Genomic DNA, 144,179 nt, shown 5'->3' with positions numbered 1-144,179 from the left:
AAATTATCCCTTTTTGGAAAGTAGACACCCAAAGCTATTTGCTGAGAGGCCTATTGAGTCCTTGGAGTATTTTATATTTTGCCATAATGTTTGAGAAAATTACAATTTGTTATACACAATATATACACATGCCATGAATATATTTGAAATGACACCCCAAAATACATTCTGCTGCTTCATCCGAGTACGGAGATACCACATGTGTAAGACTTTTTGGCAGTCTAGCCGCCTACAGGACCCCTAAAACAAATCACCACCTTCAGGCTTTCTAAGGGCGTAAATTGTTAATTTCACTCCTCACTACCTATCACAGTTTTGAAGGCCATGAAATGCCAAGTTAGCACAACCCCCCCCCCCCCCAAATGACCCCTTTTCGAAAAGTAGACACCCCAGGGTATTTGCTAAGATGCATGGGGAGTATTTTGCAGCTCTCATTTATTTTTTGAAAATTAAGTAAAAAAAGGAAAATGCATTTTTTTCCTTTTTTTTTCAATTTTCAAAACTTTGTGACAAAAAGTGAGATCTTCAAAACACTCAACATGGCTCTCAGCAAATAGCTTAGGGTGTCTACTTTCCGGAAAGGGGGTCATTTGGGGGGGGGGTTGTGCTGTGTTGGCATTTCATGGCCTCCGAAACTGTGATAGGTAGTGAGGAGTGAAATCAACAATTTATGCTCTTGGAAAGCCTGAAGGCAGTGATTGGATTTCGGGGTCCTGTACGCGGCTAGACTACCAAAAAGCCTCACACATGGGGTATCCCCATACTCTGGAGAAGCAGCAGAATGTATTTTGGGGTGTCATTTCACATATACCCATGGCATGTGTGAGCAATATATTATTTAGTGACAACTTCGTGTAAAAAAAAAAATTATAATTTTCCCGAAAATTGTGGCAAAATATAAAATATTCCATGGACTTACTATGCCTCTCAGCAAATAGCTTGGAGTGTCTACTTTGCAAAATGGGGTCATTTTGGGGGGGTTTGTGCCATCTTGAAATTTCAGGGCCTCCGAAACTGTGATAGGCAGTGAGGAAGTAAAATTAGCAATTTCCGCTCTTTGAAATTCTGAAAGTGGTGATTGGTTTTCGGGGTCCCGTACACAGCTAGGCTACCTAAAAGTCTCACACATGTGGTATCTCTGTACTCAGGGGAAGCAGCAAAATGCATTTTGGGCTGTCATTTCACATATACCCATGGCATGTGTGAGCAATTTATCTTTTAGTGACAACTTTGTGTTAAAAAAAAAGTGTAATTTTCCCAAAATTTTGGGCAAAATATAAAATATTCCATGGACTCACCATGCCTCTCAGCAAATAGCTTGGTGTGTTTACTTTGCAAAATGGGGTCATTTGGGGGGGGGGGGGGGGGTTGTGCTATCTTGACATTTCAGGGCCTCCGAAAACCGTGATAGGAAGTGAGAAAGTGCAATGAGCAATTTCCGCCCTTTGAAATTCTGAAGGTGGTGATTGGTTTTCGGGGTCCCGTACACAGCTAGGCTCCCAAAAAGTCTCACACATGTAGTATCCCTGTACTCAGAAGAAGCAGTAGAATGTATTTTGGGGGGTAATTACACATATACTCATGACATGCATGAACAATATATAATTTCAATGATAACTGTGTAAAAAAAAAAAAAAATTTGTTTTAGTCTTTATTCAAACACCTGTGACAAAAAAAATAAATACTCAATGGGCTCAACATGCCTCTCAGGATATTCCTTGGGATGTCTACTTTCCAAAAAGTGGTAATTTTTTTGGGCGGGGGGGGTTGTACTGCCCTGCCATTTTACTTCAAGAAATGAGATAGGCAGTCAGAAAGTAAAAGCTGCATAAATTCCAGAATATACACCATAGTTTGTAGGCGCTATAACTTTGCGCAAACCAATAAAAATACGGTTATTGAGATTTTTTTTGTCAAAGTCATGTAGCTAAAAACATTTTGGCCTAAATATATGACAAAAATTGAGTATATTGGATATTTTTTATAAGAAAAATTAGAAAATGTAATTTTTTCTCAAACTTTTCGCTCTTTTCTAATTAATTGCGCAAAAAATAAAAAGTGCAATGGTGATAAAATGCCACAAAAAAAAGCACCATTTGTGGGGAAAATATTACGTAAATTTCGTTTCACTACAGCATTGCATGATTGCGCAATTGTCAGTTAAAATCACGCAGTGCCAAGTTGAAAAAAGTGGCCTGGTCGTTAAGGGGGCAAATCCTTCCGGTCCACAAGTGGTTAAACTCCTGACCTGGTTGCCGCCACGCATGCTTGACACCATCTGAACCAAATAGGTTTATCTTGGTCTCATTAGACCATAGGACATGTCCTTAGTCTGCTTGTCTTCAGCAAACTGTTTGAGGGCTTTCTTGTGCATCATCTTTAGAAGAGACTTCCTTCTGGGACGACATCCATGCAGACCAATTTGATGCAGAGTGCGGCATATAGTCTGAATGCTGACAGACTGACCCCCCAACCCTTCAACCTCTGCAGCAATGCTGGCAGTACTCATACATCTATTCCCCAAAGACAACCTCTGGATATGATGCTGAGCAAGTGCATTCAACTTCTTTGATCGACCATGGCAAGGCCTGTTCTGAGTGGATCTGTCCTGTTAAACCGCGGTCTTGGCCACCATGCTGCAGCTCAGTTTCAGGGTCTTGACAATCTTCTTATAGCCTAGGCCATCTTTATGTAGAGCAGCAATTCTTTTTTTCAGATCCTCAGAGAATTTTTTGCCATGAGGTGCCATGTTGAACTTCCAGTGACCAGTATGATTGAGTAAGAGCGATGAATAAATTTAACACACCTGCTCCCCAGGGAAAATGGCTAATTGGGCCCAATTGGGACATTTTCACTTAGGGGTGTACTCACTTTTGTTGCCAGCGGTTTAGACATTAATGGCTGTGTGTTGAGGTATTTTGAGAGGACAGCAAATTTACACTCAGCTGTACACTCACTCCTTTACATTGTAGCAAAGTGTCATTTCTTCAGTGTTGTCACATGAAAAGTTATAATAAAATATTTACAAAAATCTGAGAGGTGTAATCACTTTTGTGAGATATTGTACATAGATGGATTCAAATTTGTCCGGTCCCTGCAAAATCTGCCAAATTTCGATCCATGTACGGGCGGTTTAAGACCATGTCATTTTCTAAAACTGCTACAATTCAAATGTTTCTTGCTAGCCATGGTAAGACAGCGTGCCTGGGTATTATTTCCTATACATGTGGCTGTCTTACCATTGTGCCCAGCAGTGCAGTGTTCCCTTATCAAAATGCTGGGACTAATCATGTGTAGTGCTACCCCCAGAGGAGACACTGGATTGATAGGGGCGTGGCCAGCTGCCTGCTGAATGGCTATGTGAGGAGAGAGTTCCTTTTAGGACCGAGTTAATCCACTGCCATCGAGCAACAAGAGGATGCAACTGGGGCCCTAATATCATCCCCCACACTTAACAGACCCTGAGGATCACCATGGGCAAAAAAAAAAAAAAACTGACAAAGGCCAGAGGAAAACAGCAGATTTCTTCAGTATGGCGAGCACCCCTAGGCCCCAAGATAGCCTGCAGCACAATCCCCTCACTCACCAGGTCATCTGACACAAAATGGTGCATCAACCAGGGGAGATAGCTGCAGATCATTCCCAGGAGTATCCCCGATTAACAGCCCACAAAAATTGGTGCAGTAGCAGTCAGCATGACACAGATATGCAGGGGAGATGGTGGGCCTTGATGCCTCCCAAGATAGCACCAGGAAATTTATAAAATAAGTACAGGAATTCCCCACAACAGGACAACCACTCAGTAACACTGTCATGAGAGATTTGTTGGTCACCCTGAGGGGATTCTTACTGTACATAGAGACATGATAGGATGCATTACACAATTAAAATCTGAGGTATCAGCTATGGGAGATCAGATCAGTCATGCAGAAGATAAAATGAGAGAATTCGCCACAGCCTACAATGAGTTGGTGGATGCATATAATAGATCTGAAGAGGACCTGCAAGCCAGTAAAAACAAATTGGCAGACCTTGAGGACAGATCCCGCAGAAACCATATACAGTGCCTTGCGAAAATATTTGGCCCCCTTGAACTTTGCGACCTTTTGCCACATTTCAGGCTTCAAACATAAAGATAGAAAACTGTAATTTTTTGTGAAGAATCAACAACAAGTGGGACACAATCATGAAGTGGAACGAAATTTATTGGATATTTCAAACTTTTTTAACAAATAAAAAACTGAAAAATTGGGCGTGCAAAATTATTCAGCCCCCTTAAGTTAATACTTTGTAGCGCCACCTTTTGCTGCGATTACAGCTGTAAGTCGCTTGGGGTATGTCTCTATCAGTTTTGCACATCGAGAGACTGAAATTTTTGCCCATTCCTCCTTGCAAAACAGCTCGAGCTCAGTGAGGTTGGATGGAGAGCGTTTGTGAACAGCAGTTTTCAGTTCTTTCCACAGATTCTCAATTGGATTCAGGTCTGGACTTTGATTTGGCCATTCTTACACCTGGATATGTTTATTTGTGAACCATTCCATTGTAGATTTTGCTTTATGTTTTGGATCATTGTCTTGTTGGAAGACAAATCTCCGTCCCAGTCTCAGGTCTTTTGCAGACTCCATCAGGTTTTCTTCCAGAATGGTCCTGTATTTGGCTCCATCCATCTTCCCATCAATTTTAACCATCTTCCCTGTCCCTGCTGAAGAAAAGCAGGCCCAAACCATAATGCTGCCACCACCATGTTTGACAGTGGGGATGGTGTGTTCAGGGTGATGAGCTGTGTTGCTTTTACGCCAAACATAACATTTTGCATTGTTGCCAAAAAGTTCGATTTTGGTTTCATCTGACCAGAGCACCTTCTTCCACATGTTTGGTGTGTCTCCCAGGTGGCTTGTGGCAAACTTTAAACAACACTTTTTATGGATATCTTTAAGAAATGGCTTTCTTCTTGCCACTCTTCCATAAAGGCCAGATTTGTGCAGTATACGACTGATTGTTGTCCTATGGACAGAGTCTCCCACCTCAGCTGTAGATCTCTGCAGTTCATCCAGAGCGATCATGGGCCTCTTGGCTGCATCTCTGATCAGTCTTCTCCTTGTATAAGCTGAAAGTTTAGAGGGACGGCCAGGTCTTCGTAGATTTTCAGTGGTCTGATACTCCTTCCATTTCAATATTATCATTTGCACAGTGCTCCTTGGGATGTTTAAACCTTGGGAAATCTTTTTGTATCCAAATCGGGCTTTAAACTTTTCCACAACAGTATCTCGGACCTGCCTGGTGTGTTCCTTGTTCTTCATGATGCTCTCTGCGCTTTAAACGGACCTCTGAGACTATCACAGTGCAGGTGCATTTATACGGAGACTTGATTACACACAGGTGGATTCTATTTATCATCATTAGTCATTTAGGTCAACATTGGATCATTCAGAGATCCTCACTGAACTTCTGGAGAGAGTTTGCTGCACTGAAAGTAAAGGGGTGAATAATTTTGCACGCCCAATTTTTCAGTTTTTTATTTGTTAACAAAGTTTGAAATATCCAATAAAGTTCGTTCCACTTCATGATTGTGTCCCACTTGTTGTTGATTCTTCACAAAAAAATTACAGTTTTATATCTTTATGTTTGAAGCCTGAAATGTGGCAAAAGTTTTCAAAGTTCAAGGGGGCCAAATACTTTCACAAGGCACTGTAAAACTGTGTGAAGTGGATGAATCGGTGCCTCTAGCTAATCTTAGACATTATGTACAAACATATTACAAAAAATGAAGTGTGCTCATCAGCTATCCTTATTGGTAGTGTATTTTATGTGTGGCCCAAAACAATTCCTCCTCTTCCAATGTGGCCCAGGAAGGTCAAAAGGTTAGACACCCCAGACTTTCACAGGGTTGAGGTATTCCTCCATGTGACAGTGCTGGGTTCTTGATCAACCAAATGCCAAGCATTAGAGCTGTCAGGTGGGAAGAATAAAGATGAGTCTTAAGTTCCCCTATACCCGAAATACCAGATCATTCAATTCTCTCCCAGGAGCCATATGGAATTGTGGCGGAGTGAAGGGAACGTGAACGCAAGCTACTGCAGGGGCAGGCGTTAAAAAAAATGTTTTTTGCTTTGCTCTGCATAGTCAAAGCACATGATCACATCAAGAAAGGAAAACTGAAGATAAAGAATTATGCAGCATGAACTGAGAAATGACAACTGAACTGTGTGTGGTTTCAAGGGGCAAAAGAATATTTTTATGAAAGGGTTCTCAAGTGCTACAATGTACATTGCACAGACTCTACTGTGCCTACACTAACATTCTTTGTATTGGACAGGAAATCATTTCTCTCTTTGTCACCTTAGAATTCAAAACCACGCTGATAAATTCCACAAACACTTCCTAGCAACATCCAACAATAACCTGCAGCTTTTTTGCAGATATCTCTCTGCTACCTGCTCTCTCTCAGTGGTGTGCAATGAACTAGTTAGACACAAGACATGATTGCTCTATGGTTTCTTTTATTCCAGGCTTAATGATGAATGCAAGTTTGTAGAATGACTTATGGCATTCCAGCCATTAGATTATTTCCAATTTAAGTTGGGAATGACCTGGTGAATAGAATATACAATCTTGTGCATTTTTGTGGCAGACTGTGATGCTGGCACTGGGACAAGCTAGAGGTCAGGACAATGTGCACTTTGTTAATGTTTCAGCCTTCAGACTATCTTATAATGTGACAGCTATTGTCTCCAGCAGGGTTTGACTCATGCCTCCTGCAGTGTTGCACAATGCCCTTACATGATGTCCTGTGGCTGGAAGGTTGTTACGTAGATACAAACAACATTTCAAATACAGCGTGTATATTTTGCATATTGCCATAGGAGCTAATCTTTTGCTGTTTTTATTGTATTTATGATTAATTTTGTAAATCATTCTTTGGCAGGACTAGACTGGGAACTAGACAGCCCTAGCATTTGCTAAAAGTTATACACGTTTCTGTGAGTATTTGTCAACTGATGTTATCCCATGCAGGCTATGCCTCAATTAACAGTAGTAAAATAAAAGTAGGTATTTAGCTTTACCTGTTATTTGCCCTTCATGAAAGAAGCACAGATTAAACCTAATGTTAAGTCAGAAAAGAAAGATAACATCAGCACAGCTCTGTATTCATTAACTCCTTGGTCTCGACAGTACACATATATGCAGATTCTCAACAGGTGGGCCCTAATGCAGAGCGGCTGCATAAATGCAGTCCTGTGTAAATGACTTACTGTGCTGAGAACATGCTCCCTGCACGCTCCCAGCAAGGTAGCTGAAGGGGATCGGTAATCTCCCGATGCATACTTGTGATCGGGAGCTTTCTGATCATGTGACAGCTAACCACAGCGTAGAATACACAGTGCAATGTTTTGGAGCCACGCAGGACCCCTTAATCAGATATGTGATGTCCTTATGTCTTCTGTGATGTGATCATTCTTCAGTGAAAGAAATGGACGTAATTGATGATCCATGGCGGGCTGGCAAATATGTACAATTGATCTGTGATGTTTCCAGTTCCCAGCTGGCTGTTGCTACAGCACCCGCTACTCCTAAAGCCTTACCCAGGAAAGTGTGCGATGGGAATATCGTTACTAGCCAATCACAGCGTTCCCATGACCCAAATCCCTGCCTCCCCCTCCCAGCTTTTAGAACTCTTAAAGGGCGGTTTGCGCCAAGGAGTTAAACAAGAAGTATCACCAGATCTAGAAACCCCAAGCTTGGTCCCATTCTTTATGTCAGGTTATATTAGCTGTAGTTTACCCCAAATTGAAGCCAATATGTAAGGGTTTCCATGAGGGAGATACAGCACCAGACACCGGCACCTCAACATTCTCTTATTATTATTATTATTATTATTATTAATACAGTATTATTATTAATAATGAGTTCTATAGTACAGATACAATCAGGGCTTTTTTCTTAGAGAATAGGAGCAGGCACTCCGCCCTTCCAATTGACTCCTTGTTACCACACCCTATCCACCTCCAAGCACTGTCTCTTGGTTCCAACCTCTACTTACCTCCCAATACTGCCTCTTTTAAAGAATACAGAACCAACTATTGTTTTGGATTGGGACCAAAAAATCCACACTGACGCCAAGTTCAGAGCTAAAACATTTCTCTTAATTTGTTTCCTCTTTTTAAGCTTAAAGCATCAAGACATTCATTCAAGGAAATACTTGTATAGACTTTGCGTAAATGAAAAGTAGCAAAGAACATATAAGCTCATGATTGGATATATCTATGTGACTATGATTTTCTTCCAGGATATGATAACTTCTATCTTGGGTGTAGTCTCCCTGGAGGCGCGCCATCTTGGATTCCATCTTGCAGCAGGAAGGGAGGCGTGGTCTAGCGGCTATTTTAAGTAAGGTAGTAAATCGCATCAGTAGTATATATACAGTGCCTTGCGAAAGTATTTGGCCCCCTTGAACTTTTCAACCTTTTGCCACATTTCAGGCTTCAAACATAAAGATATAAAACTGTAATTTTTTGTGAAGATTCAACAACAAATGGGACACAATCATGAAGTGGAATGAAATTTATTGGACATTTCAAACTTTGTTAACAAATAAAAAACTGAAAAATTGGGCGTGCAAAATTATTCAGCCCCTTTACTTTCAGTGCAGCAAACTCTCTCCAGAAGTTCAGTGAGGATCTCTGAATGATCCAATGTTGACCTAAATGACTAATGATGATAAATAGAATCCACCTGTGTGTAATCAAGTCTCCGTATAAATGCACCTGCACTGTGATAGTCTCAGAGGTCAGTTTAAAGCGCAGAGAGCATCATGAAGAACAAGGAACACACCAGGCACGTCTGAGATACTGTTGTGGAGAAGTGTAAAGCCGGATTTGGATACAAAAATATTTCCCAAGCTTTAAACATCCCAAGGAGCACTGTGCAAGCGATAATATTGAAATGGAAGGAGTATCAGACCACTGCAAATCTATGAAGACCTGGCCGTCCCTCTAAACTTTCAGCTCATACAAGGAGAAGACTGATCAGAGATGTAGCCAAGAGGCCCATGATCACTCTGGATGAACTGCAGAGATCTACAGCTGAGGTGGGAGACTCTGTCCATAGGACAACAATCAGTCCTATACTGCACAAATCTGGCCTTTATGGAAGAGTGGCAAGAAGAAAGCCATTTCTTAAAGATATCCATAAAAAGTGTCATTTAAAGTTTGCCACAAGCCACCTGGGAGAACCACCAAACATGTGGAAGAAGGTGCTCTGGTCAGATGATACAAAATCGAACTTTTTGGCAACAATGCAAAACGTTGTTTGGCGTAAAAGCTACACAGCTCATCACCCTGAACACACCATCCCCACTGTCAAACATGGTGGTGGCAGCATCATGGTTTGAGCCTGCTTTTCTTCAGCAGGGACAGGAAAGATGGTTAAAATTGATGGGAAGATGGATGGAGCCAAATACAGGACCATTCTGGAAGAAAACCTGATGGAGTCTGCAAAAGACCTGAGACTGGGACGGAGATTTGTCTTCCAACAAGACAATGATCCAAAACATAAAGCAAAATCTACAATGGAATGGTTCACAAATAAACATATCCAGGTGTAAGAATGGCCAAATCAAAGTCCAGACCTGAATCCAATTGAGAATCTGTGGAAAGAACTGAAAATCCAATCGAGAATCTGTGGAAAGAACTGAAAGCTGCTGTTCACAAACGCTCTCCATCCAACCTCGCTGAGCTCGAGCTGTTTTGCAAGGAGGAATGGGCAAAAATTTCAGTCTCTTGATGTGCAAAACTGATAGAGACATACCCCAAGCAACTTACAGCTGTAATCGCAGCAAAAGGTGGCGCTACAAAGTATTAACTTAAGGGGGCTGAATAATTTTGCACGCCCAATTTTTCAGTTTTTTATTTGTTAACAAAGTTTGAAATATCCAATAAATTTTGTTCCACTTCATGACTGTATCCCACTTGTTGTTGATTCTTCACAAAAAATTACAGTTTTATATCTTTATGTTTGAAGCCTGAAATGTGCCAAAAGGTCGCAAAGTTCAAGGGGGCCGAATACTTTCGCAAGGCACTGTATATATATATATATATATATATATATATATACAGTGCATATACATATAAGGTATGCCTCATAAGGTGAAATAGGCATTTCACTATAACCATTGATTGCATCCATTACGAGACCCCCCCCCCCAGCAACAACAGACCGCCCAAAACAAAGTCCCCCCCTGCAACAATAGATCCAGTCCAGCAACAAAAAGTCTCTTAACAGCGAGCATCAATAGACCGTCCAGCAACAGTAGACCCTTCCTTCAACAGTGGACCCTCCGGCAACAATAGATCTACACAAAAACAATAGATCCCCCCGTAGCCAGCAACAACAGACTCTCCAGCACACCCCACCACCCTCTGCTATTACATACAATCAGTGCTTAAGGTGTTGGAACTGTGTTCCCACTGAAAAAAAAGCCCTGGTTATTATACAATAAAATATAAGAGGATTAAGAGGGCCCTGCTCATAAGAGCTTACAATCTAATAGGGTGGAGTAGGTGGTACAAAAGGTAATAGCTGTGAGGAACGTGCAGATGTAAGATTTAAAAGTTCACTTAGGTGAAGGCGGGATAGACTTCCCTGAAGAGATAAGTTCTCAGAATCGCCTAAAGGTGGCCAGAGCAGGAGATAGCTGGACAGATTGAGATGAAGAGCTCCAGAGGATGATAGAGGCTCTGGAGAAGTCCTGGATACAAGCATGGGAGGAAGAGACGAGCGCTAAAGAGCAGGAGGTCTTGGGAGGGGCAAAGAGGATGGTTTAAGGGATATTTTGTGAGTGGCTTTGTATGTTGTTAGTACTTTGAATTTATTTGCTGTGCAATCAGTGAAGAGATTAGCAGAGAGGGGTGACAGACACTGAGTGGTTGGTAAGGTAGGTGACTCTGGCAGCAGCATTCATCATGATAAGGGGGGGATAACCTGCATAGAGGTAGGCCTAAGAGAAGAGAGGCAATAGTCAAGGTGAGAGATAACAAGGGAGTTAATGAGTTGTTTGGTGATTTCATTATTTAAAAAGAGGGAATTTTACAGATGTTACAGTGGTGTACAGTTCAAAAAACAGTGTTCAATATGCAATATATGTGAAAAAATATATAAATCGTAAACAAACATCCCAATAAAACCATGCATTCATCAATCCGTAATGTAAAGCAGTGATAACTCTCCTTCCCAAAATGAAATCAAATCCCAATATGCTTGTAAAGAATCTCCACCACCACCAGAGGCTTGGGATGGGTTCTCACCTTAATTTAAGACCTTTTTTTTTTTTTTTTTTTAAAGATATGTTTATTAATTTTATATATAGCAGGGTTTCCAGCCTTTGTGCTGGATGTGGGTCTGCCAGGGTTACTGCTAGTAACAACAGCACATTTAAGCCTGTTCTCCAAGTGTGAGCACTGAGACAAGAAACAATCCAGCATCTTTGGATTTTGTATTTATTTTAGGAACTTGGATTGGAGAAGGGAATGAGTGGGATACTCGACTTTACACAATGTAATGGGACAACTGAGAAAAATGCCTCTTGCCGCTGACTTGACGCCAGCTGAATGCCGGTCAACACCAGTTGGCGCTTGTTAACGCTGACTTGGGAGAGGAGGAGGAGGAAGACTCGTGCAGTCGGCAAGGCAGGGGCAGTGCAGCTCTAGTAAGGGGATGCTGCGAACGGTACTCCCGTCAGTGTACTATGCTTGGCTGAGTACAGGGCCGGCTCCTTGCGCCTTATGCAACGCCCGGGGAGTCCCTTGCTTTGGCGCCCCCCTCTCCTGGCACCCTCAGGCAGCCGCCTTGGCTGTCTTATGGCTGGTGCCGGCCCTGCTAACATCTAGGATGAGGACAAACACTCTTAACTTTCCCTGTGGCTCCTAAAGCTCAATTTGCACAGTTTTATAGGAGGCTTTACTCATCCGGGGCTCAATACTCCACTGATTTTCACTCCTACCTTGAGGAGAGAGATTTTCTACCCTGACTTCAGATCTACAACAGCATTTAGATGCTCCCATCACTTTAGAGGAGGTTCAGCAAGTGATCTATTCTCTACAGTCTGGGAAAACCCCCAGTAAAGATGATCTCCCATCAAATTTTTTTAAGGCCCATGTAGAGGTCCTGGCTTCCAGACTGCATGAGATGTTCCTCGCTGCACTGGATAATGCTTGTCTCCCAGTGTAATGTTCTGGTACCCTTATTTCCACATTTCTCTCTTAATATTGCGTCCCATCTTGCTATCCAAATGGGACGCATACACCTTTAAGGGCAATGACATCATCGCCGAGCGCCGCTATGAGCGGCTATTTCAATCGCCGGCTTTCTCTCACTCATTGCTCGTTCAAACCGCATGTTCACCGCACCTTCTCTTGTGAAGCTGGAGCTGCTGGCTATTCCCTTTGCCTGAACTGAACCGGAACCTTGCTGCCGATCCGTATCTCGCTACTGGATCACCTCTCACTACTGAACTTTGTTACTACTACCTATCTAGTGATAAGTACCCCACAGGGGATTCCTTACTAACCTGCACTTCTACTGTCATCTACTGCATATACCAGGACTATCTCTATCTAAGCTATTTCCTATCATCTGCATAGACTGTTAGCTCTTGGGACTACCATCAACTATCCTTGCACTAGGTTACTCTGTCTTGTATACTCCATCTGCTGTCCCCTACCATCTGCACTATACTTGACATTAGAACCTATCTGCTTACTACCATCTCCTAATACTACTCCTAGGTGCTCACCATACTATAGCCTGTCTCTCACCTATATACTCTCACATATTCTATCCCTCCATTAACATCAGATTGAGTGTATGTATATTGCATAAACAGGCTGTGCACAGTGATGAAGTCCTGAGAGTTGGATATGTTTGTTCAACAGAATCTCTACACGACTACTGAGTGTGACAATTCTGCAGCTGCAAATCCATCCACTAACAAAAACGCATGAGCGTTACACCCAGATACTATGTCAAAAGCCATCATTATTGTTAGACCCAAACCAGGGAAGAGTTCAGAGCTATGTTTGTCTTAAAGGCCTGTATTGCTCCTAAATGTAGATGCTAAAATCTTTACAAAGGTTCAAACTACTTGTCCTAACAGTATTCGTTTTCACCCTGAAACATGGTGATCAATCTGGTTTTATGCCTGGCAAGGGTACAGATCAACCTCCGAAGACTATTCAATATTCTGGCCTCCTCTGCATCCTCACAAACATCTGGAGTAATTGCTTCCCTAGATGTAGAGAAGGCCAATCCGATGCTGATACTGTCCCCAGCTGGCTCCAAACCGAGAACTAAATGATCAAAGACTGCTGATCGCTCAATTCTTGGGTCTGCTCTGAACAAAGAGCAGTCACTGTCAGTCACCACTCTGTACTCTGCCCCTTCTTCACTCTCTGGAGAACTGGTCTGTGGAGTGGGTAGGAGCAGCTGGCTCAGGCTCTCAGCAGATCACTGAGAGGCTGAGCCGACTGCCAGCCATTTGGGCAGATCCCAACATTATTGTTGGGATCCCTGCAGAGCCAGGACAAGCTCTCTGATATCAGCCAACAGCAGGCTTTACCCCACTAACTAGGTCACATGTTTGCAGAACATAGTGCACTCCTGTGACCCACAGGAGAAGTATGGCCAAAAGAGTTAAGCCATGCTTCTCATTTAAATACCCTGGGGTCATGATACATGGAGAACTGGCATCCTATCTGACTCTTAGTTTACAACCTATACAACCTAATCTTCTCCAGCTGACACAAATGCACTGTGTTTTTCTTTCCATCATGCTCCTGTTCCGATCTCTGATCCAGTTTGGTAAAAAAAATATGTTTTAAACTGTTACTTCTTTTATATGGGCGGGTAGTACACCAAGGAGGTGCAAGGTCTTCTCTTCAGTTGCCACTTACCTTTAGGGGTTGGCCCTCTCGTGTTTTCAGAAATATTACTTGGCTGCAGTGTTGGTGACTGTTAGGTGGTGGTTTTCCTATGCAGAGGACAACCCAATCATTATTGGTTTTTGTCTTGCATGTCAAACTGCGAGGATCTGTATCAACAATAAGACTGCCAGAGGGACCGGTCCAGTTTCATACCAGGAGGAGAGGAAGGAACCCACTTTTAGCCGAGTAAAATCTAAAGCCCTCACAGTATATTGTTCTGGTAAGAGGCCTACCCTCCCCTTCCCTGATAAGGAAGGTATGGGAAGATATCTTCTTTTCCCTCTCCCCAGCATGAGATTTCTCATTTTGGATCTGGTCACTTACACGCCCTTTTAACTTATCACTCTGGTAAGGCAGCCAGTTCATTATTGGTGGTGGGACACTCAGCACACCCAGTTGCCTTGGGAGTATTCACTTGGAACTACACTGATTGTGTTTGGTTGGACCACGGACTTATATTTGGACTTTGCACCTTTTGTACAGTTGGACTTTTGTTTGTTTATGCTAAAAATCAGATTATTCACTTTGCTGTGTTTTGCACTTATGGATATAGTACCCCATTGAGGTGACATATCCTTTATCTAATATCATACACATCAATTGGTTTAATTTTTCTCTTTGTCATTTGTTTGATTTGAGCAACATTTGTTTAGCGCACCTGCTTTATCATTTCATTCCTTATACCTTTGCCTAGCCCAAACTGATACACCCAAGCCAGGTCCCTCAACTTTTCCAGACATGGCTGCAGGATATTCCCACTTTAACCGATGTTGATTGGGAAGAGGATAATTAACAATATCATCCACTTATGATATCTGCAAGAGATAGATGGGTGCAAATAAATCTTCTACATATAGTGTATTACTCATCACAGTAACTCTTTGCTATCTATAAAAAGTAAATGCTCACTGTTCAAAATACCGCACTGAATCAGGCACATTCTTTTACATGTTTGGTCTTGCCCTCTTATACAAGAATTTTAGCAGGCAGTGGTAGCTGACATATGTGAGGTGAGTGTGTACACAATCCCTATGGACCTTCTGTAACTACTGTTAGGGGTGTATGACACATTGGATACCACTCATCAGATAAAATTGTTTCTTTTCTATACGGTCATTCTTTGCCAGGAAAACTATCCCCATTAGGGGAGGCTATCAGACCCCCCTACAGCACATCCATGGTCAATGAGCTGCTTCCACTCCATAAACTAAACCTATTTGGGGCTTAACTGGCCCCAAATTTACTAACATTTGGGCAGCGTGGGTGGAAGCTATAGCTCTAACACTGTAATATGATCTGATGGACATGCTGGTATATTAATTAAAAGACTCCCCCCCGTGTACGTTTGTCTTTTCTAGGCCCCCTGTGGGAATCTGGGCCCACACCTTTGACCTGGTTACTGTTATCTGATAGAGTGAAAGAAAATCCCAACTTTTGAATGGTCACCAGAACAGGAAAAGAGGGGAAATCTTCTAATGGAGGTACTAGTCCTGGTGACCCGGTGACTACCAGATATTTCTCTCACTATAGAAAGATTTATTGTCACTTTCTGCTGTGGCTATGGAACAGGACGTGAAAGGAAATCTCTCCAATGGGACATGGATGGCAAAATAAAACATTTTGTTACTCTATCCAAAAACATATTTCAGTTCTACATTTAAAGTAGTCTTAAAGCCTCGGTGTTTTTTTTTAGCTTAACACATTGAGTACAGTAAAATAGGCATTCTTCAGTAAACTATTTTTTAAAATTCTTTCCTCAACACTTGTGGTTTACATCTTTAAATGCTGCTGTCTCCTGTTCTCTCAGTGCTGCTTCCCTGAACTTCCAATTTTCACAGGAAAGACTTAAATGTGGACAGTGCAGTCTTCAGTCAATCTTTTAGCCTGGCGAAGTGGGAGATTAGAAGGAGGAAGGAGCAAAGGAGTGGTTTGGATTCCTAGGCTACAGTGTTGTGTGTTACTATTGATGTACAAAGTGAAGAGAGGCACAACTCTAGTCCTTGCATGCAAGAGTGGCACCAGGGCCGGCGTTCCCGCTTGGCAAACTAGGAAGCCGCCTAGGGTGCACTGCCGCCTAGGGGCGCACTGCTGCCGGTGCAGGCCGGCCCGGCAAGTTGGAACGGAAGATGTCAATCACGTCACTCAGTCAGACTCGAACTGTCCGTAGACTGTCACAGCTCGAGACTGCCGGAGAGAGTGGTGCTGCCTATGGATGTGACCTGGTGTGAACTGCTGTGGGCAGCCTGATGTCACAGCAGTGCTGTCTCCTCCCTCTTCTGCTGTGGTGGTAATTGTGATAGCCTGGCTCTGGCTGGCTGAATGCATCTGGCCTGGGTGGGCAGGGGCTATCTCACCGTGCTGCAGTGCTGGCATGAGGATTGGATGATCATCATGATGGTCGCCGCCCCTCCCTGTGGCCTAGCTGGCTGGCAGGTATTGTGGGGGCAGGACAGGTGCCGCTGTGTCAGCCAATGAGGTGCTGATGTCATTCCACCTCCTCGCTCCAGTAAAGCCCCTCCCACAAGAGAGCCGATGGAGCCTGCGCAGTCCCTGGACTGGATGTCTCTCAGACACACATACCCTCACGGATCCATGGTGTGTGTCTGTCTGTCTGTGTTGGTGGGATTCGGAAATCGGGATAGAGACTAGTCTGATTGGAGGAGCCAGCCAGCAGCTCAAGATGACACAGGCTGAACGAAGTGAAGTTCAAGTAAGTCTTCAATCTTAATAAGAGAAAAAAAGAATATAAATATACACAGTACAGTCAGACAGTCTATCTACATACAAAGTCTGTTCAGTGTTCTGTGGCCTTTGTAATTGTACTGCACTGCACATATAACTAAGACAGTATGAACACAGCCTGCAGGCCTCATATTTAAATTGGAAGTATTCCCAGGCTCAGGCTTGTTGTACTTGTGATGTACTTGTTGTACATATTTATTATAGTATGGACGGTCCGTCCATACTACAATAAATATGTACAAGTACATCATGATGATGATGCCATGCTACTGTACACAGCCTGAGCCTGGGAATACTTCCAATTTAAATATGAGGCCTGCAGGCTGTGTTAATACTGTCTAAGTTATATGTGCAGTGCAGTGCAATTACAAAGGCCACAGAACAGACTGTGTATGTATGGTCATCATGGGCAATCGGATACTAATGTTGGATTGATGTTCTAGTCTAGATAAGAGAAGAGATGGGGACAGATCAGTGTGATATCAGAAATGATAAATTACATAATAATGTAAATTATATAAGTAGCAGTCTTGTGTGCGTGCAAATCCCCCAATACTATATATCAGCAGGAAATATAATATATATATATATATATATATATATATATATATATATATATATATATGTAGCACCCTACAGGTAGGTGCTAGGTAAAGGTATAGTGGGCCTTGTCTGCCTAACAGCAGGGCTGTGATTTAATAGTCAGGGTGTCATGGTTTCCAGGTGTGCCTGCTGAAGGGGGAGTCTCCCCACTGGCTCCTGTGAGAGGCTTCTCATAGGGCGGTGGAGGAAACCCAATCAGGGGACACATACAGGCTTGTAGCTACCCCAGATTGTGCTGCAAAGGATTCTGGGAGTGGGTATAAGTTTGGGGGTGGCACATGACACGATGTCTTTGGCGGGAGCAGAGTCCCAGGAAGGAGAGTGCGGCTGTCTCTCCTCCTGTCTGAGGAAGATGGATGTCTCAGGGTGTCATCTGAGTGTCCAGAGAGTGCTGAGTTGAGCTGAGGGGATCCGGTGTGTCGAGAGCCTGTGGAGGGAGAGAGGGGTCCAGTCCCAGGAAAGCCTACACAGGTCGTGAGTACTGAGGATTGCCCCTGGGGGTCTGCCTAGAGTCAGAGGGGACCACTCCGGGAGAGGTTCTGGGATCCAGAGTCAGCTAGCTGTAAAAGGGGGTACCTAGGTTGAGGACCCTGAAGTTGCAAAGGGGGTACATGGTCAGTGGACCCTGAAGAGTTCAAGGAGTAAAGGGGGCACCTGCAGTCTGAGCCCTGAATTGTACAGAGCGTACCAGTTACAGTGACAGTAATACAGAGTTCTACAATATCTACCTCAAGCTGTGGCAGGCGGGGGAAAGTATTCAGTGACTTTCACAGTACAACAGTATCAGGAGTTCTACCGTTCTCAGTCTTGGATCTACTGGACTATAAGTCGGGGGATTCAACACTTCTTCTGTTATACAGAATGTTCTCAGAGTCAGTGAGCGTTGGCTGGCGCCGGCTGGCGTCAAGGAAGCGCCAACGGGGATTTAAGGAGAAAAGACCCAATTGTAACTAGTTTGAGCCTCAAGGGAGTATCCCACTTATTCCCTGAAGCAGGGCGGCCCTTCAGCACAAAATAACATACCGTACCTGTATCATGTATGTCCAGCGGACCCAATTACCCAATGTCAATGACCCTTTGATCACTCCCAACATAGACAGAACGGTGATCTGCCTATGTAAACAAGGCTGATCGCCGTTCTGTGAGAGGGGAAGACAGGGATCCTGTGTCTCTGCTAAGCAGGAACACGGATCTCTGCCTTCCCCCAGTCAAAGCATCCCCCACACAGTTAGCAAGCACTCCCAGGGAACACATTAACCCTTTAATTGCCCCTGATGTTGACCCCTTCCGCGCCAGTGTCATTCGTACAGTGTGACAGTGAATATTTTTAGCACTGATCAATGTATTGGTGTCACTGGTCCCCAAAAAGTGTCACTTAGTGTCAGATTTGTCCACCGCAATGTCGCAATCCCTTTAAAAGCTGATCGCTGCCATTACTAGTAAATAAAAATGTTCAAAAATAAAAATTCCATAAATATATCCCATAGTTTGTAGACACCATAATCTTTGCGCAAACCAATCAAAGTGTGTCTGCAATTGAACTGATGGTAAGAGAAAAATGTTTTCCCAGGGGGGCACCGGTGGGGGGGCACAAGTAGCTGGTCTTGCCTAGGGTGCAAAATAGTCTAGCACCGGCCCTGGGTGGCACCATATAATGCTGAAAGAGGAAGGTGCCCCCCTGAAACAGGAAACCTTGGGCAGCTGTCAAGGCACCAGCTCAAGCAAGAACACAGGCAAAGATAAAGAAGCTACAAACCCAGTAAGTGATTCTAATCAGTTGCTGAAAGTGTTTAAACTAAGAATTGAATGTCACTTTAAATACTGTATGAGACAAGATTCTGATAGAGAACAGGCTTGTGGGTAATACCACTGCTATCATTGATGACTCGTGTATGTAAGACAGGTGCGTATGGCTAAATAAACCCTGGCATCTCTGCATATGTGCTGTACGCTCAGAAAGAAGATGATCTCACACTGCTAACGCCAAACAGCCCTAATAACAGGTTTTATAGCTGTCAGGGAATCAGTTTGGCACATCTGCAGCCTTTTTAGTGCAGACAGTGAAATGTGAAACGCCACACACCTGTCTGCACAAAGTATCCTTTCTCTGGTGTTTGCTTTGGCTAACCTCTGTCCATGCTCTTATTTAGGGAGAAGCTCAGAGGGGATTCTGCGTCACATACAAAGGCGTCTGTTGACAGACCGCATCAGGAAATTCCTTCAGGAAAAACATATGTCTGTGTGTGCAAGTCATGCTTGCTAAGAAACAACTATAAAACAAAATGAAATGCAGAACAGTTATATTACTGTATTGTATATGTACATTATTATCTGCAAATTAAAAACTGTTCAGAAATCAACTTTTCTCAAAAATTATTTTTTATGTGTTTATCATTGTATTCATTTTTTAAAGGCTAAGTTCACCTTTTGGAACATGTTACAAGTTCCACCTGTATTTGCACACTGATCATGGGTGCAATGCTTTCCAGGCTCCTACAGGAAAAATTAATAAATAAACATTTTTTTCTGCAAAAATATATTCATTTATTATTTTTTTCTTCAAAGGTGACCCTTGAGAACGTCAGCTGCGTGCTGACGAAATGCTTCGGGACGTCTGATCGCATTACGCCAAGCCACGTCGTATAATTTTGTCATGTTACAATTTCCACCTGTATTTAGAGTGGAACATGTAACACATTCCATCTTTTACCCCCCTCTCCCACACCAATTACCCCCACAGTGTAACAGCGGGCACTGTCACACTTTTCTCCCCTGATCCACTGATCATGGGTGCAACGCTTTCCAGGCTCCTACAGGAAAAAATAATAAATGCACATTTTTTTCTGCAAAAATATATTCATTTATTATTTTTTCTTCAAAGGTGACCCTTGAGAACGTCAGCTGCGTGCTGAAGAAACGCGTCGGAACGTCTGATCGCATTACGTCAAGCCACGTCGTATCCGGCTACGGGGTGGAAAGCAAGCTGGAACGCAAAAGTGCGTTCACCCGGCATTCGCTTTGTGATTTATCTGCTCTGACTCAAGAATACCGATTGTAAGTTTTATTCTACCAATAAATATATGTTTACTTCACCATGAAGCTCTCCTCTTTCATTTATGTATGATATTATTGGAGTTTTATACCTGGTGTATACTTCATGGTGGCTGTCTTGAGATTCGGTCCGATGGATACAGTGGGAACCAACCAATAACCCTGTCTTATACCTATGAGAAAGGTCCTTACTGACCCCTTATAATTTAGGGGTCCACCATATCTGGTAAGAAGCCTGACTCACCGGGTGATGCTGTGATTTGGTGGAGGTGTTTTTCTATTGGAAGAAGCACAAATATAGGATTCTTCAGCTTTCTCATTTATATTGGACTGTTTGTAGTGGTCTATACATATTCCTTTGTTGGGACTAATTTGCCACGTGGTCACGATTTATTTGGCATTTATATATATTTATATGTATAGCATAATGTATATGGTTTTTCTTTAAGCACATATTCACTTTGCAATTCACCAGTCATTTGGGTTTTGCACTATTGATTTATTGTTTGTTTAATCACAGCACATGGTATTGCACAATTTGTTTTTCCCTATTTTTTAGGTTGAGCGCAGCTATTATATTTCACTATATAATTTTGCCATGTTACAAGTTCCACCTGTATTTAGAGTGGAACATGTAACATGTTCCAGCTTTTACCCCCCTCTCCCCCACCAATTACCCCCACAGTGTAAAAGCGGGCACTGTCACAATTCAAAAACAGCGCAGCCGTGCGGAACTCTACCAACATGACTGATGGCTTTCAGTTTTGAATGAACTGCAAGAGCACTGATAAGCACCCTTGTAGTTCATTCATACAATTGTAAACTCTAACAAGCAGGGCTCTCTGATTCCTACTGTATTAAATTGTATTGTAGTTGTACTGTCTGTCCTTATGTTGTAAAGCACTGCGTAAACTGTCGGCGCTATATAAATCCTATGTAATAAATATTAATAGGACCTGCAGATTTGTAACTGGCAGTCAATTTGCAGGTATCGGCTGAAAGCTGCAGAGCTTGTCTGCAGAAGCTTGACTTTTCTCCCCTGATCCACTGATCATGGGTGCAATGCTTTCCAGGCTCCTACAGGAAAAAATAATAAATGCACATTTTTTTCTGCAAAAAATATATTCATTTATTATTTTTTCTTCAAAGGTGAACTTTATTGTATGGGTATAGGCCCTTTATGTTGACAATCATTGCTTGTATTTCTCATTTGTAGTGCTTTATGTCCACCTAAGGCTCCATGTACACGGGACGTTGTTAAAAGTCCCTTTGAATGCTGGAATTTTTAGGACGTTTGAAACGTCCGTTCGGTCGCGTTTGTACCCGCGTTTAGCAGGCGTTTAGCGGCGTTTGCGGGCGTTTGCGTTTAGAACCGTTCCTAGAGGTCAAAAAAATTATTCCCCTTTAAAATGGAAAAACGCGAACGCTAAACGCGGGTCATCGCGTTCGGACGTGTTCGGACGCGTTCAGACGCGTTCGGACGCGTTTGTGCGTTTGAAACGCCGGGAAACACACGTTCGAACGCAAATAATTGCGTTCTAAAAAAAGTCCCTGAACGCAACTGCCTGCAAACGACTGTAAACGACCATGTGTACATGGACAGATAAGATAAAATGTAGATGGGTTCAGGGGCTTCTGAAAAAAACGCCCAACTGCTCCTAAACGGCCATTTCCAGCGTCCCGTGTACATGGAGCCTTATTGTGTATTTTTCACCTGGTCACTGTTATGTCCCATTATCTTATTCAGTCTATTTACTCTGTAATGCAGCCTATTTTCTTGTCTACTTTTGTTATGTATCAAAAATAAAAATATATTTGCCTTTAAAAGGTGCACTTATACTTTAAGGGCTCTTTCACACTATCCGTCCGTCGGACGGACTCCGATTATCTTAGCGGGGGATTGATCCGCCGATCTCCCGCTGAGCAGGAGAATGACAGCTGTTCTCCGCGCTGTGTGTGGCGACAAAGCTGTCAGTTCCCCATATGGGGGAATCGGATGGGAACAGATCGGCGGTCCGTTCTCATCCGATCCCATCCGATCTGATCCGCTGGACGGATGGAAAATAGGGTTTCCATCCATCCAGATTTGACGGATCGGATTGGATGTCAGCGGACATGTCTCCGCTGACATCCGATGCCCCATAGGGATGCATGGGGGGACCGTTCAGATCCGCCAAAAAACAGACAGGCGGATCTGAATGCCTAACCACAACTAAAGCTGGCCATACGTCAGCAGATTTTTTTTCCTTAATACAGAAATTCATTAAAATTGTTTGTCAAAGCATACGATTCTATCTTTGTGGACTCTACAAATTTTGTATAAAAATCCTGAAAATATTTATTCAATTGTTTTGACAATATTTTGAAATCTATGTTTAATTTCCATAAGTACAACTTTTCCCAAAGGAAAAGCATGTTCACTGTTAGAATTTAATTAATTAGTTAAAACAAAAAAACTTTCCATCCTTTTCCTTCAATTTCCTTGTCAATATGGTCAAAAATTATCATTGATTTGACCCCATTAAATACTAGAAAATCAAGCACTTGTTTGGTGAAATAGAAAATCCTACTGGCGTATGGCCAGCTTAAAGTATATCTCCACTTTTCCAGCCAAATTGTGATAAATACCTAATTTATATTTGTTACATGTTCCCTTTCACACAAGATAAATTAAAATATATATATTTAAATCACAGCTTACCTTCTGTAAGCTGTAGAGAAGCTATTTTCTGGAACATCCAGAAAGAACAAATTCTGCTTTGTTCTCTTTGTTTGGAGTAGGGCTGGGAAGCTGTTTGTGCCATAACTGAAGCCTAGTACACACGGCCGAATGTTGGGCAGCATCAGCTGGTTCAATAGAAACCGGCAAAAATTCAGTCCATGTGTATTGGAGTCAGCCGACAGAAGCCGGCGCTTCGGCTGGCTTCTGTCGAAAGGGCATGAAAAGGTCTGTCGATCAGACTGTTCTGGCAGGGGGACCATCTCCCTGTCAGAATACAACAGAGCAGCAGGTGGGGATCACTGTAATAATGTTGGATACACCTGAGCTGTCAGGTTATATTTCCTTCAGCCCTGCTGGGTTGAACGAAAAGAAACTACTAGTGTGTGCTGGGCTTTACTCTGTCTCTACTGTGCAGGTAGATGTCATCTGACTAGTTGTGCTAAATTTAAACACTCAAAGGTTTATGAACTTGGCTTCTCCACTGTATGTTAATGAGAACTGGAGGCAACTAGCCCACCTATTGGGCTACCTTTTAGGAGCATCTAAAAGGTAAGATTTTTTCCATTTTAACCGCTTGCCGACCACCGCAAGTACATATACTGCGGCGGTCAGCCCCGTGCAGGCAAAGTGACATATGGGTACGTCACTTGCCTGCGAGCCAATAGAGGGCGCTGCCGGTGGCGCACTCCCGCCCCCGCTCCCTCACTGGGATCCCCGCGCGTGTGACCGGTGGACCCGATGTCCGCCGGTCACTCGCTATCGTCCGTTACAGAGGGAGAAAGGCAGGCGGCTAATGTAAACAAAGCCACCTGTCATTCTCCCCTGTGTAAGTGCAGAGATCATACGGTCCTGCTATGCAGGATCGTATATCTCTGTAGTTACACAAGCAGCCACATCCCTGCACAGTTAGAAGCACTCCCCTAGGGACACACTTAACCCCTCCTTCTCCAATAAAGTTAACCCCTTCTCTGCCAGTGTCATTTTTACAGTAACAGTGCATATGTATAGCACTGATTACTGTAGTAATGTCACTGGTACCCCCAAAAGTGTCAAAAATGTCAGTCAAGAGTCCGATCTGTCCACCGCAATGTCGCAGTCCCGCAAAAAAAAAATCGCAGATCGCCGCCATTACTCGTTAAAAAAAAAAACAATAAAAATGACAAAAATCTTTCCCTTAGTTAGTAAACGCAATAATTTTTGCGCAAACCAATCAAAATACGCTTATTGTGATTTTTTTTTTTACCAAACATATGTAGCAGAAAAAAAATTGGCCTAAAATGTTAAAAAATTTAGATTTTTACATTTTTGGGGGGGGGGGGGGGGGAATTTCATGTGAAAAATATTATTTTTGCAAAATTGTCGCTCTTTTTTAGTTTATAGCGCATGATCAAAAAATCGCACAGGTGATCAAATACCACCAAAAGAAAGCTCTGCTTGTGGGAAAAAAAGGACGTCAATTTCAATTACATCGTCGCACGACCGCTCAATTGTCCGGTAAAGTCACGCAGTGCCGAATCGCAAAATAGGCCCTGGTCAGGAAGGGGGTAAAATCTTGCGGGGCTTAAGTGGTTAAATGCGTTGTGTGAATAGGAATACATAACAAACATGTAGTGGAATTTTCTCAAGTTTGACAGCAAAAGCGTGAACTCATTTTAAAGATGAACTCCAGGCACAAGAACTTTCATTTAAATAAATTCCTCAATAGCCACTAATAATATAAATTCAACAAATGCCTTTGCCAACCTAAATTATACCTTGTAAAGTAGCAGTGCCATAATCACTGTGCTGTGTAGAGTCTGTGCTAAGAACAGAGCTGTGGGATTGATTCAGCAGGCTCCACCACCTGCAGGCTGCCTGCAGAAAACTACCGGAGCCAAGACCAGTCATCTTGCACAAGGAAAGTGAGCAGCAGTGACCGGTCTTTATTACAGGAAGCTCCTGCATAGAGGCAAAGTTTCATACTGGAATACTGCACAGATCTGGAAGAAATACACAATGCACACCATAATTTAAGGACAAATACACATGACTCTCATATTTAGATAATATGTGCTCATCCTGGAGTTCAGCTTTTAGCAATCATGGGGCAAGGTAAGAATTTCTGGGATATTAATTTGTAGCTTTGGAATGTAGGGAAGCGATTTATGGCACAGGACCAATTACACATACATTTTTAGAGGAAAAAAACTTTGTTCATCAGTTTACTGACACTTCTACTTACTGACATTTATACTTATACCTATAGAGGGCTTATACTGTTTCGATGTATGCCAGGGGCGTATGCCTGGAACACAGGAATTCTCCTTTTAGGGCACACTTCCTTGAACCTTTGCAACCCTAAAAATGAGTATCACTCAGTACTCCAGGTGTAGCGTGTTTGAGCCTGTTATAAATTTTGATGGGCTGCTGGCAGGATGCTGCACCTGAGCTTCTCAGGCACCCGAAAATGCAGAGATTTGATGCTCAAGGGCCAAACTGTTAGTTTGCATGAAGCTTTATACCCAACCTGACAGAAACTGAAGAAAAAATACCCCCAAACAGCAATAAAAGCCTGACTAAAGCCCCGTACACACGTACCGATCGTCGTCCGAACGATCGGCCGTCTTTTGTCCAGGGCTGTCGGTGTCTGTTGAAAAGTGCAAAAGACTGCACAAGAGTTTTGTCCGCCGACTACAGCCGACTGCAGAAGTGATGTCATGTGATGGTCAACCTTCCCTGTGTTTTTTCTTTTCTGAGCATGCCCAGTCTTGCAAATCTGCTGTCTGTCGGCCGAATTCTGTACTGACTGGCGAACAATCGGCCGTTCTGGTGTCGGCATACAAAAATTTTCATGCTTGCAAGACAGATTCTTTTCGGCCGAAAGTGCGCTGTCGGCTGTCGGAAGCATCATACTAACAAGCCGAAAATCGGCCGATCGTTCTGCGGCCGAACATTTTCGGCTGACAATCGGTATGTGTGTACGGGCCTTTAGGCTTTAAATTCTTTCCCACTTTATCCTAAACAAAATTAAAAAGTTAGAATTTGTTTTTAAACCTAACCTTTATTCCTAACCCTCCACCTAACTCTTAATCCCTAAGCATCATTTACAAAAGCCATAACCCTAGTGACAATATTACTTTTGTGCCAAAAATATTTTGTTCTTGAACCATATTGAGGCCATATTATAGTGACAAAAACATTACTAAACATACAACCCGCCAAGAAATCTGCACTGTCAAAGCCAATTGAGTAAATTAAAATATACAGATCATTCAACATAAATATGTCGTTATTCTAAGTATTATGGGAGAGTTACTTTAGGTCAGAGCATTAAGCAAAAATACAGTTAGGTCTAATTTACGCTTGCATTGAAATAGAGCAGTTGATGAGAGTCTTTAAAGCTCTCCTACCACACACCGCGACACCTGTTACATAGTTTAACCACTTTCAGACTGGAGGATTTCCCCCCTTAATGACCAGGCCCTATTTTGCGATTCGGCACTGCATTACTTTACTGGACAATTGCGCAGTCGTGCGACACTGTACCCAAATAAAAATAACGTCCTTTTTTACCCACAAATAGAGCTTTCTTTTGGTGGTATTTGATCACCTGTGCGATTTTTATTTTTTGCTCTATAAACAAAAAAAGAGCGACAATTTTGAAGAAAAAAAACAATACTTTTCACATTCTGCTATATAACATTCCCAAAAAAAAATTTAAAAATCAAAATTTTTCAATATTTTAGGCCAATTTGTTTTCTGCTACATATTTTTGCTAAAAAAAAAAATCACAAAAAGCGTATTTTGATTGGTTTGCGCAAAAGTTATCGCGTTTACTAACTACGGGAAAGATTTATGTCATTTTTATTGTTTTTTTTTTTTTACTAGTAATGGCGGCGATCTCCTTTTTTTTTCGGGACTGTGACATTGCGGCAGACAGTTCGGACCCCTAACTGACATTTTCGACACTTTTGGGGGTACCAGTGACATTACTACAGTAATCAGTGCTAAAAATATGCACTGTTACTGTAATAATGACACTGGCAGGGAAGGGGTTAACCCTGTTGGTGATCAAGGGGTTAAATGTAAGCCTAGGGGAGGGATTCTAACTGTGGGGGGTTGGGCTTGTAAAATGATCACAGAGACATGCGATCCTATATAGCAGGATCGCATGGTCTCTATGATCATTGCAGGCAGAAGGATGGACGGCTGTGTTTATATCAGCCGTCCGTCCTTTTCTCTCAGCGGGGAGAGATCAAGAGTGTCACGCGGCAATCAGAACAGCCTGACAGCCTCGCCCCCTAGCTCCTCCCAGGCAAGTGACGTACCGATACGTGACTCTGCCTGGGAGAGCCACTCTGCCGACGTATGTATAAAGTATATGGTCGGCAAGTGGTTAAAGAAGACATCTAGATATGGATATTTTATGCATAGTTACATTGGTCCAGTTTGGACCAATGTAACTATGGATACAGTGCTGTGAAAAGTATTAGCCTCCTACCTGATTTTTTATTTTATTGCATATTTGTCGCATTTAAATAATTCAGATTGTCAAACAAATTTTAATATTACACAAAGATAACCTAAATCAATACAAAATGTAGTTTTTAAATGATGATTTCATTTATTATGGGAAAAAAGCTGCCTGGCCCTATGTGAAAAAGTAATTGCCCCCTAAACCTAATACCTGGTTGTGCCACGCTTGGCGGCAACAACTGCAATCAAGCATTTGCAATAACTGGCAATGAGTCTTTCACATCTCTGTGGAGGAATTTTGGGCCACTTTTCTTTTCAGAATTGTTTTAATTCAGTAACATTGAGGGGTTGAGCATGAATAGCCTGTTTAAAGTCATGCCAAAGCATCTCAATCGGATTTAAGTCCGGACTTGGACTAGGCCACTCTAAAACCTTAATTTTGTTTTTTTTGAGCCTTTCAGATGTGGACTTGCTGGTGTGTGTTTCGGATAATTGTCCTGTTGCAAAACCTAGGTGCGCATGAGCTTGAGGTCACAAACTGATGGCCAGACATTCTCCTTCAGGATTTTCTGGTAAAGCCCAGAATTCATGGTTTCATAAATTATGACAAGTGGTCCAGTTCCTGAAGCTGCAAAGTAGCCCCATAATATCACACTACCACCATCATGTTTGACTGTTGGTATGATGATCTCTTTATAAAATGCTGTGTTAGTTTTATGCCAGATGTAATGGGACATTCACCTTCCATGAGCCTTTGTGTTCTTTTTGGTCAGCAATGGCTTTTGCCTTAGAAGTCTCCCATGGATGTTATTTTTGCTCAGTCTCTTTCTATTTGTTAACTCATGCACACTGACCTTAATGGAGGCAAGTGAGGCCTGCAGTTCTTTAGATGTTGTTCTGGGTTCTTTTATGATCCGGATGAGTCGTCATTGTGCTCTTAGAGTAATTTTGGTAGGTGCGGCCACTTCTAGGAAGGTTCACCAATGTTCTAAGTTTTCTCCATTTGTGGATAATGGCTCTCACCATGGTTCGCTGGAGTTCCAAAGCCTTGGAAATTATACAGTACAGTTGATACAGTAGGTATGGAAAAGACTCATCCCCCCTTAAAATAATCACATTTTGTTGTTTTGCAGTCTGAAATGACACAGTTTTTGTTTTAGCCAGCTTGTATTTACGTATGCAACTTATAACATCCAAGTGATATATATATATATATATATATATATATATATATATATATAACACCAACATGTCAGAAAAAAAAGAAATTCAAAAACAGAATCACTGAGTTGGAAAAAGGAACAACCCCTTGTGTCAATATTGTGTTGAACCACCTTTTGCTTTAATTACAGCCTTTACTCTGTTGGGATATGTCTTTATTAACTTTGCACATCTAGACTTTGCAATATTTTCCAACCCTTCTTTGCAGAATTGCTCAAGTTTAGTTGAATTTGATGGTGACAGTTTGTGTACTACAATCTTCAAGTCATTCCACAGATTTTCAATCGGGTTTAGGTCTGGGCTCTAACTAGGCCATGCAAGGACATTCATATTTTTCTCCCTCAACCACTGTGTGGCCATTTTTGCTGTGTGCTTTGGGTCATTGTTATGTTGGAAGGTAAACCTTCTTCCCATTGACAACTTTCTGGCAATTTAAATTTAACTCAGCTTTCCAAAAAATGTGGATATTCACAATAATTACTTCTTCACATAGGGCCAGGCAGGTTTGGGCAGCTTTTTTTCCTTTAATAAATGAAATCCTCATTTAAAAACTGCATTTTGTATTTACTCCGGTTATCTTTGTGTAATATTAAAATTAGTTTGATCTGAATTGTGTGACAAATATGCAAAAAATTTAAAAAATCAGGATGGGGCAAATGCTCTTTCACAGCACTGTATACCATACATGTGGATTCTCCCTGGAAGCTGGAAATCACTGAAATGAACATTGCTACTCCAGAAATCTTTATTTGCTTCAGGGTCCTGTGCCGAGCGGCTGCCCTGCTGTATTTTGAACACAGGCAGTTGGCTGCTCAGCTCAAAAGCCATTCAGAGAATTATATATATTCTCCAGTTGAATGTGGTGAAGAGCATGCCATCACCACTTCCCCTTTACAGCTTATCCACTCAGAGAACGCTTTGCAATCATTCAGGGAATGCAAAGCACTCTGTGAATGGCACCAGTGCCAAACAGCCAACCTCCTGTTTACAGAATACAGCAGGGCAGCCGCTTGGCATGGAACCCAGAAGCAAGTGGAGATCAGAGACTGCCAGTCCTTATCCTTTTAAGTTTTGGAAACTGGATTACTAAAGTTTTACATAAGCTTTAATGTGTTCATGTAATTTAGAAAGCAATTTTCAATATATATAAACCTGCAGCATTCACTAAAATAATACCACATGATTCAGCCATGAAGGTCTGTGTTTAGGCAGTGAAACTTCTTGTTACAGGGTGACAATGCTGTGCTTCATTGCCCAACTGTGCTCCTGTATTGTCAGCCTTTCACTGTACAATGAGGTACAATGAAGACACCAGTGGAGCATAATTATAAAGCAGTAAATGTGACATTCATCTACCATTCAGTGCAGGTTAATCTTCCAAATGCATGTGTTTTAAATTATACTGTTTTTTTTTTTTTTTTAAATGTGACCCTAAGTGATCCTTAAAACACACAATACTTTGCTGCTTAGGTAAACTAAATGTAATTCAGGTTTACACCTACTTTAAAGCTGAACCACAGATTTAAAAGGCGAACCTTTCAGTTTCACTATGTAAATAGTGATTTATTTAATATATATTTTTTCTTAGCGAACAGGGTAAGACAGGTCAAAAATTATACAATTTTCTTGTACAATTTTCCTTTAGACCGGCTATTCAGCAGGAACCAGCCAAGATTCGAACCTTTAACTGCTTCCAGACCGCCCCACTGTAATGTTCATGCGTTTTTGTTTGCGGATGGATTTACAGCTGCAGAATTATTACACTCAGTAGCCTTGTAGAGAATCTGTTGAACAACATATCCAACTCTCAGGACTTCATCACCGTGTACAGCCTGTTATATACTATATATATTAATAGATGTTTAATGGCGGGATAGAGTATATGAGGATCCCAGCTTAGAAAAAAAGCTGTTCATTCGAAGGGATTGCATTAAGGACTCGAGGGCATACAATGCGATTAGAGGAGAAGCGTTTTAACCTCAGGCAACGCGGGGGGTTCTTTACTGTTAGGGCAACAAGATTGTGGAATTCTCTACCACAAGAGGTGGTTTCTGCGGGTAGTATGGTGGCTTTCAAAAGACTCTTAGACTTACATCTCAAGGATCAGAACATTCAGGGGTATGTGAGATGATTACAGCCACACACACCTACACAGGTTGAACTAGATGGACTATTGTCTTTATTCAACCTCACCTACTATGTAACTATGTAACTAAAAGGATATATAGATGAGAGACAGGCTATTGTATGGTGAGCACTAGAAGTAGTATAGGAGAGTTGTAGGTGATGGTAAGCAGATAGGTTCTGATGTCAAGTATAGTGCAGATGGTAGAGGACACAGATGGAGTATACTTTAGACAGAGTAACCTAGTGCAAGGATAGTTCAAGGTAGTCCCAAGAGCTAACAGTCTTATGCAGATGATAGTAAATAGATAGATACAGATAGTCTTGGTAATTGCAGTAGATGACAGTAGGAGATTGGTTAGTAAGAATCCCCTGCGGGGTACTTATCACTTAGATAGGTTAGGAATAACAGTGTCCATTGGAGAGGGGTGATCCCGTAGCGGGATACGGATCACCAGCGAGGTTTGCGGCTTAGTTCAGCAAGGAAGGTATGTCAGCAGCTCCGACTTCTCAGGCGTAGGTGCGATGAACATGTGGGTGAAGGTGAAGACAGCATGCCAGGGGCGATCGGGTGGCGAGACACAGGATCCGAAAACAGGTTCAGGTAGCGAGATACAGGAACGTGTCGAACTGGTATGCTGACTTCAGGCAGCGGGACGCTCCAACCATGGCGGTTGAACGAGCGATGAGTGAGAGCAAACCGGCGATTGAAATAGCCGCTCATAGCGGCGCTCGGCAGTGATGTCATCTGGTCTTAAAGGTGTATGCGTCCTTTGTATATACAAGATGGGACGCAAAGAGAGGAGAAATATAGGAACAAGGGTACCATAGGTACCGGAACATTACACCCACACACATATACTGTGGCAGGCCAGCCCTTTAGCGCGAAACCATGTACCTGTACGTCTTTTTTTTGGTCTGGGACCAATCAGCGGGTTAGGCGGTCCCGATGTTTGCCGGCACCTGACGTTCGTTCCCGAGAGAGGCAGAATGGTGGTCTGCCTATGTAAACAAAACAGATCGCCGCTCTGTCAGAGGGAAAGATAGAGATCCTGTGTTTCTGTGTGTCTGCTAAGCAGGAACATGGATCTCTGTCTTGCCCCAGTCAAAGTGTCCCCCACACAGTTAGCAAGCTTTCCCAGGGAACATATTTAACCCTTTGATCGGCCCTGATGTTAACCCCTTCCCTGCCAGTGTCTTTAGTACAGTGAAAGGTACATTTTTTTTTAGCACTGATCGCTTAATTGGTGTAACTGGTCCCCAAAAAGTGTGACTTAGGGGTTTATGTAGAAAGCTAGAGAGGGAAAAATTAGTCACAATTCTGCAGAGAAATCAATCAGCTTCTAACCTCAGCTTGTTTAATTAAGCTTAATCAATTAAACCTGGAAACTGATTGGTTTCCCTGCAGAATTGTGACTAATTTTGCCCTCTCTAGTTTTAGTAAATAAACCCCTATGTGTCAGATTTGTCTGCCGCAATGTCGTAATCCCACAAAAAAAAACACTGATCGCCGCAATTACTAGTAAGAAAAAGTAAAAAAATTTAAATTCCAAAAATCTATCCCATAGTATGTAGACGCTATACCTTTTGCGCAAACAAATCTAATATACACTTATTGGGAATTTTTTCACCAAAAACACGTAGCAGAATACATTTTGGCCTAAACTGATGAAGAAATTTGTTTTTATAAAATTGTCAGTTTTTTTGTTTAGAGCGCAAAAAATAAAAGCCCTAGAGGTGATCAAATTCCACCAAAAGAAAGCTCTATTTGTTAGAAAAAAGATATCAGTTTTATTTGGGTACAATGTCGCACGACCGCGCAATTGTCAGTTAAGGTAACGCAGTGCGGTATCGCAAAAAAACAGCCTGATTAGAAGGGGGGTAACAAACCAAATGGCCCCTGTCTCCACCTATAACTGGCCTTCACAGCAAGGAGCACAAAGAAGGACAATGCATGCAAGACAAAACCAGAAAAAAATCCGGCTCAACACACCAACCAATCTGCTTAACAAACCAAATTAACCTGTCTAACAGTATGCGTTATAAATAGGGGTTTAGTTAGCACACATTTGCAAATGCATGCATGAACAGCAGGGCCACTTCATGGCACCCTGCATTACCTGAGGTCCTAATGCCTTTAAATCTGGTTTTGTCTTGCATGCGTTGCCCTTCCATGTACTCCTTGCTGTGAAGGTCAGTCCTTCCATGTACTCCTTGCTGTGAAGGCCAGTTATAGATTAGGGCCGGGGCCATTTTCTTTGTTGTTGATATATACTGATGAGGGGGCACACTGGACGCCTTTGCTGCCGTTGTGCTATGTGCTTGGTGTCCATTTTGCCCCTGTGTCTTTAAGGAGGGTTGGGCTACCTCCAGGCCTCCCTGCCCCCTATCTATCCATTAGAATGCATGTGTTTTCACTGTGGGGACTCTCATAGATTTACAGGAGTTAGGACTGCAGATAATACAGGGTGCCGTGAAGTGGCCCTGCAGCTTACGAATGCGTTTGCAAATGTGTGATAACTAAACCCCTGTTTTAACGCATACTGTTAGACAGGTTAATTCGGTTGAAGCAAACTGGTTGGAGTTGAGTCAGGAATTTTTCTGGTTTTGTCTATGAAGGGGAGTAAACCTTCCAGAGCTTAGGTAGTTAATAGGCAGGCTGAATGTATCAAGTGGATCTATCGATCAACTTGGGTACAACCAGCCTGCCAAATTCTCTTACAATTATCACCCTTGATGGGAGCAGACAATGGTTCAACAGGAGGGATTTCCCTGTCAGCACTGTCTGTGTTGATTGGGAAATCGTGCAAATTTTGTTCCCGCAACCTGTGGTTGCAGGAAAGAAATTCACACTGTGTATGGCTGGGCTTAAATTTACCAAAGCCAAATTATAAGAGTTCAAATCTAAACACTTTCAAATTGTAGGCAATCAGGTAGGCACTTGCACTACATACTGAAGGTAAATCTAAAGGAAATTAAAGAAGACAATTGTACAATATAGAGTATGTCCAGCTTTAGTACCTGATTATAACTTGGTATCAGTCTCTTGCAGTTTACTATACACATCTGCACATTTATACATATGCACTTTACAGCTCAGGGAGGGGGAGGGAAGAGCAGTACAAATAGCCAGTCAGGAGTGCTGCAGTGCAAGGACCATGTTGATAGGAGGAAAGAGCAAAGTGACAGAGAAGTGAGCTAATAAGTGAGCTGCTTTACCTTTCACTGTTCAGTCACAGGCTGCAGGTGGGGGAGGTACAGTAGGGTTGCCACCTGTCCAGGATTCACCCGGACAGTCCGAATTTTGAATCATGTGTCTGGGTTTCAGTCTGCCTTAGACTGGGCTAAATTTGTTGCCATCCGTAAGCTGCGGGGACTGTCTGGGGGAAGGTTTGGAATCACTTGAGGGGCGGGGGGGGGGGGTGAGGTCAGTATGAGAAGTTTGGCCACACCCACTGTTTGCCACAGCGTGCAAAGTTACTACTCTCATTGGGGCACCCATAGGTGTCCCAAGTCTTTTATAATCCTAAAGCGTATGCTACGGGAAAAAAAGATGGCCCTATGTTCAGGTTTGGCTTGAAGACAAGGTGGCAACCTTAAGGGGCAGACATGTTTGTGAAAGTGAAACTGCAGCAGAGAAAAATCAGGTCCCCTTTTCCACAAGAGAAGAATGTGCTGTGTGACAAAGCTGTATATCATAGAAAGGAATGGATAGAAATACTAAAACTTATGCCCCATACACACGTGCAGATTATCTGCAGACTTTTGTCTGCAGACTTACCAAAACCATATAATATGAGGTCAAACCTAAACACTTTCAATTTGTATGCAATCCTGCAGGCCCTTGCACTACATAGAAAAGGTAAGTCTTCAGATAATCTGCACGTGTGTATGGGGCATTAGGCAGGTAAAACAGTCCCCATATATCTATTTAATTTGTTTGCCTGGATTACAGTTTTCAAGCTACACTATAGGCAAACTGCTTTTTTCTTGCCTGGGCTGGATGTGCTTACTGAAAGGATTGTCTGTGATAGTTCTGAGCCTGGATTACAGCCGGGTTCCTTTACAAATTATCAAGGTCACCATATATCACATTCTGAATACATTAATGAATGCTTTTATGTTTCATATGGGAAAGCACCAAGTCTGGATACTTGTTCCAATATATTCCTATCCTTAAAATAAAATTTTACAGCATGCAATGAGTGCATACACATTCTGCTGGCGTACATTACAGTATAAATAAAGATTTCTTTGTATAATGTACCACTTTTGGATATATATGACTGATATTTATATACAGTATGTAGTTACTGGCATTTAGTAACTACATAATCCTCTGCATAGCAAAGGTGTTTCTTTTATTAGTTTGTATAAGTGCCTTGTCCTATGTACTAAAGATAAAACTTTTATAAACCAAATTTCCTGACTCCTTTTTTCTTTATTTTGATTGTTGTAATAGTTACATATAGATTTTGTTTTTATCAAGTTTAAGGCCTCATGCACACTGGGTGTTTGGCCCTGATACATAGAATCCTGGAGTTTTGGTCTGGGCAGAGGGCACAGGTTAACCAACCAGCCCCGCGGCCAGCAGCCTGTAAGAGAGGCCGAAAGCTGCTGCAGCTGGATGGTGCATTAAGTGATATTATAGTTTAAGGCAGTATCCGCCCAGGGATGACTGCCCTCTTGCATTTCAGCCATTCCCCCGACGCATACTAAGTTAGTAGCACGCGGTGTTCTCTTCTTCTCATTCAGCCACAGCTGTTCAGGCTCTCATAGAGCTTTACAAGCTGCCAGCAGTGGGGCTGGATGGTACACCTGCACCAGCATCAAAACAAAGGGATCTTGTGCACTGGGGCTCAGTGTACATAACCCCTAACAGTATAAATATCATGAAGTTGCTCCATGATTTTGCAGGCATTATAGTCATAGTTTTATCAGTGTAATGCTGAAGATCACAGCAGCATAGTATAAAGATGCATAGCTTATAAAGTAAACTATTTGATTGTGCATCTGTTTTTATTGTCAACATACCTTCCACAACCATCAATTATTAGCATCCCTTCTCCTCTAAACACCACGCTGTCAAGATTTTACAAAGCATCATTCTAGATGACGTTGGATAAATGAAGTAAAGCTATGGCATTGGTGTATAATGGGGTTGCCACTTCAGTCATGGTGCTCTAGAATTTCATTGGCAGCCAGAGTAATAATTGCATAAATCAAGCACATATGGGAGTAGGACTGCAGTTCAGATAGAGACGAGCATATGGGATGCTGTTATTAGGAATATAACTAGAAACATCTGTCGTCACATCTGTGGATGCTGGATGGTCTGCTTTGTTATGTGTACTGAATTTTGATGCAAGGGGTTATGTCATGATAAAGATACAATTTTTACCAGCAATGTGGGTTTTATTTAAGAGGTAACTGTAGGCAGTAAGTTAAATCGATTAGTGAACTGCTTATGCATCAAGGAAACATTTTAACTGTGATAGGTTCACTCAGTCTACCTTGAAGTGCAACTTTATATTTTCCAAGCATATAAACATAGTGGTACTTTTATAATCTACTCCAGCAGCTGCTTAAAAGGTACTAAGTCTTTCCTCCAATATGTGCAGACTAAGCATACTAATCAGCTCTGTTACTGATATGCAACTTTTTGACTTGTTTGTACCAAGTCAACAGGTAAGTCTTCATTAGTGATGAAAAAGTGCACCAACATTCCATTCAACTTTAATTTTTTCATACAAAACATTTTTTGATGACCTTAAATTGGATACTGTTGTAGCAGGATTCCCAGCCATTGTGCTGGATGTGGGTCTGCCAGGGTTACCGCTAGTAACAGCAGCACATTTACAGCTGCAAGAAAAAGTATGTGAACCCTTTGGAATGATATGGATTTCTGCACAAATTGGTCATAAAATGTGATCTGATCATCATCTAAGTCACAACAATAGACAATCACAGTCTGCTTAAACTAATAACACACAAAGAATGAAATGTTGCCATGTTTTTATTGAACACACCATGTAAACATTCACAGTGCAGGTGGAAAAAGTATGTGAACCCCTAGACTAATGACATCTCCAAGAGCTAATTGGAGTGAGATGCCAGCCAACTGGAGTCCAATCAATGATGAGATTGGAGGTGTTGGTTACAGCTGTCCTGCCCTATAAAAAACACACACCAGTTCTGGGTTTGCTTTTCACAAGAAGCATTGCCTGATGTGAATGATGCCTCGCACAAAAGAGCTCTCAGAAGACCTACGATTAAGAATTGTTGACTTGCATAAAGCTGGAAAGGGTTATAAAATTATCTCCAAAAGCCTTGCTGTTCATCAGTCCACGGTAAGATAAATTGTCTATAAATGAAGAAGGTTCAGCACTGCTGCTATTCTCCCTAGGAGTGGCCGTCCTGTAAAGATGACTGCAAGAGCACAGCGCAGACTGCTCAATGAGGTGAAGAAGAATCCTAGAGTGTCAGCTAAAGACTTACAAAAGTCACTGGCAAATGCCAACATCCCTGTTAGCGAATCTACAATACGTAAAACACTAAACAAGAATGGATTTCATGGGAGGATACCACTGCTGTCCAAACAAAACATTGCTGCACGTTTACAGTTTGCACAAGAGCACCTGGATGTTCCACAGCAGTACTGGCAAAATATTCTATGGACAGATGAAACCAAAGTTGAGTAGTTTGGAAGAAACACACAACACTATGTGTGGCGAAAAAGAGGCACAGCACACCAACATCAAAACCTCATCCCAACTGTGAAGTATGGTGGTGGGGGCATCATGGTTTGGGTCTGCTTTGCTGCATCAGGACCTGGACGGATTGCTATCATCGAAGGAAAGATGAATTCCCAAGTTTATCAATACATTTTGCAGGAGAATTTAAGGCCATCTGTCTACCAGCTGAAGCTCAACAGAAGATGGGTGTTGCAACAGGACAATGACCCAAAGCATAGAAGTAAATCAACAACAGAATGGCTTAAACAGAAGTGGCCCAGTCAGAGTCCTGACCTCAACCCGATTGAGATGCTGTGGCATGACCTCAAGAAAGCGATTCAGACCAGACATCCCAAGAATATTGCTGAACTGAAACAGTTCTGTAAAGAGGAATGGTCAAGAATTACTCCTGACCGTTGTGCACGTCTGATCTGCAACTACAGGAAATGTTTGGTTGAAGTTATTGCTACCAAAGGAGATTCAACCAGTTATTAAATCCAAGGGTTCAAATACTTTTTCCACCTGCACTGTAAATGTTTGCATAATGTGTTCAGTAAAAACATGGCAACATTTGTTGTGTTATTAGTTTAAGCAGACTGTGATTGTCTATTGTTGTGACTTAGATGATGATGATCAGATCACATTTTATGACCAATTTGTGCAGAAATCCATATCATTCCAAAGGGTTCACATACTTTTTCTTGCAGCTGTAAGCATGCTCTCCAATTGTGAGCACTGAGACAGGAAACAGTCCAGTATCTTTGGGTTTTGTATTTATTTAGGAACTTGGATGGGAGAAGGGAATGAGTGGGATACTCCTCTGGCTAAACTATTCACAAGGTAATGGGACAACTGAGGAAAATGCCTATGGACGCTGACTTGAAGCTGGCTAAATGCCGGTCAATGCCGGTTGGCACTGGTTAACGCTGACTTGCTGTCCGTTAACTCCGAACTGACTTATTCACTCCCGGTTGGCACAAAGTCCTTTGTACTGCTGCCTTTAGCCCTCCTGGCTGAGGTAGCTACTTGTAAACACTGCTGCAACTCTTAACACTTCAGGGCCCACACTGGCACCCTCTCTCACAGACTTCTCTTCAGGGCTTAGACTCTGGCACTCCCTTCTCTAAGCCCTCTCTCCCAGTTGACTGGCTCCTGGATCCCTCTGACCTTCCAGAGTGGTCCACTATCCTAGGCAGACCCCTGGGCAGTTTACAGTACTCACGACACTGCTTTCCTGAAAACTCCTGCCCCAGCAGCTCCACTTGGTCCTCAGCACTCTGGATCCCTCTCTGCAGCTCAGCTCAACCTTCTGTCCTCTAGGCCGACCGCCAAGGACTCCTTTCCTCACAATGACAGGAGGAGAGAAAGCCGTCACCCCCTCCTGGTACTCTGCTTCCCGCCAAAGACGCCCATCATGTGCTCCCCTCAGACTTATATCCCATCCCAGGATGCATTGCGGCATATTCTGCCCTCTGGGATGGATACAAGCCCTGGTGTGCCATTGGTCAGGTTTCCTCCACTGTCCAATAAGAGCCCCCCATTGGACACAGTGGGGAGACTCCCCAAGCTCAACAGGCACACCTGGGAACACATGACAGCCTAGCTGAACAATCAAGGCCCATCTGATAAGCAGACAAGGCCATATAAATGCTTTTTCCTAGAACCCACCAAGGAGGGTGCTACACTGTCATCACAGTTTGGTGGCAGTACCAACAGAACTAAATGCAGAGATAAATAAATAAACATAGAGGGTACAGACCAAGTGCACTAAATAGGAAACTTTTAATAAAAATAATAAAGCCAAATGGCCACTCACATGACTCAAAAATTAGCTTATCAAAGAGGGAGTTGCTCCTGAAACGCATGGCCACACCCATTTTCCTGCCTGTGTGGAGTCACAAGGCCTTCCTTCTGTGCTTGGCTATAGTGTGTGATCTGGCAGAATCCGCTTTCTGGCAGTGGTGATCCCCAGCAGCAGATGGTGGTGTTGCTCTTGGCTGACAGCGTAGAATGGCATTGCATCCAAACCATGGATGGATTTTTATTTGCTTTCTTGACTTTTAAATCATGTGAGTGGCCATTTGACTTTCTTATTCTCATGATCCTGAACTTGGCTTTAGAGTTTATTGGCTGGAGAAGCTGGAAGGCTTACTTATTCTGTTTTATTTTGAGACTGTGCTGTAGACTCACTATATTTATTGCTGTTTTTTTCTTATTTTTTGCCAGATGCAATTATTTATGTGCGCTTAGTGTATGTATGGGTATATATTCTATACGCACACATGCTTGTTGTTCTAAATGCAGAGACACAAGCCACAGGCACCTTCTAAAAAATGTGAGCCAGAGCCCCTATGAATGGGTGAGTAAAAACTGGTCAACAACACCACAGTTTGATGGCAGCACCAACAAGCATAAATGTAGAGACACAAGCAACATGCAGCAGTCTACTTACAAAATAAAATAAATTACATCTGTAGCCCTTAGGTTTGGGGGGCGGGGGAATCATATAAATAAACTGCGCTGCTGAATAGACCTTGATATACAGAATATGACATATGCAAATACTATTCAAATATTTTTATTCTGACACCATATATCAACAAAAATATGTGCAATGTTAAAATTTAGAATGCAAATAAGAAAAGGATTCCCTTTAAATAGTCCACGTAACAATTCTGTGAAATAATCCACAGATTCAGTGAGTCCCACAATGATCACACTGCATATAGACAAATTGCTGTGAAAAAACGTGCTTGTGCTCTTAAACTAACTACATAACTTGTGCCCAACTTGAATCACAATTTGCTCATAGGTGACCCCCACATTCACTTGCACCCACCACAATATTTGACCTTCTATTTCTAGAAAGGTCTAACTCACCTTGGGACAAGCCCTTTTATGTATCCTCCAACCACAAGATCTAGATGACTGGGTTTCAAGATTCTATGGTCGTCATGCACCGCCACCAAGAAGAGATAATAACACAAAGAAACTTGTATTGCACGGTGCTGATCCTTTATTAAAAATACTCAAGTTTGCATTACACTCACTTGTAAACGTGCCTGCCTTGCACTGGGTGTATACAGCGCTGCTATCTGGAGGTAACCAGCCCCACTAAGCCTGGAAGCTGCGTGCCCTTAAAAGACAATATGTAACATGACAACCAGAAGTACGTAGCCTCAACGCGTTTCATCCGGATTGGACATCCTCAGGAAGCTAGCTCCAAATAGCTCACTAAACAGCCTCCCCCCCCCCCCATAAAAGCCTAATATACAGTGTGTGTGTGTGTGTGCGTATATATATATATATATATATATATATATATATATAATGTGTAATATATATATATATATATATATATATAGAGTATCTCACAAAAGTGAGCACACCCCTCAAATATTTGTAAATATTTTATTATATCTTTTCATGTGACAACATTGAAGAAATGACATTTTGCTACAATGTAAAGTAGTGAGTGTACAGCTTGTATAACAGTGTAAATTTGCTGTCCCCTCAAAATAACAACACACAGCCATTAATGTTTAAACCGCTGACAAGAAAAGTGAGTACACCCCTAAGTGAAAATGTCCAAAATGGGCCCAAAGTGTCAATATTTTGTGTGGCCACCATTATTTTCCAGCAGTGCCTTAACCCTCATGGCATGGAGTTCACCAGAGCTGCACAAGTAGTCCTCTTCCACTCCTCCCTGATGACATCAGGGAGCTGGTGGATGTTAGAGACCTTACGTTCCTCCACCTTCCATTTGAGGATGCCCACAAATGCTCAATAGGGTTTAGGTCTGGAAACCTGCTTGGCCAGTCTATCACCTTTACCCTCAGCTTCTTTAGCAAGGCAGTGGTCGTCTTAGAGGTGTGTTTATGATCATTATCATGTTGGAATACTGCCCAGTTGCCAAGTCTCTGAAGGGAGGGGATCATGCTCTGCTTCAGTATGTTACAGAACATGTTGGCATAATCCACGTTCTTAGTCTTATTGTCTTCACCAACATGTTTGCGGGATTTGATGCAGTGTGTGGCGTATGGTCATAGCACTGACATGCTAACACCCAACCCCTTCAACCTCTGCAGCAATGCTGGCAGCACTCATACATCTATTTCCAAAAGACAACCTCTGGATATGACGCTGAGCACGTGCACTCAACTTCATTGGTGGACCATGACGAGGCCTGTTCTGAGTGGAACCTGTCCTGTTAAACCGCTGTATGGTCTTGGCCACCGTGCTGCAGCTCAGTTTCAGGGTCTTTGCAATCTTCCTATAGCCTAGCCCTTCTTTTTGTAGAGCAACAATTCTTTTTTTGAGATCCTTAGAGAGTTCTTTGCCATGAGGTGCCATGTTGAACTTCCTGTGACCAGTATTAGCGAGTGAGAACGATAACACTAAATTTAACAAACCTGCTCCCCATTCACACTTGAGACCTTGTAACACTAACAAGTCACATGACACCCGGGAGGCAAAATGGCTAATTTGGACATTTTCACTTAGGGGTGTACTCACTTTTGTTGCCAGCAGTTTAGACATTAATAGCTATGTGGTGAGTCATTTTGAGGGGACAGCAAATTTACACTGTTATACAAGCTATACACTCATTACTTTAGCAAACTGTAGCAAACTGTCATTTCTTCAGTGTTGTCACATAAAAAGATATAATAAAATATTTACAAAAATGTGAGGGGTGTACTCAGTTTTGTGAGATACTGTGTGTGTGTGTATATATATATATATATATATATATATATATATATATGCTCCATTATAGCTGGTTCCAGCATCCTGGTTTTGGCTATGATGCATTCTAATGTTTGTAATATTGCATTTGTTGCATGTGCTCCAAGCTCTTTGTCTGGATTGGATTCCCTCCTCGACGACCTCTGATATCAACTGCTTTCTATACTCTGCCCGCCTTTTGACTACAGATATGGCCCTGGATACTCTGAACCTTGCCTGCCTTGTACCTGGACTGTCATTAAACCACTCAGCCTGTCTGCCAACTGCAATTACCCCTTTGCTTTGCTCAGTTCGCGGCTGTCTGGGCATGGTAGCCAGGAACTATAGCATTGTGTATAAGTCCTGGGGGGCAACCGAGTACCAGCCTGCTTGCCTTATGGGAAAGGTTGCTGCTATAGGTAAAAAACACCAAAGTTAGCTATAGTGTCTGATCACCTGCATTAGGGGTAAGTGTGATATTTGTGTATATATATATATATATATATATATACATATATATATATATATTGTAAGCTTACAGAGGGAGAACATAGGGTCACATCACAAGTGAATGATTGTCTCAAACCAAACCCCAAACTAAAAAAATGTATGAAGGAAATTACATTTTTTTACTGTGTCTTTCAGAAAAAAAGCCCTTGTATTCAATGGATTTTCTTACAACAGCAACAGTTTTTTCTTCATGCGAGCTAGGAATGGTAAGTTTCATTTGACTGGAAATGGTAAAATTGATCTGCAGATCGGATACAAAATAAAATTCCAGGTGCACACAGCCAGATTATGTGAGATTTGAAGCTGCCATTAGATATGATTGCTTTGTTCTGTTTAAATTAGCCTTATATGCTTCTTGGCAGGACTTCAGATTCTTGTCACAAGACTGTGCCTTCAACTTCTTTGTCTTCCTCATTAAATAGCTTACAATGAGTTTAAATACCCAACCTACACATTTATATTGTCAGGACTCGAAGGCCCTATCAATTTGGTATTCTTAGTGGCAAAGCAGTATGGTGTGGGTTAAGCCAGGCTATTTACACAGAAACATAGCCCAGGTAATTTTTATGCATTTTCCTTTACGTTCTGTTCCAAGCTAGCTATTTACAGTAACTATTTTTAAAGAAAGTAGCTCAAAAAATACTATATGTTTTTAGGAACATTTTATGCATCCCATTTTGGGATCTTGTACTTTTTTTTTATCTACAAATGAGAACTATAGGTCCCAAAACGATGGAAATAAAAAGTCAGTGTTGAAGCAGCAGGAATTGGCAGGCCTGTTTATTTGACCAGGATCCCAGCATAATTAGAATCCCTATGCAGAGAATATGAGACACTGTTGGCTGGATACACAACCTTTTCTTTGCACTTGTTAAGTGTTGTGTCTTATGGCTTGAACAACTCTTTCTTTAGTGAATTGCAGTTTGTTTGTACAGGTGGTGCCTTAGAATCAGTGTGTAAGGTCCTAATGTTATTATTAAAGCCGTATTATTAATAAGGTACTAAACATAGACTGGTGTAGTAAACCATTGATGAAGCTCTAAATTTACATGGAAGCTACATTTTGAAAATACACCAAAGTATATACTTTGACACTAAAATCTCAAAAACCTAGCTCTCTGTTTTACACTTGTCCATTTTTTGCCTTCATTGTACCGTGAAACCCTAAATTCATTGTGAAATATACCAGCAGCATTACCACACTCCAACAGCTCATACACATGTAATTTGCTTGTGTGTCTCCCGCAGACAGGACACCTCTCACTGGTGATATAGTGTTCCATATGGTTCCTAATGTGAGTCATATATTCAAGGGAAGATAGTAAGATTTCACTGCATTCTATGCTGGGGGCATTATCTGTTATGTACAACTAAAGGCTCCTGTATGACAGCCCAAGCAAGCACAAAATCCAGTTACTTTGTGATGCACAAGCCTCATAAAGTAACAAAAAACTATTTTACCTTTCCTGGCTGAGCCAAATATTCCATTCTTTGTGCACATGCTCATGTACAGCTGCATAGGGCCATTGAGTTCTGTGGGTGACCATGGCATGCATGCAAGGAAATATACCTGAATTTACATTGCAAAGCCCCAAGGGCCCGTGTGCATAAGGTCTTTATGATGTAGAAATTAATACATAAGCAAAGAAAACAAAACAAGGAGAGAACAGGAATGGATTAAAATGGTATATTTAAAAAAATAAGCAACAATGTCTTACAGTACATTTCCATAGGCTTGACCCATCTCTCTATTGGACAGATACACCAACTAGATCATTAAAAACCCTATATTTTTTAATCATTCCATCAGGCCTGGAATAGGGACCAACTCAGCATTGATATTGTTTCGGAAACCCTGGCCCAAACTCTGTTATTTTCAATCTAAGTACACCATCTCCAGGGCTTTACCAAATCAGCCATCGACACTCCATCTCTTTGTAACTGGCTTACATTAAACCAACTTTCAGGATTTATTTTTTTTCATAAATTTAGGCTGGCCATACATTATGCCATTTTATTCCTTCAATAAGGAGTCAGGAATCAGGGGAATCACTTGATTTCCCCATCATCCATCGCGCTGCGCTATTGTATTCTGACACAGGGAGGTTTCCCTGCCATCAGAATACAATGTTAACTGCCTTCAGCTAAAGCCATTGTTATTAATCGTACATAAAAACCTGACAGGCTGGTTGTAGTAAAGTTGTTTGATAGATCATCTTCAGTACAACCAGCCCTACCACAGATAGATGGAAATTCGGCCTGTTTCTGCTGAACTGGACGAATTTTCATCCATCTATGGTAAGCTTTATACAGGACCCTCATGTTGTTTCAGAATCTTCTCTCCTAGAAAAGTTTGTTTCACACTTCATCACCTCTGCTGGGGATCGGAGGCTAACCAAGTGTCCCCATGGGGCTTTGACACCCCTTACATCCAACCCCTCCTTTTTCCTTCCTGTTTTGTCTTCATGGTTAACAGCTTTATTTGAATTAGGGCAATAAAATGTAAATAATTTTTCTGCTGATTTTCTCTGTTTTTCTATTCAGGTCCTGTGGCTCCTTGTCTTCACCTCATATCCTGCAGAGCTGACAAAATCTCTGCCCCGGTGTGGTTCCTGTCCCCTAGACAAACCAACTGAAGCACTGCATGGCATCTTTTAGCCTGACTGCTTGCGTAGCCCCTTGAACGCTTAGGCAGCACTGCTGGCTCAGAGGACAATTAGGCAGAAGAGGCCATAGACAAAAAAGAAGAGGAGGGGGTGGAGCAGACAGATGTGGCAGAATCACCACCAGCTTTTTGGAGGCGTGGTGGCAAAACAAGCTCCAGCACTGAAGCCTGTCCTGCATCCTTCCCAGCTGCCAGCAGAATGACCCAGTGCGCCATGAAGGAAATGTAACATCCCTGACCAAGCCTACTGGACCAAGAGTCAGCAGTAATGTGAACCTTCCTGCTGATCGCTCTGTCCAACAAGGCCAAAACATTGCCTTCCACATGATGGTACAGAGCTGGAATGGCCTTACGTTCAAATAACTTTTTTTGGAACCTGCCACTGGGGTACAGCACATTCTGCAAATTCCCGAAAGGGGGCAGAGTCTACCAAATGAAAAGGCAGCAGCAATTTGGCCAAGCTAGCATTTAGATGTTGAGCATGTGGATGGCTGAGACAGTATTTTTTTTTTACGGTTTAGCAACTACGGTTGCGAAATTTGCCTGCTGGTCAAATCAACAGGTAATGTACTGCTAGCAGATTAGGTGCAAGTACCTATGGCACCCGTTGCTATACCATCCTCCCTCTCAGGGCAGGTTTTTAAGAGGACTTGAGGTATAGTAGGGGTAGAGATCCCAGATGAGGAGCAAGGAGAAGTCTGCATTTTATTATGGTGTAGGTCTTTCAGGTGCTGTTGCCAACGGACTATATGGCAGGTCGTCATATGCCTTATCAAGCATGTGGTGCCCAAGCAGCTGGTGTTCTGGTCTTGATCTGCTTCAGACAGAGAATGCAACCTGCAACGCTGCATTCTGCTGCACATGTGTTGAAAAAAGCCCACACCAATGAATTTTTGGAAGTCAGCGGGGAGTTAGCAGCGCCCTGCACATGTGGAGCTCTGTGGTGTGATGTAATAGGGTGGCTGCTCTTAAGCCGGCCCCTGGAGGACATCCTGCCTCGTTGGAGTTGTGCCACCTCCTCCTCACTTTCCTCCTCAATTCTCTCAGACACCCAAGAACAGTCAGTGACCTCATCATCTCCTCCCTCCTCGTCACTGGAGCAAACTTGGCAGTATACTGCAGCTGGGGGAACATGACGGCAAGTTTCTTGTCCGTCATTGTCGCCCCTGCCTTAGGCTCAAGTTATTCCCTTCCTCAACCTGGGAACCAACATCGGAGCATTCAAATTACTGCACATCCTCCAGCACCATGTAACTGACACTATAATTGAATAATTCAGGTTACTCCTTCATGCATGATGGTGCGGTTACGGAAGGAGAAGCTGTTTACAGGGAGTCTGTGGAATAGGCCGCTTTGGCAGCTGCGGTGGAAGGCAAGCTAGTATGAGCCTGGGTGACAGAGGATGAGGAGAATGAGGACAGCTTAGTTATCCACTCCATCAACTCTTCTGCATGTTGTGGCTCAATAACACGGCCAGCAATGGAAAAAAAGGACAAGCGTGCCCCGCCTGCAGAGGATGCACAATGTTCGTGATCACCACTTTTCACTGTGGACACAGAAGCTGCTTGCCCTCTTTTAGTGGCCTGTGAGCGTCTGTCTTTCCTTGTTGGCCTTTCGGACATGATGAGGATTTTTGGGGGGGGGGGTTTAAAACTTTTTATTATAGAATGTGGGATGGAAATATGATGCTTGGGTGCCATACTTTTTGTGCTTGGTGTCTATTAAACCGTTTTATTATATTTTTTTTATAAAGAAAAAATTATTAAAGCCAAAAAAAAGAAAACCCCTGCTGATGCAGAAGGAATAGCACCTGCGACACAAAAGGTAGGACAGCATATATGCCCTAAATAAAATTAGTGCTGCTGCGCCACCAAAAAAAAAAAACCCACTGCTGACACAAAAGGAATAGCACCTGTGACCCAAAAGGGGGGGACAGAAATTATGCCCTCAATAAAATTTGTGCTGCTGCACCACCAAAAAAAACCCATTGCTGATGCAAAAGGAATAGCACCTGCGGCACAAAAGGGGGGACAGCAATTATGTCCTAAATAAAATTAGTGCTGCTGTGCCACAAAAAAACCCCACTGCTGACGCAGAAGGAATAGCACCTGCGACACAAAAGGGGGGGACAGCAAGTATGCCCTAAATAAAATTAGTACTGCTGTGCCACCAAAGAAAAATCCCACTGCTGATGCAGAAGGAATAGCACCTGTGACACAAAAGGGAGGACAGCAATTATGCCCTAAATAAAATTAGTGCTGCTGCAGCACAAAAAAAAACATTGCTGAGGCAGAAGGAATAGCACCTGCGACACAGAAGGGGGAGTACTCATATTGCAGCAACATAACCTAATGCTGCAAAAAAAATTTGAAAAGAAAAAAAAAATATCAATGAGGAAAAAAAAAATGAGATCAGTGGGGTGACACAGATGTGATGTATACACCAACACTTCAGTGGCCCCACTACACTGTGTTACACAAGAATCACAGCACAGCACCACACTGACTGCACTACACTGTGTTACACAATAATCAGTCCTACACTACACTGCACTAAAATACACTGTGTTACACAAGATGAATAAGCATAGCACTACACTATACTGACTGCACTACACTGTGTCACACAAGAATCAGCCCTACACTACACTGCATTGACTTCATTAAATATGAAAGCACAATTCACTAACTACCTGCCTAATCTCCACTCCTAATCTCCACTAACACACTACACAAGGCTGCCGAGTAAGCAGCCTTATATAGTGTGGGGCGTGAACTTAGCCCCTGAGCCATGATTGGCTAAAGGCACCCTGCATTTGGCCAATCATGGTTCTGACAGGATTTTGTGCTGTGATTGGCTGAAGCAAACAGGTCAGGTGTATGCTTTGGCTAATCACAAGCACTTAATGCACTGCACTGCACTGGGTTAATGTAGCCCCCCAATTCTTTTGTGAAGACCGAGGAGAAGAATTTATTTAGCACCTTCGCCTTCTCTCTGTCCTTTGTAGCCAGATTCCCTTTGTCATCCTTTTTGGGGCCAATGTGTTCTGGCCTCCCTTTCTTACTATTTATTTTTTTAAATTTTTTTACTCTCTTCCGCTATGTGCCTTTCGTGTTCTATTTTAGCCGCCTTGATTTCGCTCTTACATTTCCTATTGCACTCTTTGTATTGTTGGAATGCTGCCAATGACCCCCTCAGCCTTGTATTTTTTGAAGGCCTTTTCTTTAGTATTAATATGCATTTTTATGTTGGAGTTTAGCCACCGAGGGTTTATTCTAGCTCTTTTAAACCTATTCCCCTTTGGAATGCACTGGCCAATCCCATTGTTTAGTATGTTCTTAAAGCACTGACATTTCTCTTCTCTGTTCTTTGGTCCTAGGATTCTATCCTATTTTATATCATTTAACAAAGAGCGCAGTTTAGGTAAGTTGGCTCTTTTGAAATTCAGTGTCCTTGTATTACCCTTGTGCTTCCTAATTCTATGATGTATACTGAAACTAATTGACCTATGGTCACTGTTTCCTAAGTTGCCCCGTATTTCTACATCACTGATCAGGTCTGTATTGTTAATAATCAGTAGGTCTAGTAACGCATTGTTTCTTGTCGTTGTATTCACCATCTGACCCATAAAAATGTCCTGCAAAACATTTAGGAAATGGCGAGCCTTAGATAAATGTGCGGTTCCTTTTGCCCAGTCTATATCTGGATAATTAAAATCCCCCATTATAATGATATTTCCTATCCTTGCTGCCATTCCAAGCTGTGATAGGAGGTCCGATTCCCCCTTCTCCCTCTGGTTGAAGGGGCTATAGCATACACACAATAATACTTTTCACCATAGTACCTTCCCTTTTAAGCTCTATCCATAGGGATTCTACCCCCTCCCTAGCTCCATACGTGATATCGTCCCTCATATTTACTTGCACATTGTTCTTAATATACAGGCATACCCCTCCCCCTTTTTTACCCTCTCTATATCTGCGATAAAGGGAATACCCCTGAATGATTGCCAGCCAATGATGAGAGCTGTCTCAGAAATTCCCACAAAATCAAAATTCTCCTCATACCCCAGCAGCTCCAGTTCTCCCATCTCGTTGGCCAGACTTCAAACATTGGCATACAAGCCTCGTTATTTTGTCCGTTTGCATACTAAATCTTCGTTAGATGTTATGAGGCTGCACTTTCGATTTGTCAGCCTACCTACCTTGAGGTTTGGATCTCTGGACACCGTACCGCTAATGTCCCCATTAATGCCCGCTGAACCTTGCTCCCCGCTGGCTAATTCTACATCTGGACCATCCCCCCCTTCACCTAGTTTTAAAGCCCCTCTAACTTTTTGGCCATCTTCTCTCTCAGTACGGCTGCACCCTCCTCATTTAGGTGCAGTCCATCCCTACTAAAGAGCCAACTGAGAAGTCAGCCCAGTTCACCAGGAACCTAAACCCCTCCTTACTATACCAGTTCCTCAGCCACTTGTTAAATTCCCTTATCTTCCGCTGCCTCTCTGGTGTGCCTTGAGGTACAGGTAGTATTTCTGAGAATACTACCTTGGAAGTCCTACTCCTTAATTTAGCTCCTAAGTCCCTGAAATAGTTTTTTAGGACTCTCCTCCTTTCTCTAACTTTGTCATTGGTACACACATGCAGGCTGCTGATAGAAATCACGGGGCCCCGTACAGACTACCTGACAGGGCTCCACCAAGAAAATATTAAAGCTATAATTTCAATAAAAGTACAATAAAATCATTATTAGCAGACACAAATACAACATAACTCACAGAATTCCTGCTAAATCTAAAAGATGAAACTGAGTTGATAAATAAATCTGTGTGTCTGAATGAGGTCCTGGGGCTCATGCACATGAGTGCTGTGGTCTTTACAGTGTGAATCAGTGGTTCACTTATGTGGCTTGAGCCACCTGGAGCTGTACAAACACAGCTGAAGGTCCTAATTTGATAGGCGTGAAGATGCAGGTATAGAGCCTGAATACAGACAGTGTGCATTTGGGTACTGCTCAACTGCACACCTGTCAAATTAGGGCCTGTGTCTGTATTCATATAGGTGCTGCATCCCCATAAATGACAGGCGGCTCCAGCCCAAACCTCTCCTTCACACAGCCATGAATGAGCCCTTAATTATATTTTTCTAGCCTAATAAACAGAAATCTCCAGTGGTGTGCTGTCACTACTAAGACGGATTCCATCTTCATCTGGTCTTTTCTCTGGGTTCTTGGGCTCCAGTCGTTTTGGCCAAATTGCGATGATGTAACTCACAGGCATGCGTGTGTATGTCATGGTCACAGCACAGCTCTCTCAATGGATGGTATTGTTTGAGAGTGCACTGCACATGTGTCGGTGCTATCACTGTCTGCTACGTTACCCTAGCACCGACGCATGTGCAGTGCACTCTCAATGGATGACATACGACATCTGAGGGATTATGAGGGATTTATTTTTCTTTTCTGTATATCCCTCATCTATACACACAATTTTTTTATATACATTAATAAATTGATTAATTTTAAGTGTTCGCTTCCTGGACTTCCTTCTCCCAATTGGCCATAAAACCCCTACTTTTTCTGTATTTTGTTTTTGCATATATATTGGGGCATGGGCCAACCCCCACGGTTGATTTGTTCTATAACAGGCAGCTATAGAACCGGTGTAACAGTAAATCTTTCACCCTATGGGAATGCAGCTGATCAGCTGTGACTGTGTCAAGAAGACAGAGCAATGGAGGAGGGAGATGAAAAAAATATACAGGCTGGGACAAGGAGTATAGGAAAAACCTCAGGGAGGGAAACAAAGTTACAGAGATAACAAACTCAGGAGCAGAGCTAACATTAGAGCCAGTGCTGAGAGAGGGGGCCCACACAGGGAGGGGGATTAGTGAGGGACAACGGTCTCTTTCTCAGCGAATAAAAGCTAGCAGCAGGGAGAGGGGGAGAGATCAGCTTTCAGCTGCTGGAGGAAGATTTCTGTATATATCGTTCATCACCAATCCCCCTTCCTGTGTGGGCCCCCTACAAGAGAACCGGTAGTCCCCCCCCTATTAGTGGCCCTGCCCACGTGTACCATGACAGCTGGGTCTTCCCCAGACCCAACCAATAATCTGTGCACCAGATCCGTGATGTGCTAAACCTGAGCGCCCGTTTAAACAACAAACAGTTCGGCGCTTACGGTCTTTTTGATAGATTGCTCTGTCCTTCTAATAACTGAGTCCCCTACCACCAGAACCTTTGTTTCCTTACCCTTAGCCTCGCTCCTGCCTTCACTGGAGGAGTTCTTCCCCTGGCTGCTAGGGGCATCGCTCCGCTCCAGCAATGCTGGTCCCTGACTGGTTTCCCAACATTGTTCTGTCCACCAGACTTCTATTCAGATTACTTGTGTTTATGTTGCTTAAAATAACATGTTGGATTTTCTTCATTCACACATGCTAATTATATGCAGAGTGCAGGCCCAACCAACTGTTCTTTTTTGGTATAGCTTCAGTTGTTCTGCTATAGTACATATTGTAAACTCACAGAATGTGTTAATAAAGTTGTTAGGAACCAGTGCATTCTGGGGAGACTTCTACAGGAAGTGAAGCAGCCACTATTTTTTGAGAAGTTACAGCAAGGCAGCAAGGCATGTTTCCTCAATCTCCTCAATCACCCCAGAGAGAGCTTAAAAAGTGAGTTATTGTTATCCCATCCTGTATTTTAGAGCATTGTTTCTTTATTGTATGCAATTTTGTACTGATTGATGTTTATTTTTAACAATTTGTAGTTTCACATGACTTGTTCTAATAAATTTGAGATCAAAGAAATATTGTATCTGAAGTGTATGCTGCAGGAAGGTTTAGCTCTCTGTCCTAGAGACAAAACAGGGAAATTTTTGCTGACCACTGGGGTGAAGATAAGCTGACTTCGTAAGACTGTACAGCCCGGGGCTACGCAGTGTCCATACAGTCAGAAGCCTTAGATGAACCTGGCCTTCAGCAGGTGAAGCAAGCAGTCAGGCTACACAGAGACGCGTTCTGTCAAGCAGTATCCCCACACTCGACACTACAGCGGTCTCTACACAGCAGGACAGCTTCTCCCCGCAGCCATGTCTCACAGTCGAGCATCTCCTTACATAACACGATCGCAAGCAAGCTTATCCAAGTCAACTGTCGCAAATGCAGCAGCAATAGCCCGTTCTAAAGCCTAAGCAGTGAGGGTCAGGGCCACATTCGCAGACCAAGAGTTGCAGATAAAAAAAAGAAAAGGCTCGCTTTGAAGCAGAAAAGGTGAGGCAGGAGCAGGAGAGAGAGAGCAGGAGAGAGTAAGCACGGAGCAAGAGAGAGTACGCATGGAGCAAGAGAGAGAACAACAAAGAGTACGCCTGGAGGCTGAACTAGCTCAGCAAGAAGCATCTCTGAAAATGCAGCAGGCTACCCTAGAAGCTAACATGGAGAGGCTGGCAGTGGACCAAGACACTGCTCCTGCCATTGCAGAAGCAGAAGCATTAGAAGCAGCTGTCTACAATGAGCCAAGAGCAGGTAGCAGCATACTGGGTCTAGAGAAGGACCACCAAGATTCCATGCAGCGCACTTCAGATTATGTCTACCAGCACTCTAACCCATGCAGTACTCCACAGCAAGAAATCAAACACGACGTCAGTAAGTCACATGAAATATAGCAACAAGAAGCCGACCTTGAACCCCAGTGCTACAAGCAAGAAAAATCTGACCGAGATCCAGGCTATCCAGCTCCAACCAATCCTTCTACTCAGCAAGGTACCCCGCCTTCATACAAGCGTAAAACACCTGCTTTCACTCCAAGGGAGTATGCAACAAGCTGGTACGAGCCGCCAACCTTATGCTAGTAAGAACCCAGCCCGCCTAAAGAAGTAACTTCTACCAGGCATGCCTATACACCACACCACGATACACCAGCAGCCTACCCCAATGCCAATCAGGCTACTCTAGACTTTGCCAAGTTCCTTGCAAAATGTGAGCTAGCTACCCAAAGACTTGTCAAATTTAGCGATCACCCCCAGCATTACAGGGCATGGCGATCTTCTTTCCAGAGTGCCTTTAAAGGTCTAGATCTATCCTGCAGGGAACAGATAGATCTCCTTGTAAAGTGGCTTGGCAATGATTCTTCTGAGCATGCCAAAAGGATCAGAGACATTTATATAAACCACCCTGAGATAGGCCTTACAAACATCTGGAGCAGACTGGATAGATGTTATGGCTCACCAGAGGCTATAGAGAGTATACTATTTAAAAGGAGAGAGGACTTCCCAAAAATACTTAGCAGAGGTTACCAAAGACTCAGAGAATTTAGTTACCTGTGTATGGAGTTACAAGTTGCCAAAGCAGAAGTAGACTTACCTTCTTATCTTGACTCTGCTATAGGTAATAACTCCTTAGCACAAAAACTTCCTTATGAGTTGCACGACAGATGGATCGCTCATGGCTGTAACTACAAACAAAAACACAATGTACCTTTTCCACCCTTTAGAGAGTTTGTGGACTTTGTAGACAGACAAGCAGGAACAAAAGATGACCCCAGCTTCATTTTTCCAGTGTCTTATGTCACTTCTTCTGGCCCTAAGCAATACAGGGCTCCAGTAGCAGTGCACAAAACTAACATTTATTCCCACAGATCTGCAGAGTCTCAGCCAGAGGATCAAGACAATGACCCTGCTAAGTTCTGCCCTCTGCATAAGATGCCACATTCTCTTCTGAAAAGACAATCCGGGATCGCAAGGCCTTCCTCAAAGAAAACAACATCTGTTAGAAGTGCTGCTCTTCATCAACACACTTCGCCAAGGACTGCAAGGTCAGTGTTAAGTGTACAGAGAGTGGCAACACAGATCACAACACAGTTCTGCACCCAGGGCCAGCTCCAGGAACCTTCCCATCTACCCAGAGTGACAAGGCGCATGGGAGGCCAAAGACTCTAGTACAGACACAATAGCAATCACTTCACAGTGCACAGGAGTCTGCAAAGGAATTACAGGTGGCAGATCCTGGTCCAAAATCTGTATAGTAAGAGTTTACCCAAAAGGACGCAGGGACAAAGCAGTCAAGCTCTACACCATCTTGGATGATCAGAGTAATAAGTCACTAGCTAGATCTGTCTTTTTTGACATTCTAAACATTAAGGGCCCCAGCAGTCCTTACTCCCTTAGGACCTGTGCAGGTACAGTGGAGACGGCAGGGAGAAGAGCTGACGGCCTACAAATCGAATCTATGCATGGTAAGACATGCCTACCCTTACCGACCATAATAGAGTGCAATCAGATCCCAGACAACAGATTTGAGATTCCCACACCAGATGCAGCAGTTCAGCAGATTCACCTGAATCACATAGCACATCTCTTACCAGAACTAGATGATCAGGCTCAGATAATCTTATTCCTAGGGAGGGATATCTTGCAAGCCCACAAAGCAAGAAAGCAGATCAATGGTCCTCACAAAAACTCAATCTTGGATAGGTCATTATAGTTGATGTTTGCCTGGGGGGCGCACACAAACTGACATCTGTTAATAACTTGCTCACTAGTACACTAGAGAATGAATGGAAAAAGGGAAAGGGGTTTCAAGAAACCCATTTTCTTTCTTTTTCCTCATGGGAGGGCTGCGGAATAGGCAGTTTCTAGTTCCCCTCCCCTGACTGAGGAGAGAGGCAGGTAGTGCAGGGGAAGAAGAAGCGGATTGGTCAAAATTGCTGCCTGCGGAAGGTCAGGTGACAGAAGTTTCTGGAACCGAGGTAGGCTATAAATATGAGTGTGAGCGGGAGCGCGTGGTCAGTCGCCTCAGGAGAGCAGCCAGAGCGGAGCTTCCAGAAGAAATGAAGACTCTACTGCGACAGCTACTGGAGAGAGCCGAAGCAGAAGGCGGGGAGAAGTGGCTGAGACGCTGCTTAGAGATGTCCACCGAAGAAAGAAGAGAAGAGGCGGGACAAGAAGAAAGAAGTCCGGCGGAAGATTTGAAGAAGTCAGCAGTGGGAAGCGTCAGCGGTGAGGAGAAAAGAGGCGGGAAGAGAGGCAGACCGGCGGGAGGACAACGCGGCAAAACAGAGTCGGGTGGTAGCGGAACGGCACGGGAGCACAACGGGTCAGAGTCCATGAGGGCGGAGACTAGCAGCGGTGCAGCAAAGGAAGAGCTGCAGAAGAGGAGAAGGACACCGCAAAGGAGATTTAGCCCGCCGGTTGAAGAGCGCCCAGCAAGTCAGAAGACAAGAGGACATAAGGCACCGAGAACAGAGGAAGTCAGCACAGCAAGGTGGCATTCGGAAGCAGGGGCTGTTGAAGGAAGGTCCGGTTCAGGCCCCAATGACAGCTGCCTGCAGGATGACAGAGAAGTAAGCCCGCTATATTGGCCAGCAGAGGAGCAAATTCCTTTAGAGGATCAAACTGCTGGGCCGGGTGAGTGTAACTTAACTATCTTAGGTAATCTGAACCAGTCCTTGAATCAAATTGCTAATTCCCTACATATGCTACATAATAAGGTTCAGACAAGAAATGTGTCATCGGTATGGTTGGACCCGGATGAGGGGACGGTAGTGACAGAGACAGGATGTGGGTGTACCAGAAATTAGTCTTAAGGAAAGCATGCCTTGTTCCCCATCCCCTTTGGGTTTCCATCTGGGTATGAGTATCAAGGAGAAAATTTGGAATGGAGAATTTATGGACTTACTGTCCTTACTGCCGTCTAGTAAAGAATTTCTGAAATCAGAAAAAAATGAGGAAGACAGGAGAAGACCAGTGGCCAAATCTTTTAATAATTGGCTGCAGGCCTTCTGTATATATATGCGGGTGTATTATGCGAGAAACATCCATACAAAGCAGTGGGGCTTTTTCATCATGTGGAAATCATATTAGAGGCATATAAGAACTTTGGAGGCTTTGGATGGTGTTCATATGATGAATCCTTTAGACAAAAATTATCCGTCCATAAAGATCTTCAATGGGGATGTAAGGATGTGGGTTTATGGCTTAACCTGCTAATCCCACAAAGACCACAGATTTCTAGACCAGTGACTATGGCCGCTCAGGCCACAAGTTACAGGAAAGGCATATGTTTTGCATTCAATGAGTCCAGTTGTAAGTGGTTGCATAATTGTTGTTTTAGACATGAATGTGCCTTCTGTTCTGGAGCTCATAGTGTGTCAAAATGTTTCAAAAAAATGGCAGCTAGCTCTCAATCTGTAGGAAAAGAGCCATTTCTTAAGGGGCAAGCTGCTGGTGAACCTACAAGAAATGCAAATTTGGCTACGCAAATACCCAGACCAGCGGATGGCCAGCATGCTCTTTAAAGGGTTTGCGGAAGGTTTCAAGCTACCTGTCTTTGAAGGAGAAGGTTGTGTATTAGTGAGAAATCTAAAATCAGTTAATGAGTTGCCACATATTGTTGAGGAAAAAATTGATAAAGAAATTAAGGCAGGTAGAATTGCGGGTCCATTTCTGAAGCCACCATTCGCTAATTTTAGGATTTCTCCTTTGGGTATCATACCAAAAAAAGAACCAAATAAATTTAGACTCATACATCACTTGTCATTCCCATTCGGGAGTTCCCTTAATGACCAAGTAGATCCGGAGGATTGTTCAGTGGAATATGCTTCATTTGAAAAGGCGATAATATTGTTGAGGGAGTTGGGTACTGGAGCATTGATGAGCAAGGCGGATGTTTTGTCAGCATTTAGATTGCTGCCAATACATCCGAGTTGTTTTAACTCACTTGGTTTCATGTTCAACAAGAAATTTTATTTCAACATGTTTCTCCCGATGGGTTGTTCCTTATCGTGCGCTTATTTTGAAGCTTTTGCCACCTTTCTCGAATGGGTATTACAGTCGGAGGCGGATTCAAAATTTACACTTCATTATTTAGACGATTTTCTTTTTTTGGGTCCCAGGAATTCCGGCAGATGTTTGAGTTTGTTACAGTCGTTCCAAAACATGTGTTCTAGGTTTAATATTCCTCTAGCGGAAGAAAAAACGGTGTATCCTTCTCAAGAGCTGGAATTTTTGGGAATCCTTATTGACTCCAATAAAATGGAATTCAAATTACCTAAAGAGAAATTGGTCAAGATTTTCAATTTAATTATAATTCTGATAAGAAAAAAGAAAGTTCTGTTGAAAGAACTGCAAAAATTATTAGGTAATTTAGCATTTGCTACTAGAGTGCTTCCAGTAGGGAGAATTTATTCCAGAAGAATGTATTTGAAGATGTCAGTCTTTAAGAGTCCATATTCCCATATAAGATTGACTCAGGACATTAGGGAAGATATGCTGCTATGGTCAAACTTTTTGCAGTCATTTAATGGTAGAGCGATAATTCAGGAAGATTTCATTACTGATTCGGATTTTTGTTTATTCACGGATGCTGCTGGATCAATTGGTTTTTCAGCCATATGGAAGCATGAGTGGTGTGCAGGGAATTGGCCTGTAAAATGGAGGGAAAAAGGTCTGTTAAAAAACATTGTTTTACTGGAACTTTTTCCTGTCATAGTAGCAGTAGAAATATGGGGTCTGAAATTCCAAAATAGGCGCATCCTGCTGAGTACGGACAATAAAGGAGTACTATTTGCGATAAATTGTTTAACATCTAGATCTCCACCGGTTATTTCTTTGATTCGTCATTTAGTCTCCAGATGCTTGCTTCATAACATTTGGATAAAGGCTCAATATGTTCCAGGTAAACTAAATGTTATATAGTGGGTAGATAGAACTCAAATGTCTATTTGAGATATGTGAAGTCTAACAATGTACCTTTTGCTTCCAGGCAAGAAGTTGATAGTTTGGATCGTCGGGCAGAGCCGAAAGCAGAATTTACGGCACTAATCTGGATCTGGATCCAAGTTTATTTGAACTATATTGGTTTGGTAAGGGTGGGTTGATCTGGGATAATCTGATGACTGAATTGGGTAGGCTGAGTTATGGTTGGCCATTGCCGGATATTTTGTTAATCCACCTGGGCGGCAATGACATTGGGAAATTGCAAACAGTCAGGTTAATCTTTAAGATATGCTTTATCATACAGAAATGGAAGTCATTTTCACCAGGTACAGTCATCATTTTTTCTGAGATCATCCCTCGTCTCATTTGGTTACAGGATAAGTCGGGGAAGGTTTTTGAGAAAATGAGAAGAAGAGTGAATCATAAATTAGAAAAGTTCATGAGTATGGGTTATGGCTTGTCCTATAGGCACGTAGATTTAGAGGGTGGTATCCCGGGCTTATATTGGAAGGATGGGGTACATCTTTCGGATATAGGTCTGGATATAATGAATCTAGGCTTCCAGACAGCAATAGAATTGGCCGCAGGCTGGTGGGGTAGTCAGGAGGTTAGCACCTCCTGACTTGGTGGAGGTTTATTCTGTGGTTAGTAATAACCCGAGCGGCTAAGCTGGGTTGTCGTGTTATGTGGTGTGAAATTATGGTAATGTTTAAAGTTAATAATGGTTTATTCATGGTTTAATGAGTTAATAAAATATTGGAAAAAAACAATAAATAAAGGCCGTGGCCAAATTATTATCCAACAAAAGCTGTCTGGTGTAAATTATTTAAGGGTATACAATAGATGCTTGCCATCCCATGAATGGAAAAAGGGAAAGGGGTTTCAAGAAACCCATTTTCTTCCTTTTTCCTCATGGGAGGGCTGCGGAATAGGCAGTTTCTAGTTCCCCTCCCCTGACTGGGGAGAGAGGCAGGTAGTGCAGGGGAAGAAGAAGCGGATTGGTCAAAATAGCTGCCTGCGGAAGGTCAGGTGACAGAAGTTTTTGGAACCGAGGTAGGCTATAAATATGAGTGTGAGCGGGAGCGCGTGGTCAGTCGCCTCAGGAGAGCAGCCAGAGCGGAGCTTCCCGCCCGCCCCCCCCCCTATATATAAAAAAAAAAAAAAGGTGTTAAAGTCACGGCCTTAAAAATTTATGTGGTTGGGTCACCTTTGAAGAAAGGGGGACGTTTATGTGGAGGTTTATTCTGTGGTTAGTAATAACCCGAGCGGCTAAGCTGGGTTGTCGTGTTATGTGGTGTGAAATTATGGTAATGTTTAAAGTTAATAATGGTTTATTCATGGTTTAATGAGTTAATAAAATATTGGAAAAAAGCAATAAATAAAGGCCGTGGCCAAATTATTGTCCAACAAAAGCTGTCTGGTGTAAATTATTTAAGGGTATACAATAGATGCTTGCCATCCCATGGTCATCCTTCTCTTTTCCAGCCCTGTCAAAATTACATCCTCATAAAGGAGCTACCACACAGCAACCCTGTACCTCTTCCTTTCCTAAGTTCCCTCCGTGACAGCAATACTTATGACGGTAACCAAGACGACTTAGGATGCACAGTGAATTAATGAAATGAGCCAATTAGGTAAGGCAAAAGGATACTAGTACCGACATCCCAAAAATATTAGATATAGAGAAAGACAGAAGACTGATTCCTCACTAGATCAGTCCTCATAAAGGGAAATTAGGATGGGACTTTATAGGTACTATGGGACAAGAGGTAATAATCAGCATGTATAAAAATATATATTTTTATTAAATACTACAATAAATAAATGTAGATGATTAATGTATATACACAGACATTTACATATAGCCAAGCATGGCTAATTATCTAATTACAAGCATTAAAATATGTAAACATGCAAAAAAACATGGCTACATAAAACCTTCAGAAGAACAGTGTATGCAATCCCCAACATGTTTCACAGCTATATTACTGCTTCTTCAGGAGTTTTGTTGTTGTAGTCACTCAATGAGGATCAAAAAGCCATCCGCTGTGGTGGAGGAAGAGAACTGCTACCACTAGAAGTACTCTCCCTGGTGGACACGGGGGCCAAAAACGTAACCTTCAAAAGGAATAGAGCCGTACAAGATACAGGCCAGGGTAAGGTTGAAGGAAAGGTCTCATCAAAAATAGGGACAAGAGACAAGGCCCATTAGTAGAGAAGTTGAAAATAAGACTAGTGCCTAATTATATACCAATGAAGCCGCAATCAAAAGAGCTCAGGCAATGCTTGCTTGTTCCAACTTAAGACTCCGTAAGATTGCTTCCAACAGTAGGGAAGTTATGGAAGCCTTTCCTGCCCAAGATCATTCTAGCGAGTTAAAGGACTTAGATTTAGGCACAGACTCACTTCCCATGCAACGCAGCCTTGGTTTGTTTTGGGATTTAACATCTGACACTTTTACCTTCCAAGTAAACGCAGAAGAAAAGCCCTTTACCCGTAGAGGTGTCCTATCTACTATAAACAGCCTGTATGATCCTTTAGGCTTTGCAGCACCTGTTACCATCCGTGTTAAAGCACTACTTAGAGACTTAACCTTTGAGACATTTGACTGGGACGACCCTCTCCCCACCCACAGGAAGAACCTATGGGTAGAGTGGAAGGACTCACTAACAGCTCTATCTAGCCTCAAAGTTCCACGCCCATATGCCCCTGTGTCATCTACAGAAGTTTAGATGCAAAGACTTTGTGTGCTTTCCGATGCTTCTGTTAAAGCAATTGCTGCTGTAGCTTACCTCAAAACCTTAGACACTAAAGGGAAATGTCACATAGGGTTTGTAATGGGTAAAGCAAACCTTGCACCACTCCCCAAACACACCATACCCAGATTTGAACTTTGTGCTATAGAGCTAGCTGAACTAATTGCAACAGAAACAAATATAGAAATTCAGGAAGGTGAGTTTTGCACAGACAGTAAAGTAGTTCTGGGTTATATCTACATTGAAACTAAGCGTTGCTATGTCTATGTCAATAACAGAGTGTTGAAGATAAGGAGGTTCACCCGTCCAGAACAATGGCATTTTGTGCCTACAGACTGCAATCCTGCTGACCTAGCAACCAGATCTGTTGCAGCCAGCCACCTCGAAAGTATTTCGCGGTTCACAGGTCCCACCTTTCTGCGCAGTCCCAACTGCAACACTAATGACCTTGCCACATTTGATTTAATAGATGTAGATAAGGATCAGGGAATCCACCCTCAGGTTTCTACATCAGTCACAACAACCTTTCTCAACCAGTTTAAAACCCACTGTTTTAGCGGGTTCTCCACCTGGAAGTCACTAGTTCGAGCTATCACTTGCCTAATCCACATAGCTCATTCCTATAAAAAGGAGCCACTAACTCATGACAACTGCAGAGGCTGGCACCACAGTAAAAAAGGCTACACAGTAACTGACCTAGAACAAGCTAAAAATTGGTTAATATCTGCTGTACAGAGAGAAGTCTTTGATAAAGAAATCAGCTGCATTGTTAACCAGAAACCTGTTCCTAAAGACAGCGTTTTAAAGAAACTTGATCCAATCCTTGATGTAAATGGCCTGTTGAGAGTAGGAGGCCGTTTAAAAGAAGGCAAGTTAGAGTTTTCAGAGAAACATCAACACTACAATGACCAAACCAAACACCAGGGCCAACTGTTTACTGAAGGAGCTTTATGGGCTGCTGGACTGTGGATAGTTCGAGCTAAGAGATGTGAGAGCAGGTTCCTTTTCAAGTGTTATCTGCCGTAAACATTGTGGAATGTTACAGACACAAAAGATAGCCAATTTACCATCTGACAAACTTAGCATGAATCCGCCTTTCACTAATGTTGAACCAAAAGGTGACATTCAAATAGTAAACACTGGGCAGTCATATTCAACTGCATGTCCATCCGAGCTGTTCACATTGAAGTGATTGAATAAATGGATTTATTAATGCTCTTAGACGTTTCATTGCAATCAGAGGCCCAGTGAAACTCATTCGCTGTGACAGAGGTTCTAACTTTGTAGGAGCAGTAAAGGAAGTGCAAATTCCTTCCAACTTGGACATTCTTAAGCCCGTACACACGTACCGATCGTCGGCCGAACGATCGGCCGTCTTTTGTCCGAGGGCTGTCTTGTCTGTTGAAAAGTGCAAAAGACTGCACACGAATTTTGTCGGCCAACAACAGCCGACTGCAGAAGTGATGTCATGTGATGGTTAACTTTCCTTGTCTTTTTTCTTTTCTGAGCATGATCAGTATTGCAAATCTGCTGTCTGTCGGCCGAAATCTGTACTGACTGGCGAACAATCGGCCGTTCTGGTGTCGGCATACAAAAATTTTAATGCTTGCACGACAGATTCTGTTCGGCCGAAAGTGCGCTGTCGGCTGTCGAAAGCATCATACTAACAAGCCGAAAATCGGCCGATCGTTCGGCGGCCGAACATTTTCAGCCGACAATCGGTACGTGTGTACGGGCCTTTAGTGTAGAAAGATACTTGAGTAAGCAAGGCTGCACATGAACTTTCAACCCACATCAGTCTTCTCACATGGGAGGTGTTTGGGAATCTTCTTGCAAGTTGGAACTGCAAGGCTTACCCACAAATGCCTAGTGACCTTTATGGCAGAGGTCACAGTTATCATTAATGTCAGACCTTTGACGTTGATTTAAAGTGACTCTGATGATCCAGTGATTATCACACCTGCCATGTTACTCACTCAAAACACTGGCCTTGTTGGTGCTCCAGCTGGAGAGTTTTGTGAAAAGGACCTTTACAAATGTCAGTGGAGACAAGTATAAGCCCTTGCCCATAGCTTCTGGAGTCGGTGGAGGAAACAATATATCTCTACTCTTTAACCAAGGAAAAAGTGGCACATTAAAATACCTAATATAAAAATGAAGTTGTGCTCATGAGAGATTTTCAGACACAAAGGAATGAGTGGCCTTTAGGTCTGGTCACCAGAGCACCGCCAAGCGAGGATAAGCGTGGCCGTAAAGTTGAAGTCAAAATCTTCCCACAGAATGAGGCCAAAGTATATTTAAGACCAGTGGCTGAACTTGTTCTGTTGCTTTCTGCAGAAGACTCTGTTAGTGACATCACTTGACGTCAGATGGGGAGTGTTCTGTCCACCAGACTTCTATTCAGATTACTTGTGCTTATGTTGTTTAAAATAACATGTTGGGTTTTCTTGATTTACACAAGTTATATGCAGAGTGCAGGTGCCTCCTACTGTTCTTTTTTGGTATAGCTTCAGTTGTTCTGTGTTAGTACATATTGTAAACTCACAGAATGTGTTAATAAAGTTGTTAGGAACCAGTGCATTCTAGGGGGGCTTCTACAGAAAGTGAATCAACGACCATTTTTTAAAAAGCTACAGCAAGGCAGCAAGGCATGTTTCCTCAATCTCTCGCCAACACCCCTGAGAGAGCTTAAAAAGTGAGTTCTTGTTATCCCATCCTGTATTTTAGAGCATTGTTTCTTTATTGTATGCAATTGTGTACTGATTGATGTTTATTTATTATTATGTTAATAAATTTGAGATCAAAGAAATATGGTATCTGAAGTTCATGGAGCAGGAAGGTTTGGCTCTCTGTCCTACAGACAGAACCAACATCACGCATCAGGGCGTATTTATTGGGATGTTCCATCCCAGGACTGACCTCCTTCACTTTTTCCCTTCTACCCTTCCTAACTGTTACCCAACTACTCTGTTCTGATGTCTGTACCCTTGTATCTCCACCCGCCCCTGCGCTGGCCCCTGTCGACACCTGCCGGGTACGTTCCCAGCTCTCCTTAAGTATGGAGATTCTTCTCAGTGTTGCCAGTTGCATCCCTAGATTCAGGACCTGAGCTTCCATGGAAGCAATGTGCTTACATTTTGCGCAGCTGTATTCACCCTCGATCGGATGATCGAGGAACGCATACATGCCACAAGATGTACGCCGAGTCACATCTCCACACCCGCCGGGCATCGTACCCACTAATCTAATGGGGATTGGGAATTTACTTCTGTCCTATTAGCTGTTTACTAGCTTCCTTATTCCAAATTTCTCAGCACAGTTACTCCTTAGTCACGCACAGTTACTCAGTAGTATACAACACTGCACAGTCACTCCAGTCAGGTACTTGCAACACTTGGTACTCGCAACACTCGGGTACTTGCAACACTCGGGTACTCACAACACTTGGGTACTCGCTACATTCGGGTACTCACAACACTTGGTACGCACAACACTCGGTTACTCCCAATACTCAGGTACTCGCTCTACTCAAATACAATACTCAGACACTCACACTACTCAGATACTCCCCCTACCCAGACACACACACTACTCAGGTACTCACACTCTCAGTCCATTTTAAATTACCTAATACAAACACTACTCAGGTACTCACACTACGCAGGTACAATAGTCAGATACTCCCAATACTCAGGTGCTCACCCTACTTAGTTACTCCCCTACTCAGGTAATCACACTACTCAGGTTCTCACACTACTCAGGTGTTCACACTACGCAGGTACTCACACTACTCAGGTACAATAATCAGATACTCACAGTACTCAGGTGCTCACCCTACTCAGGAACTCCCACTACTCAGGTACAATACTCACAATACTCGGTACATACAATGCTCAGATACAACACTCAGATACTCACAATACTCAGATATAATACTTAGATATTCCCAATACTTGGTACTCAATACTCAGATACAATACTCAAATACAATACTCAGATACTCATGATGCTCAGATACAATACTCAGATACTCACAATGTTTGGTACTCACGATGCTCAGATACAATACTCAGATACTCACAATACTCGGTACTCAATACTCAAATACAATACTCAGGTACTCACACAACTCAGGTACTCTCAATACTTAGGTACTCTCAATTCTCAGGTACTCACAGTACCCAGATACAATACTCAGATACTCAGACTAAACTCTCCTCAGCCAGCGTCCCCACTATACTACACAGTCCCCACTACACAGTCAGTCTACACAGTCACAGTCTCAGTTTTTGTCATCAGTTTTTCATCCATTTTCATCCTTTTTTTTGTCCGATCCGTTTTTTTAACAGATGAAAAATAGGGCTTTAACCTGTTAAAAAAATGGATGTTGACGGAAGCGGATAAAAGAAATGTAAATAAATGATCATCCATTTACAACTGTTTTTCCATAGGAATGCATTCAACGGATAGATAAAAAAGACTGGTCTGTATGTATGAAAGGGGCATTAGAGTTGCAACAAACACATCATATTTCCCTTTGGGGTTAATAAAGTATTCTGTTTATGAACCCTCTGAATCTGCAGGACAAGAATATCCAACTCTTCCCATCATTGCCTTTTTCCTAAGCTAGATCTACATGGGCACTTTTTAGCAATTTAATTGTTTTTAAAATTCCTTTTCATCAAGTCAAGAAACTGAACAAATAAATCCTTAATCTGTAAACTACTAATCAACTAAGCAAGTACTACATAGAGTAGCATTTCATCTCACATTTCTAAACTGCCTCCTAAATAATATTTCACTACAATTTCAAGAAACAACAACCCCCTCTGCAAAAACATTTAGGTGGTTTAAGAAAAGAATGCTAGCAAAACATTTCTTGTTGGCCATAGCAACCAATTAGAATCCTTGTTTCATTTTTAAACCAGCTGACGCGCAAGGAATTTTTTTCTCATCAGCCTTCCATACATTGAAATATTAAATTTGGATGGACTTCCACTTTAACAAATGATATGGAAAACATACTGTCAGACACGCTTAGCACCACTAAGAAGCAATAACTTTCTGTAGCTATAACCTTTACTGTAATCTTCCAAGAAAGCATTTGCAGTTAATGGGCTCACCCACGTCACTGTAATAATATTGAAATGCTGCATCAGGTTGAACTTTGTCATCAGAAATATTTCAGTGTAAAAATAGAGAAGCCTGTTTTCCTTGGCAAGCAACGACACGTTTTTCTTTCTTCTTCTTACCACATCAGATGACTGAATTGTTCTGTTTTAATCAATATGGCTAGCCTCAGATGACTAACCCTAGAGGAGGAGACGAGACTTGCTTAACATGTCTTTTCAGGCCTCAGCAAAGTTGTTATCTTTGGCCATCTTAGCATGTAGCTGGTCAATCATTAGACACTGAGGATTCCTTGTCAGGCTCACCAAGGCATGAGAAAAAGATTAATAGATTAATACAAGTGATGTTATTTTTATCCCCTTGGATGCAACCACTGCATAGCCTTTACCACTGACATGGTTAAAAAAGCTTGTAAACATAGATGCTGAGTAGGTAAGAGCCCAAAATAAACTTACCACAATAACCAGACACCTTGTACTAACTATGATATACGGTAAATTTCAAAATACGTTTCTGGTGATCACAGGAAACATTCCCTCTGTCTGCAGCAATGCTTCTTCTATATGCCAAAGAAGATCAGTGAGACAGCCAGTACAGTGCAAAAACATTATTAAAAAGAAAAAGCCTAGTCCTAACTCTTATTAGAGAGGTCATGGATGGGGATGACAGTAATATGTCAATCACATGAGGCAGCAATAATTCTGTTGTTGGTGACAACCTGCCAGTGACAGAATTGCTCAAATCACCTTTTCATATAGAGTCAATTTCATGCTGGTTGACCCCAAGTCGTGTGACTCCAGCACTGCTCCATTGCTGGGTTATGCAGCATTTCAGCTAGTGAGACAGTGACGGCTTTAGGGGGAATGTTTTGCATATTGGTGATTGTACCACTAGTAAGAATTGTGACATGGCCCTAGTTCATTTTCCTTTCTTCAAATGTCTTGAAATCTTTTCTCCAGTTTGGTCACTGGTTGAATGTGGATCACAAATGCGCACACAGCACTGCCCAGCCTGTCAGGGTAGAAGAGCTGATTATATGCAGCTTCACTTAAAAGAGAAGTATGGGATAATATTTTTTTTAATCATACTTACCTAGGTGGATGCAGCATTGGTTCAATGCTGCATCTGTCCCCCACTGGCACTAACACTGACAACCAAGGGATCAAACACTGCTGACCACTCGGTTCTCACAGCTCCCCAAGCAGAGAGCTGGTGACTGTCAGTCAGCAGCCCTCTGCTTTGCCCCCCCCCTGCTCACTTGAGCCCTTGGCTGTGGAGGGGTGGGAGTGGCTGGCTCAGGCTCTCTGCAGCTCACTGAGAGGCTGAACTGGGTGCTGGTCCAGACATGTAGGCAGATCCCGACCATATGGTTGCAATCTTACACGAGCCTGGACCAACTCTGACGTCAGCCAACAGTGGGCTTCAGCCCACTGTCTGCTAAAAATGGGCCACAGGAGTGCAGAACAAACTGCACTCCTGTGATGCACAGGAGAAGTACAGCTGTAGCACCCTCCTAGGTAGGTACTAGAGAGAGTATAGTTTTTGATCGTTTCTGCTTACCAGAAGGATTGCCAGGTAAGTCTATATTATTATGTGAAAAAGAAAAGTGCGCTGATCCGTGATATGCTGCTCCCAGATAAAAATAAGTAAATGCGTGTAATTGGTGGTGCGCTATATCTGAAATATGTGCAAAAATGCAAACAAATAATGTGCAACCTCAAATATATACAATATAGGTGCAAAACTCTAACATATAAATATATGTGAGAAAAAGTCCCAAGACACTAATGTGTCTATGTTGAAACAATTTTCGGTGATATGGTTGGTGATGGATGGTGTTCAAAAGCAATACGTGACTTGAATTCCCTCCACCTGTTAGAATTCCTCCTTACCGGACGGAATGAAATAAGTGCTCTCCTTAAAGGAAACAAACAATCCCAGGTGCTCCCAAATCAAAAGGTGCTCCCCACCGTGCGTATAAAGTAGCCTGCTGGGCTTCTTACCAGATGGATATAGATAACATGCGTAATTGTATCCCTCTTGGACGGGTATGTCTCTGTATCCAATTGGTCCTTGTCAGCCTCTGGTGGATATGGACACCGAATACTATTGCGCTGCTCACGGGCAGATAAGATCCTGTATTCCGATGGCACTGGTAGCCGCTTATGGTAAGCGGTGGGAAGGATCGTATCGTTCCAGCATAACATGTAAAAAGGAATGACTGCTATAGTGCATTATCCTTAGTGTAAACTTTATTAAAATGAAATTGCACTTACATGAAATGTATGGTAGAAAAGCGTAAGGAATTCCTGTATGACTAGGGTCCGGCTGCAGTCCGGATCCCCAGCGACGTGGTGACGGCACGCCTCCTGTCTGACGCGTTTCCGCCTAATTGGCTGTCTTCGGAGAAAGGAGGTTCTCGCGCGCCGTCACTTCCGTCCTATTTATTCTGAAAGGAGCCGCGTCACTTCCGGTGTCAACAGAGGAGGCGCCGGAAGTTAGTTGCGGGACCCTTGGTTTCAGTTTTCTAGTGCAACCTCAAATATTAATGGTCCGATATCGGGGTGGTCTCCTATATTTAGTTAAAACTAAACTACCATGTTTCTGGCATAGGATATCTAGCGGTATATAATACTCTTGCCTTTTCTAATATCGGCTCCTCCCCTTCGCCCATTGATTATTGAAAGTTAAACTGGATATACATATATAATATACATCTCAGAGGATGATTCTCCTATATAAAGTTAATAGTATTTACATAAATAAAAACCTTTATTTAAAATGTTAAAAATTAAAAATTCAACTGGTATCTGCAATACCGACGGTGACACCGGAAGTGACTTCTGGGCACTTTCCTTAATGGTGACACCGATCGGATTGCAATATAAATGCATTAAAAATCTGAAACCTTCATTACAGCATGTATAACATCTTCAGTTACTAAAAGTTATCCATTTAAAACTTACATATGTTTTATAATAAAAACAGTAAAAGATTTTACAACAATTAAAAACCATATGGTATATAAGTGTGATAGTGTGTATATTGAGATGTTCCATGCCCATAAATGAAATAAGAGAGTAAATACTAGCTATATATATCAGCTGTTGTTAATATGAGAATTGATGTCCCAGTCTATATTGTGGCCTTTCGGTCTGTAACATTTAAGCTCATAAATCCAAAAGGTCTCACGTCTCGAGATAGACCTCTGTAAATTACTGCCTCTCCAGTGGGGGACGTGTTTCTCAATCACTGTGATTTTTAGTTTCTTGGATTCTTTATTGTGGCAGGTAGCATAGTGTTGAGAAACACTATGTCCTGGGAATCCATTATGGATATTTGTTAGATGTTCTCCAACGCGAATGAGACAGCAAAATGGGGGTAACACTAATAATAACAACAAGAGGGACAAAGTGAGACCTCCCAGACATGATTCCTATAGGAGCAGACAGGAGTATCGAACCAACTCGAGGGAAAGACAGCCCAGGAGATCGAGATCTCGGTCACCAAGAAGAGTCTCAATGGACTATATGGGTAATTATAATGACTCTCCGCATACGCCTCGGGTTTATCCCCAATACACCCAAAATAGATACGAACCCTTACAACATAATGGATATGAAGAAAGGGAAGAGGTGTTTGAACCTCCACAGACCAGAACACCTATAAAAAACAATAAGAACAGTTTTTTTAGGACAGGGCCCAAAGAAGGGCAAAAAAAGAAGAAAATAATGAGAGGATGCAGAGGAGGTTCAAAGAAAAGAATTAAGAATCATGAAATTCAAGGAATCTTCAACCTTAGTAAGGTAGATCTTTCTGACTCTGAAAAACACACACTGAGCAAAGGGTTGAAATATGCCCCAAAAAAACCCTTAAATAAGTTTGAGACATTCGTGGACATCCACAAATATGTGAGGAAACTTAACGTGAAAAGACATTTTTTGTCAAAAGCTGGTGAGAGGAACTATGTCTCCTACCAAACCTCCACAATTATTCCTTCAGGTCTTAAGAATGCCTCACTTTTTAACCCTCCAGGAGTCCCAAGTCATCACGTTACTGTATTCAGGGACCTTGTGCTTAAAGAATTGGAAGAGAAAGAGTTGGAATTTAAACCCCAAGGGGATCTACAAAAGGGTATTAAATCCCTTTGTGAGAAGAAGAATCTTGTGATTAGGCCAGCAGATAAAGGTGGGGGGATCGTGCTACTGAATAAGGATGACTACATCCAAGAAATGGATCGATTAGTAGCAGACCCAACCACATATGAAGTCTTGAAAAGTGATCCTACATTCATGTATAAAAAGAAGCTGGAAAAACTAATACACAAGGGTTTTGACATGGGAATTTTAAATGAGAAAGAAAAAGAATTCCTTGTCCCAGTCTCACCGAGAATTCCGACTATCTACTACCTCCCAAAGGTTCATAAAAGCCTAGATAACCCACCCGGGAGGCCCATAGTTAGTGGGATTGAATCCATCACTTCGAGGATAGGAAAGTATGTTGATTACTTCTTGCAGCCATTAGTACAAGAGACACCCGCCTTCCTTAAAGACACGTCTCAATGCATCAAAGATATTACCGAAGTAGAGGTTCAAGGGGATGTACTGCTGGTCACGGCTGACGTGACATCACTATATACCATCATACCACATGAAATGGGCTATGAGGCCGTTTGTACTTTTCTCGATGCTAATCAAGAAATCCCGTCCAAACAAAAACAGTTCATCTTGGATCTCCTAATTTTTGGGATGGATCACAACTATTTCTACTATAACCAGAATTTCTATCGCCAGAGAACAGGGGTGGCCATGGGGGCAAAGTTTGCCCCCAGTTTGGCCAACCTGTTCATGGCCCTCTGGGAAGACCGAAATATCTTTACTAATCGTGTCAAAGAACTGGTCATTTGGAGGAGGTATATAGACGACACGTTGCTTGTGTGGCAAGGGGACACAACATCTTTGAAAATTTTCATGGATAACCTGAATTGCAATAATTGGGGCATCAGGTTCACCTACCAATACAGCAATACCTCCATCAACTTCCTAGATCTGGTGATTTATCGAAAGAATTCGGGCTTTGCAACCCGATCTTTCTTTAAACCGACTGATAGAAATGGCTTTATAGCCATAGACAGCTGCCATCACCCCAAATGGCTCAGTTCGGTTCCTAGGAGTCAATTTAGGAGAATCAGAAGGAACTGTACCACGAAGGAGGACTTCCAGCAACAAGTGGGAACCCTAAAACAGAGGTTTGTTGAAAAAGGGTATGACATCTCCGAATTAGACAGAGAGATTGAAAATGTCACCCCTTTGGAACAAAAGAACCTAGTGGAACCAAAAAGCATAACCAAATTTACCTCTCCTCAGTTCGAATATGCATTTACTACAAAATTTTCCAGCAATTATAAATGGCTCAACCACGTTTTCAGAAAATACTGGGGTGTCCTACAAGAGGACAAAGTCTTGGGACCTGCTTTACCGACCCAACCTAAGCTAATTTTCAGAAAGGCGACAAATCTGAAAGATTTAATAGCCAGAAACCCAGTGGAAAGACCATTAAAAATGGAGATATTTCCAAACATGAAAGGCTTCTACCCTTGCAAAAGGTGTTGTATATGTACAGAAGCCATCACAGTGAGAACTAACAAATTTACCTCTTCAACAACAGGGAAGGAATATCCCATTAAAGAGTTCATCACATGTGATACTAAAGGAGTCATTTATTTGCTGCAATGCGAGTGTAACCTGCAATACATAGGGAGAACTATTAGAACAGCAGGCATTCGCGTTGGAGAACATCTAACAAATATCCATAATGGATTCCCAGGACATAGTGTTTCTCAACACTATGCTACCTGCCACAATAAAGAATCCAAGAAACTAAAAATCACAGTGATTGAGAAACACGTCCCCCACTGGAGAGGCAGTAATTTACAGAGGTCTATCTCGAGACGTGAGACCTTTTGGATTTATGAGCTTAACCACTTAAGCCCCGGAGGATTTGGCTGCTAAACGACCAGAGGGTATTTTGCGATTCGGCACTGCATGACTTTAACGGACAATTGCGCGGTCGTGCGACGCTGTACCTAAACGAATTTGGCGTCCTTTTTTTCCCACAAACAGAGCTTTCTTTTGGCGGTATTTGATCACCTGTGCGATTTTTTGATCACGCGCTATAAACAAAAAAAGAGCGTAAATTTTGCAAAAATAGCAATATTTTTCCCTTTTTTTTATATGAAATTCCCCCCAAAAAAAATGTAAAAATCAAATTTTTTTAATATTTTCGGCCAATTTGTTTTATGCTACCTATGTTTGGTAAAAAAAATCGCAAAAAGCGTATTTTGATTGGTTTGCGCAAAAGTTATTGCGTTTACTAACAAAGGGAAAGATTTTTGTCATTTTTGTTGTTTTTTTTTTTAACGCGTAATGGCGGCGATCTGCGATTTTTTTGCGGTACTGCGACATTGCGGCGGAAAGATCGGACCCTTGACTGACATTTTTGACACTTTTGGGGTTACCAGTGACATTTCTACAGTAATCAGTGCTATATATATGCACTGTTACTGTAAAAATACACTGGTAGTGAAGGGGTTAACTTTATTTGAGAGGGAGGGGCTGTGTGTGTCCCTAGGGGCGTGATTCTAACTGTGATTGGCTGTGGCTTCAACTGTATGCAGAGTGATCAATGGATCTACATAGTAGATCCATGTGATCAGCTCTCATACAGAGAGGAGAATGACAGGCAGCTTGTTTACACAAGCTGCCTGACTTTCTCCCTCTCCCCCGCCGATCGCAGAGTGGCCGGCGGCGATCGGGTCCGCCGGTCACACGCGCGGGGGGGTCCGTGACCACGCGGGAGCGGGAGCGCGCCTCCGGCGGCGCGCGCTCGCTCCCTAAACCCTCACAGGCGAGCGACGTAGACCTACGTCACTTTGCCTGTGAGGGGCTGACCGCCGCCGTAGATAGTCGTGCGGCGGTCGGCAAGTGGTTAAATGTTACAGACCGAAAGGCCACAATATAGACTGGGACATCAATTCTCATATTAACAACAGCTGATATATATAGCTAGTATTTACTCTCTTATTTCATTTATGGGCATGGAACATCTCAATATACACACTATCACACTTATATACCATATGGTTTTTAATTGTTGTAAAATCTTTTACTGTTTTTATTATAAAACATATGTAAGTTTTAGGCTGCATTCACATGTCAGCTTATAATCGCGGGCAGAACCGCCGCGGTTCCGCCCGCGATTCGGAGATTTATTGCAAATCGCGGGACGCCTAGCGTTGCCCGTTGATTTGCAATAGCCCCCCAAACGCCGAGCGATTTTGCCGCGATTTACGCCCGCCGAATCGCGGCAACATCGCGCAAACAAAATCGCGGGACGCAATACGCTCCAAAAAAGTACAAGAGCTTCTTTGGAGCGTATTGCGTCCCGCGATTTTGTTTGCGCGATGTTGCCGCGATTCGGCGGGCGTAAATCGCGGCAACATCGCTCGGCGTTTGGGGGGCTATTGCAAATCAACGGGCAACGCTAGGCGTCCCGCGATTTGCAATAAATCTCCGAATCGCGGGCGGAACCGCGGCGGTTCTGCCCGCGATTATAAGCTGACATGTGAATGCAGCCTAAAATGGATAACTTTTAGTAACTGAAGATGTTATACATGCTGTAATGAAGGTTTCAGTTTTTTAATGCATTTATATTGCAATCCGTATGGTGTCACCATTAAGGAAAGTGCCCAGAAGTCACTTCCGGTGTCACCGTCGGTATTGCAGATACCAGTTGAATTTTTAATTTTTAACATTTTAAATAAAGGTTTTTATTTATGTAAATACTATTAACTTTATATAGGAGAATCATCCTCTGAGATGTATATTATATATGTATATCCAGTTTAACTTTCAATAATCAATGGCCGAAGGGGAGGAGCCGATATTAGAAAAGGCAAGAGTATTATATACCGCTAGATATCCTATGCCAGAAACATGGTAGTTTAGTTTTAACTAAATATAGGAGACCACCCCGATATCGGACCATTAATATTTGAGGTTGCACTAGAAAACTGAAACCAAGGGTCCCGCAACTAACTTCCGGCGCCTCCTCTGTTGACACCGGAAGTGACGCGGCTCCTTTCAGAATAAATAGGACGGAAGTGACGGCGCGCGAGAACCTCCTTTCTCCGAAGACAGCCAATTAGGCGGAAACGCGTCAGACAGGAGGCGTGCCGTCTCCACGTCGCTGGGGATCCGGACTGCAGCCGGACCCTAGTCATACAGGAATTCCTTACGCTTTTCTACCATACATTTCATGTAAGTGCAATTTCATTTTAATAAAGTTTACACTAAGGATAATGCACTATAGCAGTCATTCCTTTTTACATGTTATGCTGGAACGATACGATCCTTCCCACCGCTTACCATAAGCGGCTACCAGTGCCATCGGAATACAGGATCTTATCTGCCCGTGAGCAGCGCAATAGTATTCGGTGTCCATATCCACCAGAGGCTGACAAGGACCAATTGGATACAGAGACATACCCGTCCAAGAGGGATACAATTACGCATGTTATCTATATCCATCTGGTAAGAAGCCCAGCAGGCTACTTTATACGCACGGTGGGGAGCACCTTTTGATTTGGGAGCACCTGGGATTGTTTGTTTCCTTTAAGGAGAGCACTTATTTCATTCCGTCCGGTAAGGGGGAATTCTAACAGGTGGAGGGAATTCAAGTCACGTATTGCTTTTGAACACCATCCATCACCAACCATATCACCGAAAATTGTTTCAACATAGACACATTAGTGTCTTGGGACTTTTTCTCACATATATTTATATGTTAGAGTTTTGCACCTATATTGTATATATTTGAGGTTGCACATTATTTGTTTGCATTTTTGCACATATTTCAGATATAGCGCACCACCAATTACACGCAAGTCTATATTGTTCTCTGCCTACCAGAGAGCAGGATCTGCTAGTGAGGTATGCTCATTGTGCTCAGGTGCAGCTCAGTTTGTCTGAAGTGTTTCACACTGGTCCACTGGGTAGGCATATTGGACAGTGGAAGGAAACCTGACAAATGAGTGCACAGGCATTTAGTAGAGCCCTGGTGATTGGCGGAAGAAAGTGCCTTGGTGCATGCTGGGATACTATATAAATGCCAAGAGCACATATGCTCAAGGTCTTTCAGCCAGAGAGCAGAGTCCTGAAAGGAGGGGTTAGCTGCTTCCTCCTCTGTAGAGGTTGCCATGTGGCTTCAGGTGGTGGACCTGAGGGCCTAAGGAGTAGAGAGGAACTGAACCCAGAGGTCCTGCAGTGCTGACTGGAAGGGAGACACTGGAAAGTATCTGATTCTGCATACAATGAGTACAGATTGGTGTCAAGGGGCCTGTCCTAATGGGGGGCAGCGAAGGAGATGCTAGAGAGTGTCCTGAAGATAATGTAGTTCACCAAGTCTGTTGCTGGAGAGGGAGCAAGAAGACTTAACCCTTTCCATACACGTGGCAGTATGGTTAAAGCAGTGCTTCCACAAGTAACTGGGTGAGGCCAAATGAGAGTTGTCAACGGTAAATAGTTCAAGTTGGAGTATCCCACTATTTCCTTCACCTATTCAAGTTCCACAATAAATATCAAAAAATCAAAACTCCTGGACTGTTTATTGAGTAATGAGCTATTGATAGTAAGGATGAATACCCCTAAGTAACTGTCTATAGGTAATCAGAGGAGGCTCAAGAAGTCATCACACAGCAAGCCCCACGGGGACAGTACTACACAGCCAATCGAGCTTTGGCTGTACTTCTCCTTTAACACATACAGTCTTGTTCCTCCCCCCGCCTGTGCCTGGACAGTGAAAGGTAAAGAAACAGATTGATGAGCTCACCTCTTTTGCCACTCTGCTGTTTCCTCCTTTCAGCATGTTCCTTGATAGCACACAAGCAAGCTTTATTCTTATCTAAATATTAAAAAGTGGGGAAAACTACTTTTTTGCATGATCTCCAAAAGATGCAAAAAACAGAGAAGCCTCCTATTAGGCCGGCTGCTGTGCTACAGTTTGACCGAAGCACAGGTGTATCAATGGTTTTTCACACATTTTACCCGTGGTTTTAGCCGGAGTACCATGAACTTTCTATTAGGTCACACATTTTTGCCATGTTTTTTGAAAGCACACCTTGCAGGACGTTTGGTGCACTTTCAGAAAACTTGCCAAACGCTTGCCAAAAATGCAAGCCACAGCACAGTAGTGGGCAGTTGACATTAGTATTACCAATGTTGCTGCAGATCAAATAGGGGCTAAGATGGCAGTTTCCATTGCTGTAAATGATAGGAGGGCTTAGTTCTGCTTTAAGGGTAATTTTGACTGCAAAGACAACATGACATGAGAAAACTGAAAAGTTGCAATATGAAAAACAAAGTGTTTACCACTACCTCTAAGCTCTATGAGGTCATGTTGTGATTGCAAAAAAAAAATACCCCAACAGCTTAGTTGAAAAATGCCAGTTTTTATTTTTCCAATATCTGCTTATACAATTCTTTAAAAACCCACCAGTTTTAAAATGTTCTGCTAAATAAGTTTGCTTTTTCCAATGGGGTGCAAAATGACGTATTTGCATTTATGTTTCACTGCAAATATAAGAAACTGTCCATGTAAATAATACAACCTGAAAGTTAAAATGGACACCATTCACTCTAGGACCTATAAGATGCCCAAATGGCAAATAAAGCACACATGTGTAATTTTAATGGATGGTTTTTTTTTTCAAATTTATAAAATATAATGATATAGAGAATCTGCATAATTAGAGGTATTGTAGTTCTAAAAATTGGGATGGTTTTACTCATTCTTATGTTGTATTGTAAAATAATTACTGTTATTAGGTATATGTAGCACTGCCCCCTAGAGGACTGCTGAGAATTACACTTTTTGGATTCCCCTGGGTTACCCTTAGCAACTGACAGCAGATAAACAGCAATGGAAGTTCTTGGCTCAGTCAATAATCAGTCCAGGGCTGTTGTTTTTGTGGTTTTATTGAGAACTTGGAGAGGAAAAGGGATGAGTGGGATACTCCAACTATTAACTATTCACAGTCTTGAGGACAGCTAACTGTAGAATGCGGCAAGGCCGCTGCTTCACTCTGCCACTAAAGTGAAGTTGCTTTAAATGTTCCTGCTTGGATATTCTCTTCAGGATTCTAAACTTGGCACCCCCTTTACTTTTACTGCCTGTATACTGACATCCGTCCACTGACTCTAGCCTCTGGAGTGGTCCCCTTCCTGGCAGACCCCTGGGCAAATTCCTCTGTACTCAAGGACACTGTTTTTCCAGCGTCACCGTTGCCTTCAAACTCCACCAGTCAGCCTCCACTGGACCTCTGGGTTCAGCCACACTTTTTGGTTCACCAGGCCGACTGCCTGTGACCACCTTCCACAGCTTCAGAAGAGGAGACAGCCGTCACCCTCCTTCTGGGACTTGGCTTCCCACACAAAGACCCCCTGCCTCATGTGCCCTTGGCTTTTATACCCTATCCCTTGATGCACCTCTCCTTCTGTGTCAACCCACTGGGATAGTTACTGTAGCACCCTACAGGTAGGTGCTAGATAAATGTATAGTGGGCCTTGTCTGCCTAACAGCCAGGCCATGATTTCTTTTAGTTAGGGTGTCATGAGTTCCAGATGTGTTTGCTGAAGGGGAAGTCTCCCCACTGGCTCCTGTGAGAGGTTTCTCATAGGGTAGTGGAGGAAGCCCAATCAGGGGACACATTCAAGCTTGTAACTACCCCAGAAGGCAGATTATGCCGCAAAGGATTCTGGGAGTGGATATAAGTTTGGGGGAAGTGCGTGACACAATGTCTTTGGCGGGAGCAGAGTCCCAGATGGGAGAGAACGGCTGTCTCTCCTCCTGTCTGAGGAAGCGGATGTCTCTGGGTGTCGCCTGGGAATCCAGAATGTGGTGAGTTGAGCTGAGGGGATGCGGTGTGCCGAGAACCTGTGGAGAGCGAGAGGGGTCCAGTCCCAGGAAAGCCTACACAGGTCATGAGTACTGAGGGTTGCCCCTGGGGGTCTGCCTAAAGTCAGAGGGGACTGAAAGATTGTATTAATATGCCTTATGATATTTCAGATATATATTTCAGTTTATGCTCATTCTACGATAGACTGTGGCCCCCTGCAATTACAGATTTAACAAGCCAGACTAGCACCTATTCATAACAACCTTGGACAGCAGACAGCTGTATTTTGCATATAGATGAAAAGACATTGACATGTTCAACACTTTTCCATTCATTCATTCAGACACTTAACGAGTTAAGGCTTAGCATTTAGATTACAAGACATTTTGCATAGAGACTGACACCACCATAAACAATTGACAATTGCTTACATTAACACAGACGAGCTGAACACAAGACGGACCGATACTACAACAAAACACCTCATATTGACACAAATGCATGGCGAAAGCAAAGGCCCTTTTATGTACTATTCTGTCTGATATGTGCTATTGACTGATGAATTGTAAACCGGTTTGGAGCAGTCTTTCTCAAAACATGCCTTAAATATGAGCTTCACGTGCAATAAAGTTAGTTGTGACTGCACTAAGTTTGAGTGCTGTGTGTCGTCATAACTCCCGGCCGGACGAGGGTGAATTCATTATCTATTAGGGGGGTTAGCAACTGAAGGGCTGTAATATCATCATGATTGCCTCCTGACAAGATTTGAGCTAACAGGGACCACTCTGGAAGAGGTTCTAGGATCCAGTGTCAGCTAGCTGAGGAAAGGGGGTACCTAGGTTGAGGACCCTGAAGTTACTGAGGGGGTACATAGTCAGTGAACCCCAAAGAGTTCAAAGTTAAAGGGGGCACCTGCAGTTTGGGCCCTGAATTGTACAGTTGAGAGTTGCAGCCATACAGGAACCTACAACAAACGACCTCAAGCCAGTGCAAGGCTGGGGGGAGTAGCCAGTGACTTTGCAGTACCGCAGTGTCAGTAGTTCTTTAATCCACAGTTCTGGATCTTCTGGACTTAAAGTCGAGGATTCAGCACTTCTATCAAGTTACAGTGTGTTCTGAGAGTCAGTGAGCATTGGCTAGCGTCGGCTGAGGTCAAGGCAGGGCTAACAGACATATTTCCTGGATAAAGTCCCAAGTGTATTTAGTTGAGCCTAAAGAGTATCCCACTCATTCCCTTCTCCCATCCCCTTATCTTCAATAAAACCACAAAACAAAGATGCCGGAGTTGTCAATGTCTTAGTTCTCACACCCAGGGTTGCAGCTCACATGGGCCGGAGAGGTAACCGGTAACAATGGCAGACCCACATCAGGCTCAATCCCTGGAAAACCTGCTACATTACAAAAGCCTGTGCGTCATTGGCAAGGTTTCCTCCACTGTCCAACTAACCTCCTCATAGGACACAGTGGGGACACTCCCTCAGCCCACATGAATCACACATTGAGCACATAGAGCAGGCCTAACTATTAATTATGCTCCCCTGATAGGCAGAGAGAGCAACTATATTTTGCCTGCTACTCTCCTGATAAGCAGGCAGAGCAAAACTATTCTTCCTACCTAGCACCTATCTAGGAGGTGCTACATATATGTTTATAAAATAGAGAAATTAATGTTTTACAATGTGCTGCTTGTTAAGTATCTTGGAATGTTCATAGGTAGAGTAATTTTATTAGCATTTTCTTTATTCTTAGCAAGCTGGAGCCATTGAGATAAAGCTAAAATAAGACTTTCACCTATTGAATTTCCTCTCCTCTGCTTCCTCCCTCTGCCTTTTACACATTTGCAGACAGTTTCCTGTTTTTTATTATACATATTATATTATTATTTTTTTACTATACATTACTTGTTTTGTTTACCCAACCACTTTATATCACATATGAAGACTTTTGTCCCCTACATGATATAAATAAAAATCTAATAAAAGTAAAAAAATAAAGTAACACCCAAGCACTTAAACCCCATCTCCTAAAAAAATGTTGAGCTTGCCCCACCTTCACATACATGCAGTGGTGTATTAAAGGTTTTGTGCTGCCCTAGGCCTGACTAAACTTGTGCACCCCCTAATTTAAATATGATGCACCCCTTCCTGTAAAGGCCACACCTCTTCCTGTTTATGACCCGCCCTGTCATCTGTAAACCACAGACCACAACCACAGTCTATCAGTGCCCATCAATGTAGCCTCATCAGTTCCCATCATCATACGTTATCATACCAGGAGGTAGCAGTGTGACCGCTTTATGGTGGTGCCAGACTGATTTGCCTCCTGGAACCTGCCCTGCCAATTTGCTCTATAAGACTGGCACTATACTAAAAGTGTGTAGCGCAAGCCGTCAGGGACTCTTTTTAGTGGGGGAGGCGGGAGGAGGCTGTTTTTTTCTCATGCGTGGTGCAGCTTTTTTGCTGCCCCCCTGCAAAGTGCTGCCCTAGGCCTGGGCCTTGTTGGCCTAGGCCAAGATACAGCACTGCATACATGCACACAAGAATGTAAATGCACCCGTTGGTTACATATTGCCGTGCAGGCCAAAGTAAGAGCAATAATTCTAGATCCATTATCCATGGTTAACTCTTAACTGATGACCTATAGGAACTTTAAAAGCATTGCCAATAAAAAATATAGGGTACCAAAGATTGTCGTTGTTTTGTGGGTGCATATAAATTTAAAGGTTGACATGTTGGGTATCTATTTACTCGGTCATTCTTGTCTTTTATATTTTACCAAAAATTAGTAATGTGTTGCGTTTATGTGCACTGAAATTACCTTAAATGTATTTTTACTGAAATGTTGCACTTGATTAAATGTTGTACAATTATTGTGTGACTTAAAAAATTGTAGCCACTGCTATTTTATTCCACAAGGTCTCTACTTTCAGAAAATATATCATGTTTGGCTGTTTAAACTAATCTTCAAATCACAGCTGCCAGGTCACCATTGTGACTAGAAATTGCAGCCTGGCGCCTGGGCTTTTGTCAGCTCATTCCCATGCGTGGTAAAAAATATTTATATCTGCTGCGCTTGTAATAGTAAAAGTATTTTAAAATGATTTAAATAATTCAAAGAAGCAGCTGACATAATATTGTGAAATAAACAATAAAGTAACAAAAAAGGTAAAATAATGCAGCGCTAAATGTTAAATCAGACAACAAAAAGTCCACATCCAGAAAGAGAGTCCCAATGTATAGCATAGAGTGTATTTTTAATCTGTATATGAGGACCACCACCGACACCCAATCACACAGCCTCTTACCATGCATCTTAGACCCTCACTACAAAGGTCTATAGGAGCAGTGTTATATGTACAATGGGCAATGGTGATAGTAATTTCCTCCAATAGTCCTCTAGCGATCCCCTCCACGAGCGCAAAGTCTGTGCTAGAATCCCAATAGCTTATACATGTATTTAAACTATCAGGTGCCTTAAATACATGTACAAGCTATTGGGATTTGAGCACAGATTTTGTGTTCACTGAGGGGATCGCTAGAGAACTATTGGAGGAAATTACTATCGCCATTGCCTATTGTACATATAACACTGCTTCTATAGTGAGGGTCTAAGACGCATGGTAAGAAGCTGTGTGATTGAGTGTTGGTCCTCGTACACAGATTGAAGATGCACTCTATGCTATCCATTGGGACTCTCTTTCTGGTTGTGGAATTGTTGTTGTCTGATCTAACATTTAGCGCTGCATTATTTTACCATTCCCAGGCGTGAGCAAAGACTATTGACCGACGCACCAGACATATAGTTCCAGGCACCAGGCAGCTGGTTGCTGACCGCGTGATCCCCTAGTTTTGCGAGGGAGTCTATTGAAGTCCTCCCAGAACCTTTCCTCCCTGCGCGCCTCCAGGGTGCGCATCAGGCGCGATCTGGTAAAGATCAAGGTAAAGGGCCAATTACAGCGACCCTTTACCATGTGATCAGTTGTGTACAATCGTAGCTGATCACATTGTAAGCAGACTTGCCGGTTATCGGCAGTACTTTCCGCAGTGCTGTCACAACTTAAGGAAAAGAAAGCCAGTAACCAGCAATTCTGACAAGCACATTTACACTGATAATCAGTGACCTGATTATCAGTGTAGCCCATCAGTGCACCCTATCAATGCCCATTAGTCCTGTCTATCAGTCTCCATTAGTGCCGTCCATCAGTGCTGCTGGTCGGTATAGCCTATCACTGCCACCTATCAGTGCCTGCTCAACAGTGCCCATCAGTGTTGCCTATCATTGTTACCTATTAGTGCCCATCAGTGCAGCCCATCAGTGCCACCCATCAGTACCACCTACCAGTGCGCATTTGTGCAGCCTATCAGTGCTACCTATCAGTACCTCAGCAGTGCCCATCAGTGCCACCTATCAGTTCCCATCAGTACCCATCAGTACTGCTTATCAGTGCCTCCTCATTAGTGCCGCCTATCAGTGCTGCCCATCAGTGCCTCCTATCAGTGCTGCCTATCAGTGCAGCCTATCAGTGCCCAGTGTCTTTTCATCAGTGCCCATCATTACTGCCTATCAATGCCCATCAGTGCTGCCCATCAGTCCCTCTTATCAATCAGTGCCTCCTCATAAGTGCAGCCTATCAGTGCCCATCAGTGCCCATCAGCACTACCTATCAGTGCCCATCAATGCAGCCTTTCAGTGCCGCCCATTAGAGCTGCTCATCAGTGCCGCCTATCAGTGGAGCCTCATCGGTGTCTCTGAGTCCTTATCAGTGCTCATCAGTGCCTCCTCATCAGTATCCATCAGTGCCGTCTCATCAGTACCCATCCGTGCACATCAGTGAAGAAGAGAAATTACTTATTTGCAAAACTTATTTTGCAGAACTTAAGATAAATGTTTACTTTTTCATAATTTTCAAAATAAAAAACTCAGTGATAATTAAATACCACAAAGAAAAAGCTCTATTTGTGAAAAAAGAATGCAGAAAAATTAATAGGAGAACAATATTGCATGACCACGCTATTGTCATTCAAAGTGCGACAGCACTGAAAGCTGAAATTGGCCTGGGCAGGAAGGGGGTAAGTGCCCAGTAGGCAAGTGGTTAAAACAAATTAAAAAAAAAAACTGCTTACCCGCAGCAGAGCTAAAGGTTTTTTTTATTGTTTTTTTTTTTTAAAGGGGGTGAAAATGCCCAGTAATAAGTGGTTAACCACTTTAGGACCGGAGGATTTTCCTGCTTTACGTCCAGGCCACTTTTTGCAACTTCGCATTGTGCGAATTTAACTAACAATTGTGCGGTCCTGCAACGCCGTACCCAAACAAAATTTACGTCCTTTTTTCCCATAAACATAGCTTTCTTTTGGTGGTATTTGATCACCTCTGCGCTTTTCATTTTTTTCGATATTAATAAAAAAAGAGCGACAATTTTGAAAAAATAACAATATTTTTCTACTTTGACAGTTAAAAAGTTAAAAAATATCCAATATGACAAAAAAATTTTCAATGAGCGTATTTTTAACCGCTTTTAAGACCGGAAGATTTTACCCCATTCCTGACCAGGCCATATTTTGCGATTCGGCACTGCGTTATTTTAATGGACAATTGCGCGGTCGTGCAACGCTGTACCCAAAATAAATTTATGACATTTTTTTCCCCACAAATAGAGCTTTCTTTTGGTGGTATTTGATCACCTGTGCGATTTTTACTTTTTGCGCTATAAACAAAAAAAGAGTGACAATTTTGAAAAAATAACAATATTTTTCAAATTTTTTTATATGAAATTACCCCCCAAAAAATGTAAAAATCAAAATTTTTTAATATTTTAGGCCAATTTGTTTTCTGCTACATATGTTTGGTAAAAGTTATCGCAGCTACTAACTACGGGAAAGATTTATGTCATTTATGTCATTTTATTGTTTTTTTTTTAACGAGTAATGGCGGCCATCATCATTTTTTTGCGGGACTGCGACATTTCGGCGGACAGATCGGAGGGAAGGGCAGGGAAGGGGTTAACTTTATTGGTGATCAAGGGGTTAAATGTATGCCTGGTGCTTACTGACGTGTGTGGGGGGAGAGGACTGTGTGACACAGGCACAGATCGCAGGTTCAGCTATGCTGAATCCTGTAATCTGTGACTGTCTGTCACATAGGAGATCCGCCCGCTTGTTTACACAAGCGGGCGGATTTCCTCACTCAATCCCTGACGATCGGGGAAGAGCGGCGGTGATCACCGCCTCTCCCCCCCTGGCCCGACTCCCGCTGTGTCTGAATACAGCGGGAGCGAGCCTCCGGCGGCGCGCGTGCGCCGCCCACAAGAGGAAGTAGGTCTACGTCGCTGGACGGAATCGAGCCACTTTGCCACAGTACGCTCCATGTTTGGTAAAAGTTATCGCAGCTACTAACTACGGGAAAGATTTATGTCATTTATGTCATTTTATTGTTTTTTTTTTTAACGAGTAATGGCGGCCATCATCATTTTTTTGCGGGACTGCGACATTTCGGCGGACAGATCGGAGGGAAGGGCAGGGAAGGGGTTAACTTTATTGGTGATCAAGGGGTTAAATGTATGCCTGGTGCTTACTGACGTGTGTGGGGGGAGAGGACTGTGTGACACAGGCACAGATCGCAGGTTCAGCTATGCTGAATCCTGTAATCTGTGACTGTCTGTCACATAGGAGATCCGCCCGCTTGTTTACACAAGCGGGCGGATTTCCTCACTCGATCCCTGACAATCGGGGAAGAGCGGCGGTGATCACCGCCTCTCCCCCCCTGGCCCGACTCCCGCTGTGTCTGAATACAGCGGGAGCGAGCCTCCGGCGGCGCGCGTGCGCCGCCCACAAGAGGACGTAGATCTACGTCGCTGGACGGAATCGAGCCACTTTGCCACAGTACGCTCCATGTGAGCGGTCAGCAAGTGGTTAAAATCTAAAAAAAAAAAAAACTTTAGTTCTGCCGCTTACTCGCAGCAGAGCTAACGTTTTTTTTTTTTTCTTCACATACTGGCACCTCTGTGTATCCTTTGTGTATAAGCCTGTGTCATGCATCTGTAAAGATACACATCAGGGCTACGTAAGAGAAGGGGTTTTGTAGTTGAAACAAAACCTTTGTTAAAAAAACTGTCTCCTTACTTTTTTAGCTGGCTCCTAGATTCAAAGCAAATTTGTCAAGCCCTTCATTAACCACTTTACCACCGGAGGATTTTGCTGTTTTCCGTCTGGGCCACTTTTTGTGATTCGGCACTGTGCGACTTTAACTGACAATTGGGCGGTCATGCAACGCCGTACCCAAACTAAATTTACATCCTTTTTTTCCCATAAACAGAGCTTTCTTTTGGTGGTATTTGATCACCTGTGCGATTTTTACTTTTTGCGCTATAAACAAAAAAATAGTGTAAATTTTGAAAAAATAACAATATTTTTCTCATTTTCTAATATGAAATTCCCCCCCAAAAAATGTAAAAATCTAAATTTTTTTACATTTTTGGCCAATTTGTTTTCTGCTACCTATGTTTGGTAAAAAAAATCACAATAAGCGTATTTTGATTGGTTTGCGCAAAAGTTATTGCGTTTACTAACTAAGGGAAAGATTTCTGTCATTTTTGGTGGGTTTTTTTTAACGAGTAATGGCGGCGATCTGCGATTTTTTTTGTGGGACTGCAACATATCGGCGCACAGATCGGACCCTTGACTGACATTTTTGACACTTTTGGGGGTACCAGCGACATTGCTACAGTAATCAGTGCTATATATATGCACTGTTACTGTAAAAATGACACTGGCAGGGAAGGGGTTAATTTTATTGGAGAGGGAGGGGTTAATGTATGCCTGGTGCTTACTGACATGTGTGGGGGGAGGTGACTGAGTGACACAAGGACAGATCGCAGGTTCAGCTATGCTGAACCCTGCAATCTGACCCTGCCTGTCACTTAGGAGATTCGCCCGCTCTGTTTACACAAGCGGGCGGATCTCCAGATTCGATTCCCCGACGATCGGGGAAGAGCAGCGGCGATTGCCGCTGCTCCTCCCCTGGCCTGACTCCCGCTGTGACTGAATACAGCGGGAGCGAGCCTCCTGCAGCGCGCGCGCGCCGCCGAGAAAGGGGAGTGTCTGGCGACGTAGGTCTACGTCGCTGTAGTATGGTAAGCAACGGGTTAAGTTGCTGTCTGCAAAATGTTACAATTATGTATATGTCTGGGAGCTGGGTGTGGCTGAAGTTAGTTGCATGCTGATGTGCAGTGAATAAAGAAGCAACCTGTACAGCTTGTCTGTGTTAATACACTACATTTTGGCGATGAGGATGGCTAGCTTTCTGGATTTACCGGCTATCGGACCGTTTGATGTGTCTGGAGACCACACTAGTCTCTCACAGCGCTGGGACAAGTGGAAGAAGGGATTTCAGCTCTATGTTATAGCCACAGGAGTGACTGCACCTGCTCAGAAGAGAGCCATGCTGCTGCATCTAGCTGGACCTCAAGTTCAGGACATTTTTGAAACCCTGGGAGCAACAGGGGAAGATTCAGACTATGAGACAGCCATGAATAGACTGAGTGAGTACTTTGAGCCAAAGAAAAATATTCCCTATGAAAGATATAAGTTTAGACAGGCTGTGCAAGAACTGGGAGAAACCACAGACAGTTATGTGACTAGGCTGAAATATCTGGCAAAGTCTTGTGATTTTGGGACTGTAACTGAGGAGATAATCAGAGATCAGGTCATAGAAAAATGCACATCTGTGCACCTCAGGAGGAGATTATTGAGAGAACCTAGTCTCACACTTACTAGTCTGCAAGAGATTGCAAGAGCCATTGAGCTGTCTGAGCTCCAGGCTCTGCATATTGAAACCAAGAACACTGCATCTGTCAATACAGTCTCCAAACCTACCTATAATAATAGGAATATCTGGAGTAGGAAAGAGAGTTTTCCAAAGAGGATTTTACACATCACCTGCAATAAATGTGGCAGGGCGGGACACACAAGTCAGGACTGCACTGTGGTACAGAATAAAATGTGCTATGCTTGTGGAAAGACAGGTCATTTTGCAGCTGTGTGTAGAAGTACAACCAGAGATAACAAAACCAAAGGACAATCTGCACAAGTAAATGTTATAGCTGAGGATAAAGAGAGTGCTCCTGACTGTGAATTTATATTCTCCCAGTGTTCTCTGCAAGCTGGGACATTAACCATTAAGATTGGAAATACAGATGTGTCAGTGTTGATTGACTCTGGAGCTACATGCAATGTTATGGACTTAGCTTCTTGGCACAGTCTTAATGGCAGAGAAAATCATCTTAAATTGTGTAACACCACTAAACAGATTTATACTTATGGCTCCAGTACACCACTACAACTTAAAGGCAAATTTTATACCTCTGTTCAAACACATGAGACTGGTCCTCCATTGCAGACCGAATTCTATGTTGTAGATGGCACAGGGTCGCCTCTGCTTGGTCGTCAAACCGCAATGGCACTAGGGGTGTTACAGATTGGCCGTGATGTAGGCAGCGCAAGAGTGAATATGGTGTCTCCTGCTATTTCTGCATTGAAAGAGGAATATAAAGATTGCTTCTCTGGGTTTGGAAAATTAAAGGATTTTCAGTTGGAGCTTCACATTGATCCACATGTAAAGCCTATTGCACAGCCAGTACGCAGACTTCCTTATAGCCTGAGATCACCTGTTGAGCACAAACTGGCAGAGCTGCTAGACCTTGACATTATTGAACCTGTGGAAGGGCCCACTCCGTGGGTATCGCCGTTAGTTGCTGTGCCAAAGGGCACAGATATTCGGATTTGTGTGGACATGAGATGTGCTAACCAAGCTGTGCAGAGAGAGAGACATCCAATTCCCACTATTGAAGATGTTCTGCATGCAATGAATGGGGCAAGTGTCTTCAGTAAACTGGATTTGAAATAGGGTTATCATCAGATTGAATTGACCCCAGCATCTAGAGTCATCACTACATTTGCAAGCCATAAAGGTCTTTTTAGATACAAGAGGTTGATGTTTGGCGTATCGTCCGCACCGGAGGCCTATCAACATGTGATTCAGCAAGTGCTACATGGTTGTGAAGGCACGCATAACATTTCTGATGATATAATTGTGTGGGGAACAAACACACAGGAGCACGACGAACGTCTCCGTGCAGTGCTAAATCGCTTGAAGGAGAAAGGGTTAACATTAAATGAGAAGAAATGCACATTTCAAATGAATAAAATGACTTTTATGGGCCATGTGCTGTCTGACAGGGGCATTGGTCCGGAGGACTGTAAAATTAAAGCTGTGTCTGATGCCAGAAATCCTGAAAACCCTGCAGAAGTACGCAGTTTTCTTGGGCTAGTGAATTACTGTGCCAAGTTTATTCCAGATATGGCGACTGTCAGTGAACCTTTGAGAGTGTTGACTCGCAAAGCAGTCCCGTGGAAGTGGGGCTTTTTGGAACAAGGTGCATTTGATGAACTTAAGAGACGGCTGACTTGCGCTACAACTTTGGCTTATTTCAATCCTACTGCACACACCCAAGTTATTGTCGATGCTAGCCCTGTGGGGTTAGGCGCCATCTTGGTTTAGAGACAATGCACAGGCGATTACCGGCCTATTCAGTATGCAAGCAGATCCCTCACTGATGTAGAGAGACGTTATTCTCAGACCGAGAAAGAAGCTTTGGCTGTTGTTTGGGGATGTGAAAGGTTTCACACCTATCTCTACGGCCTTGATTTTGAAATCATCACAGATCACAAGCCTCTGGAAGTGATATATTCGCCACGCTCAAAACCATCCGCCAGAATTGAGAGATGGGTTCTCAGATTGTTACCATATCGCTTTACAGTGCGGTACAGACCTGGACCGACTAATGCGGCAGATGCACTTTCCAGATTGCCTCAGTCTTCTGCACCTGTTCATAACCTGGCAGAAGAGTACATTCGTTTTGTGGCTACTAACGCCATGCCTCAGGCATTGACACCGCGGGAGGTTGAAGAATTGTCATCTGTGGATCCGGAAATTGCTCGGTTGAGAAAATGTGTAAGACAAGGGGTTTGGGTGGATTGTGACTCAAGCTATCTCAGAATCAAACAAGAGCTGAGTATTGCAGGACAACTAGTTCTACGTGGCAATCGTATTGTGATGCCTAAAGATTTACGGAAACGTACATTACATTTAGCCCATGAGGGCCATCAAGGCATTGTACGCACCAAACAAAGATTACGTGAGAAAGTCTGGTGGCCAGGAATTGACAAGGATGTGGAACGTTTGGTTTCTTCATGTCGAGCATGTCAGTTGGTGGGCAGCAAACCTAAACCAGAACCAGTAACTCACACTGTTCTACCTGAGGGACCATGGGAAGATTTAGCCATTGATCTGTGCGACATTCCATCTGGACACCATCTTTTAGTTGTTGTGGACTATTATTCAAGGTGGCAAGAGGTGGTAGTTCTCACTAAAGCTACATCATCAACTGTAATTGAGGGGTTGGAGAGCATTTTTGCATCTCATGGGTTGCCTAAACGGATTGTGAGTGATAATGGTGCCCAATTTACTTCTCAGGAATTTCAGGATTATCTGAAATCAAATGCTATTGAACATCATCGTACAACTCCATACTGGCCACAGGCTAACGGGGAAGTGGAACGCCAGAATCGAACCTTGCTGAAAGCTTTGCGGATTGCTCATTTAGAGAGAAGAGACTGGAAAAAGGAACTGTGGCGTTTTCTTTTGGCTTATCGCACAACTCCGCATACTGTCACTGGCGTTAGTCCTGCGGAACTTCTTTGTGGTCGCAAATTCAGGACAGAATTGCCAGACATTGGGGGTCCTCCTACAAGTCAGAAACCTTTTCGGCATATTGATGAGGAAAGGAAGATCCGGGCTGAACAGTATGCAAACCACCGCCGCCATTGTCAACCTAGTGGCCTTCAACAGGGTGATAAGGTGTTGCTTCAAAGTGATCGGTTTAACAAACTGGCTCCGTCCTTTGAACCTGAGCCTTATGTTGTAAAGGAGAAAAGAGGTACTCAAGTGGTTTTAGAGGATTTAGATGGACACACAAAAGTGCGTAATTCCTCATTTGTGAAGAAATTTATTGAGTCAGAAGGTCAAGTATCGGAAGATGGCGAACAGGCAAAGAGTAGTGATGATACTGCCAGTGATCCAGACTTCAATCCACAACCATCCACATCGGAATGGCCAAGAGAAAAACGAGCAACAAATCCCCCGGCCTACCTTAAGGACTATGTGTATAGTCAGGAGTTTATAGGTTAAATTTTTAGTTTTTCATCCATGCATTTTGTTAATCCTATTAATACGTTGTGCATGTTATGTTTTATTCAAAGAGAGGAGGGAATGTAGTATGGTAAGCAACGGGTTAAGTTGCTGTCTGCAAAATGTTACAATTATGTATATGTCTGGGAGCTGGGTGTGGCTGAAGTTAGTTGCATGCTGATGTGCAGTGAATAAAGAAGCAACCTGTACAGCTTGTCTGTGTTAATACACTACAGTCGCCAGACGATAAAGAACCACTTTGCCGCAGTACAGCTCTAGTGAGCAGTGGCAAAGTGGTTAAGGCAAAAAAACCTTCTGCATGAAGCCCCCCCTCCACCAACCCCACCATTCTACCTACTTGAGAACATTTTTGATAAAGCACGAGAGCAGAGAAGCAGAGCCGCTGCAAGAGAGCAGCAGCTCTCCTGAGTATGTCTCTTCTCAGAGACTTAGAAACAGCAGTTGGAACCACTGGCTTCTACTGCTGCCCAGATAGCAAGCAATTGAGCTACAAGTTTGAAAATGACTTGCTAAGCTATTGCTAGACTTGCCAGGCTTCACAAGTTTGTTTCACAATTGCAGCAAGTCTGCATTGCATGCCTCCAGATCAGCAAACATTCTACAAGTCTGCTGCAAGTTCCGGCTCAGTTATGTTGTGCAATAGCCATTCAACCACAGGGGTCACTCTGGCTAAATTTTCATGCTGTAGACTTGCAGAGCTCTTGCTGTAGACTCACCACTGCAACTTTACTCTTGTTAGAGACTTGGCACACAAATTTCCGACAAATTGGAAGTGTCCACTAGAAGGTGTGCTTCAAGTGCTCTGCAAGTGCACAACTTGCCAATTAAAATGTGCAGCAAGTTAACAGACTTACAATTCAACACTGCTTCAAATTTGTGGCAAGTTATCCTTGCTATCTGGAAGTCAGTCACAGCCAATGAGCTAGTAAGGTGACAGAGGGATGCGGGGCCCAGCCCTCCGCTGTGTGTCTATGTGGGCTCTTATGCAGGCTTGATCCCGAGCCCAAATGAAAGCCCACATAGGAAGCGGCTTGCTATGGAGGCACGGGGAAGAGAGGAGGAGGATTAATCATTAGCAAAAACATTGTTTTTTTTCTTTAGAAACACTTGAATTTGCTTGTGGGTACATAAAAGTAGCCAGCTCATTTTGCAAACAAATATTGTTCACGTCTACATTCAAAACCATTTCTTCTTTGCTATTGTTCCAGCTTTCCTTATTTAAAATAGAAGATATACTGTATGCATGTCTCACTTTTATCGAAAAGAAAAAAACAAGAAGTGGGGCCCTCACCTTGGGGTGGAAGGCAGAGCCATGAAATTTTTTTTTTGTCCCCAGGACCAACTGTTTATCCAGAACCTCTGGTTTACAACAAGCATACAGCCTACTACTGCTGCACAATATCTTCCAAACTGCATACATCTGTTGTATAGGCCTATTGGTCATCATCAGTGCACTGTATGAAAAAAATCATGGCTTCTATAGAGCACCACTTAGGGACCAACAGCTGTATATCCAGACAGTTTATAGTAAAATGGGTCTAAAAGAACCAAAAACTGTCCAATAAATCAGTGTGAAATTCAGCAGAACCTTCTTAAAACAGAAGGTATTTGGTTGCCTCACTTCTGTTACATATAAAGTTAAACTCAGGGCTTTTTATTGCAGTGGTTCATCAGCAGCTTTAAAAAAAATGCAGCTTTGGCTTTAATACTCACCTCTTTTGTGGCGCTATCAAAGGCGCTATTAATTTTCAGTGAATGACACTTATTGCCCTGCACTTACAGTGTAATGATGCAGACATCATAATTGTCAGCACTGCTCCTTGCATCATTGAGTACTACCTACTGATATGAAGACATTTGAAAAAAGTAAGTATTAAAAAAAAAAAATGCAAACAATACAAGTGGGGGAGGGGGGGGCGGAGTTGCATTTACGCCTTACAGATGAAATTGATGGCGTTTTGATTCTTTTTAGCCAACCTCACCATACATACTTTGGCATAAACTTAATTTCCTTTCCTTTCTCCATCATGCACCACACTAACTACCCATTGTTAAGTAAAGAAATCGCTTCCAGCATAGTTAAGGCTGACATACTATTCCTTTAAGTTTGTTGCTTATTGTGGGTTTCTCCTGAAAGAGTGGCATGTTGGATTGTGGGAGATTTGGTCCAAAGATAGACAAAGACTGTGGAAAGTGGGTTGAATTGAATTATACTCCCAGGGAGTTGCAGGTTTCGTGGAGGATTATGGGAGAGTCTATAAATAAGGGGCGGGGCCGGATGTTCGCTCTCTTGCCTGGGGGACCGCATGTGGTGTGGAGGAGCAGGAGAACTGCTGCAGAGAGAAGAGCGAGCAGGGGCCATGGCTTAGTGTGGAGACACCTTGGAAAGGTGGCGGATGTCACAGAGGAGTGACTGATTCAGTGCGGAGACACCTTGGGGAGGTGGCGGACACTACGGAGGAGTGACTGGCCTGGAGCGGAGGACTACCGGAGAGGAGGCCGGAGGATTGGGTGAGAGATACCTAATTATATGCAGCGCAGTAGCTCACGGACAGAGAGAAAGGGCCCGTGACGCAGCACAGACACAGGAAGAACCTCAATATAGCGGAGCAGTTGCCATAGGACACTCTTGAGCTTTTATATAGTGCGTGGCGATTCATTTGTATACATACAGCAATTTATACTGATTTTATCTTAGACAGAATCTGGATTACAAATACCCCTTTTCTCTTTGAATTACAAATATCATTCATGGAATGATTAGGGCCCCTACTGCCAGTGAAGATTAGCAAGGCCTTGCCAGTAAGAGACTAATTTAATTCGTAGATAAGGGGGCCCCCTATAGGTGACAGAGTGCACTCTTTCGGGTTATATTTAAGATTGAAATGTATTCCATTGAGATATATATATACTGTATATATATATATATATATATATATATATATATATATATATATATATATATATATGCAGCTGAGTTAGTTATATCTAATTGCTTTATCTATAATTGATATAAAGTCAAACGTCTGATTGTCACTCTCATACATTTATAAGAGAAATTGCTTCATTATTGCATTCAAATCCATATATTTCTTCAGTTAGATATGGTTATAAATATTCATAGTCTGTACTATTGTTAAATGAGATTCTGAGTCTTCGGCTTCACAGTGATTCTGAGACTTTAAGATTTAGAATCTCACTTTTGCTCTTTATACTGATATTTCCTGTTGTGTTGAAAATATATCTTTTTTTTTCCTTTTCAAGTCAGTATACTGATATATTGATATTCAAGTGTCATTGTTGTTTCTCTGAACTACCATGTCAGAACCAATAGTGTCTAACGGGTTGGAGGTGCCTCAGGGTCAAGGGAGTGTGGAGAAAACGAACATACTCAGCAGCCCCTGTGGGGGCCGTGCTACAGTTACATCTATTTACTGGCTATGAGAGATCACCAGTCTCTGTTTTAAAGGCATGCAGCCTAGGACTATTAGCCATTCTAATGTCTGATATATGCACATAGACCTTTTGCTTCTACCTGCTATTCTGAAGAGAAAGAAGGTGGAAGGGGGAGAAAGGGAAAAATTGGGGCAAAAATTTGTATTACAAAACATTGAGAGTAAAACACAGGGAATACATCAGAACCAATAATATATACATAAAATGTTCCTCTTTAGGCACCTTTCACACGGAGCGGACCGTATTGCGATCTGCTCCGGCACTTTTTTTTTTTCACAGACACGGATGACATTTGTGTCATCCGCGGTCCGTATGTCCGCATATCATCCCATCCGTTTGCGGATGATATACGGACATAATGCATGTCTATGTGATTGCAGATGTGAGCGGATGACACCGCTGACATCCGATTTTGCGTCCTTTCCATTTTTTTAAACGGAAGAAAAAATAGGGTTCTGTTCCGTTCCAAAAAACGGAACAGAATTCAAAGGACGCAAATCGGATGTCAGCGGATGGTCATCCGCTGACATCCGCAATCCCATTGACATGCATTATGTCCGTATATCACCCGCAAACGGATGTGGTCATATACGGACATACGGAACGCCCGTGTGAAAGGGGCCTTAGGCTGTACTACACCCCCCAACATAAGGTCACTTCCATCTTGGATGTTAGTCCAGGGAAGAGAAACGTATGTAGTCAGTCATGCTTGACATGTTTCGCAGTAGCCTGCTTCTTTAGGAGAACATTTTTAAGGAACTATAACTATAAATTTATATTTTTTGTTCTGATGTATTCCCCTTGTTTTACTCTCAAAGTTTTGTAATACAAATTGTATGTAATAAAATTTTGTGATTTTAGCTTATCATATGGTCTTATGATGGTACCAAGAAAATCTTTTTGCCCCAATTTCCCCCTTTCTTCCTGGCCTTTCTCCTTCTTTTGCTTCAAATTGTGAATAATATAGGATGAGAGTATCTATTTACTCCCATCATTTTAAACAACTAATACAGTATATGTTCCTGAGACATTGATTTGATTCTACCTGCTATTAACCTTCTTAGCGGTATTCCCGAGCGTGGCTCGGGGTTAAATTTCAGAGCCAAAAGCGGTAACCCCGAGCCACACTCGGGGTACTGCCAGAAGCATCGCTGGATCCTGTAAAAGAGGTTTCTTACCTTGTCACCGGGATCCAGCGATGTATCTCAGCGGTATGCGGCGGCGGATCTTCCACCCGATCCTCTCCGTGCCCCGGCTTCCGTCTCCTGCGACGTGATATTCCAGGGGGGTGGAACCGGCGGCAAATTCAAATGTAAAACACACCAAACACACTGATACCGTTGAAAAATAAAATAAATTCACATTACATTGCCCCCCAGTGCCCTTTCCTGCAGTTTTACTGTACTTTTTATGTATATATATATATATATATATATATATATATATATATATATATATATATATATATATATATACGTATATATATATATATATATATATATATATGTATATGTATATATATATATATATATATATATTATATGTATATATATATGTATACATACATATATATATACGTGTATATATATATATACAGTATATATATATATGTATACATACATACATACTTTAACTTTTTTATAGTTTTTTATCATATTATAATTTATGATTTTGTGTCTCAAACTTTATCATACCCGAGATGTTATAAAGAAGAACGCACAGTAAAAAAAAAAAAATATGTAAATAGTTGGTTTGGGCTGCTCATTCTCAGGAATTACATGCAAAATAATGGTACCGCTTTCAGCACCTAAAATCCGAAAGAATCATACCGCCAGGGAGGTTAAAGGACTTCAGAAAAAAAACAAAAAACAAAGTAAAAGCACACCTTGCTGCCATTCCCTAATGTTTGTGCTTGTGATGTTCCTTTTGCATGTGTGATCCTTGATTACGGGAGACAACGTGTGCAGCTAACACATCTTTGTATAGAGAATAATGGTTCTCTGTACTCTCCTCCTTTGCTTTCCATCTCTCTCCCATCTCTCACTTGTTTTTTTTTTTTTTTTTTAGAAAAAAGGTGACCAGGGAGGGATGTGGTTTCAGACAGCCATAGATGAGGTTTCAGACAGCCATGTAAGGAAATCCTGCGTTCCTCAACTTGCACATTTTATTTGAAACCTTGTAAAAGGGGACCTCAATTTCCTATGTAAGCATGCATTTATAATTCTGGTGTACACATCTTTGCATGTTTTTTTGGACTGTAGCACAACTGGTTGTACAATGCTGCCACCTACATTGGCACTTTATGAGTAAAGTATAATAATCATTCTTGTTCTCATTGAACAAGTGTATAATTCAGACACGGCAAGTGTCTATTGCCTCTATTCATGTAAGTCCAGTCTCATATACAACAAGTCACTGTTGCTGTCCCATGTGGCCAGTCTAGACTGACTCTTGAGTTTGTGAGACCCATTGCTAAAAAAAGACGCACACAAGCTGTAACAGTTGTTTTCTAGATTTGATCCATGAAAATATTCTTCATATTATGAGCCATTTCAACAAAGTGGTATTATGCCAAGACATTCTGTCTTCTCTTAGACACATTGTGGTTTATTCAGGCTAATGGAATATTTACTGTGATATGGTAATGCTTTGTAAATATGGCAGTGTGTCTCTCTCTGTTACCCTGAAACTGGATAATGGGCCAGATGCTGTATGTTGCTGAAAATATACCATAGCTCTGCTTTTAGAAAATTAATAGAGAACTGTAAAAAGTCAATTTTATAATGAGCAAATTAATGTGTGGGGCTAGTGACTCAGCAGCAAGCAAGAACTTAGCTTTAAGGGCTATTTTACACCATTTACAGTACATTGGGCTGCGCTGGGCATGGTGCCACACCATTTCACACCACTGCATTAAGGTGGTATATGCTGAAACAAAATACTGCCTGCACTAAAATTTTCAGTGCAGCAGGTTACAACCTAAAATATCGCACCCCAGCACAGCTGGGTGCATAACATTTAATGAAATGTAACCTGTAACTTTTTAATAATGTTTTAACAAAAAAAAAAAGAGAATGGTGTGATGCGCCAAGATCGGCGTTTGAGCGCTATACCCTCGCAGTGCACACCTATGGCCTTGCAATCAGTGCAATCAGCCCTAAAAGAAAACTATCATGAGAAATACATAGTTTGCCATTGTAACCTTCTGAAAATGCTAGTTATCTGGCTGTCACGCTGGTGCTTAGACATCAATACTACTGGAAAAATAGAATGTTGACATTTCTCAGCTCTGGCTGCTATATGCACCTCCCCGCTCACTGATCAAGAACCCCTCCTTTCCTAGGTTGAATGACATCCAGCATCATTTAACCCCTTTCTTGTAAACCTAGGGTGTCTAAACTCCACCCCCTGCCCATGGCTAACATGAGAATGCTACAGAGAGTGTTGCTATGTCTTTACATTGTGTCACTCTCTGCAGCCAAATACTACTTTTCTTTTTAGCAAAGGCAGCCTTCATATTTCTTCACAATGTATGCTTTATTAGACTTAGGCTCCATTCACATATAGGCATTTCGGATCGCGGCCAGAATTGCCGTGGTTCTGCCTGAGATCCCAAACCATTGCAAGTCACGTGACGCCTATGTGATTCCCGTGACTTGCAATGGCACCCCAAATGCGGCGCAATTTTGCAGCGATTGTCGCCCGACGAGTAAACGAGTATACAGAATCAAACAGAACAAAGTTCTTGTACTTGGTTTGGGCGACAGGCATCCCGTGATTCTGTTTGCGTGATTTTACCGTGATTCTTCGGGCGACAATCATGGCAAAGTCTTGCCAATGCAAGTCACAGGAATCGCACGGGCGTCCCGCGACTTGCAATTTTGCCTGCAATCCGAAACACCTATATGTGAATGGAGCATTAGAGTGAGACTAAAGTAAACAATGGTTATTTCAAGTGTATGTTACCCTAAATATTTATGTATTATCTATGTGTGTGCTTTTTTAAATCATAGTCTCAATAATTTTCATGTACTTCTTCCATCTGAAGTACCTAGTTGATCTGTGCTTGCACGGTCAGTTTTCATCGTTTGGCTGGCCATTCAGAGGTACAGGAAACTGTGCAGACATACAGCATGCCCGTATTGGGTAGTTTACTCAGCCACCACACTCCCCAACCAAACACAGCCTGCCTCTGGGACACCCCCCCCCCCCACCTAATCACAGCCTGTCTCTTGAACACACTGCCGTACTCAAGCACAGCCTGTATTTTCCCTAATTCCAAACTATGCAAGCTATGGAAGGCTTTATAAAAATAAAACAATTTTCTCTATAGATAGAGTGTTGGTGGTGGGTCTATGTTTGCCTCAAGATGGGCAAACTCGGATCTGATACTGTGTGCAATGACTTGAATCCTCCCTCATTGCTTTGTGGTTTGAAATAACTGACTGATGACATGAAACTTGCATAGGACGGTTACAGCAGAAAACAGCAATAACTTTGTTTACACTTGTTAGGTGAGCAGAACAAACAAGGGTATGTACAATATGTTACTAAAGCTGCTAGTTTCCTTTCAGTATGTACACACACCGGGGTGGATTTACTACGGGGTGTTCATTCAGTAAAGTGTGCTGTAATATGTTATCCTGAGCTTTTCTACCATACAAATGGATGCAATTTTAACTTAGCCTTGCCTTTAGTTTATCTGCACATCTGGTTTTATGTTCAATAATTCTTTATTATAATTTTTCAGAATAACAATACAACAAAAAAAATACAAACATAACAGCATTGTTAATGTCAGCATGCATACAATCAAAGGGCCATAAGTCCAAAAGAAATTTCAATTACCCCAATAAAGGCAATAATATCATAAATTCCCCCTCAATATCCATTATATGTCCAATTATTACCAAGGGAAGAGAAGAAAGAAAAAAAAAAAAAAAGGGCGGGGGGTGAGGGGGAGGGGGAGAGGAAAAGGTAAAGGGGAGGACAAAAACTGGCACATCTGGTTTTATACAATTGCGTATATACTTGAATATCTATCTCAAAGATTTAGTTGCTATATGATGTTGTAAAACATACATTTTTACCATGTGTACCACAATGGGAACAAACACAGATCCTTTTCAATAGCACCCCGATGCACTGCAAAAAAAGCTGCAAATCTGGTTTGCATACATTGCGGACCTTTAAAATCCAAATCTAAATAAATGGACTGCCTAAAACAGCTCATGCAAATGTATACGTTTCTTGGCTTTACTTCTCTTTAAGATCACAGCAATGAATTTACTAACTGCCTGTTTTCAGCTGATGGGCAAAATTTGGGAAGGATACTGACAATATTGTGAGGCTCCACCTAACTGCCTGATTGACAGCTGACCCCCACCTTTCAGCACGTGGCTAAGAGCCAGAGCCAACTGTACCCATCCCATTTCAAGACTGCCGCCTCATTCTTAGAGTCAGCATAGAACAGATACAGTGCCACAAGGATGTTGCAACAAGGAGGTTTTTTATTTATTTATTTATTTTTTAACCTTATAATACTTCTTTAAACACACATGCAATAGCACCATACTGGTGAAAGCATACCAACATCTGGGTCACTGTTACCCCCACCCACAGCCCACACTTGATACACATACCTTCCAGCAGTCCTACCCAGTTCACGTTCCAAGTGGTCCCACACAGATCACGCAACTTTCTTGGGGCTTTGTGTGCCTACTGTGCCCTTGAATGCTAGTCTCAGGAGATCTGGAGTGAGATTTGGTGATGTCACTAAGGCTACAATCACACTTGCATATTGTAGTTGCAAGAACCCCAGCAAGGGGTCCCTGTGATTAGCTGTGGGAGGTAGCCCCATTGAGACCAATGGAAGGATGTCGGCTCATGCAGTTAATTGTGGATCGCTGGGCAGTGATCACCTGCAAGTGATCAGCCCTGGATGCAGGCTGTCTGTGTCCAGGGCTGAGCATTCATGGGTGATCGCTGCATAGCGATTATAATCGAGCAGCTGCAGTTAGATACTGGAGTCAGCAGCCTCCCATTGCTTTCAATGGGCCTGCTTCCCATAGCTAATCGGTGGGGCCGGCCTGTGGGGTTCTTGTATTTGCATGTTGTTGGGTCAACTGTGAAGTGTGGATGTGGCCTAATGGGGTGCTCACTGATCTTCTTGCTGGTGCCTCTGACAATAAGGGAGGAAAAATCTGCTTTACTAAGATATCCGCCTTAACATAAAGACACAGTATAGAACACAGCTTAGTAAATTAGTAAAGTGGAGAAGATTAGCTGCAGAATGATCAATGGCATTTCTGGTGGCTGGTCCTTTGGCCACTGCCTGCCTTTTTGCTGACGTACATCTTCATCTTTAATGAGTTTGTCATTACCATTGGCCAGTTAGGATTAGCCACTTTTTAACATAAGCACCATTTTTTAATGATGGTTCCTTTAAGACACTTTGAAATTATGATAATATAGCCAAATTTTTGTATTGAGTAATGTGTGGAAAGGTAAGAACTTTTACACAATTTCAGTAGAGTGGGAAAGGCTTAGATCTTCTTTTTTGGGTTTCCAATGCTGTCTGCATCCCCATTGTTGAGATTATCCCTCACTCCCTGTTTTGGTAATTACATAAGGAGTGAGAATTTTCTAACAACCTAAAAAGACTTGACACTGTTCTAACCTTTATCTAATGTAACAATAAAAATACAGTAAAACCTTGGATTGCGAGCATAATTCGTTCCGGAAACATGCTTGTAATCCAAAGCACTCTTATATCAAAGCGAATTTTCCCATAAGAAATAATGGAAACTCAGATGATTTGTTCCACAACCATTTATTCATAAGTCTTTTAGTTTATAGTCTATATACAAAGATTATAGCAATGTGATGGTTGTGTCATCATAAAATGTCCATCCACAAATGGCGCCTCCACAAGGGGATTAGAAGCAAAATCCAGCAGGAGCTACAGAGTATAAAAGAGAAGAGAGGTGCCTCTAAGTATAGCAGTATGGGGACATTTAATGATAGTACAACATTTAGCAACTCACATGGTTGATGATTAAAGAGGCACATCTAAGTATACAGGCATCCGGGGTAAAGCTGTCCACATAGACCATCTTCTGAACCACTGGCTCTCACCGATGTCAGTCTGCAATTGTGATTGGGAAGACTACCCTGCAGTAGAGTGATCTGAAAGGAGACTTTGAATCGATCGTGGAGCACAGCGTGGAAGGGTGTGATGAAGATGGCAGTGCGGAGGATGGTCTATGTGGACAGCTTTACCCCGGATGCCTGCATACTTAGATGTGCCTCTTTTAATCATCAACCATGTGAGCTGCTAAATATTGAACCTTCATTAAATGTAACCATATTGCTACACTTAGAGGCACCTCTCTTCTTTTTTTATACCCAGTTGCAACATGACGCTACTTGTATATCAAGACATCGCTTGTATATCAAGTCAAAATTTATTTTAAAAACTCTCAAACCAAGTTACTCTCAAACCAAGGTTTTACTGTAGTATTATTGCTGTGCATGTCTCTCTTAACCTCTTGCTGACCGCCCACCATAATATTACTATAGAAAGAATAAGAGGAAATGGACTTTATTGGCACTAACAACCGGACAATAATGTCATAAAAATGAAATATTTTATTTAGAAATTATTAAAAACATATATATACAAATATGTGTGTCACCACAAGTGTAAAACATGAAAACATATCAAAGACAAATATATAGGTATCGAAACACGCAATTCAGAAGGCACATATATTCTAAATTACCAAAGCCTCTGTCACCGCCTATATGGACAGAAATTACCGTACTAGAGCTTGTACAAACTAGAGGTGCTAAAGTAGCCCTAAGGCTATTTCTGGTGTAGCAAATTAGAACTCTTAAACGAATCCATCGGCGGTGAAAATAGGGAGGCTCGGTATTAGGTACTGTATTCCAGTCAAAGACAAACTCTACATGTTTCGCGCGGTTGGCGCTTCTTCAGGAGTCTTAATAAAGGCTGAAACAGTTCTACAAAAATATATAAAAAAGAAGAGTTTAGGATTTATACATAGCCTATTGAGAGAATATGCATATATGTACATGCGTGTATACCTTCCTAAAAAACACAGAAGGAAAACAAAACATACAATATCACAACAACATCAAAAATTGCATAACCCATCTAAATGAATTAGCAAAGTTTATTGTTCTCTTACCAATGTAGCAATATTGGTAGCACAGTGTATAGAGACACTGTTCTCTATTAATGGATGCCGATGCCTGTGGTCATAGAGCAGACACGAGGGCGAAAATATTACTGCGGCAGGGCGGCTCGGTTGCGCAAAATCATGTAGTACTATGTGATTTTGTGTACGAGGTCTCGGCGCCAGAGTTGCGCTTTTGCTGTCTTTAGACACAGCGGGAGGCGGGCCGCGGGAGGAGCTGCGGCGTTTGCCGCTGGTCTCCTGCGATCGTCAGAGAAACTGACAGAAGCCCCGCCTGCTTATGTAAACAAAGCAGGCGAGTCTTCTGCCAGACAGGCAGGGACAGATCAGGAGTTTCAGCTAAGCTGAAACCCTGATCTCTCTGTGCCTGTCACAGAACCATTACCCTACACAGTAAGTAAGCATATTTAGGCATACATTAACCCCTTTGATCACCCCCAGCGTTAACCCCTTCCCTGCCAGTGTTATACAGTTATACAGTAACAGTGCATAATACTTAGCACTGATTACTGTATTAATGTCACTGGTCATCAAAAATGTCAGTTAGGGGCCCAATCTGTCCGCCGCAATGTCGCAGTCCCGCTAAAAAACGCTGATAAAAAAAATTCCAAAAATCTATCCCGTAGTTTGTAAACGCTATAACTTTTGTGCAAACCAATTAAAATACGTTTTTTGGGATTTTCTTTTTACCAAAAATATGTAGCAAAATATAAATTGGCCTAAACTGATAAAAAAAATAGATTTTTAAAAAATTTTTATTGGGAATGTTTTATAGCAGAAAGTAAAAATTATGGCATTTTTTTCAAAATTGTCACTCGTTACTTGTTTATAGCGCAAAATCTAAAAAACGCAGAGGTGATCAAATACCACCACAAGAAAGCTCTATTTGTGGGGAAAAAAGGACATCAATTGTATTTGGGTACAGCGTAACACGACCAGGCAATTTGTCGTTAAAATAACGCAGTGCCGACCTGCAAAAAATGACCTGGTCATTAAGGGGGTAAAACCTTCCGGAGCTGAAGTGGTTAATATTCTTCTAATTTCTGGTCCCATTGAGTATACAGGAAGTAAGGCTGGCCATACATGGGTCAAATTTCCAAAGAATATTCTTTTGAAAATCAGAAATTTGGTGCGTTTTGTGATTCGATGGTGCCACCACTGATTTCAAATTTCAACCGAGCAAGCCTTCAATTTCACCTCATATTGATACAGAAAAGAATTTCCGTGGCTGGGAATCTTCTTTTCTTTCCAGGAATGTTCTTTTCTTGGAGTCATGCGCATTTATTTTTCGATTATATTTCTCGCACGATTTTCCCATCATTGATTAGAAAATCGTTTGTTTTTCAAAAGATTTCCAACATGCCCGATCGCTCAAATCTGATGACTGCACGCCGCTGCTGTGGCCCACTAATGGTGCAAAATTCGAATGAAAATTCTTTCAAAATTCAACCCATGTATAGCCAGCCTTATGTAGTACGTGATTTAGGAAAGGTCCATTCAACATGCACATGTTTTTGTCAAATCATACAACTCGCCCATTAATGATATGAAATTTGGTCAATTTTTGCAAAAAAAAAAAACAAAACAACATGTTGGATCAGTCAATTTCGGCTGTCGTACGCATGTCACACATACCACACTAACGATACGAAAAAAGAAGATTTTACTTTCGATTTGTATTTTTGTTTGAAATTCACATTGTGTCTGGCCTGCCCAACCCTTCATTAGTGAACTGAAATCTGCCCATATATGGACAAGTTTTTTAGCTGAATGTAGTTTACAATCTGAAAAAAGGGTTGGAATTTTATAAAATATTGAGGCTGTCCTGATAACTGATGATTTATTGCCTGACTGAATGAAGGCCCTTGTATGTCATTATGACTCACAGTACATACTCACACTATTGTTTGGTACACTGTTATTTTCTTATATGAGCAACCAGTAGCGTTAAGCTGGTTTCACAGGCTCCTCCAGTTTCATGTCAGTGCTCTCATTCTGTGTGTTGAGTTTAAAAACATGTTTTGTTATTTGGGGAAGCATCTGATGTGGTTATATATGCTCTGCACCACTCCGTATTGTTCTACAGTGTCAGTGCAAAAAAAAAAGCTTCTATCTGTACATCTTGTTGGTGGCTTTAACAGCTGCTTGAATAACCCCACTTCACAATTGCTCCATTTTCATGCCAGCTGAGTGTCTTGGCACGTATGACTTTGGAGCTGACTCTGCACAAGAAAGATGTGTGTGAAATACATTGCAAAAGTTCTTAAAAGGCCCCATTTATAACTCCCGATGTTTAGTGGCAGTAAATTTAAAGGCATTGTATGCTTGTTTTATACAGTTTGTTGTATTATAGACAGGGCTAAAAATACAATTGAAAATAAAAGTTTTTCATGTACAATATTACATATAGATACCCTGTCAGGTTTCTACTGCAGATATTTCAAAACAGTGTCTCTTCTGTGCTCAAGTGGTATGCGAGAAGGTAAGTGGTCTTGTGCAGTCTTTGTACACACCACCTAAGGTCTTGGTGCCCCCTCAGGACCAAGGATATTCAAATACACTGAAAAACAACAACAAGAGAAGGGAGCACCAATCTTGTGCATTACCAAGATTATTCAAATCCAAAAAGGGTAACATACATTGTACTCACAAACACATGATAATTGCACGCATGTAAGGACATTGGGACCAATCACCTCCAGGACTACCAGGATATATCTGTAGCAGGATTCCCAGCCGTTGTGCTGGATATGGGTCCCCCTAGGCCACCGGGTGCAACAAAAGTACCCTTGTGCATGCTCCCTTTAAGTGTGAGTGCTGAGACAATGAGCAGTCCAGTATCTTTGATTTTTTTTGGTTTATTTGAGAACTTGGATGGGAGAAGGGAATGAGTGGGATACTCCTCTGGCTTAACTATGCACAATTTTCTAGGGACAACTGGAAACGCTTTTTGACGCTGACTAGATGCCGGTCAATGCTGGTTGACGTTGATTAAAGCTGGCATGCTGCCTGTTAACTCCGAACTGATTTTAGACTGCTTTCTCTCTAAAAGAAGTCCTTTCTTTAGCTTCATAAGCACTCCTTGCTGAGGTAGTTACTTGTACTGCTGCTGCGCTGCTAAACACTTCAGGGCCCACACCGGCACCCCTTTCTCTCTATTATCTTCAGGACTTCACACTGGCACCCCCTTTCTCTAATCGTTCTCCTCAGGTTAGCTGGCTTCCATGATCCTCTTGACCTTCTGGAGTGGTCCCCTCTCCTAGGCAGACCTCTGGGCAGTCCCAAGTACTCACAATACTGTTTTCCTTGAAACGTCTGCCCAGCAGCTCCACTCGGTTCACAGCACTCTGGATCCCTTTCTGCAGCCCAGCTCAACCTTTGTCCTCTAGGCCGACCACCCAGGACACTCTCACTTGCGCTGACAGAAGGAGAGACAGCCGTCACCCTCCTCCTGGGACTCTGCTTCCTGCCAAAGACACTGCGTCATATGCTCCCCTCAGACTTATATCTTCTCCCAGGATGCTTTGCGGCAAATTCTGCCGTCTGAGATTGATACAAGCTCTGGTGTACTATTGGCTAGGTTTCCTCCACTGTCCAATGAGAGCCCTCATTGGACATAGAGGGGAAACTCCCCAGACCCAACAGACACCCTGGAAAACACATGACAGCCTAACAAATTAATCAGGCCCTTCTGATATGCAGACAGGGCCACCCATGTGCTTCTTCCTAGCACCTACCTAGGCGGGTGCTACATATCTATGGTGCTGGATGACGTGATGGTATCCGCCTATACCTGGCTGATGCATTTTGAGAGAGAACCCTCTTCTTCAGAGCCAAAAGAACTACTGCTCTGGCTCGTAAGAAGAGGGTTCTCCCTTGAAACGCGTCAGACAGGTATATCCGGATACCATCACATCATCCAGCACTATAGATGTATCCTGGTAGTCCTGGAGGCGATTGATTCCAATGTTCTTACATGCGTGCAATTATCATGTGTTTGTGAGTACAAATTTTTTACTGCAGTCAGTCTCTCCTGCAGTCAGTCTCTCCTGGTGATGATTGTTACCATGAAAAAAAAAGGTAGGAAATCCAAATATTCATGCATAGTTATGCTTTACAGAGGTGCATTAAATCTCTAAAAGCATTCCAAGAAATTAATAAAAAAAAAAAAAAAAAAAAAGAGAAGGAAGGAGAAGAGCCTGGCCTCCAGAAATGTCAGTGTCTTGTGATTAGCCTCTCCTTTAAACACTTGACCTCCGGAAGACTTACTCCACTTCATGACCAGGCCATTTTTTGCGATACGGCACTTTGTTACCTGAGCTGACAATTGTGCAGTCATGCAATGATGTACCCAAATAAAATTGTGTATTTTTTTCCCACAAATAGAGCTTTCTTTTGGTGATATTTGATCACCACTGCATTTTTATTTTTTTGCGCTATAAACAAAAAAAAATAAAAAAAAAACATTTTTTTACTTTCTGCTATAAAATATATCTAATAAAAAAATGTAAAAAATCATAAACTCAAGCCAATATGTATTTTGTTACATATTTTTGGCAAAACAAATCCCAATAAGTGTATAGTGATTGGTTTGAACAAAAGTTATAGCGTCTACTAACTGTGGGATATATACTGGATTTATATTATTATTATTTTTTAAAATATTAGTAATGGCGGCGATCAGCGGCTTATTACAGGACTTCTTTATTGTGGTGTACAATTGGATAATAACTGACCCTTTTGACATTTTGTGGGGACCAGTGACACTAATACAGTAATCAATGCTAAAAATATGCACTGTCATTGTAATAATGACACTGGCTGGGAAAGGGTTAAACATCCAGGGCGATCAAAAGATTAAGTGTGTGCCTAGCCAATGTTTTTGTGTACTATGTGTGGTGCTTTTGTTAAGGGATGTGATGGATTTTCTTTCCAGTAAATCCATTACATTCTCGCTGTCAGAACAGAGCTCTGACTTGTTAACATAGGTAGAGCTCTGTTTTGTGTGTCTTCCTGACGACCAGCAGATGCCGATGGACATCCATTGGCCGGCACTCGCTTGTTGGCTTCCGCTGTGACTAATTACAGCAGAATCGGTGCGCCCAGTGCCCCTTAGGTGGAAGTGCAGTATAACGTATATAAACTTGATCCTTTGCAGAATGGCTGCCCTGTAGCAGTGTGTCTGCTATAGGGCGATCGTTAAGTGGTTAATCCCAGAGTATTCTCTGCAGTGTATTAATACACTATGGGAGCCATATATAGTAGAACGTGGCTGTCGCTACCTGCTCTCTGGTGGACACAGAAGCTCCAGGATTCCAGCTTTATTGAATTAATCATAACACATGCGTGTAGGAGAGAATGGGCCCTTAGAGTTTCACTGGGGTTGATTTACTAAAATTGGAGAGTGCAAAATCTGGTGCAGTTCTGCATAGAAACCAATCAGTTTCCAGATAATTTTTTTTGTCAAAGCTTAATCAAGCAAGCTGAAGTTAGAAGCTGATTGGCTACCATGCATGGCTGTACCAAATTTTGCTCTCTCCGGTTTTAGTAAATCAACCTCACTTTGTCTTTCTCACTAAACTGCAGAGCATATTGTAGATGTGAAACAGCCAAAGAGGAAAGAATGGCATTTATACCAGTTTTGTAGCATCAAAGCTGACAAGTGTGAATAGGCCCTTCAGCTCAGAAGGTCACCCCCTTCCTGACCAGGCCATTTTTTGCGATACAGCTTTGCGCAGCTTTAACTGACAATTGTTCGGTCGTGCGACACTGTACCTGAATAAAATTGATGTCCTTTTTTTCCCCACAAATAGAGCTTTCTTTATGTGGTATTTGATCACCTCTACGGTTTTATTATTTGTGCAATAAACAAAAAAAGACTGACAATTTTGAAGAAAAAAAAAACACAATATTTTTTACTTTCTGCTATAAAACACATCCAATGAAAAATTAAAAAAAAATCAAATTTCTTCATCAGTATGTATTCTGCTACACGTTTTTGGTAAAAAAAATATCCCAATAAGTGTATATTGATTGGTTTGCAGCGTCTACAAACTATGGGATAGATTTATGGACCTTTTTTTGTTTTGTTTTTTACTAGTAATGGCAGGGATCAGCCCTTTTTAGTGGGAATGTAACATTGCGGCGGACAAATCTGACATTAAGTGATAATATTTGGGGACCAGTGACACCAATACAGTGATCAGTGCTAAAAAACAATCCACTGTCACTGTACTAATGACACTGGAAGGGAAGGGGTTAACATCAGGGGTAATCAAAGGGTTAAATGTGTTCCCTGGGAGTGCTTGCTAACTGTGTGGGAGGTGCTTTGACTGGGGGAAGACAGATATCTGTGTTCCTGCTTAGGAGAAACACAAGATCTCTGTCTTCCCCTCTCACAGAAAAGTGGTCTGCCTTGTTTACATGTCAGGTTATGATCTGTCAGCCTCGGGAAGGATCGTGGGGTGCCAGCAGACTGGACCGGCTGATTGGCTATTGCTGTGCCCAATTACAGCGGCCCATCGGGAGCAGGTAGCCGGCGGCGATGCACTGGAGAACAGGGTATAAGATCAAGTTGAGCAATTCACTAGGGGGTCCTTAGTCATAAAAAGTTTAATAACCACTGCTATAGGCACACAAGCTTTGGCATCCAAAGCGATACCTCTAAGGATGACCTTTTTTAGATGTGAATTTTCTCCTTTTTTGGTCCTATGCTGGCTTTACAAAATAAAGTTGTGCCATTTACATTTCCAGCTTTAGGCACATGCCTAACATGTGTAATGGTTATTTTGCTTCATGGTTAAGGAGCTGGAACACATTCAACAATGTCAGAAATGTCTCCATTGCCCACAGCAACCATCCAAATGTAACTGTCATTCATACACTGTATGTTCCAAAGTAAACAAGAAGTCTGATGGGTTACTATGAGCAACCCAGTGGTTCCTCTTTATTTGATGAATTAGGCTTTTAAAACAGATAGCAAGGAAAGAACTACTTCTGTAAGATTTGTAACAATTTGATATGACTTCAGTGCTACGTCAGTGAGAGGGGCTGTCCATGTCACTGGGAGGAACAGTGATGTTATGAACAAAGGTTTACCTAGCAAAGGGTTAATATTTAACTTCTTTCAGATTCAGGTAGTGCTGATATAGACACAGATACGATTTGCAGCACAATTTACATTAAAGTCTATGGCAGTGAAATCGTGCTTAAGTCCTGAAAAAGTAATATGATGAATTACTTCTCAAATCGCACCTGAAATCGTACCTATTAAGTCACTGCCATAGAAACACATTAGATGCTACTTCAAGTGCATCGCATGTCGTACCTGAAGTTGAACCAGTGTGACCAGGGGCTAACTCTGTGACTGTGAATAGTGTTTATCCATTTGCCAACCGCCTACCTCTTATTTACTGCGGCAAGTCGGCTCTATTGTACCTGTACATCATTTTGTGCAATAGCCACTGGGTGGCGCGCGCGCTGCCGGAGGCAAGATTGGGCACTGATTGGACACAAGGGGATGCCAATCAGCGGGTCCGGCAGGCCCGATGTCCGCCGGCCTCCCACGATCATTCCCCAGAAAGGCAGAATGCCTATCTAAACAAGACAGATCGTTGTTCTGACAGGGAAGAAATAGAGTGTAATAGAGTGTATAGACTGTATGACAAGTGTTTATTTATAAATGCAGATAAATGGTTACTTACATTAGTATAGTACAAACAAGCGGTATTCAGATCGTTTGGAACGCAATGCGTTCAACGCCAGTGCCGGAACCGGAAGTGATGCGACGGCGCTGTACGCGTTTCTGGCTGCTGAAGACGTATGATTACGAAACGCGTACAGCATCGTTGCATCACTTCATTGCGTTCCAAACGATCTGAATACCGCTTGTTTGTACTATACTAATGTAAGTACCCATTTATCTGCATTTATAAATAAACACTTGTCATACAGAGTTACACTATGTGCCTTTTCCTTACCCTACATGGCCTATGTGTATATAATCTGTCCCGTTGAGACTGGTTGACTGTTTCCCGGAGCATTGGAGCCATTACCCCCCTCATACGGACCCCACAGGACCCCGGCCATCCTCTTTTAGGAACCCCTGTATACCCCGGAACCCTACAGGGACCCTCCAGTACATCTACTGTAGGACCAACAGAGGGAACCAGCATCTACATTCATATACCCACTCTATACCCCTATGTGGGGTGGGTATTTCTGGTGAGTGGGCTACCTATTATAGGGGTCACAGAGCACCTCACCTCACCACCCACCACAGGGCCACCAGCATTGTGTATCATTTACACGAAGAATTTTATCACTTTATCTATTCATTTATATGTTGGACTTTTCAAGCCACTAAGTCACCTTTTACATTATTATCCCGTCACTTTATTCACTCGCTGAATTTTTTTATCCACTTAGCCACTTTTTTGACTATAATATTGTCACCCATTATCCTTTCATTTAAATCACTTAATTTGGGTACAGCGTCGCACGACCGCGCAATTGTCCGTTAAAGTAACGCAGTGCCGAATCTCAAAATAGGGCCTGGTCATTAAGCAGCAAAATCTTCCGGTCTTAAAGTGGTTAAATATATATCATATATAAAATACATTTTTTTCCACTGTAGCACTGTCCCTGTAGGGCCTGCTGTAAGATGACTTCTCAGGCCTCCTCTAAATACCAGTACACAGTCACTTGTGGTAAAGTTCACACATCCCCCCCTTACTCCCGATGGCTCCCGATGTAATACAGAATCAGATCCTCCATTGTCTCCCCTCTCAGTCAGCTTCCCTGGACCTCTGGGTTAAGCTCTTCACTGCTACTCTCTAGGCCCTGAGGATTGCCACCTGTGGCCTCAGCCCCTCCCCCCCCCCCCCCCCTCCAGGGCTCCACTATCCAGCCGAAAGACCCTGAGCACATGTGCTCCTGGCTTTTATACAGTATCCCAGCATGCACCGAGGCGCTTTCCCTCTGCCAAATCACCAGGGCTGTATCAAAAGCCTGTGAACTCATTTGTCAGGTTTCCAATCTGCCTCCCTATTGGACCAGTGTGAAACACGCAGAACTGCAGACAGAACGAGTTGCACCTGAGCACAATGAGCAGACCTCACTTACAGATCCTGCTCTCTGGTAAGCGGAGAACAATATAGATTTACCTGCAGTCCTTCTGGTAAGCAGACAGGACCCAAAACTATAGTTTCTCTCTAGCACCTACCTAGGAGGGTGCTACACCACATTCAATTCAATTTTACACCAAGCCTGATCATTTATATAAACAATATTTTCTTGGAGAAAATTATATTTGGAGAATTTCATTACTGAAAAATATGATTCTTTTATTGAAACAATCCTTATGTGGAAAACCATTTTTTTATGTATTTAGGGCCTGTGTCAATGAACTTTGAGCTTTTGTCAATGGCATCAGTTACACATCAGTTTGAAATGCTTCTGAGATCATCAGACAGCTCCATTTGACCTGAAACTAGCCTCCTTCTGATCTGCATTTGACCTGCTTCAATCATTTTTGCATTCCCATAGACTTGTATGAAAATGCAAAACCTACCTAAGTGAACAAATGTTTGTTGACACAGACCCTAAGGGGGCTAATTAATGCAAAATGTGCTAAATGAAAATTATCTTGCTGCCACAAGAACCAATGAGAATGTTTTTAAATTTTTTTTTTTTTTTAGTCCTGGACTGAAGAAATGACAGTTGGATGCTGGTCATTGCTGTGGGTAACGCAAAATATAATTATAGCACAGTTTTCATACATCAGCCCTGGAGTATTTTACAAATACTATGTAAACTCAGATCCAATGCTCAAATTGACTTTTTTTTTTCAGGTTTCATTATTTTACAATTCAAACGGTTCCTTTATTGAAAAACTTGGAAAGACACATTCAAAAAGTTGGACATCAAATACAGAGTATAAACAGCCAGCAGATTACATGAACAGTAACGACAGCAAGGACAGCAATAGCATCATAAAACAGGTTACATTAAGCAAACCTTCCCACGCCCCCAGGCCCAGAAGCACCAATAATAATAGCGGGCGGCCAGAACCGGTTAGCCCGATGGGGCCAACCACGGCTGCCACACCCGATCAAACTTCTTAGGTCAATTGCGCAGCATGTAAGTCATCTTATATAACATTAAAACCTCATCAATAGAGTGCTCCCAGGAAACCACCGAGGGGGGGGAAGGAGCAATCCACTTGAGAACGATTTCCCACTTAGCATAGTACAGCAAATACGTGATAAATAGTTTAGTGGGTCTGGGTCTCTGGTCATCATCCATAATGCCCAGCAGGGCCAGGATCGGCGAGACCTGGAGAGTCAAGCCCAACCTGTGGTTGATGGTATCAAACACTTGTAACCAGAATTCGGCCACCTTGGGGCAGTCCCAAAACATATGCATAAAGGTACCCACACTGATAAGGCATCGCGGACAGTTCGGAGATCTCTGAGGGAAAATCCTGTGTAGCTTCTGGGGGGTATAGTAGACTCTGTGCAGAAATTTGGTCTGGATCAGACGGTCTCTGGCAGAGATCATCATCTTAGTGCCAGCCTCAAAACAATCCTCCCAATCGTCCCTTTCAAGGCCAGGCAGGTCCTCCTTCCACATGTCCCACAACTTATCCATTCTAGGCGAATGGGAGCACTGTAGAGTAAGATACAGAGAAGAGAGCGGCTTGGCCAACAGTTCATGGGCAAGCAGCTCCTCCACAGGGTCCATCTCCAGAGTGATGGCCACAGAGAATTGGGCCCGGAGTGCATGTCGCAACTGCAGGTATCTGAAATACATCCATCCAGGTAGGCCCCTCACCCCCCAAAGGTCAGGAAAGGGGAGAATGGAGCCTCCGGGGCACACATCCCGGAGGGTCCGTACGCCATACCGCGCCCACAACTGAGGATCCGGCAAGGACACCAGATGCCCCAGATTAGGATTTCCCCATAAGGGGCACACCGGCGACCACTGGGTGGGAGACAGAAACCTGCGTCTCGCCGCCCCCCATACCCGCAGTGTCACCCTGGTAGATTGTAGAGCAGGAGGACAAGCCCGAAGACTCCGATAAACAAAATTACTAAGGCCCTGCAATGAACCCACCAGAGCAGCCTCCAGGCAGACCGCCGCATTATCCCGAGACTGCGCGTACCACCAGCCAACGGTGACCAGCACCGCCGCCCAGTAGTATGTTCGGTAATCAGGCATCGCAAGACCACCACAGCTCGACGGCAGGCACAGAGTAGATCTAGCCAAACGAGGAGACTTACCCGCCCAGATAAAGGAACTCACACAGCTATCGATAGCCGTGAAAAAGGAAACAGGTAACCAGACAGGGCAGTTGCGAAAAAAATATAAAAATTTAGGCAGAAAAATCATCTTAAGCAAATTAATTCTACCCATGAGATTCAAAGGTAACGTGGCCCAGAGGGCACACCTATCCCGAAGGTGAGTTACAAGGGGATCAAGGTTCAGAGATCTAAAGGAAATTGGGTCCCGTCGCACCTCGATACCCAGATATCGAAATTGGTCCACCCAGCGCAGGGGGGTCTTAGCTCCCGGGTCCAGAGGGAACAAGATCGATTTCGACCAATTGATACGCACCCGGGAAAAACGACCAAACTCATCAAAGATTTCAAGGGCCGCCCGCAGAGAACCATTAGCATCATGCAGATACAACAACGTGTCGTCCGCGTAAAGGGACATTTTTTCCTCAAGGGGACCCACCCGCAGACCCACCACAGAGGGGGAGCCCGGGAGCAAAATCGCCAAAGGCTCTAGAGCCAGGGCGAACAAGGATGGCGAAAGGGGGCAACCCTGGCAGGTGCCCCTCTGCAGGGGGAAAGAATCCGAGATCCCACCAGAGGTGCGAACCCGAGCAGTGGGCAGATGATAAAGCATGGTCAGCCAAGTGAGAAATTTGGGGCCGAAGCCAAACCGCCGGAGAACCTCCCACAAGAACCCCCACTCAACTGAGTCAAAAGCCTTCTCGGCGTCGAGAGGCTATGACTCGCCGCCCAGGGTCAACATGGTCCGCCACTAAGTTCAGGAAAAGCCTCCGCAAGTTAATATCAGTTCCCTTACCCGGCATAAACCCCGTCTGATCCGCCTGCACCAGCACATCCAGTACTCCCGCCACCCTGCGGGCCAACACCTTAGCAAGAATTTTGGCATTGACATTTATTAAGGAGATCGGCCTGTACGAGGCACAATCCTCCGGGTCCTTCCCGGGCTTGGGGACCAATACGATCACCGCCTCCCGCATAGACTCCAGGAGAGAGCCCTGGGCAAAACTATGCTCAAACAGGGAGACCAGACGGGGGGGCCAGAATTTCTTGATAACCCACATAGACTTCCGAGGGGATGCCATCAGCTCCAGGGGTCTTACCAGCCTGCAGGAGGCCAAGAGCCTCCTGCACCTCCTCCAACTTAATATCAGCCTCCAGAGCATTCCCAACCTTGGAGTCTAGCACCGGGAAGTCTACGCGATCCAGATAGGAGCCCAGCTCAACAGCTGTGTAGTCCACCCTGGAAGAGTAGAGCGTTTCATAAAAAGACCGAAATCGGGCAGTTATTTCCCCCGGAGATCGAAGGAGTCCCCCATCCAGAGCTCTAATTCCACTAATATGAACCGACGGGGTAAACCCTTTAGCCAGCCAAGCCAGAAGCTTCCCATTCTTATTACCATATTCATAAACCCTTTGGGCCGAGGATAGCATCGATTTACGGGTCAACTCAACCCGCACAAGGTGGACCTCTCGAAGGGCACACTGCCAGAGACCATAAGTGGCGGAAGAGGGGTCAGCCACATAGGCCTCCTCCCTCACCCGCACCTCCTCCGCTCGTTCCCTCAGAGATCTCTCAGAGTCCCTACGCACCTCAGCTATGCGCATACCATATTCCCCCCGAAGCCAGGCCTTGAATGAATCCCAAAGGATATGCGGGTCAGCCGTGTCCTCGTTAGTTTGCCAGAACTGACCAATCCCCTCTTGAACACGTTCCTGCACCACCTCGTGCGTGGCCCAGTACCGGGAAAGTCGCCACAAACCCTCGCCCGAGGGACCCCCCCGCAGCACCACCCGCAGCGGAGCATGATCAGAGATCCCCCTGGCCAGGATAGATACCTCAGACACTCTGTGCAAGGCCGAGTGGGACGCAAACGCCAGGTCTATCCTGGACAGGGACCGATGAGACGCTGAGTGGCAGGTGTATGCCCGGGTCGAGGGATGAAAGTGACGCCAGACATCCGTCAGTGCAAAAGCTTCCGCCCATTGGGCCAAGTGAGGGGTCCCAGTGGCAGTGGCATGCAGCCTATCCCACTCCGGGTACATAACCAAATTAAAATCCCCCAATACAAGGACATCATCCACACCGTACCGAAGGGCCACCTCCATAATCTGAGTAAGGAGGGGGACCTCCGCAGGGGGAGGAAGATACAGCCCCACCACCACCAAAGGAGTCCCAGCAACCAAAGCATGTATAATCACATAACGACCTAGGGGGTCAGTGCACAAGTCCACCAAAGTAAAAGGCAGTGACCTATGAACTAGGACACTGACCCCTCTGGCATAACTGAAGTACACCAAGTGATAATGTGCTCCAACCCAGGCCCTCCGCAGACCCAATACCTTAGATCCCAGAAGATGGGTCTCTTGCAGTACACATATGTGGGGAGAGGCCTTACGTAGGAAATTAGAGACAAGAGAACGTTTCACAGCCGAGCCGAGGCCCCTCACATTCCAAGAGAGGACAGAGATATCAGACATCACAGGGGAAGGGAAGGAAAAGCAGGGTGACAAACATGGGGAGGGTAGAGAGGGAATTGAGACATATAATGCAGCATAGGAGTACCAGAAGAGACCCATGCATCCCACCCCCCGGGCCGGAGGAGCTCATGAAACCCACCAACCAACATAGATGTGTCAAAGTCATACGGTAAAGGAACCTGTACAAGGAAAAAACATTAACAATAGAAACCCAAAAAACCAAAGCGAAGTCCAACGGGACCTCTAGCAGGTCAAAACAAGCCAAAAACCCCTTCCCCCCACCCCGCAGACCTCAGAAAACACAGGGCCGCATGGATCCCAAACCAGTAGCCCGAGGGCAAAAAAAAACAGTTAGGAGGCACATGGCTAACCGGACCATCTCAAGGAACCCCAGACCCCAGGATCCCAGATGGTATAGACGGCCCGAAATAACTGAGGCAGTCTATCCCATGGAAGATGCTGACCGGCAACAGTCCACAGTGTTCAGTAACAAATCACCTGGGCAAGCCAGGGGCACATACTTGAGGTAGATCACAGTCCCATAATGAGAAAAACAACTTGGGGAAAAGAAAAAACAAAAAGGAAGGGGAAAAATTGCCAAGTTCACAATTCACATGTAGTAGAGTGTAAACAGAAAGACAGCGGTATCCAGAACCGGGCAGGAACCAGGGCATCTCATCCGAAGGAACCAACTTCAGTCCCCAGGCCCCCAGGAAAAATAACGGCCCAGCTCCACAACAGGTGAGTATCCAACAGGGACCGTGGAGAATCAAAAGGGGGGTAGGCAGACCGAGGGATAAGTAACAGTTACAGATACCTGGACAGTACATCAAGGGAGTCCGAGGATCTATAGAACACCCAGGCAAAGGAAAAAAGGAGAAATCCAATGGCACAGCCAGGGAGCCAGGAACATCCATCAGCCCCTATCCTGAGGGGGAAGGGTATCCACCCAGGCCGCAGCATCCTTAGGAGATTGGAAGAACCGCACCGACTCCCCATCCACCACCCTCAGCTTAGCAGGGAAGAGGACACTATACTTAATTCCACGAGAGCGCAGAGAAGCCTTCACAGCATCATAGGACTTGCGCATTTTCTGCGTTTCCACTGAGTAATCCGGGAACAGCATCAGGCGAGAGTTCTGGAACCGAAGCTCACCCAGGGCCCTAGCCGCCCGGAGGATTTCATCCCGGTCGCGGAAGTTAAGCAGCCGCAAGATTAAGGTGCGTGGGGGGATCCAGGTGGGCCAGGTTTGGGTGGGACCCGATGAGCACGTTCCACCGTGAAGTGCTGGGACAGATGGGCCTCGGGCAGTAGGCCCCGGAACAAATCCTCCACAAACGCCGTTGCGTCCTTGCCCTCTGCCCCCTCCGCCAGGCCAATGATGCGGATGTTGTTCCGCCGACAACGATTTTCGGCGTCCTCGGCCCGATATTCCAAAGTTTTTACCTTGGTCTGCAGGGTGCGGATGGCCGCAGAATGGTCAGCCACCGTGTCCTTCACCTGTCCCACGCGCCCCTCCACCTCAGCCACCCGGGATCTGATCTTGTCCATGTCCTGTCGGATCAAACTAACGTCCAGCTGCACAGCCTCAATTTTGTTAGTGAGAGCCGCCTGGCACGCCAAGATAGCCGCCATCACCTCCGGGATGCCTGGGGGCTGTGCCGGCGGGGTCTCCTGTTCCTCCGTCCGAGACACGATCTTGGCACGCAGCACCGGCCCGCCACCCCTCGAGGCTGCCACGGGAGCAAGATCCGGGATCAATGGAGGAAAACGAAGTTTCTTCCCGCCCTTCGTCCGTCCCGAGGTTCTGGACGGCATCCGCAGTCAGAAAAGTCCCAATTAGAGTGGATCCACAGGATTATTTAGGAGAAAAGAGCCGGATTTCAGCAGAGCTCCCGGGAAGACGTCTGCTCACGCCGCCATCTTAGCCACGCCCCCAGGTTTCATTATTTTAAATTTGAATCCTTTCTTATAAAAAGCTTGTTCAAAAATTGTGTTTGCCATCGCAAAATATGTTTGCTATTACTGACATTCTCAGAGGGACATTTATCAAAAATGAAGCAGACAGAATCTAGAGTAGCTGTGAATGGCAACCAATCAGCTTCTATCTTCAGCTTGTTCAGTTATGCCCCGTACACACGTGCAGATTATCTGAAGACTTTTGTCTGTAGACTTACCAAAACCATATAATATGAGGTCAAACCTAAACACTTTCAATTTGTATGCAATCCGGCAGGCCCTTGCACTACATAGAAAAGGTAAATCTGAAGACAAAAGTCTTCAGATAATCTGCACGTGTGTACGGGGCATTAGGCCTCATGTACAGTGCCTTGCGAAAGTATTCGGCCCTCTTGAACTTTGCGACCTTTTGCCACATTTCAGGCTTCAAACATAAAGATATAAAACTGTAATTTTTTGTGAAGAATCAACAACAAGTGGGACACAATCTTGAAGTGGAATGAAATTTATTGGATATTTCAAACTTTTTTAACAAATAAAAACCTGAAAAATTGGGCGTGCAGAATTATTCGGCCCCCTTAAGTTAATACTTTGTAGCGCCACCTTTTGCTGCGATTACAGCTGTATGTCGCTTGGGGTATGTCTCTATCAGTTTTGCACATCGAGAGACTGAAATTTTTGCCCATTCCTCCTTGCAAAACAGCTCAAGCTCAGTAAGGTTGGATGGAGAGCGTTTGTGAACAGCAGTTTTCAGTTCTTTCCACAGATTCTCGATTGGATTCAGGTCTGGACTTTGACTTGGCCATTCTAACACCTGGATAGGTTTATTTGTGAACCATTCCATTGTAGATTTTGCTTTATGTTTTGGATCATTGTCTTGTTGGAAGACAAATCTCCATCCCAGTCTCAGGTCTTTTGCAGACTCCATCAGGTTTTCTTCCAGAATGGTCCTGTATTTAGCTCCATCCATCTTCCCATCAATTTTAACCATCTTCCCTGTCCCTGCTGAAGAAAAGCAGGCCCAAACCATGATGCTGCCACCACCATGTTTGACAGTGGGGATGGTGTGTTCAGGGTGATGAGCTGTGTTGCTTTACGCTAAACATAAAGTTTTGAATTGTTGCCAAAAAGTTCGATTTTGGTTTCATCTGACCATAGCACCTTCTTCCACATGTTTGGTGTGTCTCCCAGGTGGCTTGTGGAAAACTTTAAACAACACTTTTTATGGATATCTTTAAGAAATGGCTTTCTTCTTGCCAGTCTTCCATAAAGGCCAGATTTGTGCAGTATACGACTGATTGTTATCCTATGGACAGAGTCTCCCACATCAGCTGTAGATCTCTGCAGTTCATTTAGAGTGATCATGGGCCTCTTGGCTGCATCTCTGATCAGTCTTCTCCTTGTATGAGCTGAAAGTTTAGAGGGACGGCCAGGTCTTCGTAGATTTGCAGTGGTCTGATACTCCTTCCATTTCAATATTATCGCTTGCACAGTGCTCCTTGGGATGTTTAAAGCTTGGGAAATCTTTTTGTATCCAAATCCGGCTTTAAACTTCTCCACAACAGTATCTCGGACCTGCCTGGTGTGTTCCTTGTTCTTCATGATGCTCTCTGCGCTTTAAACGGACCTCTGAGACTATCACAGTGCAGGTGCATTTATACGGAAACTTGATTACACACAGGTGGATTCTATTTATCATCATTAGTCATTTAGGTCAACATTGGATCATTCAGAGATCCTCACTGAACTTCTGGAGAGAGTTTGCTGCACTGAAAGTAAAGAGGCTGAATAATTTTGCACGCCCAATTTTTCAGTTATTTATTTGTTAACAAAATTTGAAATATCCAATAAATTTCGTTCCACTTCATGATTGTGTCCCACTTGTTATTGCTTCTTCAAAAAAATTACAGTTTTATATCTTTATGTTTGAAGCCTGAAATGTGGCAAAAGGTTGCAAAGTTCAAGGGGGCCGAATACTTTCGCAAGGCACTGTACACTACAGCTGCTAAACTGAAGTTTAGGAGCAGTTGGACATTTTTTTCAGCAGCCCCTGAACTCACCTCTATGTTAGTTTATGTGTATGTGTACACTCAGTCATTAATAGTAGTTTAGAGGTTGCCTGAATCAATGGATGAGTCCAGTAGCAATGAACTCTGGTACTCTCATGCGATTTCCTACATCTTCGGAGTCTCAGCAACAGCAACATCAGGCGGATTTCCTCACACATGCTCATAATGGGATCCATAGTAAAAACACAAAAAATAAGAGCTTTCTACAAGCACACTGTTCTCTCTCTTCTCTCACAGAATGGCTGAAATAGTTAATAATTTACTTGGTTGTCATGTATTGTGGGAACTTAGAATGGTCTCCTGAGGTTATCTTTAAAAAACACTTCTAACCTCAAACGCTCATAACTGCTTGTAAACTTGTATAAACAAGGGACGTGCAGTCAGAGGACACAGGTGAGGCAGAGCCTAATGGCAAGTGAGGCAGAGCCTCACGTGCCATTAACATAAAAAAAAAAAACTTTGAGGGTCATAGCTCGGTGACCTGGGGTCACGGTAGCTGAAGTCCCACCCCACCAAAATTTGTGGGCCCCTAGCACCTATGGTGGTTCCTGAGATACGGGGCTCCTTGTGCAGCCTGCCAGAAGCTACATACAAGCTTGCACACGGTGCTTTACCACTGGTCCAAGCTGTCCAATAAAAATGTTGCAGTGGAGGCTCTCCTCTCACTGCAGTGTCATAGAAGGGGGCATGTGTCTAAAAGATACATGCTCCCTTCCAGCCCAGCCCTCTTAACTACAAGGAAAAAACATGGGTTTATAGGTATAAGGTTTACCCATAATCCCATCTTTTTCTCACACGGTTAAGAGGGAGAATCTGCTGCTGCTAAAAAAGGTACTTTTTTAATCAAGCAAAATAATATATTATTATGCTATATTTTATAACATAATAATTTATTATTTATCTATTTACTTTGGAATTACTGATTTGAAGTTATAACTTCAAACTTCAGTAATTTGTCCGTTAAGCCACCTGCTTGAGTACAGTTTTTGAAAATGTAATAAATTACCTTAAAAACAATGTATAATATATATTTGAATATTACTTACTTATGGCAATTAACCACTTGCCACCCAGGCCAATTCTGACACTTCTCTCCTACATGTAAAAATCACCATGTTTTTGCTAGAAAATTACTCAGAACCCCCAAACATTATACATATTTTTTTAGCAAACACCCTAGGGAATAAAATGGTGGTCGTTACAACTTTTTATGTCACACGGTATTTGCGCAGCAATTTTTCAAATCCCTTTTTTTGGCATAAAACTGTTTTCTGAATAAATAATAAAAAAAAAACCACTAATGTTAGCCCGATTTTTTGTAAAATGTGAAAGATGATGTTACACCAAGTAAAAAGACACCTAACATGTCAGGCTTTGAAAATAACGCACACTTGTGGAATGGCGCCAAATGTCAGTACTGTACTTTAAAATCTACATAGGTGACTTTTTAAAAATGTTTACAGGTTACATATTTGGAGTTACAGAGGGGATCTAGTGCTAAAACTATTGCTCTCGCTCTAATGTTCACGGCGATGCCTCACATGTGTGGTTTGAATGCCGTTTACATATGCTAAAACAAGTCCTTATGCTGGTTAAATTAGTAAACCAGGAGAACTAATGAAGGTGCTGTATATAATCTATATAATCAGAGAATGGTTCAGGTTCTATTCTTCTATTATATAACTTGTATATGGCACTTTCATTAGTTCTCAACCTTTTCTAATTTAATCAACATAAGGACTTGTTTTAATAAAATCAGGACTGTTGGTAGCTATATAGAGCACAGTGTATTTTTAATTTTTTATTTCTGCATTCTGTAACAGCCCTGTACTTGACCAGCGAAATCTCGGCATTTACAGGGCTGTTTCAGAATGCAGAAACAAAAATTAAAAATCTGTCCAATAGATTCCTTACACCAGACGCTTATTTGTCTGGGGGAATCTGATTGACTTCCTGCGTCCTGACGCGCAGGTTTTTAAGTGTAAGCCAACATTAGGCGAAAGCCAATTGGCTGAAGATGGAATTTTTCATCTCACAGCGCTTGGCTATGCCGTGGGAGTTTATTCACTAACTGTTGATGTGGGGGTTTATTCACTAAATGGTGACGTGGGGTTTATTCACTAAATAATGTGTGGGTTGTATCTGGCTCTGATGCTGGCCTGTGCCTCACCAGCCACTGAGCTAACCGCGCGTTCCTGGTATAAACGTGGTATGTAAAATCAGTAAAACTGACTTTTTTTTCTTGTCAAATTTGTTTTATTAAGTTATAACATGATATACAAGGTTTTTTAGATGCAACAATAAGAAAGTAACTTCATAAAGTATGGGTATAAAGATAATTACAGATACAATGTAATATAATGAATACAGTATAGTTCAAAAATAGGTATAGCAAATAAGAAAATTCATCCTTGAAAATATCTAGAAAGGATCAAAATCTAGTATATCATAACCGACGTGAAGCTTAATTAGGCACAACAATATAATGTTACAAGTATAGAAAGCATAGGTATAAATGTTGCTACCTGAACCACATGGAAAGAGTAAAAGAAGGGAAAAATAGGAGCAAGAAAAGTAAGGCGAATAGGAAAATGAAATAGGAATAAGAGCAAAGAAAAAAAAAAGGGATAGGGATAAGGTTAAAGATAATTCCCGGGGTATTGTGCAACCTCAAGCCTTTTATATACATACAAGAAGCTCGAGGGTAAAAATAAGTCACCAAGGCATCAATAAGGATTCATCAGAGTGTGGCGCGCTTCAGAAGTGGAGAAAATTTAAATAAAGTAATTATGTTGATTAAAATATATAGGTGGTAAAATGTGCTATTATTTTCCAATTCCTTATCCTCGTGATTTGTAAATAAAAATAAAACTTCAATCAAACCGACATTTAAATAATTCAATAAAATCTGTAAGGTGTTAATCCAGGTATTTCAAACTATAAAGTGCTGGGTGCTTACAATCTTCAAAAAATATATCAATAAATGTCTATAAAACTCATTAAATTAATAAAGTGCAAATTCCAGTGAATGTCCGTTTTTTTCTTTCCACCACAAATAATTAATATGATAAATCCAACTGTGTGTCTTCAACTTATATCACAAAGTGCTTCTGTGCAAAATAAAGGAAGTATGAGGAAGTCACGTGATGTGACGTAACGCGTAGGAGGAGCCGCCAGAATAACCGGAAGTGACGTTACGGACCGGAGCCAAGTACTCCCAACGCTACTCGGACTTTTATTACGCCCATAACAAGTTGGAAAATTGTAAGTGTAATGATTTTATCTATGAATAAAGTGGTTTTAAATACTACACCATGATGGCCCTCTATGTTTAATGAGCCCTGAGGTCGCGCTAGGAGATTAGGATACCCGAGGACCAAAGCACCCTGATACGAATCCGGAGAAGGATCCCGGGACCACGAGTAGGACTCTGCAGACAGTAAACCCAGGCCAACAACCACCCAATCGGGGGATAAATACACACATTCAGGCGATTTATATACTCCATGAAGGTGAGAGTTTAGAACACCTAGAGGTGACACCTGGTGGAGGAACAAGTCACTGCACTTTATTTTGCACAGAAGCACTTTGTGATATAAGTTGAAGACACACAGTTGGATTTATCATATTAATTGTTTGTGGTGGAAAGAAAAAAACGGACATTCACTGGAATTTGCACTTTATTAATTTAATGAGTTTACTTTAATGAGAATTACTTTATTTAAATTTTCTCCACTTCTGAAGCGCGCCACACACCCCCATATTTAAATTTCTACTAACTGGTTTCTGGTACCAGTCTAGTGGTGCAGCAGTAGGAAGGGACCTAAATTACCTCTGATAGCGCAGGGACCACCTACACACATACAAGGATTCATCAGAGTTGGAGGGAAAATAGTGTGTGACCCAAGGGCGCCAAATTTTCTCAAAGTTGCAAATTTTGTCACGAGTGATGGCTTCTATTTGGCATGGATCATAGCTTGGTTAGCTCTATGTTTGGCTTCAACCATTATCAGCGTTGGGGATTTCCAGGCTTTGGCGTTGGTCTGTTTTGCAGCCGTAGTGACTTGCAGAAGGAGTTTAACCACTTTACCACCGGAGGATTTTGCTGTCTTCCGTCCAGGCCACTTTTTGCGATTCGGCGCTGTGCGACTTTAACTGACAATTGCGCGGTCATGCGACGCCGTACCCAAACGAAATTTACGTCCTTTTTTTCCCACAAACAGAGCTTTCTTTTGGTGGTATTTGATCACCTGTGCGATTTTTACTTTTTGCGCTATAAACAAAAAAAGAGCGTTTATTTTGAAAAAATAACAATATTTTTCAAATTTTTTTATATGAAATTCCCCCCCAAAAAAATGTAAAAATCTAATTTTTTTAAAATTTTTGGCCAATTTGTTTTCTGCTACCTATGTTTGGTAAAAAAAATCACGATAAGCGTATTTTGATTGGTTTGCGCAAAAGTTATTGCGTTTACTAACTACGGGAAAGATTTCTGTCATTTTTGGTGTTTTTTTTTAACGCGTAATGGCGGCGATCTGCGTTTTTTTTTGCGGGACTGCGACATTGCGGCAGACAGATCGGACCCTTGACTGACATTTTTGACACTTTTGAGGGTACAGCGGGCGGATCTCCAGACTCGATCCCCAATGATCGGGTAAGAGCAGCGGCAATCTCCGCTGCTCCTCCCCTGGCCCGACTCCCGCTGTGAATGAAAACAGCGGGAGCGCGCCTCCGGCAGCGCGCGAGCGCCGCCTACAGGGGGAGGAGTCCAGCGACGTAGGTCTACGTCGCTGGACGGGATCGTGGCAAAGTGCCGCAGTAGCCTCCATGTGAGCGGAGGTAAAGTGGTTAAAGTGGGATCGGGTGAGGTTAGCTGGTCTTAAATTTAGAAACTGGCTTTTTTTACAGTCGGTTTCCAGCTGTCAAGTTTCCAGTGTTCAGAAAAAGTTTTCAACCACCCTGTGTACATGAGCAGTTAGTATTTGGAAATTTGATTGATATCCATGCATTACTGCTCCAGATTTCCCTGCTCCAGTTTTGATATATTCCCCTCTCTGTGTCTTTTATCCACTTCTGGACCGGAAGATTTTCCCCCTTAATGACTAGGCCACATTTTGCAATTCGGCCCTGCGTTATTTTATTGGACAATTGCGTGGTCGTGTGACGCTGTACCCAAATAAAATTAATGTCCTTTTAAAATTAATGTTCTTTTTTTCCCCACAAATAGAGCTTCCTTTTGGCGGTATTTGATCACCTGTGCGATTTTTATTTTTTGCGCTATAAACAAAAAAAGAGCGACAATTTAAAAAAAAAAAAAAAAAAAACAATATTTTTCATTTTCTGCTATATAACATTCTCAAAAAAAATTAAAAAATCAACATTTTTTAACATTTTAGGCCAATTTGTTTTCTGCTACATATTTTTGGTAAAAAAAAATCGCAATAAGCATATTTTTCATTGGTTTGCACAAAAGTTATCGCATCTACTAACTACGGGAAAGATTTATGAAATTTTTATTGTTTTTTTTTTTTTTTTTTTACTAGTAATGGCGGCAATCTGCAATTTTTAGTGTGACTGTTGACATTTCGGCGGACAGATCGAACCCCTAACTGACATTTTTGACACTTTAGGGGGGACCAGTGACATTACTACAGTAATCAGTGCTAAAAATATGCACTGTTACTGTAATAATGACACTAGCAGGGAAGGGGTTAACATTGTGGGTCATCAATGGGTTAAATGTGAGCTTAGGGGAGTGATTCTAACTGTGGGGGGGCGTGGCTTGTGAAATGATCATAGAGACCTGTGATCCTGTATAGAAGGATCACAGGGGCTCTGTGATCATTCCTGGGAGAAGAACGGCCAGCTGTGCGGCCGGCTCAGGCTCTTAGCGGCTCACTGAGAGGTGGAGCCGGGTGTCAGTCCAGGCACCTGGAGGATCCTGACTTCAATTGTCATGATGATGCGGTGCCTTGACTGACATCTGTGACGTCAGCAGAGAGTGTACTTCAGCCTGAATATGGGCCACAGGAGTGCAAAACAAATTGCACTCCTGTGATCCATAGGAGATGTACAGCCAAACGAGCAGGAAGCCAGGTGGATTTGCCAGGCTGTCGATGTTCTAAAAAATAATTATAAAAAAAACCTTTTGAAAAATAAAATTTGAATGAAATAAAAAAAAGTTAGAGTAATGTTTAAATGTCTCAAGATACAACAGATGCTTTTCCTGTTGCAACAGCTTTATTTCACGCATATAGATTGTTTATTACTTTGAATTCCTGCATCGTAAACACCAAGATGTACTATATTACATTGATAAATTCTGTCAATATTTGCTTTGTAGGTAAAGTATTTGAAAATAAGTAAAACAAGGATAAAAAAAAAAGTATCATAATAGAATAAATGTAACTTCTTATAAGAGATGAATTATGTGAAAACACATTTCATCTAACCCCACTTTCTGTAGTCCAGGTCCCACCCCCATATTTTTCAACATTTATTTTAATACTTAGATGTTATATTTAGCCCAAAAAAAAATAACCAGTGCCTACATTTATGGTAATTAATTCTTGTGGCAGAATTGCATAACTTGCGACACTTTCTTTATAAAGAGGCCTGTAATTTGTACTCCTGAAATTAAACCATTATTGTCAGTATCATATTGGGTGGAAATAGCAAGGAGGCCAATAGAGGGAGACAAAATCATTTCAGTTTTTATTTAAGGGATCAACATTGTAAGGATCTTCTCTTTTTCAGTCATGTCTTTTTTACTGTAGAAGAAGCTATTAAAGGTGTACGGCAGTGCAAGACCTTCCCACTCTCATGGGCCCAGAAGTGACTACTCTATTTGCAAGTGTTCAGGTTCTGTTTATAGATTTTTTATATTGCATTATGTTACCAAACAGGTCTGCAGCTTATAAAGGATCATTTGAATCAAGAATGTATGCCCTGCTTCCAAATACTTCCTTTCTCCTTCACTACATCTCCAGCCAACCCATGCAACTGGCTAATTCCACATTGAAGCATAGGGCAAGTACAGGCAGCCCCCTAGTTACAAACATCGGACTTACATACTTGCAAATGGAGGGAGACAACAGAAAGTGAGAGGAAATTTACCCCTAGGAAGGGAAATTTACTCCTGGTAAATAAGTACAGCCATGATCCATGGCACAGATTGCTATAGTTGTAAGTAATGGATTTATATATGATTATTGATTGTATACTCTATCTTCATTTAGAATTATTGTCTCTTATTGAAATAAGCTCCTGAAGAAGCGCGGTCGGTGCAAAACATGTCAAGTTGAACCCCAACAACTGGACACAACACCCCACTGTTGGCCGCCCATGAACAATCTATAATAGGAGTTTGTATCCGCAGGTCTTACTCTTGCTGTAGTACATGGGTGTAATTATCTAACAATTGAGGTTGATGGTCCATAGGAATGTTGGGATATTCATTCAAATACAATATGTGACTTGTTTTAAATGAAATATTGTCTGTTCAAATTGTAATTGTAATAAAATTTAACTTTTTAGCCAAAATTAGCCTTTTGTGAGGTTGTGTTGTTCCACTAAAGTCCATTTTCTTGGTATTCTCCCACTCCTGGTAAGAGTTATCATGGGAAAAAGATGTCTCCACTGAAGCTTTATCACCTATCCTTGTTTCCACGACAACCCAAAATTTTCAAAATCCAATTGTCACAGGGACAGAAAGTGAGGTGAAATCTTCTGAACAGGGGCACAGAGAGCAAGAGAAATATCCAAAAAAACTAAAAAATTATTTTGTTTGGTTAGAGTTACACTTAGGCTCCTTTCACACGGTCCGCATTCCGTTGCAGACCGTTCTCTGCTCAGCGGGGATCGATCTGCCGATCCCCGCTGAGCAGGCAGATGACAGCTCCGTCTCCGCACTGTGTGCGGAGAGAGAGGTGTCAGAGCCCCGCTGCTCTCTATGGGGAATCGGATGAGACCGCCTGTCCGCTCTCATCCCATCCCATCCGATCCGATTCCCTGGACAGATGGAAAATAGGGTTTCCGTCCATCCGGATTTCATGGACAGGATCGGATGCAGATGGCAGTGGGTGTCAGCGGACATGTCTCCACTGACATCCGCTGCCCCATAGGTATGCATAGGTATGCATGGAGGATCCGATCAGATCCGCCTAAAAAACTGACAGGCGGATCTGATCGTATCGTTCGTGTGAAAGGAACCTTAAAAAAATATACCTATTCCATCTTACATACAGACTCAACTTAAAGTGATACTAAAGTCTTATGTTTGTTTTAGTTTAAAAATAACAAACATGTTATACTTACCTGCTCTGTGCAGTGGTTTTGCACAGAGCAGCCCAGATCCTTTCATTCCCGGGTCCCATACTCTCTCTCCTCATGGGCTCAATGACTTTGATTGACAGCAGCAGGAGCCAATGGCGTCCCAGCCATTGAGGAGGTAGAGCCCCGGTTAGCCAAGGCTCTTGAGCAACATTGCTGGATGGAGATGGGGCTCAGGTAAGTATTGGGGGGGGGGGCACTGCACACAGAAGGTTTTTTATCCTAATGCAGAGAATGCATTGAAATAAAAAAACCTTCTGACTTTAGAACCACTTTAAGAACAAACTACAGAACCTATCTTGTTTGTAACCTGGGGACTGCCTGTAATTGCTGTTTTCCAGAGAATAAGACCAATGATTACCTTACTTACCTGCTTTACTAGTAATCTGACACAGGCACCATGACTCTGGTCTCAATTATGACTCACAAGGCAGGTGTTTTGAAGGTGTTATTTTTGAAGGGCTGAAAAACACTTTTCACTCCAGTGCACTGAAGTAATATGCATGTTTCCACAGCGTACGTTAATGTACATTACATGTATTAGTATGTTGTGATGCCATTTATTTTGAACAGCTTCCCAAACACACTAAGGCAAGGCAGCTCTGATACATGTGCATTACAGTGCTCTAAAGTGCACACATCTTGCGTTGTATTGCACTGCATCGAAAACAAAGTCAATCGGTCCTTTCCTGTACTTTGACAGCTCATTTAAAATGAATGACCTACCTTAACACAATGCACAAGGCGTAACACAAAGTAACACACAGAATTGGACAGGTGTAAATGGACCCTTATCAGTTAAGAGCGTTGGAATTTTTTTCTGTAAGCCCCCACATTTTCCAATCAGAAGCCAGGGTCAGTACACAGTATCTAACATTACGTCAATAATACACTGTTCGAAAAAAATTAAAGGAACACTCTAAAAACACATCAGATCTCAATGGGGAAAAATATCATGCTGGATATTTATACTGATATGGACTGGGTAAAGTGTTAGGAACCAAAGGATGCCACATCGTTTGATGGAAATTATAATTATCAACCAACAGAGGGCAGAATTCAAAAACCCCCCTGAAAATAAAAGTGAAAAAAGGATGCAGCAGGCTTGTCCATTTTGCTGGAATTTCATTGCAGCAACTCAAAATGGCACTCAGTAGTTTCTATGGCCCCCACATGCTTGTATGCATGCCTGACAACGTCAGGGCATGCTCCTAATGAGACCACAGATGGTGTCCGGGGGTATTTCCTCCCAACCTGGCAGGGTGGGAGGGACCGAAACATATTGTCCCGGAGGTGTTCTATTGGACTTATGTCAGGCGAGTGGGGGGGGGGGGGGCATTCAATGATATGAATTCCTTCATCCTCCAAGAACTGGCTGCATACTCTCGCCATATAGTAAGGTGGGGCATTGTCATGCACCAAGAGGAACCCAGGACCCACTGAACCAGCATAGGGTCTGACAATGGGTCTGAGGATTTCATTCCAATACCTAATAGCAGTCAGGGTGCCATTGTCTAGCCTGTAGAGGTCTGTGCATCCCTCCCAGACCATCACTGACCCACCATGAAACCGGTCATGCTGAACGATTTTACAGGCAGCATAACGTTCCCCACGACTTCTCCAGACTCTTTCGCCTCTGTCACATGTGCTCAGGGTGAACCTGCTCTCATCTGTAAAAAGCACAATACACCAGTGGCAAACCGGCCAATTCTGGTGTTTAATGGCAAATGCCAATCGAGCTCCACGGTGCCGGGTAGTGAGCACAGGGCCCACTAAAGGACGTTGGACCCTCAGAGACATTCACACCAGTGGCCTGCTGGAGGTCATTTTGTAAGGCTCTGGCAGTGCTCATCTTGTTCTTGTTCCTCCTTGCACAAAGTAGAAGATACCGGTCCTGCTGATGGGTTAAGGACCTTTTACGGCCCTGTCCAGCTCTCCTAGAGTAACTGTCTGTCTCCTGGAATCTCCTGCATGCTCTTGTTACTGTGCTGGGAGACACAGCAAACCTTCTGACAATATCACCTGGGGAATTCAGCTGCCTGATTTGTAAAACTTAAAAATCTTTGAGGACTGCTTAAAGTGATTGTAAACAATCACCTTGTAAAACAACCTATTCTGTTTAAAAAGAAATGAAAGGCAAAACATTTGTGCAAAGATATAAAAAAACATTATGACTACCTTTTTTTCCTCTGTTCCCTCTGTTCTCAGCTGTATAAGAGCTGGGGGGAGGAGAAGCAACTGTACACTGAGCTTCCCAGTGAAGGACCGTGCAGAGGGAGCGTACCAGGACAAGTCTGATCATTGAGGAGAGCACACTAAGTTCCCAGCATAGCTAGAGAACTGACCACGCTGTGTTCTCCTGCTTATTGTGGACAGTTATTCATAGGAATTCTGAGGAACTGGCAGGAACACCAGGGATTTCACACAAAGAAAGCAATACAAAGAGAACAGGATACATTTTCATACAAGTACATGGTACAGGAGGCACATATCAGGAATATTATATGTTGGGGTAACAAACACTTTAACTTCTGGCTGCCCTGCACAACTCCTGACAGTCTTGCACAACTTTGGCTGCACTGCACTACTTACAGCTGTTTCACTCAACTACTTGACTTTACTGCAAAACAATGTTCCACAGGATCTCCAGGTCCATCTGCCTGTGGTCAGTGCTCCTCTCAGAATTCCAAAGCACTACACTGTCACCCTTGCAGCATTGGGGGTTATGTCTACACTCAGCCACAGGATCAATAGGTGCCTCCTGCCGATATCCTCCAGGCTCTTCCTAGTGATGGAGATGTAGACTCACACCGCCTCTCCCTACAGCTTTCTCCTGGCTCTCACCCTTAAGCTCTCTCCTGACCTCACAGGATCCTTGAGCTGGCTCTTCGAATAGGACCCCCAGCTAAACCCAGCTGGTACATTGGTGTCTTCAGGCTGGCTTCCTTCCCAGACTACTATCCAAGGGGACAGGGGCTCGTCAACAGATCTGCAGATCTCCTGCAGATCTGGATTCTGGAAAACTGCCCTACACACACACAGGCCTCAGACTATTTATGGGCTCTTTCCCACCTTCTGGGCGCACCCCACAGGAATTGGCCAAAGTCCCCTAAATATTTAGGCTGCATACTCTACCCTCCCTCCCACTATGTTCTAGAAATCTCTAGAACACAGGGGGGAGTAACAGAGAAGCAACCTGTGAAACACTAAGCAGTCCTAAGCACTCAACCCTTACTCCACTGGTTACAGAGGAGCTAAACTAAATTTACCTAGCAACCTACTCTTAAATCAGACCTTCAGTCATTTTTCATCTTTCCACCTATTAAATCTTCTGCCGTTGTTGTTTTACCTTGGATAGTAAAACATTTTTTTTCTGCCAGTAAATATCTTATACAGCCCACTTCCTCTTTCTTGTCTGGTAATTAGTCTAGGCTAATGACATCATGAATAGCTCTCTCTCCCACTCTCGTGAGAGTTTGCCAGCAAGGGAGGAGGGGTGATTCATTGGAGAGCCAAGGAGAGCTGCAGAGCTGAAGGAGGCTGGAAGGGGCGGAGATAGGAGGAGACTGCAGAGATCCAGGAGTATTTATCAAGAAAGGAGAAATGTGATGTGAGTGTGTCTGTCTGTATATATGTGTATGTGTGTCTGTGTGTCTGCATACAGTATCTCACAAAAGTGAGTACACCCCTCACATTTTTGGAAATATTTTTATTATATCTTTTCATGTGACAACACTGAGGAAATTACACTTTGCTACAATGTAAAACAGTGAGTGTACAGCTTGTATAACAGTGTAAATTTGCTGTCCCTTCAAAATAACTCAACACACAGCCATTATTGTCTAAACCACTGGCAACAAAAGTGAGCACACCCCTAAGTGAAATGTCCAAATTAGGCCAGAAGTGTCAATATTTTGTGTGGCCATCGTTATTTTCCAGCACAGGCTTAACCCTGTTGGGCATGGAGTTCACCAGAGCTTCACAGGTTGCCACTGGAGTCCTCTTCCACTCCTCCATGATGACATCACTGAGCTGGTTGATGTTAGAGAGCTTGCACTCCCCCACCTTCCGTTTGAGGATGTCCCATAGATGCTCAATAGGGTTTAGGTCTGGAGACATGCTTGGCCAGTCCATCACCTTTACTCTCAGCTTCTTTAGCAAGGCAGTGGTTGTCTTGGAGGTGTGTTTGGGGTCGTTATCATGTTGGAATACTGCCCTGCGGTCCAGTCTCCGAAGAGAGGGATCATGCTGTGCTTCAGTAAGTCACAGTACATATTGGCATTCATGGTTCCCTCAATGAACTGTAGCTCCCCAGTGCCAGCAGCACTCATGCAGCCCAGGGCCGGCCTTTGGGGTGTGCGAGCTGTGCGGCCACACAGGGCGCCATGGGCAACAGCTCGCAGATGATCAGGCCGCACAGCGGGAGGTAAGCGGCGACCGCGGCCTGGAGGTTCAGTGTGGGGGTCTCTGATGTAAGGGGGGCTCTGTGTGGGGGGGGTCTCTGATGTAAGGGGGGCTCTGTGTGGGGATTCTCTGATGTAAGGGGGACTCTGTGTGGGGAGTCTCTGATGTAAGGGGGGGCTCTGTGTGGGACTCTAATGTAAGGGTGTCTTTGATGTAAGGGGGGGCTCTGTGGGGATCTCTAATGTAAAGGGGTATTTGATGTAACGGGGGCTCTGTGAGGGGTCTCTAATGTAAGGGGGGCTAAGTTATTAGTGATCATAAAAAAGAAAAGTCAAATGAAGTGCAAAAAAGTGCAAGAAAATGTGCGGGGGGGGGGGGTCACGTGTGTGGTGGGGGGGGGGGCGCCACAGGATTAGCTCGCACAGGGCACCTGAAAACCTAAGGCCGGCCCTGATGCAGCCCCAAACCATGACACTCCCACCATGCTTGACTGTAGGCAAGACACACTTGTCTTTATACTTCTCACCTGGTTGCTGTCACACACGCTTGACACCATCTAAACCAAATAAGTTAATCTTGGTCTCATCAGACCACAGGACATGGTTCCAGTAATCCATGTCCTTAGTCTGCTTGTCTTCAGCAAACTGTTTGCTGGCTTTCTTGTGCATCATCTTTAGAAGAGGCTTCCTTTTGGGACGACAGCCATGCAGACCAATTTGATGCAGTGTGTGGTGTATAGTCTGAGCAATGACAAGCTGACCCCCCCACCCTTTCAACCTCTGCAGCAATGCTGGCAGCACTCATACGTCTATTTCCCAAAGACAACCTCTGGATATGACACTGAGCATGTGCACTCAACTTCTTTGGTCAACTATGGCAAGGCCTGTTCTGAGTGGAACCTGTCCTGTTAAACCACTGTATGGTCTTGGCCACCATGTTGCAGCTCAGTTTCTGGGTCTTGGCAATCTTGTTATAGCCTAGGCCATCTTTATGTAGAGCAACCATTCTTTTTTCAGATCTTCAGAGAGTTCTTTGCCATGAGGTGCCATATTAAACTTCCAATGACCAGTATGAGAGAGTGAGAGCGATAACACCAAATTTAACACACCTGCTTCCCATTCACACCTGAGACCTTGTAACACTAACAAGTCACATGACATCGGGGAGGGAAAATGGCTAATTGGGCCCAATTTGAAAATTTTCACTCAGGGGTGTACTCACTTTTGTTCCCAGCGTTTTAAACATTAATGGCTGTGTTGAGTTATTTTGAGGGGACAGCAAATTTACACTGTTATACAAGCTGTACACTCACTACTTTACAATGTAGCAAAGTATCATTTTTTCAGTGTTGTCACGTGAAAAGATATAATAAAATATTTACAAAAATGTGAGGGGTGTACTCACTTTTGTGAGATACTGTATATGCGTGTGTATGTGTATATATTGGGGCTTTTCCACTGCATGGAACCGAACGGTTCGGCTCGCTTTTGTGCTTTTCCACTGCTGGAACCGCATGGTATGGTGCAGGGGCGTAACTAGATTTCTCAGGGCCCCGGTGCAAGAAATCATGAAGGGCCCCCCCCCCGAAAAAGCATATTTTTGACACTTTTTTTTTTCCAACGTATAACAAAGTAAAACATTTCTGTTTCTGGGTTCAACGGCGGCAATGGTGGGGAGGGGGGTGTGATCAGTGGCGGCGGTGGTGGGGAGGGGGGTGTGATCAGTGGCGCCGTGGTGGGGAGGGGGGGTGATCAGTGGCGGCGGTGGTGGGGAGGGGGGGTGATCAGTTGCACCGTGGTGGGGAGGGGGGTGTGATAAGTGGCGGCGGTGGTGGGGAGGGGTGGTGATCAGTTGCACCGTGGTGGGGAGGGGGGGTGTGATAAGTGGCGGCGGTGGTGGGGAGGGGGGGTGATCAGTTGCGCCGTGGTGGGGAGGGGGGTTTGATCAGTGGTGGCGGTGGTGGGGAGGGGGGTGTGATCAGTGGCGGCGGTGGTGGGGAGGGGGTTTGATCAGTGGTGGCGGTGGTGGGGAGGGGGGTGTGATCAGTGGCGGCGGTGGTGGGGAGGGGGTTTGATCAGTGGTGGCGGTGGTGGGGAGGGGGGTGTGATCAGTGGCGGTGGTGGTGGGGAGGGGGTTTGATCAGTGGTGGCGGTGGTGGGGAGGGGGGGTGATCAGTTGCGCCGTGGTGGGGAGGGGGGTTTGATCAGTGGTGGCGGTGGTGGGGAGGGGGGTGTGATCAGTGGCGGCGGTGGTGGGGAGGGGGTTTGATCAGTGGTGGCGGTGGTGGGGAGGGGGGTGTGATCAGTGGCGGCGGTGGTGGGGAGGGGGTTTGATCAGTGGTGGCGGTGGTGGGGAGGGGGGTGTGATCAGTGGCGGTGGTGGTGGGGAGGGGGTTTGATCAGTGGTGGCGGTGGTGGGGAGGGGGGGTGATCAGTTGCGCCGTGGTGGGGAGGGGGGTTTGATCAGTGGTGGCGGTGGTGGGGAGGGGGGTGTGATCAGTGGCGGCGGTGGTGGGGAGGGGGTTTGATCAGTGGTGGCGGTGGTGGGGAGGGGGGTGTGATCAGTGGCGGCGGTGGTGGGGAGGGGGGTGTGATCAGAGGTGGTGATGGTGGTGAAGGGGGGTGAGATTAGTGGCGGTAATGGTGAAGGGGGTGGGATCAATGGCGGTGGTGAGGGGGGGTGATGGTTGTGAGGGGGGGTGATGGTTGGGAGGGGGTTGAGATCAATGGCGGTGGTGAAGAGGTGATGGTGGAGAGGGATCAGTGGGGGTGATGGTGGGGGGGGTGGAGGAGGGGTGGGATGTGGTGTCATCCTCCCCCACCACCACCACCCCTGTCTTACTGATCCCATCCCCCCACCACCACAGATCTCATCCCTACACCCCCCAACACCTCTGTTGTAGATAGGGATGAGATCTGTTCTGTGCCAGACATGGGTCTGGGATCATTAAGAGGCAGCATTCCAGCAAGGGTGGAGTTTGGGATCAAAAAGGCAAGTTAGTTCACTTACAATTAGCACTTAGCAGTCAGTCAGCTTCCCCCTCAGTCACTCAGCAACTCCAGCCAGGCAGGCACACTTCTAGCAGGCACAGCATGTAGTCTCTTCGCACTCGCAGAGGGGAGAACTCCTCCTCCCCCTGCACACTATTGGTGTCACTGCCTCACTGCATCAGCTCTGATTGGAGGATCGGCAGGGCTGGGGGCGGTGCAGGCAGCACAGCAGCAGATTGCAGCTTTACACAGAAAACTGGCTGCTTTAGACACCTCTCCCCCCCCTCGCCCGCCCGCCCGCACAACGATCGTCTCTCAGTCTCAGCCAGACAGCCACTAGCGGACACGGAACAGTCAGGCGGACGGACGGGCCCCCTCACGCCGCGGCCGCGGTAAGAGAACGGGGGCTGGCGGGCCCCCCCTCAGGTAGCGGAACTCCAGGGCCCGGTCGCAAGCGCGACCGCTGCGACCCTGATAGTTCCGCTACTGGTATGGTGTATGAACGGTTCGGTACGGTGCGGTACGGCATCGCTTTTCCACTACATGGAACCGAATGGTACAGCTCTCTAAAACAGTACCACCTCGATTGTGGTTCCAAGAGGTACCATACCGGTACCATATCCCACAATCCTTTGCATGCAGTCACTACTAGCCACTGATTGGTCAGAGAATTGTTGTTATCCCACCCACTTACTTTAGTACTACTTTAGTAGAAAAGCAAACCATACCAAACCGTACAGAACCGTTCCAACAACGTACCATGCGGTACCATGCAGTGGAAAACCAAACAGGGCCAAGCAGGGCCAAGTAGAGCCAAGTCGGTACTTGCAGTGGAAAAGTGCCATATGTGTATGTGTGTGCCTCTGTGTAAATCCAGGAAGTGAACAGGCAGCAGCTTTAGCTGCCCACAAGTAAAATGGCTGCAGTCAGCTTTAGTGGAGGGACATTTCTGCAGCATATTTGGCAAATACAGAATCACAGTATATATAAAACAATATTCAAAGTGGTTGAGGGGAAGCTTCAGAATGACAAATATGTTTTTATTACAAATGATATGAGCAGACTGCAGTTCCTCTTTAAAGTAATAGGGTACTGCATTCATGTTCTCATCATATTTTGAATTCTTGTTTCACTTTGTGTTTTGTTTTTAGAAACAGTTTTGAAATCTGCAGTGGAAACAGGAAGGTCATGCTAATAAAGAAACTTTCTGGTTAAAAATATATTAAAATAGGATACATTCTTTTTAAAAACGTAGTTAATTGTGTACACATAGAAGGAAACAGTTGTGCGAAGTACTAGATGTATCATATGAATTAAAAGACATGAATTCTGTGAAGAACAACAGTTACAGATCCAGGATATCTATGAAAACCACATAAATGGAAACCAAACCTCAGCAGTCTTCTCTACTGCCCCAAGAGGGAGCGTTCAGTGGTTGTCAATCTATACACAGGTGTACTTGGTTTTTCTTTCTTCCTCCTGGAAACATTATAGGGCTGATTTAATAAAGTGTAAAGTGCAGTGAAGAGAAGTAAGGCGAAGCTGTGTTCTTTTTTAACATCTAATCAGGCCCCGTTTACACTGGGGCGACGCTACTTTGCCGGGCGACCTCATAGGTCGCGGCACGCTGAAGTCTATGCAGGTCGCTCCGGGTCGCCCCAAATAAGCTCCGGACCCTTTTTCTAAGTCGGAGCAACTTGTGTCGCTCCTATTAGAATGGGTCCGCAGCTTCTCTATGGAAGGGACCTACGGCGACCTGTCAGGCGACCAGGTCGCCTGACAGGTCGCCCCAGTGTGAACGGGGGCTTACATGTGGAGAGTTTTAAAAAAAATAGATTTTGTTTTTACATGATTGGATGTTTGAAGTAAACACATTTTTCTACTGCTCCACAAGTACTGCAAGAGTTGATTTCTCATTTAGTCTAGAGGAGAAGAAAAGCAGTTTAACACCATCCTCTGCTCCCCCAGCAGGCATCCCCCCCCATGCCTTTGCAGTGGACTGTCCCTTGGTGTCTTCATGTCCAGTGGAGGGCTATGGACCCTGTATCGGGCTTAATGATGTCAGGACCTTAGAGCATGGGGGAGAAGACACTATGGCACAGGTGTCAAACACAAGGGCCACGGGCCGAATGCGGCCCCCCAGGCCATTTCATGTGGCCCTCGCACCTTTCCTGCAGCTGCTGCACCCCCCTTGTCTCTGCTCCCACCTTGTCTCTGTAGTTGTCAGCTGAGAGGACAGAACTCCTTTGCCAGATCCTGCACTCCTCTGTGCATCTGCAGAAAGGCTCATCTTTGCCCACCCTCCCTTGTCAGCAGTCTGCAGCAGAGAGGAGGGTGGAACTCCTCCTGCAGATCCTGCATGTCTCTGTGAAGCTGCCACACCACTTTGCCTTTGCCTCCCCTGGTCTCAGCATTCAGCAGACTCTTGAAGCTGACTCCAGCCCTTCTCTGGTTCTCCTCCAGACCCTGCACTTCTTCCCAGATCCACCCGCATCTTCCTGGCAGCAGCACAAGGTAAGGGGGTGCATTGTGATGTAAGGAAGGGTGGGTAACTCTTGACTTCTGATGGCTGGGGGAGGTTCTTGACATCCCATGTAAGGGCGTAAGGGGGTGTGGGGTGCTCTGAACATCGAATCCTACAGATATAACCGGCCCTTTGAAGGCAACCATAATGCTGATGTGGCCCGAAATGAAATTGAGTTTGACACTCCTGCACTATGGGAACTGGTCTAGCAGGGCAGAGGAGTGGAGAATCAGGTCTGCAATAATACTTTTCTGTATCTGCTAGAGTAGACCAAAATTGGCAGTTAACTTGTGCAGTGTGGGCACTGCTCCACTGCATGGTAGAATTTTCAAGTTTCCTGAAGTTAGGCTTTAACTGCATTTCACTTGATGTCACACTTTAGGAAACCCTATGTGCGCAATTGCTAATTTCTTAATTGAAATCTTGAATCCAATCTATACACACCACAACTTCTATATTGTCAGGCCTTCTATTGAAGTCAATATGGGCAACAACACCCCTGCACAAGCAGAGCTCAAAGGCTTTCTGAAAAATGTGGCCAGGGACAAAAGGGTTGATTTACTAAAGGCATATAGGGTGCTTATCTTGCAAGGGCAGTTGCACTTTACAAAGGAATAGTCCCAGAGTTCTGTGAATGAGGTGAAGCTCTGCTGACTTCCATCAAGCAATCATGTTGAAGCAAACATGCTGTTTTTTTTTCCCCTTAACCACTTGCCTACAGGGCACTTAAACCCCCTTTCTGCCCAGGCCAATGTTCAGCTTTCAGCGCTGTCGCATTTTATATGACAATTGCGCGGTCATGCAACACTGTACCCAAATGAAATTTTTATCATTTTTTTTCAAACAAATAGAGCTTTCTTTTGGTGGAATTTAATCACTACTGGGGTTTTTATTTTTTGCTGAAGAAACAAAAAAAGACCGAAAATTTAGAAAAAAACTGTTTTTATAATTTGTTATAATATTTTGCAAACAGGTAATTTCTCTCCTTCATTCATGTGCGCTGATGAGGCGGCACTAATGGGCCCTGATAGGCACTGGTAGGCTGCACTGATGGGCACTGATAGGCTGCACTGTTGGGCACTGATAGGCTGCACTGATGGACACTGAGAGGCTGCACTGATGGGCACTGATAGGCGACACTGATGGGCAATGATAAGGCGGAACTGATGGGCACTGATAAGATGGCACTGATAAGGCAGCACTAATAGGTGGCACTGATGGGTGGCACTGATGGGCAATGATGAACGGCACTGAAGGGCACTGGTAGGTGGTGCTTAAGGGCACTAATAGGCGGTACTCAAGGGGACTGATTGGCACTAATACGTGGCACTGATGGTGGCACTGGTGGGCAATGATAGGCACTGGTAGAGGACACATGATGGGGCACTGATAGTTGCCACAGGTGAGCACTGATAGGTGACACTGGTAGGTGGTGCTGGTGGGCACTGGTAATTGGCACTAGTGGGCATTGGCAGATGGCACTGGTGGGCACTAGTAGGTGGCACTGGTGGGCACTAGTAGGTGGCACTGGTGGGTGACACTGGAGGCACAAATAATCCCTCTCCTCTTCAGCAGCTGGAGATCATTGTGGTTTTCTCCTCACACTGATAGTGTGAGGAGAAAAGAACAGCTGATCGCCGGCTGCTGTTTACTTTACATGATTAGCTGTCATTGGCTGACAGCTGAACACGTGGTAAGGGGGCGGGATCGCCCACGATCTCCGATCTGTGATCAGGCAAGTCTCATGGACTCGCCGATCAAAGAGCAAGCCTTGCGCGCTCCACAGGGAGCAATCCTGGCGCGCTCCGCAGGGATCGCGCAGGCCGCTCGTTGCTGAGAGGACGTCAATGTATGCCCTCCTGGCAATTCAGGTCCGTGCTGTTGCTGCCATTCGGCTATAGCGTGGACGTCAAGAAGTTAAATGTGACTGGGTATTCTTTACAAAGTGAAATTTACACCATTCACTAAGCTCTGGGGCAAATTGCCTTGCAAAGTGCAACTTCCCTTTTAAAATGAGCAGCCTATTTGCCTTTAGTAAATAAACCCCAGTATGGCATCCAGTAGTAGTTTGGAAAGGAAGAAAGATAGAAAGGGGTAATTGCAGCTACAGTCCACACATCTTGATATGCACCCTGAATACATGCACAGCAAAATCAATGTTTTCCAATTACTCAGTTCACACCACTGCTCTCAGTTCTAATGGTTAAAAAAAAGTGCAGCATCGTGCTTTTTTTCCGCACCGGAAGGTGTGTAAACGCATATAAACACATATAAACGCACTGGAATGTACATGCTTACAAGGGAGATCCTTATAATTCTGAAAAAAAAAAGTAATAGGAAAAGAACTGGAATGCATCAAGAACACATTATACAATGCAAAAATGCATTAAAAACATGTGAAATATGTATGTGGAAAAGTACATTCAGCGCGAGAATTGCCGTGAAACACCCCTTAGACAGGTGTTATTTTCTTGCATTTCACATGCATTTCAAAATGTCAAAGCCGTATCAGCAGATTCCCATCAATTTCAATGAAGTAGTTCAGAGGTTTTGTTTCACATTCTTGCATTGCATTTTATCAGGTACGGCAAGTTCTATTGAGGTACATTTGGATTCCAGGCAAAGCTGGTGACTTGGCATTTTGATTTTAAGTCCATTCAATTAAAGGGCGACGATTTCAAATTAAAAGGTTGTGTTTGATATAAATGCCCTTAAGGCTCCATTCACACTAGCGCGACTCCAAATTTACCAAATTTCCAGTGCGACTTTGCAGCAAGACTTTGATCACAAGGTACTCGAAACCCATACTTGAGTAAAAGTACAAGTGCTCGATCAAAAAGTGACTTGAGTAGAAGTACTAAAGTATTCAACATTTTTTGTACTTAAGTATTGCAAGTAGTTTTTTTTTAAGTTTTGCTACTCAAGTACTAAAAGTAAAAGTACCAGTAGTTTTTAAAAAAAATTTGCTACTCAAGTACTGAAAGTAAAAGTACAAGTACTGTGTTATGTAGTTGATAAAGAAAGAAGTCAAAAGTTTGAACATCATATTGTTTTTTATTATTTCAAATGATTAACCTAAAGGACAATCACGATTCCTTTGGCTGTAACTTTTTGTAAACAAAAACAGATAAAGTATGTCCCTCCCTTTCCCCTTTAAAGCATCCCTCCTTCTCTTCCCTGCATGTTTTTTTTTTTCTCCACAGCTTATTGGTGCGCAAAATCATATATAAACCAATGTGATATGCAACAATATATTCCAATAATGAAATAAAGGAAGAGTGTATGAAATCAAAGTCAATAAAAAGTCCATATATATATATATATATATATATATATATATATATATATAATGCCATAATACCATATAGATGTGACAAAACAAGATGAATATATTTTCAAAGGTGCAGGAATCAAACAGGTGCTATTCCAAATAATAGGTGCAGACTCCCAACACCTTGTGGATTTCCCCCTGACCCGGCGGATGAAGGTAAGTGCAAAATAATATCCAAATAGACTCTTCCAGTGAAACAAAACTGCAAAACCTGTGCTCTCAACTTCCAGTGAAAAAAGCAAAATCAGCCTCTTACCATAAAAAAGGTCTATGTACGCTTGTGACTCTCCTTGGTTGGGTGAGGTTCTCTTTCCCCTTAACAGCAGATATGTAGACCATTTTATTTATACATACAGTAGCATTTATTTTCGTATGCGCTGATTTACACATGACATTATACACATTTTTTTGAACTTCATGAAACCTGCCATCTACTGTTCTGGCAGTGGTAATTTTTATAATTGTAACTAGTAACTATGCAGCACAAAAAAAAAATATCGGAGTAGAAGTATTGAAATCATTGAAAAAATGTAGTGAAGTAAAAGTGGAAGTAGGAGAAAAAAATTCTACTCCAGGAAAGTACAGATACCGCCTTTCGGTACTTAAGAACAGTAATGAAGTAGTTCTACTTAGTTACTATACATCTCTGACTTTGATCCAACTTTACACTCAATGAATCTAATTTTCATCAAAAGTCGCACCAAAGTAGTGCAGGCACCTTTTCAAAATTGCTGTGACTTTAAGCTGCACCGATCTGAATGGCTGTCATTAAAAAGAATGGCTATGACTTGTTCATGCAACTTGTCAGTTAGGGCGGGTGTCTTTTTTTTTTTTATATATAAATTCTATTTTTATTGAATATTCAAGTTACAACAAAAGACAGTGGAGGGAACCACTGCCAGAGAGAAAAAAATTAACAAAAAATAAATAAATACAGTCAAGGCAAAAAATTTTAAATCAATAGCATAGGTACCGCTCTCCAATTACAGGCTAAGCCGGGTGCTTGAACTACTATTGGTGGGGGCGAATAAAGGCCCTATGATAAGATATGATTAGGAGACATTAATGAATTTAACATCATAGGACAGGGAGGATAATGACAGATCTTCAATTTTCAACAACGATAGAGGCTAAAAAACGGGTAAATAAATGAGGAGCACTGTCACTCAAAGAGAGACACTGCTAAGAAACAGAAACCTCAGAGGCTATGCCAAAGTGGGCTTTGGACACCAGTTAAAGGACCTTGGGAGGATTGTCACACTGACAGTTCTGTAATAGTTTCAGGGTGCTCCAACCACAGGTTCCAAATTTTGCCAAATCTAGTTAGACAACCTCTAGTGTCATAGGAAGCCCTAATACAGGGGAAGCACTGAACTAACCAGAGATTTTCACTGCTGCAGGTAAGGGGGATTAGATGATTTCCAGTGCAAAACTATAAGTTTTCTAGCATAATAAAACAACATACTCAAAAGCACTCTCGTGACCTAATGGGGGGCTAAGGTCTCCACCAGACCCAGCAAGCAGACTTTCAACTTGGGGGGCACTGAAATGGCCGCCACCATAGAGATAAATAAACTCGCGTCCAAAAGTCAATAGTTGTGGGACAACTCCAAAAGATGTGAATAAAGCCTGCATGTGGACTGGAACAGTCCCAGAAACCCGAAGAACCAGAAGGCCCAAATTTCCCCACCCTATCCAGGACCAGTGGCGGTTTTAGGCATGGGCGAACGGGGAAGCCGCCCGGGGCGGCATTTTTTCATGACATGTGTGGGGCGGCACACGAACTTGGAGGAAAAAAAAAATCATCTGTCCCGCTAAGCGGTTTTCTATTATCTATGATACCTGCACCGCCCCTGCTGCTGAAGGAGCCGCACAGAAGGTGAGCGAGCGGAGAGGGGAGGGAGGGGATGAGGGGCGGGGGGGAGGCGCAGAGTACAGTTCACCTCTCCCAAATGAAGCGGACAAGGAGGGGGGCTAAACTATGTCAGTGACACACCTGACTTTCTTACAAATAACGCACATTTCATTCAAAATATTTTAAACACAGACCAATAATTTGCACATTTTTTTAATTTATTTAATTGTGTGAAATGGCTAGTAAAAATAGGTAATAAAAAACGATTATGATGTGGAGGTGAATTGGTTTAGTCTTGACTTCTGGTCGTGAGTGACAGCGTTGGGGAGGGGAAATCTGTTGATTGCCGATTACTTAGTAAACACAGCGATGGAGAGAAAAAGGCCAAAGCTGTCAGGTGCCCAATTTAGGAAAAAAAGAAAAGAAGATGAGGAGAAACGGGCAAAAGATAAAAGTATGCAAAAATATTCTCTCTGTATGATTAAGGTATTCATGTCATTGTGTTAATTAGTGGTCTAACGTTAACTCTTAGGTTTGTTGTTAGCCTTCTTGCTTATAAAGCATGCTATGCTTACCTTGCTAAAGAAAAAAAAAAAAAAAAAACACAGTAAAAGCCTAATATACAAACCATCAGGGCAAGTGGCTTTGTGACTGCACAGATGGCGGCCAAAGACATTTGTGAAGAAATTAATGTGGAAGCTGTTTTGAAACAAAAAAGGCTGAGGTCCACAAAGCGCCACTTCTCATATGAATCACATGATGAGCCTTTCAGTGATGCCCTTAGGAAGTTGGAGATTGGATTCTTCAATGTTGTTCTTGATGCAGCCCTGTCAGCCATCGTGGAGAGATTTACCACATTGGAAAATGTGGAAAACAAATTTGGGGTTTTGACAAATTTCCCTAGTCTTGCAGATGAGGAG

The sequence above is a fragment of the Pelophylax lessonae genome (assembly GCF_965119305.1).
Source record: "Pelophylax lessonae genome assembly, chromosome: 7".
Taxonomy (NCBI): domain Eukaryota; kingdom Metazoa; phylum Chordata; class Amphibia; order Anura; family Ranidae; genus Pelophylax; species Pelophylax lessonae.
The sequence above is the reverse complement of the archived record's forward strand: the minus strand, read 5'-3'. Positions refer to the sequence as shown.